At 42.3% G+C, this 144,179-nt stretch overlaps 1 protein-coding gene across 1 annotated transcript; it reads right to left on the bottom strand.

Moving 5' to 3' along the window:
* Window positions 1-25,328: 25,328 nt before the first annotated feature.
* Window positions 25,329-141,263, bottom strand: KCNK9 (potassium two pore domain channel subfamily K member 9). Its single transcript, XM_039369887.1, has 2 exons — window positions 140,673-141,263; window positions 25,329-26,167 (listed from the first exon to the last, which is right to left on the bottom strand). Exons 1-2 carry the CDS (start codon window positions 140,953-140,955, stop codon window positions 25,329-25,331), a joined length of 1,122 nt encoding a protein of 373 aa, XP_039225821.1. The 5' UTR covers window positions 140,956-141,263.
* Between the last annotated feature and the right edge of the window lie 2,916 nt (window positions 141,264-144,179).

Raw genomic sequence — 144,179 nt, 5'->3', positions numbered from 1 at the left:
CTGGGTGAAACGGTTGAAAAGCCCTGCTCTAAGTGGCTATGAATACCATTAACCATGGTTGATGTGTAGACTCTGGTAGGGCTGAATCTCAAGGACAGCGTTTTGTGGTGTTTTCAATCCTTTCAAGGGCTTTTGATTAGCCTCCGTGTGATATAATGCTACGAGTACCGAGTTCCTAAAAGGTGAAGAGAGAGAAAAGATAAAATCATTTTCCTCCACTCCAGACTGGAGTTCTCCAGGATTAAAACTGTGGGGTTTTTTTTCCCCTTTGCTTTTCCTTTTATCTCTGTAGATTTCTCCATTCCCTCCTTGCCACAAAGAATGGACTGGCTGTGGGCCTTTGGAACAACCTGCCTTCTATTGTATTGCTGGCTTTTTTTTTCAGAATGATTCATTCAGCCTAGCTTTTATCTCATTAGACTTACTCTGTCAACTGAGGTTAATTCCTGCAGGGACTTGGGGAAAGTGTTGTCATTTGGCTCCTAACCGGGAGATAAAAAATGCTCTCTCTTTTAGTCTAAAAAAGCAAAGGCGTTTCAAAGCACCTGTCTGTCTCTGCCTCTCGTGGGAAGGAAGATAGAATAAGCTAGTTCGTGAACAAGCCAGTCTTGTGTATGATGGGATGATGGCCATGTGTATCTCTGTAATTGTTCTAACTGTCAGGAAATTTTTCCTTTGTTCTAGGTTGCTTCTCTCCTTGATTAGTTCCTTCTTGTCCTGCCTTCAGGCACTTTGGAGAATAGCTTGACTCCCTCTTCTTTGGGGCAGCCCCTGAGATATTGGAACACTGCTATCATGTCCCCCCTCGTCCTTCTCTTCATTAAACTAGACATACCCAATTCCAGCAACCGCTTTTTATATGTTTTAGCCTCCACTTCCCTGATCATCTTTGTTGCTCTTCTCTGTACTCTTTGTAGAGTCTCAACATCTTTTTTACATTGTGGTGACCAAAACTGGATGCAGTATTCCAAGTGTGGCCTTACCAAGACATTGTAAAGTGGCATTAACACTTCACGTGATCTTGATTCTATTCCTCTGTTAATGCAGCCTAACACTGTTTTGGCTTTTTTGGCAGCTGCAACACATGGCTGGTTCCTATTTAAGTGACCCTGACTGATTCATAGACTGAATTATCTAATTAGGGGCAGCTTCATATATTTGAAGCAACAAAGCCTCTGATATACGATTACAAAAACAATAGCAGAGATGTCTTTAAAAAATTTCAAGACTGCCTTATCTGTTCAGTCTTACTATGAATCATTCACGGTGAGCTGCTGGAGAAGACTATTTAATTTTTCATTCCCTGCACCCTTCAGCTTTGTCATGTAGATCTCATCGTAACATTTTCATTACTCCAAAGAAAATAGTTAATATTTCTTTTCCCAGCATCTATTCTTGGTACCACACTGGGACATTGCCATGGTAACAGTGATAATCTGGAATTAAAGGCACGCTTGATGTTTCTTATTCTGGATGTTCATAGAAGTATCAGCAACTGAAGATTATTTTTGTTCTCTCTTCTCGCTGTAGGCAAAATTCCACCATACGGTTTCAGGTCAAACTCAATGAGATGTGAACTGTACACGCCTTGCTACAAAGTGGATAACATCCAATCTAAAATAGTCAGAATAGAATAACAGAGCTGGAAGGGACCTTGGAGGTCTTCTAGTTCAACTCCCTGCTCAGGCAGGAAACCCTAGACCATTTCTGACAAATGATTGTCCAATCTCTTCTTAAAAACCTCCAGTGGTGGAGCATTCACAACTTCTGGAGACAGGTTGTTCCACTGGTTAATTGTTATAACTGTCAGGAAATTTCTCCTTAGTTCTAGGTTGCTTCTATCCTTGATGAGTTTCCATCTGTTGCTTCTTGTCCTGCCTTCAGGTGCTTTGGAGAATAGATGGACTCCCTCTTCTTTGGGGCAGCCCCTCAAATATTGGAAGACTGCTATGATAGCAGTCCTTCTTGTCCTAGTCCTTCTTTCCTAGTCCTTCTTTCCCCTAGTCCTTCTTTTCATAAGAGCCGTGGTGGCGCAGTGGTTAGAATGAAAGCTCCTTCTGCTGACTCCCAGCTGCCAGGAGTTTGGCAGTTCGATTCCCACCAGCTCAAGATTGACTCAGCCTTCCATCCTTACCAGGTCAGTCAAATAAGGAACCAGATTGTTGAAGGGTCAGGATGCTGACTCTGTAAACCGCTTAGAAAGGGCTGTAAAGCCCTTTGAAGCATTACATAAGTTAAGTGTTATTGCTATTGCTAACATCAATAGCAATTTGGTGGGACCATACTGAAAAAAAGCAAGGTCAGTGAGTGGGAGAGGATCACGGCTAAGTGTCATGCCTCCATCTGAGCCTGAATCTGCGGAAGAAAATGAACTGGAACTGGACCCTATGGAGGCCGAGGGAGAGGTGTCTGTGGCTTCAGAGGAATGTGGGGAACAGCAGGCCAAGGAAGGCCAGGGCCCTTCAGCAGTGGGATAGGAGGAACAGGAGAGGCAGAGTTCAGGCGATGAGCAAGGGCCATCCCCTCCTGATCCTAGAGCACAGACAGTGGAGAGAAGGAGGGAACAATACAGGCAGGCTCCATTACTCAGGAGGAGAGCATCCCGCCCTTCTCCACAAGGAACACCTGGAGATTGAGATTTAAGGAGACACTGTGGGGAGAGGCATTTGTCAGGAACAAACGCTGATTCCTTGGAGTGTTGTGTATTGTTGCTGATCTCTTGTTCTGTGACTTCTGTTTGGAAACCTGGAAACTCAAACTATTGGATTGACTGACCACGTTACTTGAATGTTTAAAGACCTCGGACTGTATTTTGGATTCTCTCTTTTGAAAACTGCTCAGGCAAGGTCAGATTCAAATAGACTCCTTAAGTTTATGTTTTCTTCCTTGTTATCTCTATGGCCTTGAGTACTTTCTTATGCTAATCAGACTGTATTTGAACCTACTTTCAGCCAGAGTCAGCTGAAAGGGTGTGTGTGTTCTTGTGTTGGAGGCTTGCCAGCAAAAGTGGGAGCATTTGGGGAAAATGTGGAGCAATAAAAGAACTCTTTGAATTGCCAGCTGACTGCATTGCCTCTGTACTGTGCCCTGGGTCATCACACTAATTCACTTTCATTCCTAACAAATTTAAATTCAGTCAGTGAAATTGAGATCGTGGGTTTATTTTCTATGTGATTTATAATTCTCTCCTTATGTCATTTTTTTTTTTAAAAAAAGATCACAATGATTACATTTGGAAAGTCTCTGAAGGACCACCCTGGATTGAAGGATCTTTTACAGATTCTTTAATCACAAAGACCTCTTTATCCAAATAGCTCCATGATAGGATAGAATGTGGCTGAGCATAAAACAGTCCTATACAAAAAAACAAAAATGAAGGGATAGACTTGAGGGACCACCACTTACCCTGAGGTCTAAGTGTTACTACAACTGTTGTTGGTAAGGGATGTCTGGGCTAATGACTTCAGTTTTGGAGCTATTATATTGAGGCAGCCAAGAGAAGGCATCGGCTGAAAAGCTTTTCCCCCTAGGGAGATGTGATGCGTAATTAAATTGGTTGAAGTATTGAGCCCACTGTACTTGTTCTGGAGATAGTTTTCTGGGTGTTAATAATAATAGAATAGAGCTGGAAGGGACCTTGGAGGTCTTCTAGTCCAGCCCCCTACTTAAGCAGGAGAACCTATGCCATCTCAGACAAGTGACTGTCTAGTCTCTTCTTAAAAATCTCCAGTGATGGAGTGCCCACGATTTCTGAAGGCAAAGCTGTTCCACTGGTTAATTGTCCTCACTGTTTGGAAGTTTCTCCTTAATTCCAGGTTGCTTCTCTCTTTGATCAGTTTCCAACCATTGTTTCTTGTCCTGCTTTGGAGAATAATATGACCTCCTCTTGTTGGTGGCAGCCCCTCAGATACTGGAACACTGCTATCTTGTCTCCCCTGTTTATTCTTTTCTTTAGACTAGCCAAACCCAAGTCCTGCAGCCATTCTTCGTATGTTTTAGTCTCCAGGCGGTTTTCAAAGCCTTCAAATTTTGATGGTCTGTCCTTATTTTGAGGGGGCTTTACCGCCTTCCAGAAAGTGTCTCGACATGAGGAGGGCCCACCACATGGCCTCCTTTTCCCCGACCACCCATGTACACTCAGCATTGGATAGTTTTCTAGAGCTGTAAGCACATGGCTGCAAAGTCCCTTGATCATTTTTCTGGAGTAGGACAGCCTCTGTTGTATACCATTTCATAGTGCTTCACAGCCCTCTCTGAGCAATTTACAACGTCAGCATACTGACCGCCAACATTCTGGGTCCTCATTTCACCAACTTCAGAAGGATGGAAGGCTGAGTCAACCTTGAGCCAGTCTCTACCCATCCAATCTGATCTAGCAGATTGGGCATCCTCTCAGCCAAGAGTGTAGCTGTGGGAATTAGAACAAGGGCCTTTTCTGCAGTGGCCCTTGCTTTATGGAATATCCTCCCCTCAGAGATTAGAATAGGCCCAACCCTGTTGGTCTTTCATAAGACTTTAAAATGTTGGGTGAAGCAAGAAACTCTAAACCACTTCAGGCAAATGGCAGTTGAATCTCTTCTTAAACGCCTTTAATGATGAAGCACCCAGAACTTCTGGAGGCAAGCTGTTCCACTGGTTAATTGTTCTCACTGTCAGACTATTTCTCCTTAGTTCCAGGTTGCTTCTCTCTTGATGAGTTTCCATCCATTGTTTCTTATCCTGTCTTCAGGTGCTTTGGAGAATAGGTTGACCCCCTCCTCTTCTTTGTGGCAGCCCCCTCCCCCCCAAAAAAATATTGGAACACTGCTATCGTGTCGCCCCTGGTCCTTCTCTTCATTAAACTAAACAACCCCAATTCCAGCAACCGTTCTTTATGTATTTTAGTCTCCTTTCCTCTAATTACCACAAAAAAGATGTTGAGAGTTTGGAAAAAATTCAAAGAAGAGAAACTAAGATGATCAGGAGCCTGGAGACTAAAACATACGAAGAATGGCTACGGGATATGGGTCTGGCTTGGAGGGTCTTCTAAGCCATCCCCCTGCTCAGGCAATTTCTCCTTAGTTCTAGGTTGCTTCTCTCTTTAGTTAGTTTCCATCCATTGCTTCTTGTCCTTCTTTCGGGCGCTTTGGAGAATAGCTTGACTCCGTCTTCTTTGTGGCAGCCCCTGAGATATTGGAATAATGCTATTATGTCCCCTCTCGTCTTTCTCTTCATTAAACTAGACATACCCAATTCCAGCAATCGTTCTTTATATGCTTTAGCCTCCAGTCCCCTAATCATCTTTGTTGCTCTTCTCTGCACTCTTTTTAGAGTCTCAACATCTTCTTTACATCGTGGTGACCAAAACTGGATGCAGTCCTTAGTTCTAGGTTGCTTCTCTCCTTGATTAGTCTCCACCCATTGCTTCTTGTCCTGCCTTCAGGGGCTTTGGAGAATAGCTTAATTCCCTCTTCTTTATGGCAGCCCCTGAGATATTGGAACACTGCTATCATGTCCTCCCTTGTCCTTCTCTTCATTAAACTAGACATATCCAATTCCAGCCACCGTTTCCATCCATTGCTCAGACTTCTTCTCAGAAGTCTATCTGGATTGTTTGCAACAACTGAGGATGAGGTGAAAGAAGGCCTTCTGGTTTATGCATTTTTGCAGTAGATTCCATGAAACATTCCCCAAGTGACCTTTACTTTATTTCAAAATAAATATGATTGAAATAGGCAGGGTCAAAATGTGTTTCATTCTATGTGGAAATGTGTCCCAACGCATTAGGAACAAAAATGGAATATATAAGGCTTAATTTTAATTTGGTTTTTGCAGATCTCTTCCATCTGAAAGTATATTGCCAAAAGCAATGTTAATTTGCATGAGAAAATGTGTCCTAAATTAGAGATTGCTTTAGCTTTAGCTCCCCTAAGGTATCCTGTTCATATTAGAATCCCTAGCTAAGTTGGAAGCAATGCCATGTTTGTTTGAGCATCGCTGTTGACACACGGAAAATAAGGAAGATTATTTTAGAGGACAAGATTATTTCAAATGCCATGTTGTGAATGTCAAAAAGCTTTCCGGGTACATTGATATACATGTGATGGATGAGAGTAAGTCAGTTAAAATGATGGTCAGACAGATGCATTGACAGTTGTCTTTTTTAAGCTCAACAACCATTTTCTCTGCAACCTCGGTTGGCCAGTCTGTCCATTGATCTTGTTAAGAACAAAATATCTGGTTTTGTGAACAAGATCCACATCAGTAGAGTTGTTTTCCTCTTGAGGATTCCCATCCATGGAATCCTTCCCAAACCCTCTCTAAGTTTATTGAAATTAGCTTTCCTAAAGTCCAAGACTCTAGTCTGACTGTGTTTTGTTGCTTGTGCTTCCATAATGTTGAATTCCAATATTGCATGGTCACTCCCTCCCAAGGTTCCTGTGGTTTCAACATCTTCTATCACTTCAACCCTGTTAGTGAGAATTAGGTCCAAATGGCTAATCCCCTAGTTCCTTTCTCTACTTTTGGGGAGACAAAGTTGTCTGTTAGGTTTGTCAGGAACCTGTTTGATCTTCCACTTGGTGCAGAGTTTGTCTCCCAGTTGATGTCAGGGTAATTAAAGTCCCCCATTACTATTGTGATGTGCTTCCTACATACCTTAGTTGGCTGACTAGCAAAAAGTTCATCAATTACCTCTGTTTGGTTGGGTGGTCTGTAGTATACACCTATGGCAATGTCATTTTTTCTCCCTTTGATATTGACCGTAGTTTTCATCATTGTTGTGCTCTATTTCTGTAGAAATGTAGTTATTTATTATAGAGCAACTCCACCTCCTCTTTTATTTGATCTGTTTCTTTTAAATAATTTGAATCCTTCTACTGTGTGTTCCATTTGTGGGTTTCATCCCACCATGTTTCTGTAATGGCAACAATATCATATCTGCCCTCATTTACCTGAATTTCTAATACACCCTGTTTGTTGCTCATACTCTGTGCGTTGGTGTATAGACATTTGAGTCCTTTATGACTAACCCTGTGTTTACTTTCTACATAACCTGTGTGGTGCCTGAGTTCCCTATTTTCTTACCACCTGTTTGATTAGTGCACTTTGAGTGGCCTTGGGCAATTTTTTTTTAGTCACTTAGAAATAGAGAACACATAACCGTATGTTATAATAATAATATTGTAAGCCTGTTGTGTCTGAGGTTATGGCCAGATTAGGTAGAATCTCCTGAGAGACTCTTGGACTACAAGGAGATCAAATTAATTAATCCTAAAGGAAATCAATCCTGACTATCCTTAGGAAGGACAGGTACTGAAGCAGAAGCTCAAATAATTTGGCCATTAAATAAGGACTTCTTGGAAAAGACTCTGATGTTGGAAAAGATTGAGATGATTAGATAGTGTCATTCATGCAATGGGCATGAGTTTGGGCAGATTCATGGAGACAGTGGAGGACAAGGGGGCCTGGCATGCTATGGTCCATGAAATCATGAAGTGTAGAATAGAATAGAGCTGGAAGGGACTTTGGAGGTCTTCTAGTCCGGCCCCTTGCTCAAGCAGAAGAACCTATATCATCTCAGACAAGTGAATGTCAAGTCTCGTCTTGAAAATCTCCAGTGATGGAGCACCCACGATTTCTGGGATAAGCTATTCCACTGGTTGATTGTCCTCATTGTCAGGAAGTTTCTCCTTAGTTCTAGGTTGCTTCTCTCTTTGATCAGTTTCCAACCGTTGTTTCTTGTCCTTCCCTCTGTGCTCTGGTGAACAACTTGGCCCCCTCTGCCTTGTGGCAGCCCCTCAGATACTGGAATAACTGCTATCATGTCTCCCCTGTTTCTTCTTTTTTTAGACTAGCTAAACCCAAGTCCTGCAAATGTTCTTTGTATGTTTTAGTCTCCAGGTCTTTAATCATCTTAGCTGCTCTTCTCTGAATTTTTTCCAAACTCTCAACATTTTTTGGGTGATGTGGTGACCAAAACTGGTTGCAGTATTCGAGGTGTGGTCTTACTAGGGTTTTATAAAGCAGTACTTTTTGTGATCTTGATTCTATACCTCTGTTTATAAAATCCCCGATTGTATCAGCTTTTTTTGGCTGCTGCTGCACACGGCTGGCTCATAGTCAAGTGATCATCTACTAGGACTCCAAGGTCCCTCTCACAGTTATGTTTTTAAGCCAGGTCTTGCCCAATCTGTACATGTACCTTTGATTTTTCCTGCCCAAGTGTAAGACTTTGTTCTTCTCCACAATGAAACTCATTTTGTTGGCTAGGGCCCATTGTTCAAATTGGTCAAGATCTTTTGGGATCCTGAGTTTGTCTTCTGGGGTGATGGATATGACTTAGCAACCGAACAACAGCAAACAACAGTCCTTCCCATAGAACAAAAAGTGGGAGATTAGAGATACCAGAATGTACCAAGATGATCCATCTTCTGACCAGCAATCTTTGGGTTGCAGTTGCCGGTATCACTACATTAGTGTGCAACAAACAGCATGGCACTAGCACCACAATTCAAACATTTGTGTGTGTGTGTGTGTGTGTGTGTGTGTGTGTGTAGACAAAAAGTGTCTGCATCATTTTTTCCCAACAGAAGAGTGTATTTCTTTAAAGCAAATCTCCTTGCGATACACCAGGCCCCACTTCCTGTTTCATATCCGTGTTGATAAAATAAACCCACATGCATTTGAAAACGTGCTATAAGATTTTAATGAAAAAAATAGAAAAAGTGCATTTATTTTACAACACTACAGTAAATGATTCTCTCTCTCTCTGCATTTTTTTTCTCCTCTTGTTTTGTAAAGACATTGTAAAATATATACAGGGTTGCTTAGTGCATTTGTTACAAGAGAAAAGAAAGGGAAAGGGAAAAAAAGAAGAAAAGAAAATATCCAATCCCTTGCATAAATTACAAATATTTTACAGGGGTTTACTGTCGACTTGGACTTTGTAAACATTAGTCTGGTAGTTTCCATCCTTTAAATCAGCTGCAATACATTGTTTTCTGCTCATCTGCCTAGGAAGCCATTCTGCTGAATCAGATATGGCATTTGAAGGCCATGTTTTAGGTCTAGATCTCCCAACATGGAGATGACAAAGAAAAGAAAGGAAACCGAGACACCAGAGTTATTTTGTTTGGATCACATAGTAACACAATTCAACTAGCTGCAACTTGATACTTCTCACCCAACTCTTAGTTCATTGACAGCAGATTTAGTCTTTCGAATTATTGTATCCACACAGATCATTGTTCCTCAACCTCAGCAACGTTAAGACTGGTGGACTTCAACTCCCAGAATTAATTGGGTTCTGGCACTCTATGGTCTAGGGCAGGGGTAGGCAACCTTGGCTCTTTTATGACTCGTGGACTTCAACTCCCAGAATTCCTGAGCCAGCCATGCTGAGGGGAAAGGGAGAGGTTTCCAAGCTGAGCCATGCTGGCTCAGGAATTCTGGGAGTTGAAGTTCAGGAGTCATAAAAGAGCCAAGGTTGCCTACCTCTGGCCTAGGCCTAGGCCACTTTATGACTCGTGGACTTCAACTTCCAGAATTCCTGAGCCAGTATGGCTCAGCTTGGCAACCTCTCCCTTTTCCCTCAGCATGGCTGACTCAGGAATTCTGGGAGTTGAAGTCCACGAGTCATAAAAGACCAAAGTTGCCTACCCCTGGCCTAGGGCAGTGGTGACAAACCTATGGCATGCGCGCCAGAGGCAGCACTCAGAGCCCTCTCTGTGGGCACGTGCGCCGTCACCCCAGCCCTGCCTCCCCCGTGGCCTCCTCCTTACTGGCAGCCCCCCCCAGAGGAGAGTCACTCCAGGGTGCGACCCAGGCAGAGCAGGGCAACCAAGGACATGGCAGCCAGGCAGCAGGGACAAGACTCCGCCCTCGCACCCCATCATGCACAGATGATGCTGTGGGGGCCGACGGAGGGCGTGACCACCATGGCACTGCTGGACCACCTGGTCTGTGGAGGTGGTGGGTGGTCCTGTGGGCGGGTGAGGTGGGGCAGGGGGCAGAGCGGGGCACGGCAGGGGTTGGGGGGCAGAGCGGAGGGGCAGGAGCAGTTTTTGGGCACTCGCTGTCTAAAAGCTTCTTCGCCATTACTCGCCTAGGGATTATATGCAGAGTTCCTTGGACATTGCTGAAGTTCCGGTGAAATTTCAATTCCCTTTCTTTGGATGTCCCACTTCAATCAGGAACATTTATGTAAAAAAAAAAAAAAACCAACGTTCATTTATTTTTTAGATTTACATTCAACCTCTTTTAAAAACTCCAGACGGCACAGATAGCATATTTTCATCTAATTTTCCCCAAAATGAGAACACCAGCTAGTGGACTTTTTTTTTTTAACCAATCAGTGCTTTGAAAGCTGACAACGTTTCCTACAGCCATCCAATTTTTGCAAAATTGTTATTACCATTTAGGAGGCTAATAATTGAGATTTTATATATGTTTTACATCAGTGTTTCTCAAACTTGGGAACTTTAAGGCATGCTGGCTGGGAAATTCTAGGCGTTGAAGTCTACGTGTCTTAAAATTGTTTAGTTTTAAGAAACAGCGATTTAAATGCTTATTTTCTCCTGTGCCACGAATAGGACTAATGAGTACCTATTTTCCTTCTTTTCCGTGTTTTATTTTGTCTTTGTTCTATTGCATGTTATTTTTGTTGTTGTTGTTATTTTCCCTTTTTCTGCTGGGTTTTATTTCAGTTAGCTTCCATGGCACAAGGGGGGGGGGGTCTTCCTAGCCCACATCCTGTTTCATCATTACAACACATAGTTCCTTTGAACAGTTTGCATGGAGCCTGGGAGCATGCTGTAACTACCATGCTTCAACTGTAGTTAAGTTCTTGATTTAAAAAACCCTGATTTAGCGGACTTTGAATTGTCATAATTTACCTGTACAGTACATGCTTTTGAACATACCACAAAAAAAAAATCCTTCCAGTTTGCCAGAGATAAAATACACACCAGAATCATTTTTATGCCTGTGTAAAATGTGTGAAACATATAAAATACACCTGTTTTAAAGCCAATTCAGAGAGCAAGGATATTCTCTTTTAACAGACCCCTTTCCACACCTTTCTTTTATTAAATCAAGTGTTTTCTTCTGCAGGTACTTTCTGATACTTTTGGAATTGACATCAGGCAAAATTGTATTTGCACACTTCTAACTTTGGTACCCCATTATTCTTGTCGCGTAGACCTGGAAGTCTTTTAAATACTGTGGGATTACACCCTGTATTTGCTGTGCAAATTGCAAAAGCAGGGTGGCATTTGACGTGTGAAAAGCATTGCAAATATCTCTCAAAAACCATAGTTTCTAGGTGTCGTAGGTGCAGAATTCTGTTCATTTCTATTTTCTCTCCATTTTTTTTCCTAAGTTTTCCTAAGTTTCCACCAGATTTCTGCATCTATATGTAAGGCAGTTTTGAAAAATCCATAGGATGTTTTGTATTTGTTTTCAAGGTCATTTCACCTCATATAGGCTTGTTCATTGATTCTTTTCTTCCTGACGCAATGTTATTCTCTAGATAAATAAAATTCTGTACACTTAAAAAAAAACTGGAGAACTACATTGCAAAATTTAGACAAATTCAGTATAACTGCATTGATTCCCATCAATACAGAAATAACAATGTTATTCAAGATATAACAATTAAATACGTTTGCATTGACGTATGAAATAGTTCACCTGAACTTAATCAAAAATTTAAGAAGCAATTAAATCTGTTTCTACCCAAAACTTGAGCTAGGACCATTGCTTTATGGTGTGTGTTATTTTTGCTATGCATAATTGGTTCCTATGATAACTGCTCCATCTATCCTTCCCCAACCTTGTACCCTTCCAGATGTTTAAGGATAACAAGCTCTAGAATTCTTAGCCAACATGCATGGAAGCTTGCAGAATACAGAGGTTTCATGAAAATGTTGAAACATGCATTATGACATCTGAACACATCTGGAAGATACCAATTTAAGGGAAGGTTGTTTTAACCCATCAATCTACCTGCATTGTGTTGCAGGCTGGAAAGTCCATATCAGCATTTCCAGTGGCAATCAATTTAAGCTCTTCCTCTTCAACAATCGATTCACATTTTGCCATCCAAGTGCCAATGGAAGCAGATGTACACACATACACACACTCATGGCCACACACCCACATGGACATGCATGGATGGTGACTACCAGCTCCAGAATGGAGGCAACACCTTTCGTTTAGGATGGGGCCCTTTCTGTGTTCATTTTGCATGCGAGCCAGTCACAAACATCAATATCTTTCATTGGAAATCCCTGATTCTCCTGGATAGAATAGTGAGCTGAAACAAGAGGATCTTAAAGAGATGACATCCAGTATTAAATGATCTGCTGGATAACTTAATTCAGTCAATAAATTTCAGTGGATTTATTGGGTTCATCTGTTGTATCAGAAGCAACACTAAGTCATGTAGTATTTTAAAACTTAAAATGTTGCTTATGAAACGAGCTTTGAACTTTAGACCACAAATATTTATCCTAGGAGCCCTCAACATATCACTCAACAATGTCAACATATTCATAGATACCTTTCCTGGTGCCATAGTTTTCATGTCTCGGCTTTCTTTCTACATGAAAAAAATATCATTTATTCTTTTTTGAAAAAAGAAAAGAAAAGAAATGTTGTTATGTTGCAAAAGAAAATATCAGTCTTGTCTTTATTTCTAAGAAAGTCTCTGGATCCCCAATGGACAGTATAAGAGTTCTTAGAAAACCCGGAATTTAGTTCGGGAAAAAAAACCAAAGAAAAACAACCTGCTGATCAAAGAAAATAAGGCAGGGAATTTGATGGCAAATCCATATACATATATATATGGTATTTAAGGTATAACAAGATATGGTTTTTTTTCCCATTCACTTGACTTTCTGGATTCTGTGATGACTTCACTTGCACTATTTAATAACAGGAAAATAGAGTGAACTGAATTGTTCATTGGTAAGGATGACAATAAAGGGTCTTCAATCCAATCTCAACTCTGAGGATGGAGGTTCATTCTCCAGGCTGGTGGGTTGGTTTCCAATGATAACATCTTCAGTGGAGTTTAGGGATGTCAATGTTCTTCTGTTTATAAGGGCTTCATGTGGACAGTAGGTCTTGTGATGGGTCAGGTGTGGGTGTGTCAAGTGAAGGTCTTGTACTACAGGCATGTCAAACTCATGACGTCATGTGATGTCGTGTGACGTATCACTTTTTCCCCATTGCCGGCAATGGGGCGGGCACAGTTTTGGCGTGACGCATCCAGCCCGTGGGCCAGCAGTTTGACATGCCTGTTGTAATGGGTCATGATGGGTCAGGTGTGGGTGTGTCAAGTGAGGGTCTTGTAATGGGTCTTGTGATGGGTCAAGTGTGTGTGTCAAGTGAGTGTCCTGTGATGGGTCAATTGTCCAGTGAGGGTCTTGTGATGGGTCAGGTGTGGGTGTGCCAAGTGAGGGTCTTGTGATGGGTCAGGTTTGTGTGTATCAAGTGAGGGTCTTGTGATGGGTCAAGTGTGGGTTTGTCAAGTGAGGGTCTTGTGATGGGTCAAGTGTGGGTGTGTCGAGTGAGGGTCTTGTAATGGTCAGGTGTGGGTGTGTTAAGTGAGGGTCTTGTAATGGGTGTTCTGATGGGGAGGTTTCATCAGGTAAGGGTCACTGGGAGGTGAAATGTTGGTGGGAGGGGGACCTGCGTGGGATGGTTGAAGATCGATGCTGTCTCTGGTTAGCTGTGTGGTTGATTTGGGTTCTGAGGGGCTCTTATAAACAGAAAAACTGACATCCCCTAAATTCTGCTGAAGATGCTACCTAGCCTGGTAGCAAAACACTCAGAAACCAACCCACCATCTTGGAGAATGAACCTTCACCTTCATTCCACATCTAAACTACAGAGATTTGCATATCTAAACTTTCTCCATCTTGGTGCTATTCAACCGCAAGAATTCCAGCCAATGTGGAATTTAGTTTGGACATCCCAAAGGGGAATTCTGGAGATTAAAACCTCTAAATCACATAAGATAATAGAATTGGAAAGATGATCTCTAACGCATCCCTGCTCAGTGCAAGAACCCAAATTCAATCAGTGCAACAACACAAAGAATCCCTAATCGGTGGCTGTCCAGCTTCTGTTCTAACATCTCCAACTTGTGATCCAATCTGAACCCAACAGATCACAAAGACAGGAAAAGTAGGGAAAAAACAGTCTCCTATTCTGGTTTATCAACATGATCCAGAATGAAGAATGGTGAATTAATCAAGAATTCCTTGAAAAATAGCTCAGCCATATTGAACATTCCTTCTCTCCAGCATGGAGGGAATTTTTAAATATTTTGGTCACCTGGAGTTAAAACTAAGGCTTGTCAGTGCACTGTTAGTTGTGTGTGCTCTTGTAACTGCCTTCTCAGCAGACAATTTTCAGAAGGTAGAAAGTTGTGCATCTAATATTTAAGACTTTAAGGGCCTGAGTCTACTGTAATATAATAACCAGATTTCTCTTTCACTGGAATTACAAGGTAGGTCAACTGTGAATGGCCTTTTGGTATAGAAAACTAGGATATAACAGGGCAAGAGTACAAAGGGCAAAGATCCATTGTCATCTCCTCAGTTCAGTGGACAATGTAATTTCTTTTTGTTCCTTCCCAAGCAGTTGTTTGAGCCAAATTGGTAATTAGTAAGATAATATGCTTTAAAATAATTTTACTTTAAAGCAGGGGTCTTCAAACTTGGCCCTTTTATGACTTGTGGACTTAAACTCCCAGAATTCCTCAGCCAGCATGCTCCCTGCTTTGAAGTAAATTATGCTTTAAACACATGAGATGAGAAACATAAAGGCATAGGATTATGAGTTGTTGGACAATAATAACTAAACTTTCATCTCTATTCATTACTAGATCTAGGAAGAAACATGGAAGACAAAGACCAACATTGTCTGAGACTTGCTGGTTGATATCTGAATACATCTGTTATATTGTCAGTAAAGGAGCACAGTGGCTTCAATGGTTAGGAAGCTGGCTAGGAGGTTAGCAAGCCTGTTTGAGACCCAAGTGCTGTTGTGTGGTGGGGTTGAGCTCCTGTCCTTTGCTCCAGCTGGGGACATGAAAGGAGCCAACAACTAAGCATTTTCAGGGTGATTATGTTATCATCGGCTAATCCTTTCAACCCCGAAGCACCTTGGTGCTTCTGACATGAGTGCAGCAGCATTGATAGTAGAAATGTAGCTGATATACTGTATATTCTGCTTCAACCAGCAAATCATTGTTAGTTCCTGATAGACAAGGAAACTTATGGTCTAAGCAGGTTTTCAGCACCCTTTGATTAAGAATTGAACTCCCCCCCCCCAATTTGATGAAAAGGGCTGAAAGACCGTTTGTGAGAGTCCTGCTTTTCTTCGCCTTGACTGGTCTTTTTGGTTGGCCAAATTCATAATAATCCCTGGATCAGAATCCAAATTATTTTTTTAAAAAAACCAAACAGAATTCAATCCGAAGGATTCAGATGAGAAATTCACCAGCCTGCTTGGGCTGCTGTGAAACTTAAATGAATTCCAATCATTACTTCTAAATCAGGGGTCTTCAAACTTGGCCCTTTGATGATGTGTGGACTTCAACTCCCAGAATTCCTCAGCCAGTGTGCCTGGCTGTGGAATTCTGGGAGTTGAAGTCCATATGTCATCAAAGGGCCAGATTTGAAGATCCCCTGTTCTAAATGCTCCTCTAATCTCATAAATTAGCATAGGCGAGCTTTTAAGCATCAGCAGGTAGCTGTTTAAAGAGCTCTTTTTAATGCCTGACCATTACTTGCTTCTTCTCCCTAATTCACACAAAACAGGTTGTATTTCTCTGCTATTCACAGCCTTTCTGGTTTCGGTAATAATGAGGTTTTAGGCAAGGAAGTCATCACCCTAATGTAATTGTTAACATTCCAAGACAATGAAGCCAACTGGAAGACAGTTGAACAGTCATGAAAAAGAATCATGCAAGAAACTGTCATTGTAGCTTCTTCACTAGAACAGAATAACAGACTTGGAAGGGACCTTGGAGGTCTTCTAGTCCAACCCCCAGCTCAGGCAGCAGCAAACCCTATACCATTTCAGATAAATGGTTGTCCAATCTCTTCTTAAAAGCCTCCAGTGATGGAGCACCCACAACTTCTGAAGGCAAGCTGTTCCACTGATTGTCTTCACTGTCAGAAAAATTCTAGGTTGCTTCTCTCTTTGGTTAGTTTCCATCCGTTGCTTCTTGTCCTGCCTTCAGGCGCTTTGGAGAATAACTTGACTCCCTCTTCTTTGGGGCAACCCCTGAGATATTGGAACTTTGCACACCTCCCCATGTCTACAATCTTGTGATATGAATAGACATCTTCAAACCACCTATTCTGCAGGCACATTTTTCCAAGCTTCTAGACTAGCAGAAACAGAGGTGCAGGGAGGGGAGGTAGGAAATACATCTCAGAGCATGGAGTATTTTTAGTTACCGGAACCGTTCAATCCGCTCAGAAAAAGCAGCAATGCTAAATCCCATCTGACTGCTTGAATGAATTCTGCTTCCTCAAACAGAGCCGAGAAAAGGAGAGGGATGGCAATGCTGAATATTAATTAAGGAGACTGCACCATTCATCTTTGTTTGAATTCCCTTTTCTATTCTTTTTTCAAAACTACTGTATGTAGGTGTTGTCATATAGATTTGGGCCTTTCGCAATGAGCAGCCAAAGTAGGAAAAGATTGACAAGGCAATTAAGTAAAATCGGAATGCCCTGGGATTAGATCTTGTTAATCAGAATATCCATTTATCACAAGCAGAGGAGGAGGAGGAGGAGGAGGAGGAGGAGGAGGAAGAAGAAGAAGAAGAAGAAGAAGAAGAAGAAGAAGAAGAAGAAGAAGAAGAAGAAGAAGAAGAAGAAGAAGAAGAAGAAGAAGAAGAAGAAGAAGAAGAAGAAGAAGAAGAAGAAGAAGAAGAAGAAGAAGAAGAAGAAGAAGAAGAAGAAGAAGACCTGAATGAGAGATGAACTCAAAAATAAATTTGGTGAGTATTTTGTCAAAATTCACCAAAAAGGCAGCATGGAATAGATGGGGGCCGGATTTAAACCCCCAGCATTCCATATGATTTGTCAACTGGATGAGTTAATCTGCTCACATCCAAGTAACCATATTACATCATGGGGTGGTCAAATTCACACCCCACTAGGACTGGCTTGAGCCAGCAGAGGAGACATGCTGAGGACCCTGTCTGTCTAGGACAGGGGTCTTCAAACTTGGCCCTTTTATGACTTGTGGACTTCAACTCCCAGAATTCTTCAGCCAGGCACGCTGGCTCAGGAATTCTGGGAGTTGGAGTCCACAAGTCATAAAAGGGCCAAGTTTGAAGATCCCTGGTCTAAGAATTCTCCTGGGGTTCAGGAAAAGAGACTTTTCTGCTGTGGCCCCAGCTCTTTGGGAACACCTTCTCCACCCCCACCCTCCAAGGTGAGATCAGCTCCCCACCAGTCCTTCCACATGCTGACTGTGGAATTCTGGGAGTTGAAGTCCAAATGCCTTAAAATTGTCAAGGTTGAGAAACACTGTTCCACATGAACCTGAAGACTGGCTCTGCCAGATGATATGGTGCCCTAACAGGGGAACATCTCATTGGAAGTGGTTGTTCTATTAAGAGGTAATCCCACCCCTGCACATCATGTTCCCTCCCTCCCCATTCTTTTAACTATAGTTTATCTTGATTGGGATTTCTATTTTTATTCTTTTACAGATATTTGTTTGTTGGGATTTTCATGTTTTCAGGCTGGAAGCTGCCCATAGTCTTTTGCTACAAGATGGGCAACAAACAAATTTTATAAATCGATAACTAGAAAGTAAATAAATAGAAAGAAGGAGTGGGTTTCTACTGCACACTGCATATGTACCCACTAGTATGGTGGAATCTCCAGCTAGACTGTGTTGTGATTCCTCACCAGCCAGTGGACCCGGCAGCTGAGTCTGAGGAATCAGAGAAGGAGGAGGGGCCTGGAGTGATATCAGAGTCAGAGGAAGGAGCTCCAAGACTTACAGTCTGACAAGGAGCCTGGCCCCTCTCCTCGCGCTCAGGCTGAAACACAGCTGGGCTAGGAGTCTGAGTTGGACAGTGATGAAGAACAGCTGGGACAAATCCTGGATGCACAAATGCGCAGGCAAGAGAAGCGAGTAGGACAGAGGAATGCAATGAGGCAGCTCCAAAGGCTAAGGAGAAGGCATTAGGAAGCCACACTTGGGCTGCATAATAAAAGGGAAGATCTGGGAGGTGCTGGTGGCTGAAGACAGCCGTTCGTGTTAAGGAATCAAGTTTCAGTGAATTGTGTTTTGTTTGCCTTGGACATGGACTCAGGTATGTGAATAATAAAAGGAGATTGGTTTTTTCCTGTGGTTCCAGCCTGCTTGTTGGAAGAAGGGTTTCTCCTTGTGAGCTTAACAAGGACTCATGTAGGCTGATCCAGAACAGACTGGAGGGAGGTGTTAAGAGGCGACCAAGCTTAGAGTCTTTGCACTGCAGAAAGTGGCATAGACCTGACCTCTCTCAGAATGCCTGAATCTGACCGTTCCCAAGAGAATACAGTCAATCTGACAAGATTCTTGTAACATAAGTGATCAACAATAAAGCTTCTGTTTGAGACTGTTCAGGAGTGACGCTGGTTGCTTGTATCTGTGGTGCAAAGTGCCTCACAGCCCTTTGCACATATGCCTGCAAACCACTTGACCCATTTTACCCTAATTTGTTGTACACATCCAGGGCCCTAAAATTCACACACCCTTTAAAAACCTCACGGCTGAATTCACCCAGTATACTGGGTTTGACTAATTTGAATTTCAATTCATCTTTGTATAACCCGGTGTGTTGTGCCAACTCATTCCTTTGTACAGGTTGTGGTTCTACATCTTGTGTTAACCTAGAAAAATGTTTGCCTTCCCCTCTGATCTCTACTATATCTATCTATCTATCTATCTATCTATCTATCTATCTATCTATCTATCTATCTATCTATCTATCTATCTATCTATCTCCATCTATCACCTATCTATATCTATCATCTATATCATCTATCATCTATATCATCTATCCATCTTCTGTTATTTATCATCTATTTATCTATCTATATCTATCATCTATATCATCTATCATCTATATATATAGATGATAGAAGATATATATATCTTCTATCATCTATATATATCATCTATCTTCTATTTTATCTATCATCTATCATCTATCTGTCTATCTATCTATATCATCTATCATCTATATAATCTATCCATCTATCTTCAATCTTATCTATCAATCATCTATCTATCATCTATCTCATCTATCTTATCTATCATCTATCTTCTATCTATTTCATCTATCTATCTATCTATCTATCTATCTATCTATCTATCTATCTATCTATCTAAAAAAACATTTTCAGGGTCATGCACCAATTCTGACTGCTAAAACTGCAGGTGGTCCTTCACTTACAACCACACTGAGCCTAAACTTTCCATTGCTAAACAGGACCATTGTCCCATTTTACAACCTTTCTTGTCAGTTAAGTGAATCATCGCAGCTGTTAAGTTAGGAACACGACCCCATTGACTTTGCTCATCAGAAGGACGCAAAAGGTGATCAGGTGACCCCGGGACACTGCAAACATCATAAATACGAGTCAGTTGCCCAGCATCCAAATTTTGATCACGTGACCATGGGGCCTGCTGCAATGTTTGTAAGTGTGAAAAAGGATCATAAGTCACTTTTTTTCGCCGGTGTTGCAATTTTGAATGATCACAAAACAAGAGGTTGTAAGTTGAGGATCAACTGTGTTATAAAACCAAAGTAAAGAAACCAAGAACAAGATCTTGTCTCAAGCTTCTTCAAACTATTTGCTCTTTCAACATGGCTGTATTTTCTGACTTGAATTTCTCCTCGGCTCTTATCTGATATTTTGACTTGCAGATGTCAAAAAGTTATCCTTGGCAACCTTCGGGATAAAATAGGGGTAGCGTATCCATCTGCTGCATCAATTCCTGAAGCCTCGTTGAAAACATCTGTATTCATTCAACAGGCTAAGCCATGGTTCAATATGGTTTGCTGAAGAATCCTAGAGGCCTTGTCTGTTATAATCAATGTTTGGTTTTTCAGTATTCAGATGTTTGCTTTATTCCTTTGGATGTGCTGCAGATCATTCTCTCTGATTGCTATAATCAGCTCTTTGGAGACAGAATCTTGATTTGTTCGCTAAAGCAGTATTTCTAATCAAATTTAGGCATCGGTGTCAATAATCAATTCAGCATATCTGCTATCTTCCTGTATGGAAGCTCTACTTTATTGTGTGCTTTAATTGCACTTTAATGATTTGCAAATCCCATTCAGAGGAATTGGAAGATCATTTTTTTTACTTTACATAACAAATCATCAAAGTTAATAATAATAATAATTGTCGATAAGAAAGACAAAAAAGTCTGGATAGTGGACGTGGCAGTGCCTGGAGACAGCAGAATAGAAGAGAAAGAACTGGAGAAGATAACAAAATACAAAGACCTACAAATAGAAATAGAAAGACTGTGGCAAAAGCAAGCAAGGGTAGTACCAATAGTCATAGGCGCCTTGGGTGCAATCCCAAAACTGGAGCACCACTTGAACACCATTGGCATTGACAAATTCGCTATTAGTCAACTGCAAAAGGCGGTCTTATTAGGAACTGCTTCCATCCTGTGACGAGATCTGTAATACCATCAAACATCCACATCTGCCTATCCCAGGTCCTGGGTAAGGACTCGATAGGTAGACAAAATGCCAAATCCAGTCTGAACATCTGGCTGACTGTGCGATGATCCATAGTAATAATAATAATAATAATAATAATAATAATAATAATAATAATAATAATAATAATAATAATAATAATAATAAATCCTATAGCACACTCAATCATTCATTCATTTTATGTACCTCTCAAAACCTCACAAGCTTTTAGCTCCTCTAATTTTCAAGGTTATGGGATCTGGGTTTTGTTTTGTTTTGTTTAAAAAAATGATGCTGCCAAAAAAAGCAATTTCTGTTCTTCATCATCCTAAAATGAAGCTGCATTTCACATTGCTGAAATCAGCAACACGTTGATTGATGTTTCCACAGTCCCTTAGACATCAAAACAGTATTGAAATATACATTTTAAAGTCCATAATAGTAGTAGAATGCATGTGTTCCAGCATCTCCAGAAACGGTGAATGCTCCAACACTGGAAGTTTTTAAGAAGAGACTGGACAACCATTTGTCTGAAACGGTATAGGGTTTCCTGCGTGAGCAAGGGGTTGGACTAGAAGACCCTTCCAACTCTGTTACTCTCATATTCTGTTATCTCTTTCTAAATGGCTTGCCTTTGTAAAGAAAAAAAATTAAATGTCTTAAATTCAATCCCAGATATTAATATAAACACTCTAAAAGAAAGACATGCTATAAATCTCAGATTTCTATTCTATCTTTTACAACTCTTTCTTTTCCTACTGCAGATAATCCTCGACTTAAAACCTTTCTATTTAGTGACCGGTCAAAGTTACAACGGCACTAAAAAAAAGTGACTTATGAATCTGCTCAGTCATGTGATCAAAATTCAGACCCTTAGCAACTGGCTCATATTTATGATCATTGCTCTGTGGTGGGATTCAGCCAGTTCATACCAGTTTGGCAGAACCAGTAGCTAATTTTTTGTTGCCCAGGCCCAGAACGGACTTCTGGAAGCAGCATCCACACAAAGAACCAGTTGTTCACATATTTGAATCCCACCACTGCCATTGCTGTATCTCGGGGGTTACGTGATCTCCTTTTGGGAACTTGTGACAAGCAAAGTCCACGAGGAAGCCAGATTTACTTAACTGCTGTGTCACTAACTTAACTCCTGCAGTGATTCACTTAAGAACTGTGGTAAGAAAAGTCGTAAAGCGAGACAAAAGTCACTTAACAGATGTCTTGCTTAGCAACATAAATTTTGGGCTCCATTATCATAAGTCGAGGACTACCTGTAGGTGGAACATGCCGCCATTTTTTCTCTTGAATAATCTCTTATTTAATCTTATAAACGATAGAACTTGCATTTCCCTCACCCCACCTCCAAATGAAGTGGAAAATCAAAACTGTGGAATTAGATTCTTGAAAAGGCAACTTTCAATTTATGATAGAGAAAAAGCACAACAGCAGAGGTGGTAGGGAAGCATCATCTGGGGAGGGAACCACAGAGTAATTGAATAGCAAAATAGATGTTTTGCATGCTCAAAGCCCAAGAAGGAAAATTTTCAGAAGGAAACACATTTCTATATGAATTTTTTTTTTTTGAGGGGGGAAAATTGACCCAAAAGACTCCCTCCTTTAAAAACCTAATCTCTATAGGAAAATGTTATTTGCTGCGATTATGAATCAGTTGCTGGTACATAAGAAGTAAGGGAAGCAGCTTAGCTAGTAAACATCTCAGAACACGCTACTCTTCGTGTAGCTATGGAACAAGGCGACTGCGTGAACAGAGAACCTGAGGATCAGACGGTAGAACTTATTTTCTGAATATCTATAAGTAAGAATTAGACTTTCGCACGTGTCTCCTAAATTTCTACGCCACTCAATTTTATGGGTACATTTACTCTGAAGTCAGCACATCCTCCTGTTGGAAGTTAGCACCCACCCACCCTCCTAGAGAAAGAAATATTTTGGGGGGGATATTAAAAAGCAGAATATTATATTTCCCCAAAGGATCTTAAAGGCAGAAAAGCAGGCCCAGTTTTCTTAATAGCCCCAGGTAGATGCCAGATCTGTAGAAATGTAAATTTGATAATCCTATTCAGAAAAGTTGGGGCCTGGAAGCTTGGAGCTGATGAGATTAGAAAGACAAAGACCCCTAAAATCTACATACCCCACCCAAACTCTAAAGACATGACCTTTAGGACATAATAGGATTAACCCACCAATACCAGAAAGGCACACTGAACCTCAAGTCAAAGTTCATGCCACAGGAACAACTCCAAACACAAAAGCCCAAGAAGGTATAAAAACCCACCACTCCCAGCAACATTTGGTCAGTTTTCCCAGAGCCATCTTTCTGTCTGGCTCTGCTCTTCAATAAACTGCAACCTTCTTTCTAAAGCAGTCTCCATTTTGTTTATTCCCAGCTTGGACTGGACCCTGATGAAGATTTTTCTTTCAACACTGCCATAGCTCTGATTTGTAAGCATTTGGGTAATCAGGCCTCAGGGAGACTAATTAGCACTTAGCACATCCAAAACTATGATTTATGAGGAGCTACCATAGAGAAACCCTTCTTAAACTAGTTTGTGGCTGCAATGATTGCACATCTCTGCACTTGAGTGATCCTGTTGTATCCAGTCCAGACATACTGAATTACCCTCTTAAAATTGAGGCTGATTGGAAAGATTCTAAACAAGAATAGGGATTCATGCAGAGACACCACAGGGAAATCTTGTCTTGTGAGATATATATTTATGTTTCTCCTTTCTACGTTAATTTGCTTCTCACTGCACCCGGATAATCCTCTCGGTTTGGGGATCTCTGGATCGTAACTAAGTCTCCTCAGAGGTATTTTTGTGGAGGAAATTCCAAAGAGAATCTAGCTTTATGCTCATCTAGTTAAAGCAACTCCACTTAAAATCTTTCGTCGGAAGCAGAATGGCAATTGCTTATATTAACTGTGCCAAGGAAGGAAGGAAGGAAGGAAGGAAGGAAGGAAGGAAGGAAGGAAGGAAGGAAGGAAGGAAAGAAAGAAAGAAAGAAAGAAAGAAAGAAAGAAAGAAAGAAAGAAAGAAAGAAAGAAAGAAAGAAAGAAAGAAACTTGGCCTACATCATATCATCAGCAAGAAAACAGGGATCCTTCCTGAGACCAACCATCGTTTCCCCCCCACACACATTAGTATTAGTATTAATACCCATTTCTATTTTTATTCAAAACAAGGGATACCCTGTCTTCTTTTGTGAGAAAATAAAAATATTCATCCACCTCCATGTACCATTCTTGTTCAAGCATTCCCAGATACAATTCCTGTGCATGCAGGTTACAACTGTACACCGACAAACACGCAAACACCCTGCCAGGCAAACTCATGACAACTCACACCAAAGGAAAATTAACAACAAACGACGACGTAAAAAAAAACACAAAAGTGAAATAAATAAGACCTTTTAAATAAATTAATTAAATAAATAAATGGATAGATAAAACATCCATTCATTTTGACGGTTCCTTAAATTGCACCCACACAACAGAGAGCTCTACAAGCCTGGTGGATATTTGAAAGACCGACGGAAAGTTAAAGAAAAATCATTTAAAATCCACACGCTGCTTCCGAGCGTCCGTTCCATCCTTGTTTTCCTTGCCTATGTTCATAATGCATATCCGTTTTTTTACAAAATGCATGCTTGTATTTTTTTTAAAATATATATATATATATAAGTATATTTATATATTTTCCAGAAGGATTTGACCTGGCAAGCAAAAGTAACCTTCCTTTTCCGCCTTGCCCTTAAAGACAAATTAAAAAAAGTGAATACAATCTAATAAAATCTAGCCTTTAAAAAACGGAGAGAACTTACAAGGGTTCGCTCGGTATAATTGACCATTTACAGTTGCATGCTTGACTCAGCAAAAAAAAAAAAAAGAAAGAAACTGGAAAACTGCAGCTATTTCCTATCGCCTCCACTTTTTTTTTTTCATTTCTCTCCCCCCCCCCCTTTTTTTGGATCAAAGAAAGCAGGCCAGAACACAAATTTCTCCAGAGGAAGAATCGGTAGAAAATCAAAACGATATACCTGATGCTTCGATAAGATACTTTTGTTAGTCACATGGCACTAGTAGTGGAATTGTGCGTGTGCACCCGTACCCACACACTCAACACTCGCACACACACCCTTAGTTCACACACATCACGACCTGCTTAGGAAGGAGAAGAAAGAGGTTTTCGTTTTGTTTTTTGTTTGTTTGTTTTTTTTAGGTCAAAGAGTGCCAAACGGCACGAGAAAGCTCACAGGTGTGTAACTTTGGAATTTAAATACCCAATTCCCATCACCTCAGATCGCGGATCGTGGAGGGAAGGGAAATTGTAAGGCATTATTTTTGCTGGAAAATAAGTCTGTCCGTGCTTCGTGCGCCAGAGCTGAGTTTCAGGGGAGTAGTGTCCTTCCCTTGAATTCCTTCTTCTTCTTCTTCTTCTTTTCCTCCTGGGTTTATGTTAACCTCACTCTGGTTCACTAGAGGAATTGGTTCTTTTTGTTTTGTTTGTTTATTTTAAAAAATAATAATCTTAGGAAACAAACGCCACCCACCCACCCACCAATCCCTGCCAACAAAGTGCCTTCAAATAGATTTCCGTCGTCTCATCAGCCTGTGATGGTCCGTAAAGCTGTGCAATCCAGGGGAGATTGAACTGATGGGAGATGGGAACAGGCTGTTTTTTAATGTGCTTGGTGAGATCTCCTCAATCTTGTAGGAGATGGAGTGAAAGTACTGGAGGTTCAGTTTGGAGCTGAAGGAATTTTGCTGGGAAACCACCCGGCTGGTGTATTCATGGGACCTGTAACACATGCAGGAACAATCAGACTGAAGATCCGTCACCTCGGCCTTGTACCGTGGGCGGCCATGTTGAGAGTCTTCTTGGATGTGGACCACCATGCTACTCCGGTTTCCCGCCTGGGAGGCCCTCTCCTCAGCCTCCCGTCTCTCTTCCTCGATGTTCATGAACAACCTGAGAACAACCAGATTGAGGAAAGCCCCGATGACGGTTAATCCCACCAGGATGTACATAAAGCTAAAGGCCACATAGAGCGGCTTCTTCTGAAGAGCTCCTTTCGTCTGAAGGGCCACGTAGTCTCCGAACCCGATTGTAGTCAATGTGATAAAACAGTAATAGAAGGCCTGAAAGAAGGTCCACTCTTCACAATGAGAGAAGGCAGCTGCTCCGATGCAGAGGGTGCCGATGCAGGAGAAGAAGCCGACGGCCACCATGTTCTCCATGGAGACCTCGATGCTTCTCATCCGGCAACACTTCTTCATCCGTTGCAAGAGGTACTTGACGAAGGTGTTCATGCGTTCGCCGAGGCTCTGGAACATGACAAGGGTGAGTGGGATGCCCAGGGCAGCGTAGCACATGCAGAAGGCCTTCCCTGCATTCGTCCCAGGGGCAGCGTGGCCGTAACCTGGAGAAGCAAAAGGACAACATGGATAAGTGATGGAAGAGGGAGGATTGCAACTGGGGAGGGGGCAGACATGACTAGAGCCCTCAAGATATGAGGAAAGATCACAATGTTTGAGAAAAAACAGAGGGAGATGGTATGCTCCCTTATCCCAAAAGTGTTTTTTCCCAGAAGTCAACTGGACTTTCTTGGGGGGGGGGTTGTCTTGGAAACCTTTTGCTTCTCATCCAAGAAGCTTCTTCAATTTTGATTAATTGGTGGGGTTCCAAATCCCACCGTTCAGCTTTAGCACATCACCTTGAGGTTCAGTACCATGAACAAGAGAGTAGACCTGCCTATGGAGATTCTCAATCAAGGGTCTTCAAACTTGGCCCTTTGATGACGTGTGGACTTCAACTCCCAGAATTTCTCAGCCAGCCTCCATTTTGTTTGTTAGATTTAAGACAGGGGTCTTCAAACTGGACCCTTTTATGACTTATGGACTTCAACTCCCAGAATTCCTCAGCCAGCGTGCCTGGCTGAGGAATTCTGGGAGTTGAAGTCCACAAGTCATAAAAGGGCCAAGTTTGAAGACCCCTGTTCTCAATCATCCAGCTCATAGCTGTCCCAAAGGTTCTTCTTTTTTTTCCAAAGACAGTTGGACTTTCTTGGTATTCTCTTTGAAAACATTTCTCTTCTCATCCAAGAACAACCGAAGCTTCTTGGATGAGAAGCAAAATGCTTTCAAAGAAAAAACCAAGTTGGAAAAAGCACCTTTGGGACATCCAAGCTCAGAAAGCACTAAGGATCCCTCACCTCTTGCATACCCTCACTTTATGATCACATCACTTAGTGATGGAAATTTTGTTCTCAATTGTCACTGTCTACCTATATAGGGGAGGTCATTGTGGCTACTACCGGGTACCATACAGTGTATGTGCATTGTAGTCCACAGAATCGGAAAAATGTGGACTCCGAAATACAGCTGCCATCCTGGCCACAGGAAGTTATCTGGCCTTGAATTGGTTGTTAGGGCCCACCCCTTCTAAGGACTTTTTTCAAAGGAGCAAGATTCCTCATTACCTGGAAACGAACCATTTGCAAATCATCATTTACTCCATGCACCGTTTCCCAGGGTTAGCTTCAACCACATCAAATTAATTTCCTATATGGAGCATTTTTACAGAGAATGTTTGGGACTCGTGCGCTGCCTGAAATGATTCCACCTCAGAAAAATGCTTAATATTCTTTTTCATCCTGCAATCCAGAATTAGAGTCACTGGGAGTCGTGTGGCATATACATTTACATCATTATTGTTAATAATATTTCATTAGCCATCATAAAGTTTATAATTAACAGCCTTAAATTATTATTAAAAACACTTTTTGCAGTTAGTCTAAAAAAAGGAGATACTGCACTTCTGGGAAAAGGCTATTATTGATAAGGAGAAGGAGAAGGAGGAGGAGGAGGAGGAGGAGGAGGAGAGGAGGAAGGAGGAGGAGGAGGAGAAGAAGGAGAAGGAGAAGGAGAAGCGAAGAAGAAGAAGAAGAAGAAGAAGAAGAAGAAGAAGAAGAAGAAGAAGAAGAAGAAGAAGAAGAAGAAGAAGAAGAAGAAGAAGAAGAGGAGGAGGAGGAGGAGGAGGAGGAGGAGGAGGAGGAGGAGGAGGAGGAGGAGGAGGAGGAGGAGTAGGAGGAGGAGAAGGAGAAGAAGAAGAAGAAGAAGAAGAAGAAGAAGAAGAAGAAGAAGAAGAAGAAGAAGAAGAAGAAGAAGAAGAAGAAGAAGAAGAAGAAGAAGAAGAAGCCTGCCATATGACACCCCAGACTTAACAATTGTCGATAAGAATAAAAAAGGCTGGATAGTGGACACAGCAGTAACCTGGAGACAGCAGAATAGAAGAGAAAACACAAAAAGCAATACAAAGATCTGCAAATAGAAGGAGAACGAGCAAAGATAGTACCAATTGTGATAGATGCATTGGGTGCAATCCCAAAACATCTGGAGAACCTGAACACCATCAGCACTGAGAAATCCCCATCAGTCAATTGCAAAAGGAAGTTTTGCTTGGAACAGCTTACATCCTGCAACAATAACTTTAACACCATCAAATATCAACATCTGCCTATCCCAGATCCTTGGGAAGGACTTGATAGGAGGACAAAAATGCCAAATCCACTGTAAACATCTGGCTGACTCTGCAGTGGACCATTGTAATAACATTCTTTTGAACTAAAACAAGGACAACAATTGAAATGCAGCCCTATCCAAAGAATATGATCAAGTTATTACAATTCCAAGCTCAATGTCTCAGTTATCTAGATTCAGTTAACAAGAGCACACATTCTTCTGAAAACTATATTTTGCTATTTTTCTGCTGCAGAAGAAGACCGTGGGCAATTTAAATCAAAAATTCCCTCTTTGGAAAAGTCAAAGGAACAGGCAGTCCCCAAAGCCTAATATTCAACCTCAAGGGTCCTCCAAATGTGGTTATTAAATTATAATTGTTAATGTGACATCGGGGAAAAATGATTGAAAACCTGGATGGAGATTAATCCAATTACCTATATTTAATGCAATTTTAATGTAATTTGCATGCAAATGAAATCCATTTCATTTTCCCACTCCTGTTCTCGCCACTTTATAGACTGTGGTTCTCTATTGCCGCATTTGAAGACCAAGGGCAAACCACAGCTCGGAAACATAAATCATTTTTTAAAAAATAAAAAAAAGCTTTTTGAAAATCTATGCAGGTAGCCCTGAATTTATGATCACAACTGAAACCAAAATTTCCAATGCTAAGCAAGGCGGTTGCTAAATGACCAATTTTACAACCTTTGTGCCATGGTTGTTAAGTGAATTACTCCCTTTGTTAAATGAATCCAGCTTCCCCCATTGACTTGGTTGTTGCTGTCAGTTGTTAGACAACAGACAGAGTGATGATCTGATCTGGTGGAGAGCAAATCAATCCAAACATTTCGACAGCAAGGTGGCTTTTGTTCCTCAGAAGTTTGGCAAAGACGAGATTTAAAGATATCCACCAAGTATTAACAGTGCAACTGTGGAGGTGGTTAGTATGTAGTATCAAGTTTCTAGGTGTTCAGTTGACAAGGAAGCTGGCTTGGTCACTCCACAGTGAGATACTGGTGAAGCAAACACAGCCACGCCTGCATTTTCTGCATCGTATGAGAAGAGCACATCTTCCTTCCCCTGTCCTTACCACTTTCTACAGAGGGACGATTGAAAGCATCCTGTCATATTGTACTACTGTGTGGTTTGGAGGTATTACAGTTTCAGACAGAAAGGCAGTGCAGAGAGTGGTGAGGACGGCAGAAAAGATTATTGGAAGTTCACTTCCTTCTATCCAGGACATGGCATCTAAGCGATGCTTGATCCGGGTCTGCAGTATTGTCAGACTCTACACATCCTCTCCATGACCAGTTTTCTTTGCTAATTTCTGGGAGGGGGCTTCTCAGTATCCAAAGCAGAACAACCAGATTGTGTAATAGGTTTATACCATATAGTATCCATCTTGTTGACTCTTAAGACTCTTTTTTGCGCTGTGCATTCCAAATGGTCTCTGTGTGTGTGTGTGTGTGTGTGTATATACAGCATGTGTGTGTGTACAGTATTATATGTATGCCTGTATATGTATGTATATATGTGTGTGTGTATAGTATATGTATATGTATAGTATGTGCATGTGTGGGTATGGGTGTGTGTGTATAAGTTTGCAGGAGGTATCTGATCATCATCAGCTCCCACTCTTGTGGGAGCTGCACTGAATGGTATCTGCTTCTGGATACCATTCAAGGTGCTGGTTACCACCTTTAAATCCCTACATGGCATGGGATCAGGCTATTTGAAGGATGTCTCTTCCCCCTTAACATCCACTTGGCCCACCAGGACTGGAAGGCAGGGTATGTTACAGGTCCCATCGATTAGGGATGTACATCTAGTGCGACCATGAACAAGGGTCTTCTTGGTGGTGGCCTATGGAACATTCTGACCCAATGTAGAGTTGGCCTCTAACATAGTGCTTGTAGAATATGCAAACCTCAACTCCGGTACTTGCCAGACAATCTGAGTGTGCTGCCAGAGATTATTGATATGTAATCTAACATCAACCAGCTATCCTCAAGATACACAATGGGTACTTCTGAACCCAAAATCTGCCACATTGATTTTCTCAAACCTCTTCCCCCCCAAACAAATGAAGTTATGGAGCTTATGTTCATGAGGTACTGTACTCCTAAATTCTGCATTCTCTTGCATGTCTGGAAAATGAGTATCTTCATCCAGGTCAGAATACAGGAGAATAGAATTGGGAGGAACCTTGGAGGTCTTGTAGTTCAACCCCCTAGACAGGAAACCCTATATCAGGAGTCCCCAACCCCTGGTCCACAGCCCGGTGCTGGGCAGCTGCCCATTCAGGACTGGGCCACACAAGCAGTGGGCGAATGCACAAGTGTGTGAAGCCACATTTGTGCAAGCAGCATGCGTGTGTGCGAAACTATCCCCGCCACTGCTATCACCATTCCGGTCTGCAGAGCTGGAAAAGTTGGGGACTGCTGCCCTATATTATTCTGAACATATGGCTGTCCAATCTCTTCTAAAAAAAAAAAACCTGCAGTGATGAAGCACTCATAGTTTCTGGAGGTACACCATTCCACTGATTAATTGTTCTCACTTCCAGGAAATTTCTCCTTAATTCTAGGTTGGACCTCTCCTTGATAAGTTTCCATTCGTTACTTCTTGTCCTGCCTTCTGGTGCCTTGGAAAATTGATATGACTGCTATCATATCACCCCAATCCTTCTCTTCATTAGACTAGACATACACAGTTCCTGAAACCATTCATCGTACGTTTTAGCCTCTAGCCCCCTTTGTTGGTCTTCTCTGATAATCAGTTAGCACTTTCCACATGCCAATGGAGGCTTTGTTATGGCAATTCAAGTTTTATTTGCTGCGCATCTTGCGTCCAACAAATCTGGACAGCTTACAACATAATTTTTTTCCCAGAAATTATAATCAAATATGATTTGCTTTGGTCAATGCAATGCAAAAATAATTTTGACTCAAACCAAAGAACTTCCTTGAAAAAGTTCTCCAAGAAGCAGATTCTAGTAGGCATGCAAACTTTGAGTGTCCCACCCACCCAGCCCACCGCCAGATTTTCTATCAAAATAGCTCAGCTGATTTCCACCAAATCTTGTTTAAAAGTGAATTTCAGGACAAAGGAAATGCGGTCTGGAACATATATTTCATTTGTAAAATTCCTATGATTTTTTTTTTTTTACAGATTATGTGCTCTCGAGTTATCTTCAACTCTTAGTGACCACAGAGATAGCTTTTCTCCAAGAGAGCCGTGGTGGCACAGTGGTTAGAATGCAGTACTGCAGGCTACTTCTGCTGACTGCCGGCTGCCAGCAGTTCGAGTCTCACCAGCTGAAAGTTGACTCAACTTTCCATCCTTCCAAGGTCAGTAAAATGAGGACCCAGATTGTTGGGGATGGGGGCAATATGCTGACTCTGTAAAATGCTTAGAAAGGGCTGTAAAGCACTGAGAAGTGGTATATAAGTCTAAGTGCTATTACTATTATTTACAGGGTGCTTTTCTGCAAGGGTATGCCTGAGGCAATTTACAGCAAATAAATCAAACATCGTTTCCGTTTTTCACTGAATGGCAAGGCAGATTGGATGGTCACCAAGTTCCAGTTTTTCACATTTTACGACTCTGAAACCAATTTACTACCAGAGAGGAGACTGTGGAAGATGCCAACAGCTGGCCTGACTTCTCCATGGTGAGAAGCCAAGTAAGATCAGATCTGTTTGGAAATATTAGGGCTGCAGTCTGGTGAGAAGAGACAAAACTTACCCCAGAAAAAAAGAGAATAACAAATAATTTCTTTATTGCCATTAAGAAAACTGTGCTGTTGTCTTCAGGCATTCATTAAGGATCAAAGCGAACTCAAGAACATTTTTAACTTTAGGACAATAAGGCACCAGCAGTTACAAACTCCGAATGTCCCTTTAAAGAAAGCTATAAATAGCTTGCTTAAAAATCCCTGCGGTAGGAACAATTATTCCACTCAGAAGTCTACAAAGTGCATAATGTGAGCAAAACGTGTGTTTTGCAGGCTATAAAGTAAAATTGAATTAATTAGAATTATAAAGGCAGCCAAACTTTCCTTGATGCTAGGCAGTGAATTGTACTAACACAGTGGTTCTCAACCTTTTTAATGCCGCGACCCCCAACCGGTCGTAAGTCGAGGACTACTCAACTGGTCGTAAGTTGAGGACTACTCAACTGGTGCAGCACCATTTGCAGAATGGGACTTTTGGCAGGCTCAGCAGGGCAGAGACCGCCTGGACAATTCCTATTGGCTTTTGAAAGCCAATAGAATTAGACTCCATTCGAGAGAGTCTATTCTATTGGCTTTCAAAAGCCAATAAAATAAAAGGGAGTAGCACAGCTAAGGAAAAGGGGGAAAAAATGGCGGACTACGTTGTTTGGCGACCCCTGTGAAATGGTCGTTCGACCCCAAATGGGGTCCCGACCCACAGGTTGAGAACCACTGTACTGACAGATGAAGATGAACACACTGAACTTCAGTTGAACCTCCTTCATCATCCTGGGGAGGGTTGGACTAGAAGACCTCCAAGGTCCCTTCTAATTCTGTCCTTCTGAAATAAGCATCAGAATCCAGTGGCTTTGGTTTCATAAAGTCCATCACTTTTGTCTGTCTCTTTATTCAGAAAAGCAGAAGTTTTCTCCAAGACCAGAAGGATGGCTGCTGCTGCATCATGAAAAGTTATCCTCACCCCACCCTGCCACAATGAGGTTATACGTAAATCTCGTTGACATAATTCAATGCTTGTCAGAAAATCAAACAGATGACAGCAAAGAGGCAAGGTTGAAAGAGTCACTCAAAGAGAAGGAGACAATGGCCACAACATATGCACTTCCATTCAAAGTCAGCCGACAACTGGAGCAGCACAGAAGCCTGCTAAAATGAATCAGTTGAGCAATCAACCAACTCAGCATGGACAACCACTAAAAACAATGCTGGGGTTTTAGTAGTAGGGGGAAATATTTGTAGCTCAGCGTTGAATTGTGAAGTCCTTGGTGCTCTCTGAACTTGGTTGGGGTTTTTTTTGCAGAGATTTCATTCCTCAACTAGGTAATGATGCACTGATGATGTTACCTAGTTAGGTAATGAAATGTCTTCAAGAAAACAATCAAGTTCAGAGAATACTAAGGACTCCATAGTTTTTAGCAGTAGAATACAGAATAATAGAGCTGGAAGGGACCTTGGAGGTCTTCTAGTCCAACTCCCTGCTCAGGCAGGAGATCCCAAAGCATTTCAGACAAGTGGCAGTCCAATCTCTTCTTAAAAGCCTCCAGTAATGGAGCACCCACAATTTCTGAAGGGAAGCCGTTCCACTGATTAATTGTTCTCACTGTCAGGAAATTTCTCCTTAGTTCTAGGTTGGTTTTCTCCTTGATTAGTTTCCATCCTTTGCTTCTTGTCTTGCCTTCTGGTGCTTTGGAAAATAGGTTGGCCCCCTTGTCTTTGTGGCAACCCTTCAAATACTGGAATATTGCTATCATGTCAACCCTAGTCCTTCTTTTCTCTAGACTGGCCATACCCAGTTCCTGCAATGATTCTTTTTTTTTTAACAAAATTTTATTAAATTTATATAGGTGAGGAAAAATAGGAACAATACAGGTATGGTAAAGGGAGGGGTAAAAGGAAAGGGGGAGGGGAAGGAAATAAGGAATTAGGGTAAAATAAGGATAGGCAAAATCACATATTTCAACAAAGCAACTGTCCGGATCATAATAATGAGTATAATATCACATTCAACCATTTTTAACAAAGCTTAAACTGTAACACATTAAAAACAGTTAGTAAACAAATACGTTGATCTATTAAGTAAACACTACTAATAAAATCTATAAAAAAAATCCTAACAATCAAAAGTAACAAACGAAAATCAGTAAATCAGGAAAAGTAATCGTATCATCAAAATGTTAGTTAGAACTCGATTAAAAATCAGTCATCTATTCTAAAATATTAAATCCTTCAAGTTCTAACCTATCTCTAACCATTGATAAAATTTTTCCCAAGTTCTAAAATAAATTGAATCAACTTTTTCTTTCATTTCTAATGTTAGTCTATCCATTTCGCACGCTCTAAAATTTTGGTAATAATAATCTGGTCAGATGGCAGATTCTCATTTTTCCAAAATTGGGCAAATCCTATCCTTCCTGCAATGATTCTTCATATGTTTTCATCTCCAGGCCTTTAATCATCTTAGTTTCTCTTCTCTGCACTCTTTCCAAAGTCTCAACATCTTTTTTCATAATGTGGTGACCAAAACAGGATGCTACAGCTAAGTAACTATACTAGTATAGTAGCTATACTACTGGATGCTGTAGTTATGGCTTACAAAGACCAGCTGGTTCCTCCTTTTCATTACTAGTTGCTTCAGGTTTGATTTTCTTCTACTTTTAAACAATGCATTAGGGTTTGATCAATCTGAGACATAAATAAAAGAAAATCATTGAAAAACAAGCAATCCATGCGTTTTGGATCCATGGAGAGGAGTTGAACAGTGCTACCCCCTTAGGAATCCATGGAATTCCATCCGCAGAATGAAAAAAATTGAAGTGGCATGAGGTTATCTACTTTGACATCATCATGCATATTCGTCTATCAAATGCCTCCGTCTACCATGTTGGCATGTGTGGCCAAGCCAACTCTGAGAAAGACATAAGTAGAACTGATGTGATTAAGAACATCATTAAGAATACACTTCAAGGCACATATTCACAAGGGGCAAATTGGACCGAGCACCGGGTGCCTTTTTTCCAAATAAATATCTGAAGGGTTGATGGACAGCGGAAGCTAATGAGGTCAGGATTATATATTCAATATCTTGTCTTGTCTCATCTAAGTCAGCCCTGATACAGCCCAGCAACCATGAAAGAAATTCACAGGAGTCTGAAAATCGGGAAGGAATGTGAGGCTGGATTCACGTAACATGGCAGGTAAGATCTGAACGGAGTTGACAAGTTGGTAGAGCAACATCTAGCCAAGGATGGTGATTTTGAAAAAGCAAACACTCAGGCTTCGTTATACTCAAACGACAGGCTATCTCTGTCTGGAAAATCTCTGAGTGGTAGGCCAGACTAGGAAGTCAACATCTCAAAAAGAAGGTAAGAATTAATGACTTCCATGTTATGGCCCAGCAAACTACACGGACTTGGTAGCTGAATTTTGAAATCAGCTGGGGTTGAGCTGAACTCAACAGTGTTTATCTTTGTGGTTCAGCATACAGGTACTCTCAACTTATGACTGGTCACTTGGCCACCATTCAAAGTTACAATGGACCTCTCTGGGGATGCCTATGGCCCAGTTCTGAAGTTCTGATGGCCACCACCATTATCCTACAGACACATGATTTTGGACACTTGACAACTGGCCCTTATTTACAGCCATTTCTAGCATCCCACAGTCACATGACCGCCTGGGCTGTTATATGCAATGGACTTGGCCTGGTTTGCAAGCTTGCTGGGTTTTGCAGCTTCTCTTTATGCTCTTTTTCTTCCTTTGTCTCTGCCTCTCAGTGGCCTTGCCACTACAAGAGAGGGACTTTGGAGTCCTAGTGGATGATCACTTGAACATGAGCCAGCAGTGTGCAGCAGCAGCCAGAAAAGCTAATACAATCCTGGGTTGTATAAACAGAGGCATAGAATCAAGATCATGCAAAGTATTTGTACCACTTTATAAAGCCCTAGTAAGACCACACCTAGAATACTGCAGCCAATTTTGGTCACCATATTACAAAAAAGTTGTTGAGACTTTGGAAAAAGTTCAGAGAAGAGCAACAAAGATGATCAAAGGCTAGGAGAGGCATCTGTGGGGCAAGCCTGAAGGAGAGAAGGGGACAGGATAGGAGAGGCTTCTGTGGGGCAGGCAATGAAGGAGGGGATAGGAGAAGGGAGGCTTCTGTGGGGCAAGCCTGAGCAAAAGAAGGGGACAGCAACTGACCCTTTGAGGGCAACCATAATGGTGATGCAGCCCTCAATAAAATTGAGTTTGACATCCCTGTTCCACAGCATCATACCCAGCATCAGAGCAGCTTTATAAGCTGCAGCCAGAGAACAGCAGCCTATTCTTCCTTTTAAGGAGATTAAAAGAAAAGCATCAATCTTATGATTTAGAAATCAATTTCATTAAAAACAAGGGAAAGAATAACCTTCTTGTAGCTGGCATTGCCAAGTGCCCAATTAAAATAGGATGGAATAAGGCATTTAGCATTGATAAATATCCAAACAGCAATAGCCCACAAAGCCACAGCCACACTCTGCCAGGAATTATCCAGAACCAAAGACAAGATACAAACAAAAAATACCTCATATCCAAACAGTGTCCCAATATCAGGCTCCCATACAATGCCATGAGGGGACTGGGACACACAGAGCTGATGGGTAGGATCTGGGCCCAAACAGCTTGAGATGGCATAAAACATACAAGACTTCAGTTAGCTCTGATACATTTTGAGTAACGTATGTCAGAAGCAAATATCTTGAGATAATTAGGGGACACTTGTCCAATATAAACTCATAAAGGAATTGGAATTCATGAAAACAGAGGTATCTGAATGCAAATCCTGGAACACAACTCTGAGTTTGTCTCTGTGAAGAAAAGAGGTCTGAAGCCAGATGATCCTGGCTAATCCTTGATTCGCTGGACTGCAACTTTCGTGCAAAGGTTTGGAGCACTTCCCTTTAGTTTCTTTTAACTGAGATTTTTGGGTCACAATTTGGTGCCTCCTGTCCCCTCTGGACCAGATGTATCTGGTCATCACACTGCAAAAAAAGATGCTGAGTCCCTGAAAAGTGTGCAGAGAAGAGCAAGCAAGCTGATAAAGGATATGGAGGCTAAACCTTATGATGGACATTTGAGGGAGCTAGATATATCTAACCTATCAAAGAGGATTAGAGGGGACACATATCTAACCTATCAAAGAGGATTAGAGGGGACACATTAACTGTCTTCCAGTACCTGAGGGGCTGTCTCTAGAAGAGGTGGGCCAATTTATTGTCCAAAGCACCAGGGAGCAGTATAAGAAGTAATGGGTGGAAGCTTGTTAAAGAGAGTTCCACCCTTGAGGTAAGGAGAAATTTTCTGACAGTGAGAACAATTAATCAACAGAATAGCTTGTCTCCCACAGTTGTGAGTGTTCCATCACTGGAAGTTTCCAAAAATAGTCTGGACAACCATTTGACTGGGATGATAAAAGGTCTTCTTCCTTGAGCAGGGAGTTGGACTAGAAGACCTCCATGATCCCTTCCAGCCTAACCATCCTATGTACTTGTACTTCCTGCAAGTTCAGGTATCACACTGTCTCCCAAAAATGTTCAGCTTCACTCCTACCATGGTTCCCCCTGACCAAGTGTTACTTAGTTCTCTGATTACGCTGCAACCAGCTCACCAAAACCATGTGGCCCTTATCTTGCTTATAACTTTCACTTGTTGATTGGGTAAAATTCAAAGGAATGGAAAGGAATGGAATTTATCATGCTTCAATCGCTTCCTCATTCAGATGAGATTGGTCACTGCCCACTTCCTCCACTGGGCACATGGGCCCATTAAGTTGATCCCTTTAAACATCTATTGGTTCCTAATAGATCTCAGAAGATGCTTAGAGGCAAGAGTTTGATATTTTGCTGGAAGAATCAGAAGGCACCCCGAGTACGTGATGTGATTTCTCTTGAGTGGTCAATTTCAAGCTGGCTCAGGAATTCTGGGAGTTGAAGTCCACGAGTCATAAAAGAGCCAAGGTTGACTACCCCTGTCTTAGGTTTAATGAGGACATCCAGGAGACGTTGTGGAAAAGAGATGACTGGATCGTCAGTGGAGAAAGGTAAAAAAATGAATCTGATCTAGCACAGGTCATGTTTAAACCCATACTGTAGTGCAGGGGTCCCCAACCTGTGGTCCACAGCCCACTAACAGGCTGTGGGCTATTGGCCACTGGGCTGCATGAGTGGCTGGCCACTGCATGCTCACACACCCCACTCGTGCTAGTGTTGCGGTGTCACACAAGTGCTAGCAATGCCGTGAACGTTGGGTGAGTGCTAGCGTCACAACAACAGTGTCATGCCAGTGCTAGCATTGTTGCGAGTGCACACATCACCACTTGCACTAGCATCGTGGCATTGTGTAGGTGCTCATGGCCCAGTTGGCATCACGCAATCACAAACCGCTCCATTCTCATATGCGTGCACATAAAGGTGCCTCCAGCCCCCATGCCCTGGACCACCAACCCAGAAAGGTTGGGGACTCCAGCTGTAGTGGTACAAGTAATCCTCGACTTATGATCACAGTTGAGCCCGACATTTCTGTTGGACATTCTGTGAGACGTTTGTTAAGTGAATTTTGCCCAAATTTTTTATCTTTCTTGTCGCAATTGTTAAGTTGGTAAGTTAGTAACACAGTTGTTAAGTGAACCTGGCTTCCCGATTGACTTTGCTTATCAGAAATTCACAAAATGTGATCACATGATCCCAGGACACTGCAACCATCATAAATATGAGTCAGTTGTCAAGCATCTGAATTTTGATCCACAATGGGGATGCCACAATAGTTATTCATGTGAAAAAGTTACTTTTTTCAGTGTCGTTGTAACTTTGAAGGATCACTAAGTGAACCGTTGTAAGTCGAGGACTACCTGTATTTTTCTGCTCTGATTGCATCAAGGGTTTTACAATTTTACAATTCAACAGCCCTTTGGAAGCTGCCCTGCCCATTCCCTTGTCAAGGAAAAATTAGCTGAGCTCCTGCCTGACCATAGAAACTCTGACAACATGGTTTTGATCCAATAGCTTCTTGATTACTTTGGGATGCTGGGGGAAAATTGACAGCTGGATCCAGAAGAGATTAATATTTCCTTGAAAGAGGAAGTGTTCCCATTCTTTGCATGCCCTTCTTAAGAAGCTTCCCTTGGACCTATTTCTTGTCATGGTGGCACAGTGGTTAGAATGCAGTATTGCAGGCTAATTCTGCTGACTGCCGACCGCCAGCAGTTTGGCAGTTCGATTCTCACCAGCTCAGGGTTGACTCAGCCTTTCATCCTTCCGAAGTCAGTAAATTGAGGACCTAGATAGTTAGGGGGGAATATGCTGACTTTGTAAACTGCTTAGAGAGAGCTGTAAAGCAGTGTGAAATAGTATATACCGTATATGCCGGCGTATTAGGCGATCCGGCGTATAAGACGACCCCTGTCTTTATCGCCAAGCTGCATTCCTGGAATGTCGTCTTATACACCGGAAACTACCAGCATTTCCGGCGTATAAGACGACTCGGCGTATAAGACGACCCCCATCTTTGGCGCTGAGTTTAGCGCTTCTGGAAGTCGTCTTATATGCCGGCATATACGGTACTATAAGTCTAAAGTACTATTGCTATCGCTGTTTGCTTTTGGATAACAGATCTGTTCTGAAACAGAGTTATCAGACATGATGGTTGGTATTTTCTACTGTTATCACATGTACAAATACTGTAGCTGATTTTTTTAATTTTTTATTTTTGCTCACGTGCAACACACACCAAAATTGACGACATGCAATTTTTGCTCATGTGCAACACGCACCAAAATTGACGATCCTAAGAAGTCGTGTAAGTAAAAAGGAATTGTATTCCTCCCAAGGAATGCAATTTTTTCCACACTTTGCCTTACTTTTGGATACATCGAAAAGCGAAACATTCACCTCTTTAGAAAAAAAGAAGACCTCTGAAAATTCAAGCCAAGGCATGAAATATTTTAGCATCTTTTGTCTCCTTAAGAGTGGAACGGCTTTTCGAAGTCATTTCTCTTGTCTCTATTTTGCTTTTTTTGACCTTGTGCTGATCTTCAGTCCTGAGACATCTGTTTTGGTATACAAGCTTGCCATGACATCACCCCCACCAGATTTAGCACTGTCTCATCATCAGCTAAAACCATGTGAATCACCAGATCCAGCAGGACTCCGTGGAGGTGTGAGCAAATGAGGGCAAGATTTTCAAGGGTGAGAAAAGCAAAATGTTCCAAGGTGAAGATAACCAAAGAGGAAAAAAAAATTCATCTGGGTTCTTTACCTCAATCTTGGAGTAAACACTTCCGTTTCATGTCTCAAGCAGCAAGCTCATCGGCATGGCCAATAATCAGAGATTATGGCAGCTTCGGTCTATAACATCTGAAAGGATCTACAATTGGAAACTTTAGCCTAGACTTTTTGTCATTAGGCTTCAACTGAAATGTTAATTCTGCAAGATCCAATCTTTGTCAGTCACCGGGACCAACCCAGTTTTCTCCCGGTGGTTTTGTCCTGGTGACCAACCCAGATTAGATCCTGCAACATGATAGTACATTATAGCAGTGTTCCAATATCTCAGGGGCTGCCACAAAGAAGAGGGAGTCAAGCTATTCTCCAAAGCACCTGAAGGCAGGACAAGAAGCAACGGATGGAAACTAATCAAGGAGAGAAGCAACCTAGAACTAAGGAGAAACTTCCTGACAGTTAGAACCATTAACCAGTGGAACAACCTGCCTCCAGAAGCGGTGAATGCTCCAACCCTGGAAGTTTTTAAGAAGAGACTGGACAGCCATTTGTCCGAAATGGTATAGGGTTTCCTGCCTGATCAGGGGGTTGGACTAGATGACCTCCAAGGTCCCTTCCAATTTATTATTATTATTATGGATCATTGCACAGTCAGCCAGATGTTCAGACTGGATTTGGCATTTTGTCTACCTATCGAATCCTTACCCAGGACCTGGGATAGGCAGATGTCGATGTTTGATGGTATTACAAATATCGTTGCAGGATGGAAGCAGTTCCTAGTAAGGCCGCCTTTTGCAATTGACTAATAGCGAATTTGTCAATGCCAATGATGGTGTTCAAGTGATGCTCCAGTTGTTTTGGGATTGCACCCAAAGAGCCTATGACTATTGGTACTACCCTTGCTTGCTTTTGCCATAGTCTTTCTATTTATATTATTATTATTATTATTATTATTATTATTATTATTATTATTATTGTTGTTGTTGTTGTTGTTGTTGTTGTTGTTATTGTTGTTGTTGTTGTTATTATTATTATTATTATTATTATTATTATTATTATTATTATTACATTATCCTGGGATACATATATTCACCTTCATTCATGTTTTAATTCTGGTTTTTTTTTTAAACATTTGCAACATGTTCATTTGATCAAGCTACTGTGACATTTGGAAGATTAGAAGGAGACTAAACAAAAGTAAAAAAGAAAAAAAGAAAGAATATTATGAAAGCTCATCTAAATTAGTTTGATTTTGTATAATTAGCATAGTTCTCATAGTCTCTATTTTCCTATTTTCTCCAAAGCACCTGAGGATAGGACAAGAAATAACAGATGGAAGCTTATCAGAGAGAGATCCAACATAGAATTAAGGAGAAATTGCCTATCAATGAGAACAATTAACCAGTGGAACAGCTTGCTTTCAGAAGCTGGGGGTGCTCTGTCATCGAAGGTTTATAAGAAGAGATTGGACAGCCATTTGTCCAGAATGGTGTAGGGTCTCCTGCTTGAACAGGGGGTTGGACTAGATGACCTCCAAGGTCCCTTCCAACTCTGTATTCCTAAGGAATACCTGCTACTCCTCATAAGAACTAACTAATTCCTCTACCATATTCAATACTATAAGACCTCAACTTGAACTCTTTTAAGTTCTGAACCTCTAAGCAAAGTTTGAGCAACTTGGAACAGTTGGAAAATGCAACAAAGATCAGGGGATTAAGGCCAGGGAAAGAAAAAAGGATTAGCTATTCTTCTTTAAATAATTCAAGACCTGTTTCCTATCACTCTAGATTAGTGTTTCCCAAACTTGACCATTTTAAGGCATGTGGACTTCAACTCCCAGAATTCCACAGCCAGCGTTGCTGGCTGTGGAATTCTGGGAGTTGAAGTCCTCATGCCTTAAAATGGTCAAGTTTGGGAAACACTGATCTAGATAAAAGAGATGGAAGAACAACATTAAGTCATAGAGACTATTGAGAAAAAAACATCCAAGGAGCAGTTCAAGAGTAGGAGAGTAAAAAAGTGACTAGGAAGGTGAGCTCTCTTGAGTTTGGTAGTTTTCCTGCAAATAGAGTAATAGGAAACAGGTCACAAATATTTAAAGAAGGATATCTAATCCCCTTCTCAAGGCTTCCAGAACTGGTTTGGAGTTGGACGGTTCCTAAATTCCATAAATAAAAATGAGCAAACTGTTTAAGGTTTTCTCCATGGGAGAGTTTTGGATTCCAAACTTGATGAAGAAAGTCGAGGTAGAATAGGAAGAAGACCTGCCATCTCATCTCCAGTCCCTTGACTTTCATTGCATAATAGGTCTGTTTTTCTTGAGCGATTGTTAGGATCTTTGTGTGTTTTTGTCTGAGATTACGATGTGCATAATTTTATATTGTTCTGTGTTGCTCTTATGTAAACCACCTTTTCACTTTTGTAATTTGTTGCCCCGTTTTTCATTGATTTTATTGTTGCATGAACCATCTGCTCAGCGCATTTGCTTGCTCCTTCCTCTTCTTTTTGTGGCAAAGCAGAAGAAACTTTTAAGAAATGGATAAATATTTAACCTCGTGCTAGAAGAACGAATCTGGGTCAAGATATCTGTGAGGGAAGGCAAAGAAGCAGTCAAGGAACTCAGCTGACCAGTGTTCACCTCTTGTGTGTGCATGATCCCACAAGAAAGAGGCTGTATTCAGACACAGATTGCCTAAACAGCTCCACTAAAGCATCACAGATGTATTGACATTGCTAGCTAGCTTGGTTTGGGTTAAACCTAGTTAGGATTTGTTTGTTTAGGATTAGAAGGTTGGCATCTTTTTTAAAAAAAAATATTTTATTAGATTTTATATAAATGAGGAAAGAATAGGGAGAGTGCAGGTATGGGGAGGGAAGGGCATGCGGAATTTGGGATGGAAAGAAGCTAGGTCAGTAGTGGGGTAACCCCCAGCAATAATCTCATACTTTAACAAACAAGCTACTGTCCGGATCAAAATAGTAAATAAACATAAGTTATATCTTAGCCATTTTAAAATCAGATTAACTATAACCATATTACTAAAGATTGATAAGCAGATAGAATTCCTCTATATAAATAAATGTTATTAAAAAAATCTCGACTAATCATAATTGTCAACATTAGCAATTAAGAATGACTAAAAATAAAGATGTTATTAACTAAGAACAGAAACTTGCTTAAAAATCTATCATCTATTCTATAATTTTAAGTTCTTTTCACATTCTAACGGGATTTTCCCAAGTTTTAAAGTAAACTGAATCATATTTCTCTTTCATCTCCATTGTTAATCTATCCATTTCTGTGCAATCTAAAATTTTAGTAATCATAGCCTGGTCAGATGGTAGATTCTCATTTTTCCAAAATTGGGCAAATACAATTCTTGCAGCTGTTAAAACATGTAATATTAAGTAGTCATTCTCTTTACCATAATTAGATCTTAATACTCCTAGCAAAAACAATTCCGGTTTAAATTCTATCTGTATTTTTGTCATCTTTTCCAGACATCATCATCATCATCATCAAAATAATAATAATGTTGGAAGGGACCTTGGAGGTCATCGAGTCCAACCCCCTGCTCAGGCAGGCAGGAAACCCTATACCATTTCGGACAAATGGCCATCCAGTCTCTTCTTAAAAACCTCCAGTGTTGAAGCATTCACCGCTTCTGGAGGCAGGTTGTTCCATTGGTTAATTGTTCTCACTGTCAGGAAGTTTCTCCTTAGTTCTAGCTTGCTTCTCTCCTTGATCAGTTTCCATCCGTTACTTCTTGTCCTGCCTTAAGGTGCTTTGGAAAATAGCTTGACTCCCTCTTCTTTATGGCAGCCCCTGAGATATTGGAATACTGCTATGAATACATCTATGAATCTTAAACCAATATTTCTTTGCGTTAGGGCATAAGTGCCTGGCTATTGTTTACATTTCCAAGGCTGGCATCTTTATGAGTCACACCAACTTTCACTGGAGGCTTTTAAGAAGAAACTGGATAGTCCCTTATCTGGAATGCTACAGGATCTCTTGCTTGTGCAGCGGGTTGGACTAGAAGACCTCCAAGGTCCCTTCCAACTCTGTTATCCTTTATTCACTATGTTGTGTGAGTGGAGAAAATTCACTGGACAATGTTCCATGAATGTAGTTCTAGAATCCTTGAATTCAAAAGGGCTACTGAAGCTATGAAGGCCAATCCCTGCTCCATAGCTTTACTGGATTTTTGAACACAAGGATTCTAGGTGTACATTCATGCAGGAATCCAAATTAAATTACTCCGGAAAGATGGCTGGCCACCCTTTTCTTGAATTAATCCAACAAAGGGACCCTACCACCTTCTTGAGAGGCTGCCACAAGGCAGAGGGAGTCAGGTTGTTGACCAGAGCACCAGAGGGAAGGACAAGAAACAATGGTTGGAAACTGATCAAGGAGAGAAGCAAACTGGAATTAAGGAGAAACTTCCCGACAGTGAGGACAATCCACCAGTGGAACCGCTTGCCTCCAGAAATCGTGGGCACTTCACCACTGGAAGTTTTTAAAAAGAGACTATACAATCACCTGTCTGAGATGATATAGGTTCTCCTGCTCAAGCAGGGGGCTAGACTAGAAGACCTCCAAGGTCCTTTCCAGATTCTATTCTATTCTATTCTATTCTATTCTATTCTATTCTATTCTATTCTATTCTATTCTATTCTATTCTATTCTATTCTAGTACTGGAAGATCACCCATCATACCACCCATAGCCCTTCTCTTCATTAGACTCAACATACCTAGTTCCCTCAATCATTCATTGTACCATTTAGCCAGAAATCGTGGCCTCTCCATCACTAGAGATCTTTAAGAAAAGACTAGACAATCACCTGTCTGAGATGGTGTAGGTTCTCAAGCGGGGGGCTAGACTAGAAGATCTCCAAGGTCCCTTCCAGCTCTATTTTATTCTATTCTATAATTGCTCAAGATATTTCATTACCAAGCTAGGTAACATCATGGGTGCCCTGATGATGTTATCTAGTTTGATAATGAAACATCTGCAAGAAAAGCACTGAGATTCAGAAAGCACCAAGGACCCCACAGGTCAACCCTGAACTACAAATATTCTGTTCTATCAAGACTAGACCCGTCCATCTCCAAACTACTTCTGGAAGTCTCACCATATAACAAGCAGGATAAAAGAACAGATGGCAAATCTGGCCAACAATGTAACACATATACAAACAAACCAGCAAGGGGTTCTAGCCACCTTGGCCTAAGGCAGTGGTTCTCAACCTTTTTAATGCCGTGACCCCAACCGGTCGTAAGTCGAGGACTACCCAACCGTTCGTAAGTTGAGGACTACCCAACCGGTTGTAAGTTGAGGACTTTCCCTGCCCGGGAGCGCCGCGCATGCGTGGTGCCACCCCCTGCGCTGGCTGAGGCGTAGCTGGCAATGGCAGAGACGGTGCAGGCCGACCACCGGCTGGGCCACCAGCTGGCCCATCCCAAGGGAGGTAAGGTGCCCGCCGGCCTCCCACCTCCCACCCCTGGCCCTCTTTTACTTACATTTTTAGTAGTTGCTCAGCAGGGAGGGGTGGAAGCTTCCAGACAGTTCACCTTCGCTGCAGACAACTTGCAGCACTGTTTGCAGAATGGGACTTTTGGCAGGCTCAGCAGGGCAGAGACAGTCTGGACAATTCCTATTGGCTTTTGAAAGCCAATAGAATTAGACTCTAGTCTATTCTATTGGCTTTCAAAAGCCAATAGAATAAAAGGGAGTAGCACAGCTAAGGAAAAGGGGAAAAAAATGGCGGACTGCATTGTTTGGCGACCCCATGAAATGGTCGTTCGACCCCAAATGGGGTCCTGACCCACAGGTTAAGAACCGCTGGCCTAAGGCAAGGAACACTAGCCAGGTCTTGAAGACTGTCTGAAATGCATCAGGATGGAAGCTTTCATACTAGGATTAGTTTTGTACTTGGATTGATATAGGATACATCACATATAAACTAGGATCATATTTGGGGAGACCCAATATGGAGGTGCGGAAGGGTTTTTCAAATGTTAATGCTGTGAAAAAGTGTGTTAGGACATTAAATTTAGTAGCTGGAACATTATGAACAAAGGGCTAGAACACACAATGGTAGTTGATTGGTTAGAGAATGCTGGCTCCTGCATGAGGCAATCTACACTATGATTGGTTGCTGTGGGTGTAAAGGGGGAGTTTCCCTTTTTTCCCTCCTTTTTCTTCTGTGTGCTCTGTAATGCTGTTTGTGATTTACCTCATGATGTCTGTGTGTTCTTATTTTGTCTGCTGTAAATATAAATGTTAAATATATTTATTTATGCAAAACTGCAAGTTCATGTCAGTGTCTCTGATTTCATTTGGACACCTGCTGCGCAATTCCCTAACAAAGTGTGACTAAGATTAAATGCAAAGACCAAACTCATGACAAGATATATAGCGACCGCCTTTAGAATGGCAATAGAGATGCTGAGGTGATCAGCACTTTTAGAGACTATCAACAGTAAAGGAAACCATAGTTAAGAAATACACTGCATATCAGCACTTGGTAGGATAGCAATGAAGGCTTTGGAAGAGATATTCAGGTGTCAGGATGGTGTCTATACTTAAAAAGATAAAAATCATGAAGGCAGTGGCTTTCTCGGTGACATTCTATAAAGTGAAAGTTGGACTTTGAAGAAGTAGGATACAAAGAGTATCGATGCTTTTGAACTTTGCTGTTAGATAAGCCTAGAGAATACCATGCATAGCCATTAAAACACACAAATGGATAACAGAATGAATCAATCCAGAGACACTTCAGATTCAAATGAGCAGGCTCCAATTATTAAATATTTCAGACATGTTATGCAGAAACCCAGTTCCCTTCTGTCATGCAGAAACCCAGCTGCAAGGAAAGGAGAAGACGACTAGCAGCAAAATGAATGAGTTGGATTACAGAAGTGATAATATACCATTAAAAGACTGAAGAGCCCAGTTGGAAGAGACGTTGTCCTGAAGAAGATCTATCTGTATGGTCACTATGAGTTGATGCTGACTTAACGGTACACAATTAAGCAAGCAAGGAAGGATAGGGATAATTTCCCTCCAAAGATTTCACATTCCTCTACCTACCCTTAATTTTGCATATAAAGAAAGTATCCCTCCCCCAATATAGGAATGTCTCTTTCCTATACCAACACATACTGAGTGTTTTAGGAAATTCAATCAATCAGAATACAGCTGGAAGGGACCTTGGAGGTCTTCTAGTCCAACCCCCTGCTCAAGCAGGTAATCCTATACAGTTTCAGACAAATGGTTGTCCAGTCTCTTCTTAAAGACCTCCAGTGACGAAGCACCCACAACTTTTGAAGGCAAGCTGTTCTACAGGTTGATTGTCCTCACTGTTAGGAAGTTTCTCCTTAATAAATGGCAGTATCGCAACTGGATTCTGGAGAAGAGCCTAATGCTGGGAAAGGTTGAGGGCAATAGAAGAATGGGATGACAGAGAATGAGATGGCTGGATGGAGTCACTGAAGCAGTAGGTGTGAATTTAAATGGACTCCAGAAGATGGTAGAGGACAGGAAGACCTGGAGGAACGTTGTCCATGGGGTCGCGATGGGTCGGACACGACTTCGCAATTAACAACAACACTTTAAAAGTACTTCCACCACAATGCAAGGTCTCAGAGAACTAGAGAGAAACTTCCTCATACATGTCTGATGATGTTATCCATTCAGACATGTCTGACTCTTGACGATTCTGTGAGTCAGGCCTCTCAATCTCTTCCGATCTTGCACTGCTTCTTTGAGTTGTTCTATTCTCTGGCTGGGGTCTACTTCCTATTATTTAAGCAATGAGAGTAATGACCCATGTCTTTTCTGGGGTGATAATGGCCAACTTAGATTACTGCATTCATTCACCATCAGTCTCAAACTATCCTTAGCTGCCAGCTCAGCTATGAGTCTGCTAATAATACTCCAGCCCCTGCTATGAGACAATCTTTTCTTCTGAATTCAAAGGCTCGGCCAGAAGGAAATCCCTCCAATATCAAAGAGATTCAGTGCATTAGGAAATAACTATCTTGGCTCAGAAGGTCCCATTTGTCTTCCAGATGACATCAGAAAAATATAGACTGCACTTACGAGCAAGAAAGGAAAACTTAGACTCAATGTGATGGAAGCTTTCAACTTCCCTTGCCCTGGCAACAGTCATACTTTTCATTTTCATTTGGATCTGTGCCCCCACCTTCTCCCTGATAATCACCATGCTTTAAAACAAAAACATGAAAATACTTCAAATTTATATCAAGGACGGAATTGCTGCTGGAATCCATCTCAGCCCTACTGTATTTCCCAAGATTCGTGGTAGCTTTGGCCAAATGTCACCCAGTCTTGATCCTTTGGCAGAATGTTGTACAATAGGCCCGAAGATGCATGTAGATGGGTCAAAATAAAACCTTTTATCCTATCTAGTTTTCTTCCTAATTTGATTCTTCCACATTCACAGCTTCCTTTTTTTTTTCAGTCAGAAGGACCCAGTGTGGTATGGCTAGTGAAGGTTTAGGAAGGTTTTTGGATTAGGTTCAAGACCACTCTTTGTCATGACAGTTCAATGGGTGACTTAGGGCTAAGCACTCTCTTTTAGCCCAACTCATGGGGTCGTTGCATATATATAGAATGAAGGCAGACATCCTTAAATACTGTTTGCAGTGAGCTCTAGAAGAAAATGGAGGAGGAGGAGGAGGAGGAGGTGGAGGAGGTGGAGGAGGTGGAGGAGGACGACTGTGGGGTGCTTGGGCTTCTCTGTGAGCTTGGTTGTTTTCTTACAGACATTTCATTACCCAACTAGGTAACATCATCAGTGCTAGAAGGGAGTGGGGTTTGCAGAGAGGAGGAGGAGGAGGAGGAGGAGGAGGAGGAGGAGGAGGAGGAGGAGGAGGAGGAGGAGGAGGAGGAGGAGGAGGACAACAACTGTGGGGTGCTTGGGCTTCTTTGTGCTTGGTTGTTTTCTTGCAGACATTTCATTACCCAACTAGGTAACATCATCAGTGCTAGAAGGGAGTGGGGTTTGCAGAGAGAGGGAGGAGGAGGAGGAGGAGGAGAGAGATCACTAAAAGTTTGATTTCTAAATTCCAGAATTTAAAATGGAAACATCTCTTAACCTTGATGTTTGACTGGTAATGATTCCCCCATCACTATATTGCAGATTTTGTCAGGCACAAGCAACCAGACCCACTTGTGAAAGGTCCAAGCCAACAACTTTATTGTGTTCTACAGACATTACAAGAATTGTCCCAGACTGTTACCGTTCCCTTGGGAATAACCAGATGAGATTCCATGAGATTTAGGGAGGTTCAGGCAGCTGCACAAGGACTCAAGGCTAGTTCCCTGCTTGACCCCTCCTCTCTGCCTGGCTGGGGGTTTTCCAACAGGTTTTCATGTATGTATGGTGGAAAGGAAAGGAAATGGTGATACCATGCTACCAATAAATAATTAAAATGGACTACATGGTGATCTGAGGTCAGCTCATAATGGACTAGGGACATTCTGATCTGAGAAAGTTTGGTTCTGGAAGTGAGGTAACACTTCCTGTATGGATTATCAAGAATTCTGGGGCAGCTTCATTTGCAGATCTTCACCCCAAACGACAAGTTGTGCAATCAAACCAAAGGATGTTTATTTTATTTTATTTTATTTATTTTATTTATGAGACTTATATACCGCTTTAAGTGCGAGCACTCTCTAAGCGGTGTACACCAGTAAGCAATGTATATATATATATATATAATTATATATTATATAATATATATATATATATATATATATATATATATATATATTTACATTGCCCCCAACAATCTGGGTCCTCATTTTACCTACCCCGGAAGGATGGAAGGCTGAGTCAACCTTGAGCCGGTGAGATTTGAACCGCTGACCTGCTGAACACAGTCAGCTAAAGTGGCCTGCAGTACTGCACTCTAACTGCTGCGCCACCTCGGCTCTACTTCTGATCAAAACAACACTGATATATTTTGTGCAATAGTCATTTGCTTTTAGTTTCTTAAAATAGGAAGGCACCTCTTGTGGGATATAGAAGTGCTAGACAAATAAGAAATAATAATTATCCCCAAAGCCCATTTCTATAAAGAAAAAAAAAAGCCAAATCCGAGCCAACATTTCTCAGAAGAACTTTTTTGCTAAGCACATTTAGCATTTTCTCCCCACTCAACTCAACACCCACCACTTAGAGACAGAAAACAGTCTGCAGAGAATTTCCTGGGCCTTTATGGGAAGAATCGGTGACTGTTCTGAAGATAATTGACTGTTCTGTGCATTTTTTTTCTCCTGATGCCTGAGGTCTTTGGCATTTTATGACAGCATATTGATTTGCAAATGTAGAGGAAGTTATGCTGCTGCATTTCTTATTGTTAAGTTCTGACTTACAGTCAAGGCAACAAAAAACTCCAAATATTTTGCCTGCGAGGATGTTGACAAGCTTCAGTTCACCTTCTGGGGAACACAGAATCAATAAATAGGGAATATCCTTTCAAGATCTTGTTCTTCTTCCAGTGTAGTTGCGATGGCTCAGCCATAGTGACTCCCTATGCATTTTGTTATTTCCCTCCCCCATCTGTTCTATAATTTTGTTTTATCGAATAGAATAGAATAGAATAGAATAGAATAGAATAGAATAGAATAGAATAGAATAGAATAGAATAGAATAGAATATGGAATGGAATGGAATGGAATTACAGAATAGAATAGAATAGAATAGAATAGAATAGAATAGAATAGAATAGAATAGAATAGAATAGAATAGAATAGAATAGAATAGGAGCTGGAAGGGGCCTTGGAGGTCTTCTAGTCCAGCCCCCTGCTCAAGCAGGAGCACCTATACCATCTTAGACAATTGACTGTCCAGTCTCTTCTTAAAAATCTCCAGTTATGGAGTGCCCACGATTTCTGAAGTCAAGCTGTTCCACTGGTTGATTGTCTTCACTGTTAGGAAGTTTCTCCTTAATTCACCTTAATTATAATTTTATGGTAGCCCATCAGGAGAGCTATACACAGGACATGGCCATGTACCACATATAAAAGTTTAGAGCTCTGATTCCCTGCTGTAGTTGGCACCTTTTTTTACTCTTCCTTGTTATCAAAATGAAGAGCTCAGAAACATCTTCAGAAACAAAAAGTGAGAACAAAGTAGGAGGAACCTTTGGATCTGGGAGGTTCCAAAACTTAAAATCTGTCACCACAAAAATGCTACTACATGACGTTTGACAAATGTCTAGCTTCAGAGGTGAGAAAAATAAAGCCCTACACTTAATCAGGAAAAGACCCAGTGTATAGATGCAGAATAGGTGGTACCTGTCTCAACAGTAGTAACTGTGAGAGGGAGCTACAGTAGTGGACCACCACTTAAGTATGAGCCAGCAGTGTGTTGCAGCTGCCCAAAAAGCCAATGCATTCCTAGGCTGCATCAATAATGGGATAGCACCAAGATCACGAGAAGCAATAATAATACCTCTTTAGGCCACAGCAAAGGTCACACTTGGAATACAGCATCCAGTTCTGGTCATAACAATATAAAAATGATTCTAGAAAGCATGCAGAGAAGAGCAAGAAAGATGATAAGGAGTCTGGAGGCTAAACGGTACAATGAATGATTGAGGGAACTGGGCAAGGCTCTTTTTTTGTCATAGGACACCCAAAATGGACTTCTGGCACCTTTTTTGGATGGAACTAGGTATGTTGAGTCTAATGAAGAGAAGGGCTATGGGTGATATGATGGGTGGTCTTCCAGTACTAGAATAGAATAGAATAGAATAGAATAGAATGGAATGGAATGGAATGGAATGGAATGGAATGGAATGGAATGGAATGGAACGGAACGGAACGGAACGGAATAGAATGGAACAGAACAGAACAGAACAGAACAGAACAGAAGTAGAGCAGAACAGAACAGAATAGAAGTAGAGTAGAGTAGAGTAGAGTGGAGTGGAGTGGAGTGGAGTGGAGTGGAGTGGAGTGGAGTGGAGTGGAGTAGAGTAGAGTGGAGTAGAGTAGAACAGAATGGTGCTGGAAAGGACCTTGGAGGCCTTCAAGAAAAAAGGAAAAAAAGTCCAGTTGCCTTTTGAAAAAGCACCTTTGGAATGAGAGGACTCATTGGAAAAGACCCTGATGTTGGGAAAGATTGAAGGCAAAAGGAGACAGCAGAGGATGAGATGGTTAGATATGTCACCAACACAATGAATGTGAATTTGGGCGAATTCCAGGAGACAGTAGAAGACAGGGGGGGGGGCTGGCATGCTATGATCCATGAGGTTGCAAAGAGTCAGACACGTCTTAGTGACTGAACAATCCAACAACAACAATCCCACCCAAGAATACAATCAACCCAGGAAGAGAAAGGACCAACAGATCCTGTATGAATAAGGGATGAAAGGAACAGCACAGATAAATCCTATTTACAATGATCTGTATGTATTGGTTGTCAAGCCAAGGCCATTTTATCTTTTGGAAATGCATGCAAATTATCCACCTACAAGCCTGGATAGTTCCTGAGCATTCTGTTCTGGAGAGGAATTGTGTTCCTGAGTCAGTAACTGGAAAGTTCTTGTCCTTTTTTTTCACTCTCTGAAACTATGGCAGAAACTTTTATTATTTCTTTTTTTCCCCAAGAAAAAAGGAGGTTTTGATTCATGAAAGTTCACTGGCTTTGCTTTTTCCATCAGAATAGATTCTTATTAGTCGGGAGGTTCTCGCGCTGCTACATCCCCTCAGGGTCTGGTGCTTAAAAACTATTTTGGGGCTCATGTTTCTGTGGGTCAAGGAGGCGTCTGAGAAGGCTTCCCAGACTGGGTTGACCCAAACTCTACCATGCTTTGCATCTTCCTCTTCACTGCATGATCTAGTCTAGCCTGGAAGGGAAAAACATTTAGTTCGATAAAGTTTAAGTGCTGAGATGAAGTCTTTTCCTGACAGTTCAGATTTGTATTTTCTGTTCGACACATCCACAATTTAGGAGAGTGGAAATTTAATCCAAATGCATCCGTTATCTACGCGGCTAAACAAAGTTTTGCTAACCTCTGTTGTTCACAGCCATAGGAAACTGCTCAACTGTGTACACATCTGATACTCTTAAGTTATCATTTCTTTTCACGGAGAATCAGCATTAAACTTGTAAAGTCTCCTTTGACTCAAGCAGAACTCTTGGTGACTGTATGAAGATCTTCATGTAGTTTTCTTGGCTGCCGTACAAGCTTTCTTGGGTCTCTCTCTATATCCTCCTCTCCCTTTTCCTCTCTCCCTCTTTCTCTTCCTGTTTCCCTTTCTCCCTTTCTCTCTCTCCTTGTCCCCATTCTAATATATACTATATATCCCTGAGACTTCCTATGGTTTCCCATTCAAATTCTAATCAAGTCTGCCCCATTTAGCTTTTGAACTCAACCAAGAACAGGTAGGGCCAATAATCTTCCTATTATTGAGACATTGGTCTTGAGCTGAATCTGGGATCCGTAGATGCTGTCCTGCAAATTGTGGGAAGTCAGCCCCCCCCAAGAAGGAAATATTAAAAGGGCAGAAAAATATATTTCCTCAAAGGATCTTAAAGAGGCAGAAAAGCATGCCCAGTTTTCTTAAGAGTCCCAAGTCTCCCTTCCCCAAGCAGCAACCAGCTCTGTAGAAATGCAGATGTAAACCATTCAGGAAGGTTGAAGGCCCCAGCTAGAAGCTTAGGAAGATAAAGACACCTAAAATTTACATACCCCACCCAAAATCTAAGACAGGACATAATAGGATTAACCAAAGGGCACACTCAGACTCAGGTCAAAGTTCTTGCCACAGGAACAACTCCAAACAAAAGGCTCCAGAGGGTATAAAAACCCACTCCCTACATGTGCTTGCTCTCTTTTCTTCCAGAGCCATCTTTCTGTCTGGCTCTCCTCTTCAATAAACTTCAAACTTCTTTCTAAAGCAGTTGCCATGTTGTTTATTCCCAGCTTGGACTGAACCATGATGAAGACTTTTCCTTCAACAAAATAATAGGGATCAACACACGGATAGACCGCCAATGATCTAACACAGTGGTTCTTAACCTGTGGGTCGGGACCCCATTTGGGGTCGAACGACCATTTCACGGGGGTCGCCAAACAATGCAATCCGCCATTTTTTCCCCTTTTCCTTAGCTGTGCTACTCCCTTTTATTCTATTGGCTTTTGAAAGCCAATAGAATAGACTCTCTTGAATAGAGTCTAATTCTATTGGCTTTCTAAAGCCAATAGGAATTGTCCAGGCTGTCTCTACCCTGCTGAGCCCACCAAAAGTCCCATTCTGCAAACGGTGCTGCACAAGTTGAGTAGTCCTTGACTTACGACCGGTTGAGTAGTACTCGATTTACGACCAGTTGGGGGTCGCGGCATTAAAAAGATTGAGAACCACTGATCTAACATCTCATCATTGGTAATTATGAATTCTTAGGTCAAACTTAATATGCATCAAAGTGGATTCCAGTCTTTCAAACTGCCTGGAAGGCTACCTGTTGGAAATAATTTAGTGGATTTCTACTCTGAAGGTTGAAGAACAAACTTAAATGAAGAATGGCAGCTTAAATGCAGGCCGATGTTATGTATACAAGAAATCACCAAGATTTGGGGGAGACACTTCAGGAAACCTTGAGGGTTCACTACCAATCAGAATAGACTCTTGGTTTACAACATGGCACCTAGGTGTAGCATTTGGGCATCCCAATCTCCCATTCTTTCTCCCCTATTTCATTAAGATGTCCTTTTTCTTTAAAACAAAGGAGAAGCTGCCTCAGACAAAGACAATTGTATAAAACACAGCAGATGAGTGATTGTCGATAGTACGCTGTTGATTTGTGGCAGTTTTGCCACCAAAAGTCAGCAACATGGTTGAAGGGAACTCAAAGGGGCTTCAGCTTGGCCTTCTCTGATCTAGTAGTCCATCAGCAAGGGAGAGCTTCTCTGTTCCAAGTCCTTCTGTCTCACTGGTTGCTTTCGGTGACGGCATCTATTTTTGTCGGCTCCAAAAATTCTAATGAAACATGACAAATTAAGTCCTGAAGGACTCTGTCCAGTTCTGGATGCTACAGATTAGAAGAGATATGGAAATGCTGCAAGAAAACAATCAAATTCGCAATGTCACGTATCATGACTTTTTCCCCATTGCTGGAGTTGCGATGGGCGCGGTTTCAGCATGACACATTCGGCCCGAGGGCCAGCAGTTTCACACCCCTGTGATAGAGCTTCAGTATTGGTGTTGTCTTGAGTTTGATTGTTTTCTTGCAGATGTTTCATTACCCAACTAGGTAATGATGCACTGATGCTGATACCTAGTTAGGTAATGAAATGTCTGCAAAAAAACAACCAAACTCAGAAAGTACCAAGGACTCCACTATTCAACCTTATGCTACAAATATTGTCTTTTGTTTGGTTCCACATTGCAATTGTAGCCACTACATTGATTTTTTTTTACTCACATTCATCCACCCTAATAAATGTTCCTGATGCCAGAATGAATTACTATCTAAGGAGTAGTACAGCCTGCCTCAAATAACCATGGACCCTTCTCACTGGAGTTTTGCAAATAGGTTGGATAGTGACCTGCTGGGGATGGTGGGTAGACTCCTACCCTGGCAAGGAATTTGACTAAATGACTTACCAAATCCTTTCCTGACAGTTAGAACAATTAATTACAATTCTTAACAATCAAAATTTATGCAATAAATGCATAGAATTAATAACAATCAATCCTGACCAATTTCCTGATAGTCAGAACAAATAATCGCTGGAACGACTTGCCTCCAAAAGTTGTGGATGCTCCAACACTGGAGGTTTTTAAGAAGAGACTGGACTACCATTTGTCTGAAATCGTATAGGGTCTCCTGCCTGAGCAGGGGGTTGGACTAGAAGACCTCCAAGGTCCCTTCCAACTCTGATTCTGTTATTGTCTCCTAGCCATAAATTCTCTTACCTTTGAGTTTCAATCCAAAATTAGCCACTCTACACTAATTTTAAACTGAAATGCAGTTTAAAAGTGGGATGTATGGTCTAGTCTGGTATCAGGCTGGGAACTGGGAGATTATGAGTTGTAATCCCACTTTAAGCATGAAAGCTAGCTGGGTATCTTTAGGCCAGTCAGTCCAACCCACCTCCCAAAGTTGCTATTGCAGGTAAAATAGGAGGACAAAGGCATATTATGTATGTTTGCTGCCTTGAGTTATGTATAAAAATAACAAAGGCAGAATTAAAAAATTCTAAAAAAATAACGAATAACATGGAAGGAATAGTGTCTTTCATTAGCTTGCAGTTTGTTTAACCAGAGAAGCCCTTCCTTGCATTCTTCATTTAAACCAGCATTTTTAATCACACACTATTCCTGCCACCGACCCTAGGCAATCCTTTAACATTTTGCTCATTTTAATCAGCAAATGTGGAAGTGTTGTCCACAATCATAATACTTAGTATTCTTGTAATTAAGTGGCAATATTAGCAACAACACCGTCCCATGTCCTTTGCTTAATTAACTGGTCAGTAAATGAGGTCTTAAAGATCATTAATCAGTCTGTTATTGTATTAGTTCTTCTTCTTCTCCCGTAATGAGCTGCAGCAACTGGTCTCCGACTGTTGGCAAAGGATCCTGCTCAATGTACAGTAGGAATATCCAATACAGGAAGTCCTCGACTTACAGCCACAATTGTGCCCAAAAATTCCAAAGCCACACTTGGAATACTGCATCCAATTTTGGTCATCACAATGTAAAGAAGATGTTGAGACTCTAAAAAGAGTGCAGAGAACAGCAACAAAGATGATTAGGGGACTGGAGGCTAAAGCATATAAAGAACGGTTGCTGGAATTGGGTATGTCTAGTTTAACAAAGAGAAGGATGAGAGGGGACATGATAGCAGTGTTCCAATATCTCAGGGGCTGCTCCAAAGAAGAGGGAGTCAATCTATTCTCCAAAGCACCAGAAGGCAGGACAAGAAGCAAAGGATGGAAATTAATCAAGGAGAGAAACAACCTAGAACTAAGGAGAAACTTCCTGACAATTAGAACATTAACCAGTGGAACAACCTGCCTCCAGAAGCTGTGAATGCTCCAACACTGGAAGTTTTTAAGAAGAGACTGGACAGCCATTTGTCTGAAATGATACAGGTTTTCCTGCCTGAGCAGGAGGTTGGACTAGATGACCTCCAAGGTCCCTTCCAACTTTATTATTATTATTATTATGGATCATCGCACAGTCAGCCAGATGTTCAGACTGGATTTGGCATTTTGTCTACCTATCGAGTCCTTACTCAGGACCTGGGATAGGCAGATGTGGATGTTTGATGGTATTACAGGTATCGTCGCAGGATGGAAGCAGTTCCTAGTAAGGCCGCCTTTTGTAATTGACTACTATTATTATTATTATTATTATTATTATTATTATTATTATTATTATTATTATTATTATTATTGATCACTGCACAGTCAGCCAGATATTCAGACTGGATTTGGCATTTTGACTACCTATCGAGTCCTTACCCAAGACCTGGGATAGGCAGATGTGGATGTTTGATGGTATTACAGATATCATCGCAAGATGGAAGCAGTCCCTAGTAAGGCTGCCTTTTGCAATTGACTAATGGCAAATTTGTCAATGCCAATGGCGTTCAAGTGGTTCTCCAGTTGTTCATTATTATTATTATTATTATTATTAATTCTGTTGCTAAGTGAAACATTTGTTAAGTGTGTTTTGCCCCATTTTACGACCTTTCTTGCCATAGTTGTTAAGTGAATTACCTGCAGCAGTTAAATTAGTGACATGGTTGTTAAGTGAATTTGGTTTCCCCATTGACTTTGCTTGTCAGAAGGTCGCAGAAACTGATCACATGACCCCAGTTGTCAAGTATCTGAATTTTGATCACATGACCCCGGAGTTGCTGCAACGGTTGTGTGAAAAAGTGTCGAAAGTCACTCTTTTAAATGCTGTTGTAACTTTGAACAGTCACTAAATGAATTGTTATAAGTCGAGGACTACCTATATATATATATGTGTGTTCTCCTGGGGGGGATCTGTATTGTATTTTCTCTGCTCTCCAAATGCAGAAGGTTCAGGGAATGGACTTGAAGAATAGAAGGAATGGCAGCCACCAAGGAACTGCTTGAGCCCAGAATAAGAAATTAATGTAAAAAAGCATTTCAGATAAGCCCCCATTAGGATATTGAATTCAGTAGATGGAACAGTAAAGTGTGCAAAAGGCCAGAACACACAGGTGTAGTTGATTAGTTAGAGAGTGCTGACTCATTCATAATGAAGTCTGCGCTGTGATTGGTTGCTGTAAATATAAAGGGGGAGGTTCCCTTTTTTCCCGCCTTTTTCTTCTGTGTGTTCTGTATACTGTTTAATTTACCTCATGATGTTTCTGTGTTCCTGACGATCTTGTGGGGTTTTTTTATTTCTGGATGATGACAAAGACTGCTGAAAGTTTGAATGTTATATACAGTGGTGGGATTCAAATATGTGAACAACCAGTTCTCTGTGTGGATGCCACTTCTGGGAGTCCATTCTGGGCCTAGGCAAAAAAAAATAACTACTGGTTCTGCCAAAGTGGTGCGAACTGGCTGAATCCCACCACTGGTTATATATATTTCTATCTATAAAAGACTACAAATTTGTGTAGTGTTTCCGACTTCATCTGAACAGCTGCTGCACAATTCCTTCACAATATTTCTGAGTGTCTGTCATTGATAACCAAACGCAGGTTTATTTCCAAATTGCCCACGTATCTATCTATCCCCTCGTTTTACAATAGTTTTGCTGAAAACCAACATTTAGTTCTACTTTTCAGCAAAACCATGCACATAGCAAACCATTGGTGTCCTTACCAACCAGGTCCCCCCAAAATGTGACTGGCATGTTTTACAACTGTCATACCTATGACCATGATGGGCAGGTCCCATTACATTCATAAATCAAGGATTATCTATAATTATGCTTTTAGATGGGACAAAGCCATCAAGCCGCCTCCACTTTAGATATCTGACATATTACTTTCTCCAGATGCAAAGTACAAAGTCATTTATTAATTTTCTCAATGTTTTCTAGGGGGAAAAAAAACCCAAAGAGATTTTCCCCCAATCTACTTACTACCAGGAAAAAAAAAAACATGAAATGAATAACTGACCATATGTTATAGCTTGTTGAATTTTACGGCTTAACTGAAGTGATTAGTTCTCAGCTGTAGCTTCTCTGTGCTAATTTTATATATTGCGGGATTATATTGACTTTATTGGTCTCCATCGATCACCCGTTTGACAGCTTCACACAGAATGTGCGTTGTAAAATAATTCCTTGTGTAAATATAGGATGTGTTTGGTTAATTTCGCTGAGCCTCAAAGTCTTCTAAATCTAAAATTTAGATACCAAATGAATTGTACATAACAGAGAAGCTTGCTCGTGACAGAGAAATTAGCACATCAGGAACATGGGTTTAATATCCAGAATCTGCATGCATACAATTTTGGAATTATAGCATCAAGAAGGATTTCGGAGGTACTTTAATCCAACTCTGCCAAGGCAAAAATCCTCACCCTTTACCTAAAAATTTCTACTGATGAAACACTCTCAAGCTGATGAATTAATCCCTATGAACCCTTGAGATAAAATAAATGTAAGGCAAAACACACATGCACAGAAACATGCACGCACACATGCTAATTCTGGGCTACATCGAGGACTGATTATAAACAACGGTCAACTATAGCCTGCAAAAACCTGTGGCTTAACAAACTTGTTCAACTCTTTGTTGTTTCTGCTACATTATAGCAATCCTAGAGAAAATAGGATCTTTTATGATTCAGCATTTTTTTTTTAAACAAAAATTAGGCAATACTAGAATCTTTCAGCTTTTGATCTAACCAAGATCTGTCCCTGGTAGGATACCGTTAAGATATGGGGGGAGGGGAGGAAGGAAAAGAAAGAAAACGGGTCTAAAAGAAAAGAGACTTCATCTGGATTTCATCCTGTTAGAACAGAAATGTTGCAATCGATAAGACTTAAATTCAACCTATTCCAAATAGGATTAAATCCAAATTTAATTTTATGGCCTGCCTGTGATCTAATCTGTGTTTTGAAGCATAGTTTGCTTTGTTTAGTTTAGTTTTCGAACTTAATCTGATTAAAAGCAATTCTCTCAGTCTTGCCAAGAGTCTAAACCAGAATTGGTCCCTTCTATGGATTGAAATAATAATAAAAAAAAATGAATCAGCTGACGTCCAATCTCAAATACTGAAGTGAATTTCTTTTCATAGTCCAACCAGCAAGACAATGTTTTGTTTTGTTTTTCGAAATGAGTTGAATCCCCTTTCCTACTTAACCTCTGCTTGCCTCGAGTATATTTGAAAGCCCAAATGCCAGAAGATAATTTCAAAAACCAGTGTACTTCATTTGAACTTAAAATCAAGTTAGTTTTAACCAAGCAAAATTAAAATGACCCAAATTAAGATGATCATGCCAACTGGAGGAGGCAAAAATATGCAAAACCGTCTTGAGTTGTGGGTAGGCTGAGTAAACCAAAGGCTGGATAAAGAAAGACAAATTATATATGCAATTAGATAGCCTTTGAAGAAGGCTTTGGAGAAGGAAGATGTACAGATAGTCCTCAACCACAGCTGAGCCCAAAATTGCTCTTGCCACAATTGTTAAGTGAATCACTACAGTTTTTAAGTTAGTAAACCTGTTTGTTAAGTGAATCTGATTCCCCAGTGACTTTGCTTGTCAGAATCTCACCCAGAAACCCGGCAGCCATCGTAAATATGAACCAGTTGCCAAGCATCCGAAATTTGATCATGTGACCATGGGGATGCTGCAACAAGCATAACATGTGAAAAATGGTCATAAGTCATTTTTTTTCAGTGACATTGTAACTTCAAATGGTCCCTAAATGAACGGTATACCTGTATACCTTTAGAGAAATGATCAATATACAGAACAGATTTCTCCAGTCTGATGTATTGGAAGATGTTACTCATCCAGGACATTTTCAGGTAGATAGAACTTGTTGTTGTTAGTTGCGAAGTTGTGTCCGACCCATCGCAAACCCATAGACAATTTTCCTCCAAGCCTTCCTGTCCTCTACCATCTTCTGGAGTCCATTGAAGCTCACACCTACTGCTTCAGTGACTCCATCCAGCCACCTCATTCTCTGTCGTCCCGTTCTTCTATTGCCCTCGATCTTTCCCAGCATTAGGCCCTTCTCCAGTGAGTCCTTCCTTCTCATTAGGTGGCCAGAGTACTTGAGTTTCATCTTCAGGATCTGGCCTTCTAAAGAGCAGTCATGGTTGATCTCCTCTAGGACTGACCAGTTTGATTGCCTTGCAGTCCAGGGGACTCGCAGGAGTTTTCTCCAGCAACATAGTTCAAAGGCCTCCATTTTTTGGCGCTCAGCCTTTCTTTTGGTCCAACTTTCACAGCCATACATTGCAACTGGGAATACCATGGTCTTGACTATTCGTATCTTTGTTGGCAGGGTGTTGTCTCTGCTTTTTAGTATGCTGTCTAGGTAGATAGAACTACCTGTTAGAATTAGAATGGAAGACTAATGGATCACTGGCAAGTAGTTTCCAGTGCAAATTCATTGCAAACTAAACCCAGCTGAAGGAATGGGTTCAGCACTGCGATGATTAGGAGATCCTCAACAAATTCTGGCCGGCACAGGCCTTTCGAAAAAGGAAGACATTATGAAATTAGCCGCTTGTACTCCAGACAGCTACTCCTCATGAGTAGACTGCAGGAATTGAGATTTTGTAGTTTGCTTGGGGATTGAGTAGCTGGGAGCCGAGGGACTTCAATCAAGCTCCCAGCCATAAAGCAGGCTATATGGGCATAAAGTTCATAGGACCCTCATTTTTTCACCTCTTTTGGATGTAATTTGCAGCCTATGAGAGATTTGCTGAGCAGCAGCATCAAATTCTACTTGGTGAGTTACTATTCTTTCTGATTTACAAAGGAATAAAGAACAAAAAGGTTTTAAAGATTTAAAATATTTTGGCAGAAAGCTTAATAAGCAGTGGATATATGAACATTTAGAATGGGAAAAAAGAGATAATTATTTTCAAAGATGCTGGAATTAAAATAGACAAACTGGGCCTTTGTGGGGGTTGGAGAACTGTTTACATTTGTGCAAAGAAATTGATTCTAAAAAACATACCCCTGATGTATTCATAAATTTCACTGATTTTTACAAAACCCAAGAGCCCAAATTAATTATTATTATTATATTATTAAACATGCATTCTGCTCATCTCACCAAGGTGACTCGAGTAAGCATCACAGTCATTCCATAAAAATACCATATAAAATACTAAAATTATAAAGATCATAAATTTGAAATCTAGTATGGGAGGTCAGCCCCCCAGAGAAGGAAATATTAAAAGGACAGGAAAATATATTTCCTCAGAAGATCTTAAAGAGGCAGAAAAGCATGCTCAGTTTTCCTTGATAGCCCCAGGTCTCCCTCCTCCAAGCAGAAGCCAGCTCTGTACAAATGCAGATGTAAGCCATCAGGAAGGTTGAAGCTAGGAGATTAAGAAGACAAAGACACCTAAAATCTGCATACCTCACCCAAACTCTAAGAGTCATTAGCCCCAGCACCAGGAAGCAGGATATGGCCTTTGGGACATAATAGAATTAAGCCATCACCATCAGAATACCAGAAAAGCACACTCAGGTCAAAGTTCATGCCACAGGAACAGGAAACAACTCAAAACAAAAGACTCCAGAGGGTATAAAAACCCACTCCCTACATGTGCTCAGCCGTTTTTCTCTCCTCTTTCTTGCCAGAACCATCTTTCTGTCTGGCTCTCCTCTTCAATAAACTGCAACCTTCTTTCTAAAGCAGTTGCCATGTTGTTTATCCCCGGCTTGGATGAACCACGATGAAGACTTTTCTTCCAACTCTAGTTAAGAATTCAATTTTCTCAGGATTGGAAGGGAAGGAAACAAAGTGCATGTGGTGTGAAGATATGGTGTTATCCATTAACCACCTTCAGGATGACACATGTCTATTCAGGCCTCAGCCCAGCTGACAGATCCAGATCTTGAAGCCCTTTCAGAAAGCCAAAAGGGTGGGTGCAGTTCTCACCTGGGTTGAGGGTATAAACATGATGTTCCAAAGGGTGGGTGCCACTACAGAAAAGGCTCTTCTCCTGCCAAAATTCTTTGACCAACAAATTGGTAGCATTCCTCTTTGGCTGGTGCAGATAGGGTAGACCAGCGGTCCCCAACCTTGCAGTTTGGCAGCTCAGCTAGGTGGGGAGAGGAGAACTGGGCCATGCAAGCAATGGGCACGTGTGTGCATGAGCGCATAGTCCTTCCATGAGCAGCAGGCCAGTGGGCAGTTTGACTGGCACAAGCAGCAGGCTGGCAAACACGCATGTGCATGAGTGCCCACTGGCCCACCGCTTGTGCAAGTTGAGCTGTACATGTGCGTGCTCATGCTCCAGCCACTCACACAGCCCAATTCCAAATAGGTCAGGGCCTGGTAGTGGGCTGTGGTCTGGGGACCCCTGGGGTAGAATAATCCCATTGGGGTGAGACACTTCTCAGATAACGTATATATTCAAATTGCCATCTAAAAAATGTCTACTCCCCACTCTTTAAATCCTATAATAAAATGTATGAAGAATGTTATCATTCATTCCTGCTTTACATCGACACCTTCTTAGCATAACATACCAACCCCTCTGGAAAAAGCAACATCCATCATTAACCAAACTTCACACAGAGAGTCTTATAAATAGCATTAAACTTGGGAGCACCCAAATAACCAGCCTCCCACAGGACGAGCAGTTGAGTTTGATGTGGGATCTCAAGACTGCTCGCTTCTTCCTGGAAAAATAAACCGAACCTCAGCTGTGGTACACCTCCTGTTCAAAAGGGTTGTAGCTCAGAACCACAGCACACAATTTGCATGCAGAAATCAGTTTTCAAAGACTGTCATTACCAGCTATTTTCACTGCAGTGCACCTCAGAGGAAATAGATTATCTGAGTCGTTTTCAGTCAGATTTTAGACCTAACCATGGAATTGCATCAGTTATGCCAGTGGATGACTTAAGGTGGGACCTGGAGGGAGGGAAGGAATGTGCTTCTTCTGCTGTCAGGTGCAGAAAGATCAGATCCACACATGAAGGTCCAATTAAACTTATTTATTGCTAATCGTGCTACATGCAAAAATCTTGTCAACTAAGGAGTTAGATAAGGGTCAATGGAATTCAAGGGAGGTGGGATCTAGTTCACTTATGGTTATGTAGGGATTCTAAGCTGATCCCTCTTTTGACTCCTCCCAGGTTCCTCCACTTCTCCTCCGACATCTGCTTCTCTTAGACCAGGGATGTTAAACTGCCAGTCCGCGGGCTGGTTGCATCATGCTGAGGCCGTGCCCACTCCAGCTCCAGCAATGTGAAAAAAGTCGCAATGCATCTCGACACGTCATGTGATGCAGTGAGTTTGACACCTGTGTCTTAGATTGCTCATAAACATTTGATGCCATCAACTACGGGGTCCTGATGACCACCTTTAGGGTTGAGAGTTAGGGGCACCATTTTATAGTATTTCTGCTCCGTCATGAATGGATGATTCCAGGTAATGATAGTGAAGGAGTATCCTTTGGTGGCCACTCAAAGGACCGTCCAGATTTTTACTGAATGGAGATGGTAGCCCTAAGATGCAAGTCTTGAGGATGGGGAAAATGGATAGGAATAGCAGTAAAAACAGGCTACATGGATCCCTGGACCCCAATTACAGGTAGTCCTTTTCCTTGCAACCAGCGGTCTTCAAACTTGGCCCTTTGATGACTTGTGGACTTCAACTCCCAGAATTCCTCAGCCAGGCACACTGGCTGAAGAATTCTGGGAGTTGAAGTCCACAAGTCATAAAAGGGCCATGTTTGAAGACCCCTGCTTACAACCATTCATTTAGTGACCATTCAAAGTTCCAACAACACTGAAAAAAGTGACTTGCAACCAGTTCTCACACTTATGATTGCAGCAACATCCTCACAATCATGTGTTAAAAATTTGGGATCTTGGCAACCAGCCTGTATTTATGACAGCTGCAGCATCTCAGCGTGATATGATTGCCATTTGTGACCTTCCTAGCTAACTTCCAACAAACATGGTCAACATTTGCTTGACAACTGCATGATCTACAGCAGGGGTGTCAAACTGCTGGCCCGCAGGCCAGTTTCATCATACTGGAGCCGCGCCCAGCCCATTGCCGGCAATGGCGAAAAAGCTCTGATACGTCGTGCGACGTCACATGACATCGCGAGCTTGACATACTTGATCTACAGTGATTTTCTTCACAATCATGGCAAGCAAAGTTAACAACCACCTTGCTTAGCAATGGAAATTCTGGCTCCAATGTGGTCATAGGGTTAAGGATTACCTAGAGCAGTGGTTCTCAACCTTTTTTTTGTGGCGACCCCGCTCATAAGGACGCGGCGCGCATGCACGGCGGCGCCCCCATGCGCAGCATGCATGCATGGTGGCGCCCCCATGTGCGGCGCGCATGCATGGTGGTGCCCCCATGCGTGGCGCACATGCATGGCGACCGCCCCATGCACGGCGCGCATGCACGGCATGGCGCACATGCGCAGTGCTGCCAGCTGACAAAAAATGGCGGATCACCTTGTTTGGCGACCCCCGTGAAATGGTCATTCGACCCCAAATGGGGTCGCGACCCACAGGTTGAGAACCGCTGACCTAAAGGTTCTCATATGGGCATGCTAGCAGAACATAGACAAACAAAGCAAAATACATTTGAGCTGAACAGGTTCGTACTTTCACATTCTGTGTTGGTCTTCCATCCATGCTTAGCACACCTGACCATTTTTAACTCCTCAGCTCAATTAATTCTCATCCTGCCTTAAGTTCTTAGCTGAGACAGCTAGTAACACCTACATGTGTTATGATGCTCTACTACTGGAGTACTATTAAGATAACTGGGGGGAAGACAAAGATAGGTACTCCTACCAGTAAATAGGTGTTATACTAAAATAGGGCTATCCTCCATGGGCTGCAAAACTTGGAAAGGAGAAAACCACTGGAGGGCAATGAAGAGACTTATGGGGTCATTGATAGTCTTTGAGCTTGGCGGTTTTCTTGCAGACATTTTATTGCCAGTCTAGGTAACAGCATCAGTTACCAAACCTAGTCTGGTAATTAAACGTCTGCAAGAAAACTACCAAGATCAGAGAACTCCAAAGACCCCGGAGTTCAATCCTGCACTGCAAACATTCTTTTCTCTCAGAAGAAGTTTATATAAAAAAAATAAAAATAATCAGTAATAATCTTAGGAGATTCTTCCCCCACTGTGTCACATGAACCAGCAATGTGCAGCAGCAGCCAAAAAGCTAATACAATCCTGGGTTGTATAAACAAGCATAGAATCAAGATCACGCAAAGTATTAGTACCACTTTATAAAACTCTAGTAAGACCACACTTGGAATACTGCAACCAGTTTTGATCACCATATCACAAAAAAGATGTTGAGACTTTGGAAAAGATTCAGAGAAGAGCAACTAAGATGATCAAAGGCCTGGAGAGTAAAACATATGAAGAACGACTGCAGGACGCAGGTTTGGCAAGTCTAAAGAAAAGAAGAAATAGGGGTGACATGATAGCAGTGTTCCAGTATCTGAGGGGCTGCCGCAAAGAAGAGGGGGCTAAATTATTCTCCAAAGCACCAGAGGGCAGGACGAGAAACAATGGTTGGAAACTGATCAAAGAGAGAAGCAACCTGGAATTAAGGAGAAAGTTCCTAACAGTGAGGATATAACTGACCAAGCTATGTTGCAATCAAATAGGTATATTATAACAAAAATCCCCTGCTAATCAAATTTACTATTGATAAATAGTAAAAATTAATTACCTGGGCAAGAGTAATTAACCAGACAAAGACTCCTTTCATCCACAATTCTTCAAACCCACAAATAGGCTGCCCAGACACCATCTACATAACAAAAACAAGCTGACAGACACAATTAAGATTGAGCTTTTGACACTAGAACCAAGAGGTACACATTCCCAGACCCCTCAAGTTCATACGAAGGACCAGTTCTCCCATTAAAACAATCTCTCTGTACCACAAATCTCCTTTCCTCACAGCCTTTCTGGATTTCATTCATTCATTCATCATCATCATCATCATCATCATCAAGTTAGAAGGGACCTTGAGGTCATCGAGTCCAACCCCCTGCTCAGGCAGGAAACCCTACACCATTTTGGACAAATGGCTGTCCAGTCTCTTCTTAAAAACTTCCAGTGTTGGAGCATTCACCGCTTCTGGAGGCAGGTTGTTCCACTGGCTAATTGTTCTAACTGTCAGGAAGTTTCTCCTTAGTTCTAGGTTGCTTCTCTCCTTGATTAGTTTCCATCCATTGCTGATGGGACGTTCTGATTTGTTCTTGTGCAATCCCACCTTGAATTGGAACCTGACAGAAGAATAATTTGGAGTTCCAACTTGAGTCAGGGGATTGTGCAAGAATAAATAAAAATGAGATCCAGACAGCTGTGAGGAAAGAAGAAATATTTATTCCTAAAAGCAAAGAGGTTTGCTCTTGGGGGCAGCTGCAGAGAAAATGGGTACAGAGACACTGTTTTATAGAGGAGCTGGTCCTGGGTGTGGAAACATGTACGTGTCGAGTCTAGGATGACATGTGAAGGGTGTGTGTGTGTGTGTTTGTTCTTGTGAACATGCAGTTCCATTAGGAGATCTAATTTAATTAGCCCTATTTGGGTTTGCAGATCTTGTCCTTTGAAATGTGGATTAGGTCTGGGTAACTTATTTGAAGGTTTGAGGAAGTTTGAGTAAAACTTTTTCCCCTCATTTGCTATTTTTACTTGACTAATTTAGTTTCAGCTTAACTATCAATTATCTACTGGAGACACTGTGTCAACACTGCTAACATCGGATGTTTTTGTTTTGACAACAGTTGGAGATGCAACCATTTTCTTCTTATGTATTACTCTTAGAGTTAGAGCTAGAGTTAGATGATGCTGGGGGGAGGAATGTGCATGGGAGTTTAGCTAGACATAATAAAACTGAACCTAGTGTGTGATCCAAGGTTATTGAAATAAGAGATGATAAGAGTTGGTGGGCTGGAGAACTGGAGGGAAGGCCTGCATTTCAAACTAATTGGAGAATGTGATTTATGATTGTTAATTGGAGAATGGAATTGTGCTTTGATGATATGTGCTCAGGGGAGGGGAATCCAGTTTTTGGCTTCGATTGTGTTAGTGCCGATGTTATGCTTCTCTAATAAAGATTCTTTAAGATAAACATGCCTCAAAGTTCTTTGAAGAGTTCCATCTGTAGGAACCATGACACACTGATTCTCAGACCATTGTGCATCCAGTTAACTTTTTTAAGGAAAGATGGAAACAGTGTAAAGCAGTGGTTCTCAACCTGTGGGTCGGGACCCCATTTGGGGTCGAATGACCATTTCACAGGGTTTGCCAAACAATGCAGTCCACCATTTTTTTTCCCCTTTTACTTAGCTGTGCTACTCCCTTTTATTCTATTGGCTTTTGAAAGCCAATAGAATAGACTCTCTTGAATAGAGTCTAATTCTATTGGCTTTCAAAAGCCAATAGGAATTGTCCAGGCTATCTCTGCCCTGCTGAGCCCGCCAAAAGTCCCATTCTGCAAACGGTGCTGCACCAGTTGAGTAGTCCTCGACTTATGACCGGTTAGGGGTCGCGGCATTAAAAAGGTTGAGAACCACTGGTGTAAAGAATAAAAAATATTTTGATATAAAATCACAGACCCCAAATTATTCTTCTGAGAATACAGTAACTCTAACTAGTGGTTGTCCAGATTTTGCAACCCACATTTCAGTAGCTAGAAATCTACAGATCAATGACTTGGGTACCAATCCAATATTATCGCATCTCATTATGACCCAAAACCTCATTATTCTATCAATAAATTTCTGATTACTGAAGAAAGGAACAGAAACAGCATTCTCTTTTGTGCCCTAAATGTAGCTGTTCAAACTCAATTATAGAATCCTGGTAAAATTCCCAGATTTTGTTCTGTTATTGTTTTAAAGCAAAGGCTGTTCTCTGTTTGGAAAACAGCAAGGAGGTTCAAAACACCTGCCTTAATAACCATTATTATGATTATGATTAGTACTATCTGGAACACAAAAGCAAAGAGTAGCAGTTGGACAGAGGAAGGGGAAAAGTATCCTTTATTTCTAGCCTGCTTTGAATAAAATGCTTTATTACTAGGGAAACTGTTGCGGTAGAACAAATATTACCTGCAAACAAACCAACGTGCCAGCTTTATAGCTGGTTGGAAGAAATGCTTTTTTGCTGTTTGTTAACTTTGATTGATTCATAATAAATAACATACAGGTAATCCTTGACTTATAACACTTTGTTTAGTGACCATTCAAAGTTACAACAGCACTGAAAAAAGCAACGTATGACCATTTTTCACACTTACAACCGTTGCAGCATCCCCAGGGTCATGTGATCAAAATTCGTAAGCTTGGCAACTGGTTCATCCACAATTCTAATGGTTAATTGTTGTCGATGTTAAGAGGTTTCTCCTTAGTTCCTGCTTGCTTCTCTCCTTGATTAGTTTCCATCCATTGTTTCTTGTCCAGCTTTCAGGTGCTTTGCAGAATAGCTTGACTCCCTCTTCTTTGTGGCAGCCCCTGAGATATTGGAATACTGCTGTCATGTCCCCCCTTGTGCTTTTCTTTGTTAAACTAGAGATACCAATTTCAGCAACCGTTCCTTATATGTTTTAGCCTCCAGTCCCCTAATCATCTTTGTTGCTCTTCTCTGCACTCTTTCTAGAGTCTCAAGATCTTTTTTACATCGTGGTGACCAAAACTGGATGCAGTATTCCAAGTGTGGCCTGACCAAGGCATTGTAAAGTGGTATTAACACTTCACGTGATCTTCATTCTATCCCTCTGTTAATGCAGCCTAGCACTGTGTTGGCTTTTTTGGCAGCTGCAGCACACGGCTGGCTCATATTTAAGTGATTGTCCATTAGGACTCTGAAATCCCTCTCACATTTGCTACTATTGAGCAAGGTACCACCTATACTATATCTGTGCATTTGGCTTTTTTTGCCTAAATGTAGAACGTTACTTTTTTCACCATTGAATTTCATTTTCTTAGATATCGCCCAGTGTTCAAGTCTGTCAAGATCCTTCTGTTACTGCTCTTGACCCAGGTTTCACCTAATCTGTACCTGTACATTTGGTTTCTCTTGCCTGAAACGTACAACCATACTTTTCTCTACACTGAATTTCATTTTATTAGACAGTGTTCAAGTCCTCAACTTACGAGCACAATGGAGCCCAAAATTTCCGCTGCTAAGCAAGACAGTTGTTAAGTGAGGTTTTGCCCACATTTTACTACCTTTTGTGGCACAGTTTTTAAGTAAATCATTGCAATTGTTAAGTTGGTAACACAGTTGTTAAGTGGATCTGGCTTCCCCACTGACATAGTAATAATAATAATAATAATAATAATAATAATAATAATAATAATAATAATAATAACAACAACAACAACAACAACAACAACAACAACAACTGCTTCCATCTTGCGATGATATCTGTAATATCATCAAACATCCACATCTGCCTACCCCAGATCCTGGGTAAGGATTCGATAGGTAGACAAAATGCCAAATCCAGTCTGAACATCTGGCTGACTGTGCAATGATTATTAATAATAATAATAATAATAATAATAATAATAATAATAATAATAATAATAATAATAATAATAAAGAAGCTGAAGAAACAGTGGACCACTTGGTAAGCTGTTGCAAGAAGATTGCACAAACTGATTACAAGCAGCGGCATGACAAAGTAGCAACAATGGTGCATTGGAAGATCTGCAAAAAATATCATTTGCCTGTAAGCAAAAACTGGTGGGATCATAAAATAGAGAAAGTCATAGAAAATGATAAAATTAAACTGCTCTGGGACTTCAGAATTCAAACAGACAAGCACCTGCAACATAACACCCCAGACTTAACAATTGTCGATAAGAAAGACAAAAAATCTGGATAGTGGACGTGGCAGTGCCTGGAGACAGCAGAATAGAAGAGAAAGAACTGGAGAAGATAACAAAATACAAAGACCTACAAATAGAAATAGAAAGACTGTGGCAAAAGCAAGCAAGGGTAGTACCAATAGTCATAGGCTCCTTGGGTGCAATCCCAAAACAACTGGAGCACCACTTGAACACCATTGGCATTGACAAATTCGCTATTAGTCAATTGCAAAAGGCGGCCTTATTAGGAACTGCTTCCATCCTGCGACGATATCTGTAATACCATCAAACATCCACATCTGCCTATCCCAGGTCCTGGGTAAGGACTCGATAGGTAGACAAAATTCCAAATCCAGTCTGAACATCTGGCTGACTGTGCGATGATCGATAATAATAATATAATCATAGTAAAGTTGGAAGGGACCTTGGAGGTCATCTAGTACAACGCCCTGCTCAGGCAGGAAACCCTATACCATTTCGGAAAAATGGCTGTCCAGTCTCTTCTTAAAAACTTCCAGTGTTGGAGCATTCACCACTTCTGGAGGCAGGTTGTTCCACTGGTTAATTGTTCTAACTGTCAGGAAATTTCTCCTTAGTTCTAGGTTGCTTCTCTCCTTGGTTAGTTTCCATCCATTCTTCTTGTCCTGCCTTCGGGTGCTTTGGAGAATAGCTTGACTCCCTCTTCTTTGGGGCAGCCCCTGAGATATTGGAACACTGCTATCATGTCCCCCCTCGTCCTTCTCTTCATTAAACTAGACATACCCAATTCCAGCAACCGTTCCTCATATGTTTTAGCCTCCAGTCCCCTGATCATCTTTGTTGCTCTTCTCTGCACTCTTTCTAGAGTCTCAGCATCTTTTGATGATCACATGAGCCCAGGACACCGCAACCGTCATAAATATGAGTCGGTTGCCAAGCCTCTGAATTTTGATCACCTGACCCTGGGGATGCCACAACAGTCATAAGTGTGAAAAAAGGGTCATCGTCCCTTTTTTTTTTTTTAGTGCTCTTGTAACTTTGTAGACACTAAATGAACGGTTGTAAGACTACCTGTGCTTTTGGACTGGCATGATCCTTTTACAGGAGCCTTGTAATGAAGTAGAATTAATCGATTTTTGTCTTGTTTCTTGTCTAGTTTACCTGGGAGGACTGACATCAGTCTTGCAAAGAACAAACTTTCCTGTCTGCCACTTTTACATGTGTGATCCCTTAAGGAGGGCCCTTTCTCAGGGTTTTTTTTTTTTTTTCTGTGACTTATATGATTGTGGGCTCTTTTGATTGATTATTTTCCTAGGTGAAATGGTTCCTCCTTCCTCAAAGCCATTAATGCATTCCATTATACATCTATCCAGTTTACGCGCTAATGTCTCCTCTTCAGCAACACTGGGAAGGGGGTTTATGAATCCTGAGTTGCATAGGCACGGGGGTCCTTCCGTGTCAGGAAAAAAAATTACTTGGCCGAGTGTCTTCTTCCAAAGGAGTGGGACCCTGGATTAGCTAGGCCCTGTGTAAATACAAATGTATGTGTGACTATCCCATTATATTATCCATGACGCTTCAGAGGATGTGGCCAGACAACTTATGATCATTAATGAGGCATGACAAGCAGGTATGATCCTAGCATGTTGATTATTTACCATGGAGAGGGGGAGGTGTCTTCTGAATGTCCATTATGTAATAAATATAGAAAAGAGGCTCAATCAAAATTTAAATAGCAAGAAGGAGAAGGAGGAGGAGGAGGGGGGAAGGGGAAGGATGGCAGAAGGGAAGGAGGAGGGGAAGGAGAAGGGGAGGGATGGGGAGGGGAGGAGGAATGGGATGGAAGGAAGGGGAGGAGGAAGGAGAAAGAAAGGACGGAGGAAGAGGTAGAAAGAGGGTGAGGAGGAGGAGGGACAAGGAAGGGAGCAGAAAGGAAGGAAGGGAAAGAAGGAAGAGAGGGGAGGGAGAGGAACAAGAGGAAGAAAAAAGGAAGGAGAGGAAGAGGAAGAAGGAAGAAGAAGGAGAAGGAGGGGAGGAGAAGAGAAGAGAAGAGAAGAGAAGAGAAGAGAAGAGAAGAGAAGAGAAGAGAAGAGAAGAGAAGAGAAGAGAAGAGAAGAGAAGAGAAGGAGATATGGATGAGAGGGAGGATGAGGAAGGAGAAAGGAGAGGAGAAGGAGGAGGAAGAGGAGGAAGGAGAAGAAGAGGAAGGAGGAAGAAGAAGGAGAAGCAGAAGGAGGAGAAGAGAAGAGAAGAGAAGAGAAGAGAAGAGAAGAGAAGAGAAGAGAAGAGAAGAGAAGAGAAGAGAAGAGAAGGAGATATGGATGAGAGGGAGGACAAGGAAGGAGAAAGGAGAGGAGAAGGAGGAGGAAAAGGAAGGAGAAGGAAGAGGGGGAATGGAGGCAGAGGAATCTGTTTGCTTAGTATAAATGTGGAGAGAAATCAATCTTGCAAAACAGCGAGTTCCTATCTCAACATTCAAACATCCAAGCACAGATCTGTCATCTTGACCTCTGTCAGCAACACTTTCCGAAAGCCAGCCTCTCTTCAGTCATAATTCAGCCTCTCCCGACAACCAGCCTGTCATTATTAAATGCCAGGAAAGGAATTCTCTCTTGACCTGTACAGGGTGATCTTGTTTGGCAAGGGGAAATCTAAATAAAAAGAAAATCAAGTTTCAGGGAACGGCTCTCCATCCTTTTAATCAGACGGGTATGTCAGGCACGGCCACTGCCCAAGGGACTGGGCGAGCAAGGGCTGGGCGCGACACAACGAGTGGACCGAATAGCAGCACAAATCCCAGCCTCTTCTGCAATCGAATGTCAGAGTGTGACGTCAAGCCAGCAACCAGTCTCCTTGTTGTAAACTCAGCCATAAACAGCCAAAAAAAAAAAACCTCCACAGCTAACTCTGGAAAACTCAGTGGCTGTCCTGCATTTTACCATCTCTGCACGTCTCATCTGCCATTCACTACAGGCCGCCTTTATTACACACAAGACCAAAACGCCTCCCCACCAGCAATCAGCACCCAGATGGGCATAGATGAACTCCAAGATTTACCTCAGACCGACAATCAAGAAGTAAACAGTACCCAATCAAGGAACTGACAGACATGCTAACAGTAAACACCCAACCAAAGAACCTCCAAGAGCATTCCCACTAAAACTGACAGGGCAAGCCACTAGAACATAAACTGAGAGCAAAGCCCACTCCCTACTAGCACTGATGATGTTATCTACTGTGGTAATGAAATGTCTGGAAGAAAACAACCAAATTCAGGGAGCACCAAGGGCCCTTCACACTGCTTTTCCTATCCATCCATCCATCCATCCATCCATCCATCCAACATCTATCTATCTATCTATCTATCTATCATCTATCTATCTATTATCTATCTATCTATCATCTATTATTATTATTAATAATAATAATAATGTTGGAAGGGACCTTGGAGGTCATCTAGTCCAACCCCCTGCTCAGGCAGGAAACCCTACACCATTTCGGACAAATGGCTGTCCAGTCTCTTCTTAAAAACTTCCAGTGTTGGAGCATTCACTGTTTCTGGAGGCAGGCTGTTCCACTGGTTACTTGTTCTCACTGTCAGGAAGTTTCTCCTTAGTTCTAGGTTGCTTCTCTCTTTGATTAGTTTCCATCCGTTGCTTCTTGTCCTGCCTTCAGGCGCTTTGGAGAATAGCTTGACTTATTCTTCTTTGTGGCAGCCCCTGAGATATTGGATCACTGCTGTCATGTCACCCCTTCATTAAACTGGACATACCCAATTCCAGCAGCCCCTGAAAGAAGAGGGAGTTAATCTATCTATCTATCTATCTATCTATCTATCTATCTATCTATCTATCTATCTATCTATCTATCTATGTATCTATCATCTATCTATCTATCTATCATCTATCTATCATCTACAATATCTATCATTTATTTATCATCTATCTATCTATCTATCTATCTACCTACCTACCTACCTACCTAATTGCTGCACTAACTCTAGGCGGCTTTGCTCTCAATTCATTGCCATCAATCAGCCTGATCAGAGTTAGGGATGAATATCAATCAGATGGAAAGTTTTGCATTGAGGGAATCAGGTGATTAGCAGGCAGTGCACACTTAATTACTCAGGCACATAAGAAAGCAGGAGCCAGGATAGAGTGCAAATCACTGTGATTTTATTCCATGTGTCCTATTCATAAGAATTGTGGAAAGAGGAGGAAAGAGAGGGAAGGAGAAGAACTGAAGTTAGAATTGAAGAAGTTTCTTGGAGTAGAAGCCAAACGTTTGCAAGGGGGGAAAAAAAATAAGAAAGTCCAGTTACCTTTTAGAATAAAGTACCTTTGGGACAACCATGACCTGGATGACTGAGAATCATCCACTTATAAGTTAAGTAATTTTTTTTCCGTGTGGTATCAGCTTTCTGAGATCTAGTGGTGCCACCTTTGAGAAGACCTATGAAGTTCTAGTCAAATGTGGAACACTGCATCCAGTTTTAGTCACCACAATATAAGCTGGAGGGTAGAACTTACAAAGAATGGTTGCAGGAATTGGGTATATCCAGTTTAGAAGCACTAGGGGTCACATGATAGCAGTGTTCCAGTATCTCAGGGGCTGCCCCAAAGAAGAGGGAGTCAAGCTCTTCTCCAAAGCACTTGAAGGCAGGACAAGAAGCAACAGATGGAAACTAATCAAGGAGAGAAGCAATCTAGAACTAAGGAGAAATTTCCTAACATCGACAACAATTAACCGTTAGAATTGTTGATGAACCAGTTGCCAAGCATCCAAATTTTGATCACATGACCCTTGGGATGCTGCAATGGTTGTAAGTATGAAAAACGGTCATAAGTTGCTTTTTTCAGTGCCATTGTAACTTTGAATGGTCACTAAACAAAGTGTTATAAGTCAAGGACTGCCCGTATCTTATTTATTATGAATCAATTAAAGTTAACAAAGAGCAAAAAAGCATTTCTTCCAACCAGCTATGAAGCTGGCACGTTGGTTTGTTTGCACATATATTTGAAGTCAAGCTATTCTCCAAAGCACCCGAAGGCAGGACAAGAAGCAACGGATGGAAACTAACCAAAGAGAGAAGCAACTTAGAACTAAGGAGAAACTTCCTGACAGTCAGAACAATTAACCAGTGGAACAACCTGCCTCCAGAAGCGGTGAATGCTCCAACACTGGAAGTTTTTAAGAAGAGACTGGGCAGCCATCTGTCTTGAAATGATATAGGGTCTCCTGCTTGAGCAGGGGGTTGGACTAGAAGACCTCCAAGGTCCCTTCCAACTGACGATGTTCCACGTTCTACCCTAATTCCAGCTGAGAAAGGAACACAGTCTGACAGGCAACAGTAACAGAAGCTGCTCTAAGCATCCATAAAGAAGTTTCAACAGCTGCCTTGGCAAGCAATAACATTCAGAGAAAACTGGTTTGGATCCACTATCATTTTCATCTATGTTGCTGTGTAAGTCCTTCAGGCCTGTGGGAAATGCTTTAAAAGCAGAGACGTGGGAAAATTGGACTCTATGTAAAACAGAATGGGTAGAGTCATCAATTGCTTGATTGCATTAGTTGAGGTTGACTTACTGAATAGGAAAGAGAAAGAAATCTCTGAAAGAAAGAAAAAACCCTATCACCAAACCCATGCTGTGTGTTGTTCAACAACAGTAATGCTTCACTTTTATAGATTCTCTCCCCCTTTACCTCAAGCGACCTTCAGATCATTCCTAATCACATCTTGTTATCCAGGGAAGGCTAGAGGGGGAATTTAGATAATAATTGAATTGGTAGCTCTTCAGTCAAAAGTCTAGATTCAAAGATTAGTTAAAATGCCCTGCTCTTTTCTCCTTTGTTCAGACTCTCAGTCATCCAGGCTACGGTTGTCCCAAAGGTGCTTTTTCAAGAGGCAACTGGACTTTCTTTGTTTTTCCTTGAAGATGCTTCCCTTATTCAACAAGCTTCTTCAGTTCTGGATGAGGAGCAAAACATCTTCAAGGAAAAACAAAGAAAGTCCCGTTGCCTCTTGAAAAAGTGCCTTTGGGACTTCTTCCAGAAGCCTACTTGAACATTTGATGTTGCAACCAACACAGTCCTAGCTAGCGTGGCCAATAAGGAGAGGACTATGGAAGCTGAAGTATCTAAAGCAACTTTGATGGCCAACTACTAGTCAGTTCAAATGGCAGCAGGAGAAGCTGGTTGAGAAGAAACCGTGATAGTATTCTTTGGTCATCTATCAAAGTTTGATGCAGAGATTGTGATGTTGGTTAAAAGTAGGATTGAGGAATTTCTCACCTTTTTGAAATGTAACCACTCCTACATTTACACTCCTACATGTCTAGTTTAATGAAGAGAAGGACTGGGGTGACATGATAGCAGTGTTCCAATATCTCAGGGCCTGCCCCAAAGAAGAGGAAGTCAAGCTATTCTCCAAAGCACCTGAAGGCAGGACAAGCAGCAACTAACCAAGGAGAGAAGCAACCTAGAACTAAGGAGAAATTTCCTGACAGTTAGAACAATTAATCAGTGGAACAACCTGCCCCCAGAAGTTGTGGATGCTCCAACACTGGAAGTTTTTAAGAAAAGACTGGACAGCCATTTGTCTGAAATGGTATAGGGTTTCCTGCCTGAGCAGGGCGTTGGACCTCCAAGATCCCTTCCAACATTATTATTATTATTATTATTATTATTATTATTATTATCATCATCATTATTATCATTATCATTATTATTATTATTATTACCTTGTGAACTTCAAATTTTAGGTGTTCAAGATGGACAGTGATTATTAATTATTAATATTTATATGCTATTTATAAATAAGGGTGTAGATTTATATGTGTGTTATATATAGCATGTTTAAATGTATGTTATGTATGTTTGAGAGCAGGCAACAGATTTTCATTTTTAATGCGTGCCAATGCACCCACAGTAAAATTGACAATAAAGGTTATCTAAAGATATTACGCCCCATCACCTTCTCCTGACTGCTCAGTATCAAGCAAGGAATGCAAATTAAATAGGGCATCTGTTTTTCATTCATCCCTTTCCTGATCTGTCTCCTTAGTCACATCTTTACTCATCTCTTACTCATACATTATTATTATGAGGAAGAAAGTCATGTTTGTAGGAAAGTGACCCATGTTCCAAGCAAGTATTTCAAGAATGCTCTGGGCACATTGAGAAATGTTGATTTTGCTAAGGAACAGAGGGTTCATAAACATTCAGAGTCTCTTTCTGTTCATTTCTCCTATATTTGAAGTGCAAAATAAGAGACCTTCCTCAAACATTCAAGAAAAGCTAAAATAACTTCTCAAGAACTCCTTCATGGTTTTTGTATAAAGTTCCTGTTCTAACATTGCAACAAAAGCCCAGAAGATTAAAACAAATACATTTCATCATCATCATCAAGTTAGAAGGGACCTTGGAGGTCTTCTAGTCCAACCCCCTGCTCACGTAGGAAACCCTATACCATTTCAGACAAATGGTTGCCCAATCTCTTCTTTAAAACCTCCAGTGTTGGATCACTCACAACTTCTAGAGTCAGGTTGTTATCATCATCAACAACAACAACAACAATTATCAGTTTATAAGACTACCTGGACAGCATGCTATATTTAACCAATCTGTCTATACAAGTGGAACAGCCATAGATAAAACCATCAACGTGGAGTCTTTGGTGTTCTCTGAGCTTGGTTTTTTTACTTGCAGGTGATGTTTCATCATGAGACCTGGTAACTTCATCACTGCTAGTCAGCACAGATCATCATTTGCACTGCTGATGTTACCTAGTTGGTTAATAAAAAGTCTTCAAGAAAATAATGAAGCCAGAGGACTCCACAGTCCTCCTCCTCTTCCTCTTCCTCCTCCTCCTCTCTCCCCCCAACCCCATTCCCTTCTAGCACTGATGATGTTCCTAGTAGGATAATGAAATGTCTGCAAGAAAACAATCAAGTTCAGAAAGCACCAAGGACTCCTCATTTCAACCCTGAACTTTAGGTGCAAAAAAAGTTCCCGTAAACTTTTTTTGTACCTTTCTTGGGGAGAGTGGAGTCTCACCCCATCCCAATTCTACTTCATTTCTCCCTTGACATTAGAAAAGAATGTTGCTGTCAACGCTGCAAATACTGTATATTCTTGCTTTGACAAAATATGCAGAACTGTCTGGTATTTTTAGAGTTAATGCAGAGCAGAGGAGGGAGGAGGGAAAAGCCCGAGAAACAGAAAGGAAGGGAACCTTTGCCCTTCATGCTAATTGGTGAATGTATATCATGACAGCAAAGTAGGGAGTGGAAATGCTAGCAAAATACTACTCGGTGGGTGCGGATTTTAGATCTTAGCATACCTTCGATATGCCGTGCTAACATTTTGTAACATAATAAATGACTTTTAGGAAAATCAATGCCTGGAAGTTCTTTGAAGTGTTTCATTAGCCGGAATCATAACAGTTGCATTATTATTTACTCCTGTTTTCCTCATATGTTCTCTATTGCTTCCTAAAATGCTCCTCTAAGGAGGTTTCAGATCTGAATGCAATCTGGAAGTCAAGTTGAACTAATAAGCACAAGCAGTCAGTGGCTTCTCTGCTCTCCTCAGAGAAATATCCTCCCATCTCCTTCACCTTTCTCGTATTCTGACATGCTCTGAGTGGATCATTTCAACAAAACATCCTCCAGGAGTTTTGGAACCCAGAGGCCCGTAACTCATTGGTAACATTTTTATTTGCGCCCTTTGCTTTAAATTGCTTCTTACAGGTAGGGAAGTCTTACACTCCTTTATGTTGAGGTATATCAGCCATGAGGTTGGCAATTCCTAAAGTTTATTAGGTCTTTCTAGAGTCCCTCCGACTTGTTTCTCTCGCTTTAATAATGTTTAAGATTGTGAGCATTTTTCCATTAACCTCATCTCAGGTTGGAATTGAACCATTTCTTTTGTAATATTCATTTCTTGCCTTGTAATATTAGGCTGAAGTTGCCATACCTAAAAATGAAGCAGGAAGATAAGCAGGGTGGACAAAAAGCCAGAAATCTTGTCTAAATGATCCCTTCGGGAGATAATAATAATAATAATAATAATATATATATGTCCATATATATAGCCAAGATATTGTAATGGAGTTTGGCTTGGACAAATGTGCCACACTTACTATCAAACAAGGAAAAATAGTGAAAACTGAAGGAATCAAGATGCCCCACAAAAATAACATTAAAAGCTGAATGAGGAAGATTACTACAAATACTTGGGTATCCTTCAAGCTGACAACATCAAGCACACTGAAGTCAAGAAAAAGATTAGAGGTGAATACATCAAGAGAGTGAAGAAGATCTTAAAGTCCAAACTCAATGGAGGAAATACCATAAAGGCAATCAATACCTGGGTAATCCCAGTCATTAGGCATACAGCTGGAATAGTGGACTGGACTCAAGCAGAACTAAAAGCAATGGATAGGCAGACCAGAAAAATAATGACAATGAATCATGCCCTTCATCCACACAGTGACATTGATAGACTTTATTTACCAAGGCAAATAGGTGGGCGTGGAATGCTACAAGTACATCAGATGGTTGAAGAAGAAAAAATGGCTTTGGAAGAATATCTGAAGAACAATGATGAAGATGCACTGAAATTAGTATATCAGGAAGGCTTACTAACTACTGGAGAGACCAAACTGGCCTACAAGAAAGACCAAATGAAGAACAGAATAGAGGCATGGGAAGACAAAGCACTACATGGCCAATACATGAAAAAAATAGCTGGGAAAGCAGATAATAATAAAACCTGGCAATGGCTAAGAGCAGGAAAATTGAAGAAAGAGACCGAGGGACTAATTCTGGCTGCACAAGACCAAGCCTTAAGGACAAATGCATACAAAGTCAAAATTGAGAAGACAGCAACAGACAGTAAGTGCCGCCTATGCAAAGAAGCTGAAGAAACAGTGGACCACTTGGTAAGCTGTTGCAAGAAGATTGCACAGACTGACTACAAGCAGCGGCATGACAAAGTAGCAACAATGGTGCATTGGAAGATCTGCAAAAAATATCATTTGCCTGTAAGCAAAAACTGGTGGGATCATAAAATAGAGAAAGTCATAGAAAATGATAAAATTAAACTGCTCTGGGACTTCAGAATTCAAACAGACAAGCACCTGCAACATAACACCCCAGACTTAACAATTGTCGATAAGAAAGACAAAAAAGTCTGGATAGTGGACGTGGCAGTGCCTGGAGACAGCAGAATAGACGAGAAAGAACTGGAGAAGATAACAAAATACAAAGACCTACAAATAGAAATAGAAAGACTGTGGCAAAAGCAAGCAAGGGTAGTACCAATAGTAATAGGCTCCTTGGGTGCAATCCCAAAACAACTGGAGCACCACTTGAACACCATTGGCATTGACAAATTTGCTATTAGTCAATTGCAAAGGCGGCCTTACTAGGAACTGCTTCCATCCTGCGACAATATCTGTAATACCATCAAACATCCACATCTGCCTATCCCAGGTCCTGGGTAAGGACTCGATAGGTAGACAAAATGCCAAATCCAGTCTGAACATTGGCTGACTGTGCGATGATCCATAATAATAATAATAATAATGGATATGGCAGTGCCTGGAGACAGCAGAATAGATGAGAAAGAACTGGAGAAGATAACAAAATACAAAGACCTACAAATAGAAATAGAAAGACTGTGGCAAAAGCAAGCAAGGGTAGTACCAATAGGGATAGGCTCCTTGGGTGCAATCCCAAAACAACTGGAGCACCACTTGAACACCATTGGCATTGACAAATTCGCTATTAGTCAATTGCAAAAGGCGGCCTTATTAGGAACTGCTTCCATCCTGCAACTATATCTGTAATACCATCAAACATCCACATCTGCCTATCCCAGGTCCTTGGTAAGGACTCGATAGGTAGACAAAATGCCAAATCCAGTCTGAACATCTGGCTGACTGTGCGATGATCATCAATAATAATAATAATAATACCTAGAAGACCTCCAAGGTCCCTTCCAACTCTCTTATTCTGTTATTCCCTGGATGTTTTCCAAAGAACCGGTTGTGCCTCCATGTTTGGTTGAAAGTGATTTGACTACGGCCAGGGTTGGGAGTGTGTGAGGAGTGCCAAACCTAGAAGTGCAAGTAACAGCCTCTTAACCATGGTTTGGAAAAATCTGTGGATGCTTCATCACATCTAATGATTGCTAAACCAGGGGTCCCCAACTTTTCCAGCTCCGTGGACTGGCAGCAGCGATGGGTGGGAGGGTATGGTTTTGTAAGTACATATGCTGCTTACACAAATGGAGCTTCCCAGGCTTGCCCATCACTTGCGCAGCCTGGTTGAGGTTGAAGTAAGATCTCCTGAAGTACCTTACTGGTAGGGAGATTACTAAAGTCAAGGTAGACATAGCCATAGCATGTAGCTTGAGCAGGCTCTGCAAGATTGTCTGGGACACTACACATCCTCTTCACGACCTGTTTTCCTTGTTATCTTCTGGGAGGAGGGGGCTCCATGGTATCAGAAGCAGAACATCCAGATTCAGTCCCAGTTTTGTTCCATACAGCAGGGCTTTTCAACCTTTTCACCATTGTACCACTTTTAGGATACGGCAACATCCGAGTACCACCAATCACCTAGCAAAGTGTCAAAAACTTGATGACAAAAAAAAAGGAAAAAAAGTGATAAAGTACAGGTAGTCTTCGACTTACAACAGGTCGCTTAGTGATTGTTCGAAGTTACAATGGCACTGAAAAAAGTGCCCCCCCAAGCCACAGCCGAGCAAGACACCTGCCTGCCCGCCCGGCAGCGCTCTTCCTCCTGTCCGAGGTTTTCATTGTTGTGAGCATTTCTGTTGAGGATTGGCAGCAGGGGTGGGGTGGGGGGTATTTGGTTTTTATTTCCCCCATCTGCTGGGTGGTTACAGCAGGTTTTGGTCACTTCACATTACCCTGGGACACTGTGACCATCATAAATATGAATCAGTTGCCAAGCCTCTGAATGTAAATCACAAGACCCTGGAGATGCTGCAACATTCCAGCTGATTGGCGCTTCTCCTGGGCTCAGCAGAAGCATCAGAATCGGTGCTGCTTTCCAGCTGATCGGCGCTTCTTCTGGGCTCAGCAGAAGTACCAGGATCAGTGCCGAGCTCCAGCTGGAGCCTGGAGCTGATCCTGGCACTTCCACTGAGCCCTGACATCCCTGCAGCTCCAGCCATCTCTTGCTCAGGTTTGTGCAGTGCTGCCACCAGTTCAGCTCATTCCCCTCCCCTGCTGCCCCTTTTCTAGGATGATCACGTACCACCTGCCAGGTGCCAATGTACCTGGAGGTGGTACCCGTACCACTGGTTGAAAAGCCCTGCCATACAGTATTAGCCTTGTGAACTCTCAAACTTCCTCCTTCCGTTATGTATTCAAGATGGACAGTGATTTAATATTTATATGTTACTTATATGTAAGGGTGTAGGTGTATACATATGTTGTATATAGTAAGTTTTAAATGTGTGTTATGTATGTGTAAACCTGAGAGCAAGCAACTTAATTTCATTTTTAATGTGTGCCATTGTGCCCACAGGAAAAAAATGACAATATAGGTTAACTACGGTAGTCTAATCTAATCTAATCTAAATGTTATTTATAAAGACAGGTAAGAGAAGAAACAACCTTTGTATTATAATTCTTGTGCCTTTTAACAAGGCACACTGACAGCAGTTTTACATACTTGATGAGAACTGGGTGTTATGCTTGAGCAGGACTAGAGGACCTCCAAGGTCCCTTCCAGCTCTATTCTGATTGATTGATTGATTGATTGATTGTCAGTGTTTTAGATGACAAGCTCTCTCTGTTTCTGCCCTTCCCTAATACTAACTCAGAAGGGCTGGAGGAATAGAAGAATGAAAAGCTGGAATCAAACTGATTCAAACAGAGGCCTATTAATACCATTATTCTTGCATACCTCTCCCTTGGTATCTGACAAGGTCCCTATCCTATTTGATTTGGTTTAAGTTCTTTTTTAAAAAATAAAAAAACTGGCTTGCTACAATGCAAAGTATAGACCCCTGGCAGTAACTACTTGTAGGAATGTCCCAGACATCAATAGGGATGGCTTGGAAAGTTCATTGGTTCATTGCTCAGAATTTTATTTCCACAACTGCTATCATCAAGTTATGCACACTCTCATTTGAGAAGGGTAGGAATGTGAGCTAGGTCATATGTATTAGTTTTATTTTGGTTGTTGCTTTTTCTAAGTCGCCCAGATCCACAGTGTTCAAGTTGAGTGGCCATATAAATTCCATAAATACACAAACAAGCTCTGGGGATATCTGACAGCAACATGATATAAAATATGCTTCTCTATTCCCAGGCTCACAGCCAAGATTGGACTGCATAGAATACACCTTGCAAATAATGACAGGGTATAGGGGTTAGTCCCTACCCACAAGGCCTTATGGGATCCTAGGTAATTTGTGGGGAGTATTGGGAGGGCAGATGCAAAGCAGAGACCAAAAAGATGTAGAGACTTTGGAAAAAGTGCAAAGAAGAGCGACTAAGATGATTAAAGGCCTGGGAGACAAAAACATATGAAGAACGGTTGTGATCTATCCCAGCCTATGGCCATCCTTGTTAAAAGCACAAGGACTAAACCCCTGTTGAGAAAATAGGCTGGAGACTCAAAACAAAACAAACCCCTTTTAATATGGGTAACAAACCTGCCAAATAGTCCAGAAACAAAAGCAGCAAAACACAATCCAAATGGAGGAAATTGCCCACACGAAACACGATGCAAACAGAAAAGTAGTCACCGGCAATACTAACAGAATATGATCCCATGAAGTACTTTGCAACGGTTGCCTTCAGCAACCAGCACCGCCCACACCTTCCCTTTTTATAAAGCAGTACCAAGGCGTTCGCCTCTCAGTGCCTTCTCCTCCTCCCCTGGAGTTGTCGTATTGACTGCTGCTGATCTGCTCTCACTAATTGCCTGCGTCTATGGGCATCAATCATCATGTCCATCAGGTGTGAATCCTCCAAGTCTGACTCATTCTCCCCACACAGCTTCATCAGGAACATGACTGGAGGGCCCAGGCTCTGCATCAAACCATGAGTCTTGTAATTCATCAGAGCCTCCCTCTGACCCTGATGGCCCTTCAAATGCCTACTCCATCTCCTCCTCCTCAGATTCCCCAGACTCAGCTGTTGGAAACACAGGCTGGCACAGAATCATGACAGGTTGCAGGAATTGGGTATGGCCAGTCTAGGAAAAGAAGGACTAGGAGTGACATGATAGGAGTCTTCCAGTATTTCAAGGGTCACCACAAAGAAGAGGGGGGGTGTCAACAGATTTTCCAAAGCACCAGAAGGCAAGACAAGAAGCAACGGATGGAAACTAATCAAGGAGAGAAGCAACCTAGAACAAAAGAGAAACTTCCTAACAGTGAGGACAATTAACCAGTGGAATGTCTTGCCTTCAGAAGTTGTGGGTGCTTCATCACTGGAGGTTTTTAAGAAAAGACTGGACAGCCACCTATCTGAAACGGTATAGGATCTCTTGCCTGAGCAGGGGATTGGACTAGAACAGAGGTCTCCAATCTTTTGGGCACCTGGGACCGGTTCCGTGAAGAAAGGTTTTTCCATGGACCGGAGAGTGTGTGGTTTTGTGTGCTGCCTGTATACCACGGATGGGGCTTTGCTTGTTTGTGCAGACTGGTTGCTGGCATTCCACGGACTGGTACCAGTCCACGGCCCAGGGGTTGGGGACCCCTGGCCTAGAACACCTCCAAGGTCCCTTCCACCTCTATTCTGATTGATGCTACAGTTGTGGGGCTTGGCCTGATTACTCTGATTTTGTCTGAGACAGTATAGGTTCTCCTGCTTAAGCAGGGGGCTGGGCTAGAAAATCTCCAAGGTCCCTTCCAGCTTCTATTCTATTCTATTCTATTCTATTCTATTCTATTCTATTCTGTTCTGTTCTGTTCTGTTCTGTTCTGTTCTGCTCTGCTCTACTCTACTCTACTCTACTCTACTCTACTCTACTCTACTCTACTCTTTCTTTTCTATTCTATTCTATTCTACTCTACTCTACTCTACTTCTTTTCTATTCTATTCTATTCTACTCTACTCTACTCTACTCTACTCTACTTCTTTTCTATTCTATTCTATTCTATTCTATTCTACTCTACTCTACTCTACTCTACTTCTTTTCTATTCTATTCTATTCTATTCTATTCTACTCTACTCTACTCTACTTTACTCTACTCTACTCTACTTCTATTCTATTCTACTCTATTCTATTCTATTCTACTCTACTCTACTCTACTCTACTCTACTTCTTTTCTATTCTATTCTATTCTACTCTACTCTACTTCTTTTCTATTCTATTCTATTCTATTCTACTCTACTCTACTCTACTTCTTTTCTATTCTATTCTATTCTACTCTACTCTACTTCTTTTCTATTCTATTCTATTCTATTCTACTCTACTCTACTCTATTCTACTTCTTTTCTATTCTATTCTATTCTACTCTACTCTACTCTACTCTACTCTACTTCTTTTCTTTTCTATTCTATTCTATTCTATTCTATTCTATTCTATTCTACTCTACTCTACTCTACTCTACTTTACTCTACTCTACTCTACTTCTATTCTATTCTATTCTATTCTATTCTATTCTATTCTATTCTATTCTATTCTAGGACCTGTGTGAAAAAAGTGCATATTCGCTTCTATTCTTTATAGATCTAATTTTGCTTTCCTGAGAACTTTTGGTCTGAATCCCACATTAGCATCTCTCTATCTAGGATTCAGGAATAGACACATATTAATCATTAATTTAAATGGATGTTGTCTCTAATCTACATTCCCCGGGGCCCTGTTACTAGCCTAGATTTTAAGTACAAACGGAAGTGGTCCAACCCCTTCAGAATCCCAAATGTGCAGACAATGTTGTGTCCAGTAATTTTGTGAGGAAGAAATGCTCTTCCCCCTTTTCAGTCACAGCACTAGGGGGCCAATTCCGAATGCTACTAACCACGGAGATAAGTGCAGAATGATTCAGAAGAATGCCCCCATTTCTTTCCAAGTCACGTTTTGAACTTTCCGAGAGCGGTGACTCCAGGAGAAACTCAGTTGAGAAATTCAGAATTTTAGAATAGCACATCCAACTCAAAACACACACAGCCAAAGACGAAGATTTTTCAGAGTTTCCCAAGCTTTTCGAGGTCTTTTCCCCTTTAAGATTTTCATCCATGGAATCTTTGCCAAGCTCTCTCTGAGTTTGTTAAAATCAGTTCTAGGTGACAACTTTGAGATCCAAAAGGTAGAGGAGGATACTAGAGAGACAGCTAGCTGTGCTGGACTTTATTCTTACTAACAGAGAAGAAATGATAGAAGGGGTTTAAGTGGCCAGAACGCTGGAAGAGAGAGAGAGAGACCATGTCATATTGGAATTCAATATAATACAAACACAAGCAACAGAACATAATCAAACCAGTGTTTGATTATGCATCTCACCATCTTTAAAAAAAAAGATGTTGAGACTCTAGAACAGGGATGTCAAACTCAATTTCATTGAGGGCCCCATCAGCATTGCAGTTGCCCTCTGGGGGCCGGGTGGGTGTGGCCAGGGTGGGTGCAGCCTACTGGGTGGGCATGGATGAAGTGGGTGTGGCCTACTGGGTGGGTGTGGCCAGCTCTACATCGTTCGCGTCAAGGGTGCCTGTGGGGGCCTGGGCAGGAGTGGGACAGATCTGAGGGTCTCTGGCAGAAGGGGGTGGGACCGGGGCAAGTGCCAAGGCATGGTCCACTGGAGGAGCCTCACTGTTCCTCTCAGGCCATGCAGGGGGTGGCTTATGGAGCTAAGACTGAATGTGTTTCAGCATAGATGGCCACCACAAAATTGTACCTTGGCTCCCGGTTGGCCTGGGCCAGGGCCAAGGCAGCAGGGGCCGTTCCCTCACTGTTTCCAGGATGGCTTCGTGGCCACATGAAACCACTTCGCAGGCCGCATCCAGCCCCCGGGCCTTGTGTTTGACCTGTCTGCTCTAGAAAGAGTACAGAGAAGAGTTACAAAGATGATTAGGTGACTGGAGGCTAAAACATTCTATTCTATTCTATTCTATTCTATTCTATTCTATTCTATTCTATTCTATTCTTGATATTCTATTTATCCAAGATATGAAGATCATATTCTATTCTATTCTATTCTATTCTATTCTATTCTATTCTATTCTATTCTATTCTGTGGTCCTGATGACCGATCCAGATTAGATCCTGCAACATTATCCTGGGACATGTATATTCGCCTCCGTTCATGTGTGAGAACAATTAACCAGGGGATCGGCTTATCTCCAGAGGTTGTGAGTGCTCCACCACTGGAGGTTTTTAAGCAGAGATGGGACAGACATTTGTCTGAAATGGAATAGGGTTTCCTACTTAAGCAAGGGGTTGAACCAGAAGACCGCCAAGGTCTCTTCCAACTCTTGTTATTCTGTTCTCTGTTCTCTTTCCAAACCATACCCTTAAAAAAACCCTTGCTAATGTCCATGACTCTGAAGCCAGGTAGCACATGGTGCTCTTAACAAATGTCTTGCTTAGCAATAGAGATTTTGAACTCAGTTGAAATCATAAGTCGAGAACTACACCTTCATGCGCAAACCATAAGACTTGTTCTCCGATCGGCCAAATATCAGAAACCCTCTTCTTAATGTGGACCCTTAACCATTTCAGTCTTGCTTTATAAAAAATATATTTTCACCTCCAAATCTTTTCTATTCTCCTCTTCACAGGGTTTTCTTCTTAATTTAACAACATCCATGTCTGGGTGTTGAAAATAATTGGTTTCTGTTGTAAGAATTAAGGTAAGAGCTAGGGCTATAATACCTTCACCAATATAGGTAGACACAGAGTATCCCTTTTTTTTTTACAGTATTAATAGAAGAAGTGGGAGAATTTTTCTGGGCTTTCACGGAATAATATGTGATAACACATTGGCCACTGATAGGCCTGAGCTAAGCAAAGGAAACCTTTGCTGTGCATGTTTGCTAATTTGCCCGTAGCAAATTCATCCTCAAGAAAGGACAGATATATTTTTATATTCCTATTTTATGCTCCCATCTCTTCTAATTGGTCCGTCCGCTAATTAACCTTTCTCTGTAGATCTTTCCTAGGTTTTCATCGTGAGACGAACTCAACCTCTACAAATTCTTTTGATGCTTGCAGCCAACATTTCTTCTCGTTCTCCCAGTTGTGCCTTTGGCTCACTCCGCCTCTTCCCATTCCACATCATTTTTAGTCCTGTTCTTATAAATATCAGCATTATTCTCAATGCATCCTGCTGGGAATATACGTATGCTTTTTGTTCCCACAATGTGCTAACTATTTATGTGTAGTTCTAATTCCCCTCATGTCAGCTTAAGGAAACGAGGCCACCAAAGAACACAATGGCTGGGCACCATCAAAGGGGACACCAGCCAACTCAAAGAAGTAGTACATGGCTGGCTCAAGAATTCTGGGAGTTGAAGTCCACGAGTCATAAAAGAGCCAAAGTTGCCTACCCCTGGTATAGGGTCTCCTGCCTGAACAGGTGGTTGGACTAGAAGACCTCCAAGGTCCCGTCCAGCTCCATTCTGATTGGTTGATTGATTGATTGGATTGATTGATTGATTGATTGATTGATTGATTGATGATTGAAAACTATCAAAACATTTGGGAAGAGCCAATTCCAATGGTGGGATTCAGCCAGTTCGTACCACTTCAGCAGAACCGGTAACTAATTTTTTTGTTGCCCAGGCCCAGAATGGACTTCCAGAAGCGGCATCCACACAGAGAACCAGTTGTTCACATATTTGAATCCCACCACTGGCCATTTCTAATGGCTAACTAAAAAATAATCTGCACTTTATGCTGGAAGGTCACGCCATCAGTTGCGCTGATGAAATTCCAGAAGCGCTGAGATTTTGTTTTGTTCTTTTTGACCACAATAGGCCACAAATGAGTTCTAAATCCACTTTTGACAGGTAGACAACTCTTAAATAAACAGAAGCACAAGCAAAGCACTCAAGCAGCACCATTTTAACATGCATTATGAAACCCATCCATTTCCCTTTCTTTGTAATAAGTATATCTTTTCCGGACTTCTGAATCCTGAGACAGAAGATGACAGAAGAAATTATGTTTGATGCCTCCCTGGCAATTGATATTTGTCTAATCTTTTCCTCCCAGACTTTCATCTTGTCAAGGATGGGGCAGAATAGGTCTCCTCTGTTCTTACATCCCTGCCACAACACACTCCAAATTGTCAAATCAAAGCGTGAAGAGAAAGAAGATCTGTTGGTGGTACCTTCACAAATGTTTCAAATGTGGAGATCCATTTTGGAGAGGTAATAAATTCTATTACGGGAAAATGCTTTGTGAACTGGTGCATTAGTGAAAGAGCATCTGCACTGGGGACATTGACCCAATTAGAAGGAAATGTTTAAAAAACAATAATAAAGTATTTGATCTTTTTTATCTGAATATTACATGTGGGTTTGGGGTTTTTTTGCTCCTTTTGAAAACAACACGGAGATTATAAAGGTTAATTGTGTAAGTTCGAATGAATGAAAAAGCAAACGAATGAATGAATAGCATTTTCATATACTCCAGCCAAACATAGTTTTCTTTAAAATGCAGATGCCAGAAAGGTTGCAGAACTCAATAAAATAAAGATGTTTAACCTTGGGGGGGACTTATAAACAATACAAGACCTAACTAGAGTTTCAAACACCAGATTCCTTGGCTTGCTTTAACTTTCTTAATTGCTCTTTGGTTTCATGCACCTGCATTAAAGTATATAAGTTATAAATGTTCCCCCCTCCCTTCCACCAGCTTGAAGCTGTAATTATTTCTCTGCCGAAAGCATCTTTTAAAGCCATCCAAACATCAACTGTGCCAAAATAATGGGAGTGGGGACAGGCTTTACATCACTTCAACCAAGGCCAGGTGATGACATGAAGAAACATGAAGTCACCAGTGCAGAGATGGCCCAGAGGTCAGCTTTACTTTCGGTTCTATAAATTACAACTTTAATAGAGCAAGACAAAAATTTATAGGACTGGCATAAACCGCAAAGGAGAAGTTATTCGGAATGGAGAGGGCAGTCTAATCGTCCCTGGTTATAAAGTTAAAGAGCTAAAGAATTCATGAGATTGCAGCTCCAAATTTGGAGACCAAGTTCCTTACAACCTCTGAGAGGTTACTGGGGTGAAATGTAGTCTAGAGTCATAGAAGGGAGGAGCTCTTTAAAGGAAGTTTGGAATGTCTGTTATGCAGGAAGAGGACGAAGGCAGACCCTCCCTAGCAATTCACAGATATATCTAATAATATATCTTAGAATAGAATAGAATAGAATAGAATAGAATAGAATAGAATAGAATAGAATAGAATGGAATAGAATAGAAATATAGAATAGAATAGAATAGAATAGAATAGAATAGAATAGAATAGAATAGAATAGATGGAATGGAGTAGAGTAGAGTAGAATAGAATAGAATAGAATAGAATAGATAGAATAGAATAGAATAGAATAGAATAGAATAGAATAGAATAGAATAGAATAGAAGCTGGAAGGGACCTTGGAGGTCTTCTAGCCCAGCCCCCTGCTTAAGCAGGAGAACCTATACTGTCTCAGACAGATGAATGACTAGTCTCCTCTTGAAATTCTCCAGTGATGGAGCATCCAAGATTTTTGGAGGCAAGCTGTTCCACTGGTTAATTGTCCTCACTGTTAGGAACTTTCTCCTTAATTCCAGGTTGCTTCTCTCTTTGATCAGTTTCCAACCATTGTTTCTCATCTTTCCCTCTGGTGCTCTGGTGAACAACCTGACCCCCTCTGCCTTATGGCAGCCCCTCAAATACTGGAACAGTGCTATCATGTCTCCCCTATTTCTTATTTTCTTTAGACTAGCCAAACCCAAGTCCCGTAACCTTTAGTCTGGCAAGATTCCTGTCAATAGGCAAACATAATAAAGAAAGTACTAAAAGTACTAAAGACGTGTTAGTACCATTGTATAATGCCTTGGAAAGACCACACTTGGAATATTGCATCCAGTTTTGGTCGCCATGATACAACAAAGATGTTGAGACTCTAGAAAGAGTGCAGAGAAGAGCAACAAAGATTAATAGGAGATTGGAAGGTAAAACATATGGAGAACGGTTGCAGGAATTGGATATCTCTAGTTTAATAAAGAGAAGGACGAGGGGTGACATGATAGCAGTTTTCCAGTATCTCAGGGGCTGCCACAAAGAAGAGGGAGTCAAGCTATTCTCCAAGGCACCTGAAGGCAAGACAAGAAGCAACAGATGGAAATTAATCAAGGAGAGAAGCAACCTAGAACTAAGGAGAAACTTCCTGACAGTTAGAACAGCTAACCAGTGGAACTGTTTGCCTTCAGTAGATGTGGGTGCTCCAACACTGGAGATTTTTAAGAGAAGTTTGGACAGCCGTTTGTCTGAAATGCTTGAGCAGAGGGTTGGAGTAGAAGACCTCCAAGGTCCATTCCTATTCTGTTATTCTGTTACTCAGAAATAACTCCATATGTCATTCTTGCTTCCCTGGGTCTAACACTAATCTTGCCAGACTCAAGTGACTATCTGTATAACTATCAGATATATTCTATGAATTGCTAGAGTGATACTTCATAGTCCCTGTGTCCTTCAAGAAGGTTGAGAAGACCTGACTTGTCCTCCAGGCTGGATCAGAATGCTAGATGACCCCAGCATAGGTGTGGCATTGAGGTTGGTGATGCTTGGGTTGCTGTATTGTGTTCACTTCAGTGTTGTGTTTTTGTTTGAGTAATATTTTATTATATTGTTTTCATTTTCTATAGTTAGCTGGAGACAGACAGACAGACAGACAGACAGAAATTATTGATTGATAGAAGATAGATGATAGATAGATAGATATAGATAGATGATATAGATGATTGATTCATTGATAGATAGAAGATATATAGGCAGATGATAGATATTATTGATCAATTGATAGATAAGAGAGAGAGAGAGAGATGAGAGAGAGATGAGAGATAGGCAAATGATAGATTGTTGATCAATTGATTGATAGAAGAGAAAGAGAGAGAGAGAGAGGTAGACAGACAAACAGACAGACAGAGATATTGTAGATGATAGATAGATAGATAGATAGATAGATAGATAGATAGATAGATAGATAGATAGATAGGCAGATGATATATTATTGATCAATTGATTGATAGAAAATAGACAGATGAGAGAGAGCAAGATGATAGGCAGATGATAGATTATTGATCAATTGATAGATATAGATAGATAGATAGATAGATAGATAGATAGATAGATAGACAGACAGACAGATAGATACGTATCTGTTTTCTAAATAAATTAAATAAATTTGCATACAATAGTGCACATACATTCACAAACCTACCAGCACACCTTTAATATCATTACAAACACATCTTACCAATTAAATACCCTACCTGCACTTTACTAAATACCCTAACCCATTCAGTCATTACACAACCCCAGGAAGCATCCCATCCTTTTTTTTATTCCCTGCTCAAGGCTGAATCCTTTGCTAAGCATTTCACTTATTCTCATCTTGCCTTATCACCATTATGTGCCTCTCATCACTTTCTGTGGCCAATTCCGCGCACTTCTGCGGTACTCTAAAACATAATCCTTTTCACTCTGATTGAAGTAGTTTCTGCTCTCTTTCTTTCTGCCCACGTCCTATTCGTTGTGTTGAGAGATTAATCTATCTTCTAAAATTTTCAAGCTGGACTTGTACTTTCTTCTTCTGTTGTTGATCTGTATCTTACTCTGGTTTTGTTCCACATCTTTCTTTTTCTTACACATTTGATTAGTTCCCCAGTATGAACCCTTGATACTTCCAAATGATTCATCTCACAATCTTATATGGTGTATGATGTGTAAACTATGGGTTTTTTGCTTCAACTATGTATTTGACCCCAACGAACGCTTCTAAGCAGATGCTCACCCTTCATATTCATTTATGGCCTAATCATTTTTTTCAGTCCTTTCTTTCCTACACGCCTACTCATGTCACCAAAAGAACAATTCAGAAAATTATACAATGAATCCCAAACTGAATTATGGTTGTTCTATTATCACTATTCACTAGAGTCAGTGGTGGGATTCAGCCGGTTTGCACCACTTCAGCACATGCGGTAGCTAATTTTTTGTTGCCCAGGCCCAGAATGGACTTCCAGAAGTGGCATCCACACAGAGAACCGGTTGTTCACATATTTGAATCCCACCACTGACTGGAATGTATCATAAAACTGTCAGCTGCCAAAAAAAGCCAACACAGTGCTAAGCTGCATTATAGAATCAAGATCATGTGAAGTGTTAATACCACTTTACAATACCTTGGTACCTCGATATACCTTGAAATATTGCATCCAGTTTTGGTCACCACGATGTAAAAAAGATATTGAGACTCTAGAAAGAGTGCAGAGAAGAGCAACAAGATGATCAGGGGACTGGAGGCTAAAACATATAAGGAATGGTTGCTGGAATTGGGTATGTCTAGTTTAATGAAGAGAAGGACTAGGGGGGACATGGTAGCAGTGTTCCAATATCTCAGGGGCTGCCCCAAAGAAGAGGGAGTCAAGCTATTTTCCAAAGCACCTGAAGGCAGGACAAGAAGCAACAGATGGAAACTAATCAAGGAGAGAAGCAACCTGGAACTAAGGAGAAACTTCCTGACAGTTAGAACAATTAACCAGTGGAACAACCTGCCTGCAGAAGCTGCGAATGCTCCAACACTGGAAGTTTTTAAGAAGAGACTGGACAGCCATTTGTCTATATAGTTTCTTGCCTGAGCAGGGGGTTTGACTAGATAACCTCCAAGGTCCCTTCCAACATCATCATCATTATCATTGTGATTGTGATTATTATGATTGTGATTATTATAATTGTGATTATTATTATCATCATCATCATCTTTGTTCTCTTCTCTGCACTCTTTCTAGGCCCTCGGCATCTTTTTTGTACCCATCTTTTTTTGTATCAATCTCTGTATTTAATCAATGAGAACTGATATACACAAGTTTATGCCAAAAGGAATATTAGTTTTTCATGTGCCTCAAGACTTTCGGTTGTGCCGTTTTCCAACCCAGGGCCTCTACACAGCAACTCATAAAACCAAACTTAGCCTCAGGCATCAGCTTACTTAATCACCAGTCAGGATTCCAGGCAGATCATAAAATCCCATCTGATAAAACCTATACAACTGTTGGCATCACAACTGAGAACAGGAAAGGCTTCTCCGGAGACTGCAAAATCTACAAAGGCTCTCCAGGCGAGCATGGGATACAACTTGTTGTTGTTGTTAATTGCGAAGTCATGTCCGACCCATCGCGATCCCATGGACAACGTTCCTCCAGGTCTTCCTGTCCTCTACCATCTTCTGGAGTCCATTTAAGTTCACACCTACTGCTTCAGGGACTCCATCCAGCCATCTCATTCTCTGTCGTCCCCTTCTTCTATTGCCCTCAATCTTTCCCAGCATCAGGCCGTTCTCCAGTGAGTCCTTCCTTCTCATTAGGTGGCCAAAGTATTTGAGTTTCAACCTCAGGATCTGGCCTTCTAAAGAGCAGTCGGGGTTGATCTCTTCTAGGACTGACCGGTTTGAACGCCTTGCAGTCCAAGGGACTCGCAAGAGTCTTCTCCAGCACCATAATTCAAAGGCCTCAATTCTTTGGCACTCAGCCTTTCTTATGGTCCAACTTTCACAGCCATACATTGCAACTGGGAAAACCATGGCCTGGACTATACGCACTTTTGTTGGCAGGGTGATGTCTCTGATTTTTAGTATGCTGTCTAGATTTGCCATAGCTTTCCTCCCCAGGAGCAAGCGTCTTTTAATTTCTTGGCTGCAGTCCCCACCTGAGGTGATCTTGGAGCCCAGAAAAATAAAATCTGTCACTACCTCCATTTCTTCCCCATCTATTTGCCAGGAATTGAGAGGGCCGGATGCCATGATTTTGGGTTTCTTAATGTTGAGTTTCAAGCCAACTTTTGCACTCTCCTTCTTCACCCGCATCAAGAGGCTCTTTAGTTCCTCTTCACTTTCTGCCATTAGCGTGGTATCATCTGCATATCTTAGGGATACAACTGGGACCCCTCATTGAGAAGGCTACAAACTTAGTAGACACCTATCCACAACTCTCTGTGCAAGTTGCTGAAGAGTTAACTTTGTTCCTAGGGTTCTCTTGTTCCTAGGTGTTTATTAGGCATCGCTAGAAGTGTGCATTGCTGATCTTCTCCACCCAAAAGATATTTTTTATGTTTTTCTGGAGTAGTCAACACATCTATTATTTAGTTTATCGATCTTCCACCTTATGGAAGAAATCTAAGAACAGCAACAGTAGGAGAAGAAAGCTGAAAATAAATGATCTGAAACCACCTTATATACTTTCTGACACGAAAAATAAGATTTAGCAAGGCAGCCATAAAAGTTTGTTGGCAATGTAATGCAACTGTGAATTATAATTTATATTGGATGGGGGGGCCGCGGAGGTGACTCTTTTACAAATACAAGGTAGTTCTTGATTTACAAGAGTTTATTTAGTGACTGTTCGAAGTGACAACAGCATCGAAATAAATGACTTACGACCGCTTTTCACACTTACGACCCTTTGCAGCATCCCGATGGTCAGGTGATCAAAATTCAGACGCTTTGGCAAGCGGCTCGTATTTATGACGGTTGCAGTGCGATCCCTTTTTGTGACCTTCTGACAAGCAAAGTCAATGGGGAAGCCAGATTCACTTAACAACCGAGTTACTAATTTAACAACTGCCATGATTCACTTAACAACTGTGGCAAGAAAGGTCATAAAATGAAGCAAAACTCGTTTAACACATTTCTCATTTAGCAACATAAATTTTGGGCTCAATTGTGGTCATAACTTGAGTATACACCCAAAAAAAACCACATACACACACACACACATCATATCTACCCCCCCAACACACACACACACACACACACACACACACACAGAAACATCTTTTTTGTTTGAATTATCATTCATGTATTGCTCTTATTTTTTGTTTTGTTAAAAAACTAAAAAAATGAGAAAGAATTGCAGTGAAGAAAGGCAGGAAGCTACAAGTAATTATCACTTCCAATTTCACAATGATATTGGAAAGTCATCCATTATCTTGCAGGATGTATCAGACACTTCCTGAGCCAAAGCATAATTCCCAACTCTAATGCAATGCCAAGTTTGGGAAGAGAAATGGGATTTGCAAGGATTTGTAACCGTGGACTAAGCTGGCTGCAGGGGGCTTTCAGCTTTTCATTTCCATCTAAATCTGGGGTGTCCAACCTTGGTGACTTCAAAACCTGTGGACTTCAACTCCAAGAGTTCCTCAGCCAGCATGGGGAATGGCTGGCTGAGGAATTCTGGGAGTTGGTCCATTGGTCTTGAAGTTGCTAAGATTGGACACTCCTGATCTACGACAAATAGAAAGGCAAGGACATAGTCAAGGATAAAGACTACCACTTTTCTGCAGTCACAGCTACACAAAAACATGCAGCTGCTTCTTAGCTTCTGCTTGGCTGCCTCATTGCCTTGGCTTCCAGCCTGCTCCTCAGCACCTGAGTCAGGCTTGTAAGTCAATCATGGATGAAGGGAAGGACAGATGGAGGAACGGTTAGGAAGGAAGGCGTTGTTTCATGCCTTCTGTCTAAAGACGTGTTAGGAAAGTGGATCTCTGGCATGATTTAAGGTCTCTTAAAAGGGCATTCTTTGTGCCCATGTCGAACTACAACGCCAAATTCATAGAGGAGTGCATGCACTGTCGATTAAAGTTTACACAGAAGCAATTTACACCTAGAGTGGTGAAACACACACATTACTACCTCTTTCGGTTGATTTTTCTCCTCCTACCATTTTTCAAAATGGGAAGGGTTATGTGTTACCATCAAACCTGTGATATGCATTTGGTCAATTCCATTAACCCACATTTGCCCAACTCTTGTCACCTCAAGGTTCTCAGTAGAATGTCAAGTCTACAGTACACTTCCAAAATAGGTAGGCCCAACTTTTGGAAATGGGGGATTCCAGAATTTTAGAATCATAGAGTTGGAAGAAACCACTGAAGCCATCAAGTTCATCCCTGGCTTGGTGCAGAGATCCAGTTTAATGTCTCTAAGACAGATGTCAATGAATCTTCTCAATCATCCAGGTAAAGTTGTCTGAAGGTTGAATTAGTTGCTATGAATTAACTTGATCAATTCGAATCAACCTTCACATATCTAAGACAGATATGTTAAAAAAAATCTTTAATGACCTTGAGGCCTCTGTAGCTTAAATAAAAGAAGCTTAAGCATTTTTAAATCCAGAACTTCCGGATAATGTTCACAAGCAACTCAATCACATCTCCCTAATTGATTGGAGTATGGATAGTATGGAGTATGGATATGACCACAAAAGAGCCCAGAATTTTGGTTGTAGGTTGTTGCACTCATAAGTTGAGGAACTACATGACCGGACTCAATTTTAAGACTAATTTTACAATGGTTATAAAATCAATCATCATGGTCATAAAGGGAATCACGTGGTCATCAACCAATTCTAGTCTTCTGAATGGGTGTGTAAAATTGGTCAGATTGTCAAGCACCCAAAATGTGATCACATGACCATGGAGGGGAATGCAGTCATAACTTTGAGGATAGGTCATAAGAAGCTTTTCTAAATCCATTGTAATTTTGAACAGTCATTACATGACCAGTCATAAGTTGAAGACTACCTGTCAGATTTGGAAGATTGATGTCAACTACACTAGATGGGCTGTACCATGAAATCAACTCTATAGAATGGCTAGATGTATTTTTATTGAGATTGAGGTGTATTAATTTATTGATGCATTTGCTTGTTTGCTTACTATATTTAGAAACTGCACATCTCCTTCATACAGTGACTCTGGGTGCTGAAGAATTAGAACTGAATCTTTCAAATCTGACAGCCGATTCTCTGTGTGTTCCACATTCTGCTTCAGAGGTAGATAAAAAGTAAGCAGGTGTTCATGGAAACTTCCTTACTTTAATTTGATTGATGATTATTTGGACTGAATGAAAAATTCCCTGGATTTTAAAAAAGTGACATGGAAGGTGGCATGTTATGAAGAAAATGTGAAGAAAATGGATAGGATATTTTTTTATCCCTCTCATAATACAACGAGAGGTGTGACGGCTCAGTGGCTTATGATGCTGGAGATGGTTTCTGCTCAACAGTTCGAGTCCTAGCACTGCGTGGCAGGGTGAGCTCCTGTCTCTGGCCTTAGCTTCTGTCCATCCAACAGTTCAAAAGCCTGTTCTATGCGAGTAGATAAATAGGTACCATTTTGGTGGAGAGACAAATTGATGCTCCATGCAGGCAGTCAGATTCCTGCTGGCTCTGGACCTTCCCAGTTACGATGCCTGTTTGTGAAGGGACACCAAGGAAAGTAGGGAGCCTTGGATGAAGCTGCAGGAAGAGCCACTTAACTTTCTTTCTGGTGTGAAGCCAGCTTGACCTCTCGTGGCACACCTTGGGAAGGGTATCCTACAACAGAGCTGGTAACTTGTCAGCTAATCTACTGAGAAGAGCAACAAAGATGATTAGAGATCTGGAGGCTAAAACATATAAGGAACGGTTGCTGGAATTGGGTATGTCTAGTTTAATGAAGAGAAGGACGAGGGGGGACATGATAGCAGTCTTCCAATATCTCAGGGGCTGCCCCAAAAAAGAGGGAGTCAAGCTCTTCTCCAAAGCATCTGAAGGCAGGACAAGAAGCAACGGATGGAAACTAATCAAGAAAAGAAGCAACCTAGAACTAAGGAGAAACTTCCTGACAGTTAGAACAATTAACCAGTGGAACAACCTGCCTCTAGAAGCGGTGAATGCTCCAACACTGGAAGTTTTTAAGAAGAGACTGGACAGCCATTTGTTTGAAATGGTATAGGGTTTCCTGCCTAAGCAGGGGGTTGGACTAGATGACCTCCAAGGCCCCTTCCAACTTTATTATTATTATTTCTCTGCAACAGCACTGTGGTCTCCTGGTTAATATAAAAACTGCATAACAATCATAATCTTAATACAATAATGAAGCTACAGTGTGGGAGAATCAGAACAGACAGAAGAAAATAATGCTTCTGCAGAGCTATTTAAATTGGGGAAATTTACTATATTAGAATTTACTCTGCAAGCTACTAGTTGGATGGTTTCAGTGTGGAATTGGAAAAACATAAGGAAGGATAGCAGTGACTTGTAATTGTGATAACTAAGTGTTAATTCCAGCCATTATGTCTCTTAAAATTGCTGGTTCAGAGGAAAAAGCATTTTTTTAAAAAAATCATGTTATTAAAAATTAGCAATGACAAAAGTAAAACTAATACGAACTAAAAAAACTAAAAGGATAAAAAGAAAAAATAGTGCAGAAAAGAAAAAAGTAGAAAGAAAAAGAGAAGAGAAAATTTAGAATATAGTAAAGAAAAAGAAAAGAAATATATAAAATGACTTCCCCCTTAATCAGAAGAATAAACAATTGTAGTAACTCTTATCTCATATCTATAAATCAATCCTTAGTCTTGTTTCAACCCTGATCAGAAAATGTCTATTAAGGGTTGCCAGAGATACAAACATATCTGTTTTAACCTTGGTCAAATAACCAACTTTAAATTCCTTCCTTTTACTTTTAATAATTTTGATCTTTATTCCCTTTAAATAATGTCCCAGAATTTGATTTCTTTCCATTTTTGTCTTTGTCCTTTCACACAAAATTCTTCAAAGCTTTAACAAGTCTCTTTTGTGAATCCAATATAGGAAAATTATCCTCTTGTCTGGTTTATTTGTATATCCCTTTTAATTATTAAGATATCATCTGGTTTCTTTGGTATATCCATTGTGGCATCTTTTTCCACATTATTGTAGCTTATCATTTTTGAATTTACCTTCAGATCAGTCTCAATTTTGTCTCAAATAATTTGTTTCTCCTCCATAACTTCTTTGAATCACAATTTATCTATAGCAGCAGACACTCTTAAAATTAACATCTGGGTTCGTTGCTCAAAAATATCCTTTCAATATGTTCAGCGCTAAAATATTTTGCTTCATTCTGTCAAATTTAAGTGATCGTCTCCTTTAATTGCAATTTTTTAGTTCCTTCTGGTTCTTTCTAGGGTCCAGCCTTCAAAAATCTCATCCTATCATGTCTTCTGGGGGGAAAAAAATCCATGGGAAGGAATTCTTATAATTAATTTCCAAAATCTGGTTCCCAAAATAGTAATTTTGTACTTAGAAAGGAGCAGAAACACTATAAACTAGTTTAATAACTAACCTTTGCAGGCAATCCAGAAGGAGACCATGATTGATGGTACCCAAAGCCATTAAGAGATCTAAACCATCATCAAGGCTCCATCACAGGTCATCTACAAGAATAACTAATGCAGCTTTAGTCACAAGCTCAGGCCCTGATGAGGATCTAGATCAGTGATGGCGAACCTTTTAGAGACCGAGTGCCTAAAAACCAGCCCCACCCTGTCCCGCCCCCCGCTCCGCCCCCCATCCTGCCCGCTCCACCCCTGCCCAGCCCACCTGCAGGGCCATTCACTGCCTCCATGGCCCGCCACAGATTGCCCAGGCAGCCCAGCAGCGCTGTGGCAACCACATCCTCTGCCCGCACCCCACAGCATCAACTGCGCGTGATGGGGTGCAAGGGCGCAGTCTTGTCCCCACTGCCCAGCTGCCATGTTCTTGGCTGCGTTGCTCCATGCGGGCCACCTTGGGGGCAACTCTCCTCTGGGGGGGCTGCTGGGGATGAGGGGGTCGGGGGGGAGGTGGGGCTGGGGCAACGGCACGTGCCCACAGAGAGAGCTCTGAGTGCTGCCTGTGGCACCCATGCCATAGGTTCGCCACCACTGATCTAGATAATCCTTTTATTTCAAGGCTCTCTGAAGCGAAAGCCCAACCAATTCCTTCAGAACTTTCCCCAAAAAGGGATGTTTGGAAATGGGATAGAAGTTGTTCAAGCTTGCCAGATCCAGTGATAGCTTGTGAAGAGATATTCTACTGCTTCCTATAAGAGGGCACTAGCCTGTTTCATGAAGAAATATTCCCAAGCTATTTGGGTTGCAAATGTACGATGAAAGTGTGAACGGATGAAGAGGAAAAGAAAACCAAGATAGTCATGAACAGGGGGTACATAGTAAGATCCTCAATGACAGAGGTGGGAAGTTTAAAGAATAGCAATAACAATAGTACTTGAACTTATATACTGCCCCCTAGTGCTTTATAGCATAGTGCAGTGGTGGCGAACCTGTGGCAAACGTGCCAGAGGTGGCACTTGGAGCCCTCTCTGTGGGCACACATGCCGTTGCCCCAGCCTTGCCTCCTCCTATGACCCCCTCCTCACCAGCAGCCTCCCACACGGAGCAGCACAGCCAAGGACATGGCAGCCAGGCAGCGTAGACAAGACTCTGCCCTCACACCCCATCGCGCACAGTTGATGCTGCGGGGCGTGGGCAGAGGGCATGGTTGCAATGGTGCTGCTAGGTGCCTGGGTGATCTACGGCAGGTCCTGGAGGCAGTGAGCGGCCCTGCAGGCAGGTGAGGTGGGGGTGGGCCCAGTTTTTGGGCAGTCGGTCTCTAAAAGGTTTGCCATCACTGGCATAGTGCTTTACAGCAGGGGTGTGATGGCTTAGTGGTTAAAGACAATGAGCTTGTCAGCTAGAAAGCTGACAGCCTGGGTTCGAGATTCAAGCGCCGTGCAATGGGATGAGCTCCCGTTACTTGCTCCAGCTCCTTCACAACTAGCAGTTCGAAAGCATGCAAATGCAAGTAGATTAATAGGTACCACTTCAGTGAGAAGATAACAGTTCTGTGCATCTTGGGCATATAGACATGCTGACCACATGATCCTGGAAAATGTCTTTGGACAATACTGATTCCTTTAGCTAAGAAATAGAGATGAGCACCGTGCCCTACAGTCAAACACAATGGACCAGGAAAACGTTATCTTTTAATGATTTATAGTCAGCGGTGGGATTCAAATATGTGAACAAACGGTTCTCTGTGTGGATGCCGCTTCCAGAAGTCCAATCTGGGCCTGGGTAACAAAAATTAGCTACCAGTTCTGCCGAAGTGGTGTGAACCGGCTGAATCCCATCCCTGTTTATAGTATTCCGTAAGTCAGTGGTTCTCAACCTTTCTAATGCCGTGACCCCATAATACAGTTCCCCATGTTGTGGTGACCCCCAACCACTTATACATCACCAGGTGCCAGGGGCATGGCCAAAGAAAAGGGGGAAAAATGGCGGACAGCCTTGTTTGGCAACCCCCGTGAAATGGTTGTTCGACCCCAAATGGGGTCCCGACCCACAGGTTGAGAACCACTGCCGTAAGTGATTTATAGAGTCAGCATATTTGCCCCCAACAATCTGGGTCCTTATTTTACCGACCTCAGAAGGATGGAAGGCTGAATCAAACTTGAGCCGGTCAGGATCAAACACCTGGCTGTGGACAGAGTTAGACCCTGACTGCTCTTTAGAAGGCCAGATCCTGAAGTTGAAACTCAAGTACTTTGGCCACCTAATGAGAAGGAAGGACTCACTGGAGAAGAGCCTGATGCTGGGAAAGATTGAGGGCAAGAGAAGAATGGGACGACAGAGAATGAGATGGCTGGATGGAGTCACTGAAGCAGGAGGTGTGAGCTTCAATGGACTCCAGAAGATGGTAGAGGACAGGAAGGCCTGGAGGAACGTTGTCCATGGGGTCGCGATGGGTCGGACACGACTTCGCAACTAACAACAATTCCTCCATTCTAACCACTGCACCACCACAGCTTCCTCTTAAAGGACACAGTGCAATGAATGGAGGAGTGTGAAGTGGAAACAAAACTAGTTTACAAGCTTGACCTAGGTGGAGTTTTAGTCAACAAAATTACACAAAAATCATGAGTCTAGTAGCATCTTTTCTGGCTAATATCACTTTACATAAATAATATTTATTTCGGGCAATCCTGAACTTACCACCACAATTGGAAGGGGAAAATTCCATTGCTAAGAAAGATGATGGCTAAATAAACCATTCCCCGTTTTATGTCCTTTTTTTCCCTTCGGTTGTTAAGTGAATCATGCAATGGTCCAGCGAATCTGGCTTTCCCCCGTAGGCTTCGCTTACCAAAAACTGGCTCTGCATATTGCGAATTGTGACCATGTGACTCTGGAACACTGCAACTGTTGTGAATACATGCCAGTGGCCAAGTGCTCAAGTTTTGATCATGTGACCACGAGAACTCATACGATTCTCAGCTTTTTTTTTTAATTCTTGAGCCAACATGGGAGGGCTCTGACTAAGATTTTAAACCATGCCTTTTAATCATCCCGTAATCCTGGTGTTTTGTGACTTGTGAGATTTGTTTTGTTTTGTTTTGTTTTTGGAAATCTGTTAAATGCAAGACTGCCTCCTTATTTTAGGAACCAGTATATTTTTATCACCTTGCTTTCTTGGGTAAAGATTTTTTTTTTCAAAGAACTGATATCTCTATTTGCACCTGGGATCTCGGATGTGTGGTTTTCCAGAAAAGGAAAACAAAAACAAAAACAAAAGACAATTCAGCCCCTGTTTACCTAGCTGAAAGGGGGTGTTCTCAATGTGCTTTGTTTATCAGAGTCTTGTTATTAACCCTTGAACTATTTTTAATTAATCAAGACGGAAATAGAATAACAGGGACAACTGCAAGCGAACCCCAGTGTGCAAACCAGCAAAAGCCTACCTTTTCTCCTGAAACAAGGATAACATTTTCACGGGTTTCTTTTTTTAAAAAAAGAAAATCTTTTTTTGAAGGTGGCAAAATATTCAGCGCCAATGATTGTAGACAGAACTAGAGTAATGTGCGTGAGTAAATAGTATATGAACTCAACAATCAACTCATTCACTCTGAAAAGTATACACTCCCAAGTCGCTCTCGTTCTGTTTCTGTTTCTGTTTGTTTCTGCTTCTGTTTCTGCTTCTGCTTCTGTTTGTTTCTGTTTCTGCTTCTGCTTCTGCTTGTTGCTTCTGCTTCTGCTTGTTTCTGCTTCTGCTTCTGCTTGTTGCTTCTGCTTCTGCTTGTTTCTGCTTGTTTCTGCTTCTGCTTCTGTTTGTTTCTGCTTCTGCTTCTATTTGTTTCTGTTTCTGCTTCTGCTGATGCTTGTTTCTGCTTCTGCTTCTGATTGTTTCTGCTTCGCTTCTGATTGTTTCTGCTTCTGTTTGTTTCTTCTGCTTCTGCTTCTGTTTGTTTCTGCTTCTGCTTTCTCTTCCTCTTTCTCTTCCTCTTTCTCTCTCTTTTTCTTCATAACCTCTGGCCTGCTGCTCTGTTCACCCAGGCCAGCAATTTTCAGTATTGATAGGAGCAGGAATACAGGGAATCCTTGCCTTACAAACATTCATCTAGCGACCCTTCTAAGGTACAACAGCATTGGAAAAAAATGACTTATGACTGTCGCTCACACTTATGACCATCGCCGCATCCCCATCGTCACATGATCAAACCAGGGGCGCTGGGCATACATTTACAACGGTTGCCTTGCAATCCCAGGGAGGGCTGGCTCTGCCATTTGAAATCTTCCTAGGAAGCATCTGATAAGTCAAGTCAGTGGAGGAAGTTGGATTCATTTAACTGCACTGGTTTGCTTAACAACCATGGCAACAAAGGTCGTAAAACAGGGCACGATTCCCCGAACAACAGAAAATTGGGCTTCAGTTGTGGTTGCGAGTCAAGGACTACCTATATACAGTAAATACAGGTGGTCCTCGACTTACAACCAGAATTGAGCCCAAAATTTCTGTCGCTACATGAGAAAGGTATGAAGTGAGTTTTGCCCCATTTTACCACTTCTCTTGCCCCAGTTCTTAAGTGAATCACTGCAGTTCTTAAGTGAATCACTTGGTCATTAAGCAAAGTGGTTAAGTGTGTAACACGGCTGTTGAGTGAATCTGGCTTCCCCATGGATTTTGCTTGTCAGAAGGTCACAACGGGGGATCATGTGGGACGCCGGACACTGCAACCGTCATAAATAGGAGTCAGTTGTGACGCGTCCAGCTGTAAATCACGTGACCCTGGGGATGCTGCAATGGTGAAGGGTGAAGAATGGTCATAACGTGCTCTTTTCAGTGCCGTTGTAACTTTGATGGTCACTAAACAAACGGTTGTAAGCCGAGGACTGCCTATATTTCTTTGCTTAAGCTCCTTTCATTCTTAAGAGGCAAATTAGCCTCTCCTTCCCCGTTGTTAAAAGTAAAACAGTTTCTTCCCCGTCACCCCCATCGCTACTCCACGCAGGCCATTTTCTAAGCCTCTGAATTATGTTATTATTTTTATTATTATTTATTTTTTTAAAAATTATACCGCCCATCTCCCCTGTAAGGCTTCTCCTGCACTGGAAGAATTTGTCCAACAAAACATCCGAAGATCCCAACAGTTTGGCAGGTCGACCGAGCGAGAGAAGGCTACAAGTAGTTTTTGACTTACAGCAGTTCGCTTAAGTGACCGAGTTACAACGGTATTGAAAAAAGTGACTTATGACTGTCTTTCACACTTATGGCCATTGCAGCATTCCCCAGGGTCATGTGATCAAACTTCGGACCCTTGGCAAGCGGTTCATATTTATGACGGTTGCAATGTCTCGGAGTCATGGGATCCCCTCCTAAAATCTTCTGACAAGCAAACTCATTGTAGATGACCAGGCTGAGCCCTAAGGAGGAGAGGTCAAACGCGTCATCAGTCTTGAGTCCCTTCCTACCCACGAGAGATTTAAGTCCCGCCCACCTTGTATTCCCTTGACTCTTATCTACCGCCAACTCGCTTCGACCCTTAGTAGTCAGATTTTTGTAGAGAAAGAATCTACAAGAGCTTAAGCTTGCAATAAACCTTTATATTCCTTTGAGCTCCCTCTCTCTGGAACATCATCCCTGTGGAACTTAAGACTGGCCCCCACTCTAAACACTCTTTTGGAAGGTCATTAAGACATGGTTCTGCCCTTCCTCTTTTCCTCTCTCCCTCCCTTACTCCCTCCCTGCTTCCTTCCTTCCTTTCTCCCTCCCCCTTTCACTTTTCCTCACTCCCTCCTTCCTTCCTTCCTTTCCTTTCCTTTCTTCCTTTTCTTCCTTCCTCTCCCCCTTTTCCTCCCTCTCTCCTTCCTTCCTTCCTCCCTCCCTCCCCTTCCCCTTTTCCTCCCTCCCTCCCTCCCTCCTTCCTTCCTCTCTCCCTCCCTCCTTCCCCCCTTTCCTTTCCTTTCCTTTTTCAAATTAGAGATCCACTTCAGGCTTAAATTCCTTAGCAGTTTATTTTTAGTACTTCGGCATCAAAAATCCTTTTGGGGTTTTGGTTTTTTGTTGTTGTTTTTGCATGAGCTAGCAGGAACAAAAGCTGCTCAGAGCCCCATTTTAAGCAGAGGCACAAGAGGCTGGCAACCTCCCTGGGTGGTTCAAAAGTCGGCTGCAGTTTTTGCATCGAGAGGGATGGAATCTCGGCCCCGACAGAAAGACTCAGCTGGAGCAAATCCACAACATTTTCCAGGCCAGAAAACAATTATTCTACAAGCAGCTAGCACCTTCCTCTATTCCTCCAGATACTTTCGGCTTGCCAGGAGTCATCCTTGTATTACTGTGGGTTAACCAACCCGCACAATGCAGAAAAGATTTTGATTTTGAATGTAAGCAGGAGCTGGAATAGGATGGATGGAGGGAGGGAGGGGGAGAGAGAGAGAGAGAGAGAGGGAGAGGGAGAGGGAGAGGGAGAGGGAGAGGGAGGGAGGGAGGGAGGGAGAGAGAGAGAGAGAGAGAGAGAGAGAGAGAGAGAGAGAGAGAGAGAGAGAGAGAGAAATATGTCTTCCTATTTGTTAGAGTTACATCTTGCTTATCTTCCAGGAACTCAATCTGCATCTCCACAGCCAACTAACCTGTGAGGTGTGTTCGAACGAAGAGAAAGTGGCTGGCCCAAAGCCACCCCGTGAGTTTCCATGGCTGAGACAGGCTTGAACCTGGGTTTCCCTCATCCGGGTCCAACCCTTTAACCACTAGACAGCATTATCAAGGTAATAGTAATAATAATGATAATAATAATAATAATGATGATGATGATGATGATGATGAAGAAGAAGAAGAAGGGGAAGAAGAAGGGGAAGAAGAAGAAGAAGAAGAAGAAGAAGAAGAAGAAGAAGAAGAAGAAGAAGAAGAAGAAGAAGAAGAAGAAGAAGAAGAAGAAGAAGGAAGAAGAAGAAGAAGAAGAAGAAGAAGAAGAAGAAGAAGAAGAAGAAGAAGAAGAAGAAGAAGAAGAAGAAGAAGAAGAAGAAGAAGAAGAAGAAGAAGAAGAAGAGCCGAGGTGGCGCAGCAGTTAGAGTGCAGTACTGCAGGCCACTTTAGCTGACTGTGTTCAGCAGGTCAGCGGTTCAAATCTCACCGGCTCAAGGTTGACTCAGCCTTCCATCCTTCCGGGGTAGGTAAAATGAGGACCCAGATTGTTGGGGGCAATGTAAATATATATATATACATTGCTTACTGGTGTACACCGCTTAGAGAGTGCTTGCACTTAAAGCGGTATATAAGTCTCATAAATAAATGAAGAAGAAGAAGAAGAAAGAAGAAGAAGAAGAAGAAGAAGAAGAAGAAGAAGAAGAAGAAGAAGAAGAAGAAGAAGAAGAAGAAGAAGAAGAAGAAGAAGAAGAAAGAAGAAGAAGAAGAAGAAGAAGAAGAAGAAGAAGAAGAAGAAGAAGAAGAAGAAGAAGAAGAGAAGAAGAAGAAGTAGTTGTTGGAAGAGACTTTGGGGGTCATCTAGTCCTGCTCAGGTGGGAAACCCTATATCATTTCAGACAAATGGCTGTCCAGTCTCTTCTTAAAAACTTCCAATGTTGGAGCATTCACCGCTCCTGGAGGCAGGTTGTTCCACTGGTTAGTTGTTCTAACTGTCAGGAAATTTCTCTTTAGTTTTAGGTTGCTTTTGTCCTTGGTTAGTTTCCATCTGTACTTTCTTGTCCTGCCTTCAGGCACTTTGGAGAATAGCTTGAGTCCCTCTTCTTTGGGGCAGCCTTGAGATACTGGAACACTGCTATCATGTCCCCCCTTGTCCTTCTCTTCATTAGACTAGACATGCCCAATTCCAGCAACCGTTCCTTATATGTTTTAGCCTCCAGTCCCCTAATCATCTTTGTTGCTCTTCTCTGTACTCTTTCCAGAGTCTCAGCATCTTTTTTACATCGTGGTCACCAAAACTGGATGCAGTATTCCAAGTGTGGTCTTACCAAGGCCTTGTAAAGTGGTATTAATACTTCACGTGATCTTGATTCTATCCCTCTGTTAATGCAGCCTAGCACTGTGTTGGCTTTTTTGGCAGCTGCAGCACACAGCTGGCTCATATTTAAATGATTGTCCACTAGGACTCCAAGATCCCTCTCACAGTTACTACTATTGAGCAAGTATACCCCCTATACTATACTTGTGCATTTGGTTTTTCTTGCCTAAATGTAGAACCTTGCTTTTTTCACCATTGAATTTCATTTTGTTAGATAGTGCCCAGTGTTCAAGTCTGTCCAGATCCTTCTGTATCTTAAGCTTGTCTTCTGGAGTGTTGGCTATTCCTGCCAGCTTGGTGTTGTCTGCAAATTTGATGAGTTCCCCATCTATCCCCTTGTCCAAATCGTTGATGAAGATGTTGAAGAGCACTGGGCCCAGAACAGAGCCCTGGGGCACCCCACTACACACTTCCTTCCATGTAGATGCGGTTCCATTGAGGACCACTTGCTGAGTATGGCCGGTCAGCCAGCTACAGATCCATCTGGTGGTGATGCTGTCTACCCCACATTTTTCTATCTTGTCAAGTAGTAGGTTGTGATCTAGTTTATCAAATGCCTTACTGAAGTCCAAGTAAATTACCTGTACATTTGGTTTTTCTTGCCTAAATGTAGAACCTTGCTTTTTTCACTATTGAATTTCATTTTGTTAGATAGCGCCCAGTGTTCAGATCCTCCTGTATCTTAAGCCTGTCTTCTCGAATGTTTCAATGTGCATTGGAAAAATCAGGTGGAAGTTCAGGAGCTAAGAAATTAGACCAGGGAGTTTTAAGACTTTGAACCAAAGTTCCCGGTTAGTTTGATGTAGTGATTAAGATACTGGCCTAGAAACCAGGAGATGGTGAGTTCTAGTCCCGCCCCAGGCATGAAACCCAGCTGGGTGATTTAGGGCCAATTGGCAGAAGACTGTGAGGTCTAGTGTGGCCTTAGGCAAGAAAGCTTACCAGGGGAGTTTGGGCCAATCACCAGGAAACAGTGAGTTCTAGTCCCAATTTAGGCATGAAAGATGGCTGGATGACTTTAGGCCAATCATCAGGAGATGGTGAGTTCTAGTCCCACCTTAGCCATGAAAACCAGCTGGATGACTTTAGGCCAGTCCCTTACTCTCAGCCAAACCCACCTCATAAGGTTGTTGTTGTGGGAAAAATAGAAGGAGGAAGGAGTACTCACCATCTTTTTTTCCCAAAAAATCTTACTGTTTATTGAATAAACTGCATGGTTATGTTGAAGCAAAACTAACTCCGAAGTTCCAACATCAATTCATAGACTTAAAACAATACTTTTCCCAGCCAAACCCCCAACATCTTATGTAATTCATATCATATGACTTTGCTATAGGAACCGTCTGCTTCAAATCCACACCTGTTCTGGAGTCCTTGATAAGGATTCAGGCTCTCACAGTCTTCAGATGAATCGAAGAGGTTTTGTTTTTCCAATTAACTCACTTGAAAGTAACATCTGCCTGCCAAAGTTTCATCCCTGACACCGCTTCATTAAAAAAAATAAATTCCTATTCTATCAGTTACTTAAACAGCTGCTTTGAGTATTTGAGTATATTTTGTTATTTATAAAAAACAAAGATGGTACATCAATAAATACATTTTCTCTCTCTCTCTCTCTCTCTCTCACACACACACACACACACACACAATATCTATGCTGTGTTTAAAGAATCAGAATGAATTATACAAAAGGAAGCACAAACCACGGGGGGGAATAGTAGAAATGGGTTCAATGTATATAATTCATTCAGGCTGCAAACATATAGTTTGCATGCTTTTTACACCCATTTTTGTGTTCTTCCCGTTCACCTAGGAATCAACCCTGGATAGTTTGTCTTAGAGCAGAATCTTCTAACAGATGACCTGATCCAAAAATCACGCTAATCTGATTCATTCACTTTTTTGTGAATAAATATGAGGTGTATTTTACAATATGAACTTACTTGTTTTATACAAGGTGCAGTCACCCTTATTGTGAATTAGCATGAGGTGCCAGCCAGGACACTTTGATTTATCCAGTTAACCATTGTTTAAAAAAATGTTTGTGAAAAAGGCCACTAACTACTTTTACCTATAAAGCTTGAGATTGGTAACTACTAGCGATTAAAGCTTAGTAGCACCTGAAAGCAGGACAAGAATCAATGGATGGAGACTAATCAAGGAGAGAAGCAACCTAGAACTAAGGAGACATTTCCTGACAGTGAGAACAATTAACCAGTAGAATAACCTACCTCCAGAAATGGTGAATGCTCTAACACTGGAAGTTTTTTAGAAGACACTGGACAGCCATTTGTACGAAATGGTAGAGGGTTTCCTGCCTGAGCAGGGAGTTGGACTAGATGACCTCCAAGGTCCTCTCCAATTCGGTGGTTCTGTTAGAGCTGAATTCCCACTTGCATCAATCCACCACACAATAACCTGGCAAAATTATTCCTTTATCGTGAATCCTGGATATTCCCTTCATTTTATCTCCAGCCTCTCAGTGAGATCAATTTCAAAGCTCTTCAGTTGTAATAGCACCAGAGTAGGTCTTCCTGTCTTCTTCTGATCCTCTCCTGGGGCAGTTGAAAGTGTGCAAAACAGACTCTGCCACCCGTTTACATAGATGGAAGCCAAGGGACTGGCTACATGACAACCAACGAAGAAAAGCGATTGGCCAAAAGGATAGCTTATTTCATGCCAGCTCAAGGATGGGTGGAGAATTTCAACTTGTTAGAGAATTTTAATTTCTCTATTGGTGAAAAATAAATCAGAAGCTCTCACAGTTGACTGCATTTAGCTGATTCAAATAACTTTATATTTATATGAAAATATTTACAATACCATTCTTCTTTACAGCAACATAGCTTAATGAAGACTTCTTACAGAGACAGACCAGAGGCAAAACCCTGAGACTGGAAATCCAGCTCCTAACGCAATACTCTTTTTTGCACAGACTCAGTAGCACCTTCTTCCCATTGGCTGACTGAGTTACCACATGACTCTTTCTGCTCATGAATATTCCAACACAACTCTATAATGCAGAAGGCCCAAAAAGGATGCAATTTGAGTTTTCCTTCTGACTAGACATCCAGAAGATCAAACTCTGGAGCTCCAGTCCTATGCATCCTTCTTAAGAAGCCAAACCCTGCTGATCTTTCTTTGGCATCAGTGTGTATCCAACTACACAGCTTGCAGAGAAGAACAACAAAGTTGATTAGGGCAGGGCTTTTCAACCAGTGGTACAGGTACCACCTGTGGTACATTGGCACCTGGCAGATGGTACGCGACCATCCTAGAAAAGTGGTAGCAGGGGAGGGGAACGAGCTGAACCGGTGGCAGCACCGCACAAGCTTGAGCGAGAGACGGCTGGAGCTGCAGGGCTGTCAGGGCTCAGCGGAAGCACCAGGATCAACGCCAGGCTCCAGCTGGAACTCAGCACTGATCCTGGTACTTCTGCTGAGCCCCGAAGAAGCACCGATCAGCTGGAAAGCAGCACTGATCCTGATGCTTCTGCTGAGCCCAGAAGAAGTGCCGATCAACTGGAATGTTGCAGCCTCTCCAGGGTCTTGTGATTTACATTCAGATGCTTAGCAACTGATTCATATTTATGATGGTCACAGTGTCCCAGGGTCATGTGAAGTGACCAAAACCTGCTGCAACCACCCAGCAGATGGGGGAAATAAAAACCAAACACCCCCACCCCACCTCTGCTGCCAATCCTCAGCAGAAATGCTCACAACAAGGGAAACCTTGGACAGGAGGACATTTTTGACACCTTGCTAGGTGACTTGTGGTATTCAGATGTTGCCATATCCTAAAAGTGGTACAATGGGTGAAAAGGTTGAAAAGCCCTGGATTGGGGGACTGAAGAACAGTTGCACAAATTGGGTATGTCTTGTTTAATGAAAAGAAGGACGAGGGGTGACATGATAGCAGTCTTCCAGTATCTCAGAGGTTGCCCCAAAGAAGAGGGAGTCAAGCTATTCTCCAAAGCAGCTGAAAGCAAGACAAGAAGCAAGGGATGGAAACTAATCCAGGAGAGAAGCAACCTAGAACTAAGGAGAAATGTCCTAACAGAACAATTGATCAGTGGAACGACTTGCCTCCAGAAGTTGTGGGTGCTCCAACACTGGAGGTTTTGAAGAAAAGACTGGACAGCCATTTGCCTGAAGTGATATAGGGCCTCCTGCTTGAGCAGGGAGTTGGACTAGATGACCTCCAAGGTCCTTTCCAACTCTAGTTATTCTGTTATATCCAGGTTGCTGCAGGAGGTACATTATTCTCAGAAACAGGAAACATTCTCTACTTTGTAAGGCGCCCAGAGTCACTGCGAATGAGCGGGCGCCCGTACAAATCTTCTTAAATAAATAAATAAATATTCTGAAGCATCCTAGAAATACCAACCTGGCAGGCTTGATTCAGATTTGATGAAATTATCATGTATCGATAGAAGGGACCATCTGTAGCTCAGGGTTGAACTGTGGGGTCCTTGGCGTTCTCTGAGCTTGGTTGTTTTCTTGCAGACAATGCAGTGATGATGTTACCTAGTTTGGTAATGAAATGTCTGCAAGAAAACCACCAAGCTCACAGAGCACCAAGGACCCCACAGTCGTCTCTCCTCCTCCTCCTCCTTCTCCTCCTCCTCCTCCTCCTCCTCTCCACAAACCCTACTCCCTTCTAACACTGATGATGTTACCTAGTTTGGTAATGAAATGTCTGCAAGAAACAACCAAGCTCAGAGAGCACCAAGGACCCCCACAGTAGTCTTCCTCCTCTTCCTCCTCCTCCTTCTTTCTCCTCCTCCTCCTCCTTCTCTTCCTCTCCACAAACCCCACTCCCTTCTAGCACTGATGATGTTACCTAGTTTGGTAATGAAATGTCTGCAAGAAAACAACCAAGCTCAGAGAGCACCAAGGATCTCACAGTCGTCTCTCCTCCTCTTCCTCCTCCTCCTCCTTCTTTCTCCTCCTCCTCCTCCTCCTCCTCTCCACAAACCCCACTCCCTTCTAGCACTGATGATGTTACCTAGTTTGGTAATGGAATGTCTGCAAGGAAACAACCAAGCTCACAGAGCACCAAAGATCCCACATTGTAATATATATTGGATATATTAATGTATCAATGTATCTCAGGGAGATCTGGAGGCTGGAAGAACTGATAACCCAGCTAGTCTGTATGGCCCTTCAGTGAACACAACAATATGGGGGATATCTCCAAAGTTCATGTGGAGAATAAATGACGCAATAGCAGGGCACTCTTTTGCTCTCCCTTTCCCTCTTTCTTTACACACACACACACACACACAACAAAGAGTGAATTTCTGCTCTAAACCCATTTAGCAAATTATCTATTATCTCCCTTGGTGGTGCAGGCAAGTAATCTCTCTCCCTTTAATGGGTAATTTTATGGCTACTAATAACATTTGTAGCTATGATAATGAGAAAGATAATCAAGCCACGTGCTTCAAGGCAGATGCCGGTAGCCACAGGTCCAGTTAGGCAAAAAAGTTGCACCACCCTGCACACTGTGTGGGGTTTTCTGCGGAGTTGCTGCATGAAGCTTTGAAGCCGAACACGTATCAGACATCCAGCTGAATGAATGAGTCAAGGCTCGGAGCTTTAGAGCTGAGTCAGCACTGCCTGGTCATTTTTTGAAGGTAGACTGTATTTCTTTTCTAGGCTGGCTGATGGCTTGCGACCTCTTCAATCGGCCTCCAGCCAGCCGTGGAAGCTGGAAATGGGGCAGGACATTGTCAGAGAAGCTTTTTGCTCTGCCACCCAAGATTCTTCCAGGTAGACCTACCCGGACCACACAAAGAGAAGTTTTCATTCCGTGAGAAGGGATGAATGGAGAAGGAAGGAAGGGAAGGAAGGAAGGAAGGAAGGAAGGAAGGGAAGGAGGGAGGGAGGGAGGGAGGGAGGGAGTATATGAGGGAGGGGAGGGAGGAGGAAGGAAGGGAGGGAGGGAGGAAGGAAAATGAGATGGAGGGAGAGAGAAAGCAAGGAAGGAAGGCAGATGAAAAAGATTTAAAAAGTGGAGGAAGGGAGGGAAAAATGGGGACTGGGAAGGAAGGAAGGAAGGAAGGAGGGAGGGAGGGAGGGAGGAAGGAAGGAAGGAAGATGAGATGGAGGGAGAGAGAAAGCAAGGAAGGAAGGCAGGTGAAAAAGATTAAAAAAGTGGAGGAATGGAGGAAAAATGGGGACTGGGAAGGAAGGAAGGAAGGAAGGAAGGAAGGAAGGAAGGAAGGAAGGAAGGAAGGAAGGAAGGAAGGAAGGAAGGAGGGAGGGAGGGAAGGATGGAGGGAGGGAGGAAGGAGAGGAAGAAGATTGAGATGGAGAGAGAGAGAAAGCAAGGAGGAAGCAGAGGAAAAAAGATTTAAAAAGTGGAGGAAGGGAGGGAAAATGGGGACTGGGAAGGAAGGAAGGAAGGAGGGAGGGAGGGAGGGAGGGAGGAAGGAAAGAAGGAAGATGAGATGGAGGAAGAGAGAAAGCAAGGAAGGAAGGCAGATGAAAAAGATTTAAAAAGTGGAGGAAGGGAGGGAAAATGGGGACTGGGAAGGAAGGAAGGAAGGAGGGAGGAAGGAAGGAAGGAAGGAAGATGAGATGGAGGGAGAGAGAAAGCAAGGAAGGAAGGCAGATGAAAAGGATTTAAAAAGTGGAGGAAGGGAGGAAAAATGGGGACTGGGAAGGAAGGAAGGAAGGAAGGAAGGAAGGAAGGAAGGAAGGAAGGAAGGAAGGAAGGAAGGAAGGAAGGATCACATGACTATGGAGAAGTTGCATTGGTCATAAACGTAAGAACTGTTTGTAAGTCATTTTTTTCCACGCTGCTATAACTTTGAACAACGACAAAATAAATGGATATGCACTAAGGAATAGCTGTAGTTGTTACATATGTTGGAATTCTCCCTGATTTAAGCGCTTCCTATTTCTCCATTTTCGCCTTCACTCCAACCATCAGACAGCCTGTACGGCATCAGCTAGTCCAGAGGTTGCAATTCCGCTGCCCTTCTTGCTTCTCCCATTGCTTGCCAAGCCTGTCTCCTCCTCCACACACCCCCCCACACACACACACACACAAACTCCGTTTGCCAGTCCAACCTACTCAGCATCTCTCCAGGCTGGAGGCTTTTGATTCACAGTCCTTCTCTTCCTCCCATTTCGTAAAGGCCACCCTTGAAGTCTTCCCCCCCACCTCTTTTCCATGCCTGACATAATTCATTTTTCAGCTCACTCCTTCGAGAGGAGCCTTTGACAGTGCAGATCGAAGCCTCAACTCTCTTTTTCAGAGAGAAACCAGGACTGACATGAATGGATTTACTGATATTCCTGGATTTATTTCACTCAGGCAGAAATTCTAAGGGTGGGCTCAGAAGGTTGCAAGCGATGAGAACAGCATGAGCAAAAATGGGAGGAATTGCAAGATAGTGGAAAAAAGAAAAAGAAAGAAAGAAAGCTGACACCCAGCCCTAATTTTACAGAGGTATTGCAGGGGCCTCAGTAATGGTGGCGGGGGGAATGGACTCAGCCAGAAATTATGACAGGTAAGCACAGCAGTTTGAGGAAGTAGGAAGAAGTCATAATTCAGTGTGAAAGCAATGTTCTCCAGTTAAGTAATTATGGAAATAGAAGTGGATGCAAAGAGATAATAATAATAATAATAATAATAATAATAATAATAATAATAATAATAATAACAACCCCCAGTGAGGCACTACCTTGACGTGGTTGTGGGGCTTGTGTACTCTGAGGAAGATGAGAGCTATGCCAGAGGTTCAACCATACTGGACAGGTCTCATCAGAGGAGTCAGACAAAGAGTGTCTCTCCCATAAAAAAATATGGTGAGACGTAAATTTCAGAATGCCAGACCGGCTCGGATGTCGCCCGGGTTAACAAGGTCCGCGCTAGATATTGGAGTTCCTGGATATCTGGTGAAAAATGGGTTACAGGACTCAGGACTGTTGGCTGAGAAACCAGGGCCAGCAGCTGCAGAACTACTGGAAGAAAAGGTGTTTACCCGTCGCAGATACACAGTGATGGAAAACAAAGAAATAATGATCTGTTACTACAGATCAAGTCCAACAAGAAGAGAATATCTAAAATGAATGCACCAGTTCTGGAAAGAACAACATACAGAATCAGAAATAACAGAACAGAGACTAGCAGATCAACGCCGATTTATAATACGAAATAAAGTATTCACAGAAACAGAATTGGACGAACTGCAAAGGTTTACCCAGGGCAAAGAAATCAAAGGCTTACAAGAAGTAATTCAGAATGTAGAGGCAAACCAGGGAGAGTTGGCAGTGAAAGAATCCAGTAGAGATATACAACTGTTCTCATTTGGAAACCAGGCACCTCTTCCTCAGGAAGAACAAAACCCTCTAAATAAAGAAATAAAAGAATTGAAACAAAGAATAACTGAGCATCTAGAACAGCACAAAAACACCAGAATAAGGCTGCCTGCATTGAAGCTTGTTTCAAAGAAACAGCTAGCACAAGCATTAAAAGATGCAAATACTGCAATAGCAAGTATAAGCACCAATTCACTGCAAGAAACAAACCAATTAATGTACAGCACAGCTGCAGTTATAACAGAATACCTGGGATGTAAAATCAACAAAAAAGAAAAGCAAACAAACAGTGCACCAGAAAAATGGAAGGTTAGACTAGAAAATAAGATCAGCAAGTTAAGATCACATGCAAGCAAGCTAGAACAGATGAAAGAAAAGAAGCTGAAAAACAAGAAGACCAAAGAATACCTAATCAAGAAATACACTTAGAAACAAGGAAGATCAAGGAAGCACTGGAAATAATAAAGCAACAAATAACAGCTATAGCCAGGAAAAATCAGTAGATATGAAGCTCGAATTGCAAACTATAGGCAGAACCTCCAATTTCAATCCAATCAGAAACGTTTCTACCAATCCATCAATGGAGAAACTGCAAGGAATCAGTCAGTACCTGACAAGGAAGAAACAGTGCAGTTCTGGAAGCAGATATGGGATAACCCAAAGAAATACAACAAGGATGCGGCTTGGTTAAAAGAGGTGGATGCAAATAAAACAGAAGTTGAAATGAAAGAACTAGTAATAACAACAAAAATGGTAGAAAAAAGAGCAAAGAAAATCAAAAATTGGTCAGCACCAGGTGAAGATGAACTGCATGGGTTTTGGTTGAAACATCTAACTGTTATACACCCACTCATTGCCAAACAGTTCAACAATATACTACAAGGAGGAGAAATTGAAAAGTGGCTAACAACTGGGAAAACCTACCTAATAATGAAAAATCCAGCAAAAGGGGCAACACCAGGTAACTACAGGCCAATTACCTGCTTACCAACAACTTTCAAATTACTAACTGGTGTGGTAGCTGATGCAGTACAACAGCATCTAGTTGAAAACAATCTCTTTCCACCTGAGCAGAAAGGAAACCGCCCCAATAGCAGAGGAACAAAAGATCAACTCCTAATAGACAAAATGATCTTGGAAAACTGCAAGAGAAGGAAGACCAACCTGAATGTGGCATGGATTGACTACAAAAAGGCATTTGACTCTCTGCCACATGATTGGATAATAAAGTGCCTAGAAATAACAGGAGTCAGTAGAAACATCAGAAAATTTGTGCAAAGATCGATGGCACAATGGAAGACACAGTTGCAGATCAATGGTGAGAGGCTGGGAGAGGTTAATATCAAGAGAGGAATATTTCAAGGAGATTCATTATCACCATTACTATTTGTCATTGCACTGTTTCCTCTGTCAACAATACTGAATAACTCAGGACATGGCTATCAAACATCAAAAACATCTGCCAAACTATCCCATCTCCTTTACATGGATGATCTGAAACTGTATGGAAAAACATCATCTGAAATAGAATCGCTGCTCAACATTGTCCGTATATATAGCCAAGGAATCAAGATACCCCACGAAAATAACATTAAGAGTCTGCATGAGGAAGAGTACTACAAATACTTGGGTATCCTTCAAGCTGACAACATCAAGCACACTGAAGTCAAGAAAAAGATTAGAGGTGAATACATCAAGAGAGTGAAGAAGATCTTAAAGTCCAAACTCAATGGAGGAAATACCATAAAGGCAATCAACACTGGGCAATCCCAGTCATTAGGTACACAGCTGGAATAGTGGACTGGACTCAAGCAGAACTAAAAGCAATGGATAGGAAGACCAGAAAAATAATGACAATGAATCATGCCCTTCATCCACGCAGTGACATTGATAGACTTTATCTACCAAGGCAAATAGGTGGGCGTGGAATGCTACAAGTACATCAGATGGTTGAAGAAGAAAAAATGGCTTTGGAAGAATATCTGAAGAACAATGATGAAGATGCACTGAAATTAGTATATCAGGAAGGCTTACTAACTACTGGAGAGACCAAACTGGCCTACAAGAAAGACCAAATGAAGAACAGAATAGAGGCATGGGAAGACAAAGCACTACATGGCCAATACATGAAAAAAATAGCTGGGAAAGCAGATAATAATAAAACCTGGCAATGGCTAAGAGCAGGAAAATTGAAGAAAGAGACCGAGGGACTAATTCTGGCTGCACAAGACCAAGCCTTAAGGACAAATGCATACAAAGTCAAAATTGAGAAGACAGCAACAGACAGTAAGTGCCGCCTATGCAAAGAAGCTGAAGAAACAGTGGACCACTTGGTAAGCTGTTGCAAGAAGATTGCACAAACTGATTACAAGCAGCGGCATGACAAAGTAGCAACAATGGTGCATTGGAAGATCTGCAAAAAAATATCATTTGCCTGTAAGCAAAAACTGGTGGGATCATAAAATAGAGAAAGTCATAGAAAATGATAAAATTAAACTGCTCTGGGACTTCAGAATTCAAACAGACAAGCACCTGCAACATAACACCCCAGACTTAACAATTGTCGATAAGAAAGACAAAAAAGTCTGGATAGTGGACGTGGCAGTGCCTGGAGACAGCAGAATAGAAGAGAAAGAACTGGAGAAGATAACAAAATACAAAGACCTACAAATAGAAATAGAAAGACTGTGGCAAAAGCAAGCAAGGGTAGTACCAATAGTAATAGGCTCCTTGGGTGCAATCCCAAAACAACTGGAGCACCACTTGAACACCATTGGCATTGACAAATTCGCTATTAGTCAATTGCAAAAGGCGGCCTTATTAGGAACTGCTTCCATCCTGCGACGATATCTGTAATACCATTAAACATCCACATCTGCCTATCCCAGGTCCTGGGTAAGGACTCGATAGGTAGACAAAATGCCAAATCCAGTCTGAACATCTGGCTGACTGTGCGATGATCGATAATAATAATAATAACAACAACAACAACAATAATAAAGTTGGAAGGGACCTTGGAGATCATCTACTCCAACCCCTGCTCGGGCAGGAAACCCTATACCATTTCAGACAAATGGCTTTCCAGTCTCTTCTTAAAAACATCCAGTGATGGAGCATTCACCGCTTCTGGAGGCAGATTGTTCCACTGGTTAATTGTCCTAACTGTGAGGAAGTTTCTCCTTAGTTCTAGGTTGCTTCTCTCCTTGATTAGTTTCCCTCTGTTGCTTCTTGTCCTGCCCTCAGGCACTTTGGAGAATAGCTTGACTCCCTCTTCTTTGGGGCAGCCCCTGAGATATTGGAACACTGCTATCATGTCCCCCCTCGTCCTTCTCTTCGTTAAACTAGACATGTTAGTTAGTAAAAAAAATCTATTGTGGTCTGAAAAGCCCATGAATGTGGTGGAAAAACAGAGGTTTGGTGTTGAGGCATATAAGTAATAGTAATAAAGTTGGAAGGGATCTTAGAGATCATCTACTCCAACCCCTGCTTGGGCAGGAAACCCTATACCATTTCAGACCAATGGCTGTCCAGTCTCTTCTTAAAAACTTCCAGTGTTGGAACATTCACCGCTTCTGGAGGCAGGTTGTTCCACTGGTTAATTGTTCTAACTGTCAGGAAGTTTCTCTTTAGTCCCAGGTTGCTTCTCTCCTTGATGAGTTTCCATCCGTTACTTCTTGTCCTGCCTTCAGGCGCTTTGGAGAATAGCTTGACTCCCTCTTCTTGGGAAGACCTGTTGGTTTCTATGGATCACTCTTTTTGAAACATAAGTTAAATGTTACCTTAGCTGATGTAACTGTCAATGCTGCTAACATCGGATGTTCTTGCTTTGACAACAGATGAAAATGCAGCCATTTTCTCTATGCTCTTAGAATCAGTTGGTGCTGGGAGGGGAAATTGGGATGAGAGTCCAGCTAGGCATAACAATAATAACTTTGCCATGGGAACCCCAAGGTCATTGGGCCCAGAGCTGATAGCGTTTTGGCAAGATGGGGAGGAAGCCTACGCTTCAAGCTAATTGGAGAATGTGATTTATGACTGTTTATTGGGGGGTGGGAATTGTACTTTATTACTTTGTATCCAGAGGAGGGGAATTTAGTTTTTGGGTTCAGCTATGTAGTGCTGATACTTTGTTTCCCGAATAAAAGATTCTGTAAGGAAAACAATGCCTTGAAGTTCTTTTGAAGGGTTTCATCTGTCGGAACCATGACATTAACATCTTGACAGTAAATTATGGCCATCCCTTTGCTATAAATATATATGTGAAGCATCCACAACTTCTGGAGGCTGTTCCACTGGTTAATTGTTCTCACCATTAGGAAGTTTCTCCTTAATTCCAGGTTGCTTCTCTCCATCCCTTAGATATTGGAAGAGTGCTATCATATCAATCACTCCTAGAATTTCTCTTCATTAAACTAGGCAGGATACAAATAAATAAATAAAACCTCAGTTCCACCTCCTTAAAATTTGCTCCAACTAATTGTGAAGCAACTAAGAAATGCACCCTTGCCACACCAACAATTATGCAAGAAATAATTGTCCAAAGAGGAGAGAGTTCATTTTAAAAATCCATCGTGGTTTTTTTTAAACTAAAAGCAGATATTTGATATATTCGATAACACTGTTTCAATTCTAAGGGTTTCTGCTATATCCGTTCCATTTGCATTGGCGTAAATGAGGGGAAACGCTTAATTTCCATTTCACACTTCAATTCTTTTCTCTTTTTTTGCCATAGTTACATAAACTTTTTGTTAATGTTTGGAAGTTTGCCATCTGAAGGTTATGCAACATTAAATTGGCTAGAGAACTACTAGCTCGCTGTCTTTTCTAAAACTGCTTGCTTTACTGAGATGATAATGGTATTCTCACCCCCCCAAAAAAGGATAACTCTTTGTTAAGGGGCATGCTTGTGTTTATCTGCTGAGTGCATATAAAGAAAAAGATTTGTTGCTACCTTTTTGCTCTAGATAGCATTGCAGTGGTGCAATGCAAGATGGAACATATTTTGCATAAGCACTACCTCACCAGAAGACAAGTAAAGTATTAGTACCACTTTACAAGGCCTTGGTAAGACCACACTCGGAATACTGCATCCAGTTTTGGTCACCACGAAATAAAAAAGATGTTGAGACTCTAGAAAGAGGGCAGAGAAGAGCAACAAAGAAGATTAGGGGAGTGGAATATACAATATATGAAGAACGGTTGCAGGAATTGGGTATGTCTATTTTAATGCAAAAAGGGACTAGGGGTGACATGACAGCAGTGTTCCAATATCTGAAGGGCTGCCACAAAGAAGAGGGAGTCAACCTATTCTTCTAAAACATCTGAGGGTAGGACTAGATGGAAGCTAACTGAGAACCAATCTAGAAACAATGAGATATTTCTTAACAGTTAGAACAATAAATCCGTGGAACAACTTGCCTCCAGAAGTTGTAGGTTCTTCAGCACTAGAGGTTTTTAAGAAAAGATTGGACAACCATCTTGGTGTAGGGTCTCCTGCTTCAGGAGTTTGGACTAGAAGACCTCCAAAGTCCCCTTCCAACTTATTATTCTGATATTCTGCTCCAAGGATATCCAAGAGAACTTGAATATGAGACCCCAGAGGAGCTGGCCTTCCTTGCTAAATTTCAGGAGAGAAGCAACCTGGAATTAAGGAGAAACTTCCTGACAGTGAGGACAATCAACCAGTGGAACAGCTTGCCTTTAGACGTTGTGGGCACTCCATCACTGGAGTCTTTTAAGAAGAGACTAGACATTCACCTGTCTGAGATGGTATAGGTTCTCCTGCTTGAGCAGGGGGCTGGACTAGAAGACCTCCAAAGTCCCTTGCAGCTCCTATTCTATTCTATCCTATCCTATCCTATCCTATCCTATCCTATTCTTACGCACAAAAAATTATTCAAATAATATCTAGCACTAACTTGATGTTGGATAAGGATTAATAGAATTCAAGGAGGGTTGGACTTAGTTTGCTTGTAGCTACGTAGAGATTCTAGGCTGATTGCTCTTTTGACTCCACCTCCAGGTTCTGCCACTCCTTCGCCTACATTTCCTGAGATGGAGAACTTTTATTTCCAAACCTATCACCCCAAAATGTTACACTTTCCAAAATGGACAAGGGGGGAGGGGAGGGACAATTATCCTGCGATTTGCATTTTGCCTGTGAGGAGATGTCCCTCACTAACCCATCAGAAGAAATTTCAGCTAATCTACTGCAAACATTTCAGATCAATTCAACTCCTCCCAGCTTTGTCTGGCTTCCTGGCCACTGGGAAGAATTTCAAAGATAAGAAAATTGATTGAAAAACCATTTGAACAGACTAGTTTATCTGCTGGGATGAGAAGACCTGAGAAACTAAAAGGCTGACAACTAAAAAATGCTCCAAAATATCTTGTTCTTGAATGGGTGGCTGAGTTGCACTAGGTTTTTAAAAAGATTGGTTCATGTTGCAGAGTAAAATGTATAAAACTGGATAAGTTGTGTCCCCTTTCTAATGCACTCTTCCTTACCCAATGCAAGAAGATAAGGGTTCTTATGCTCTGTGTACGTATTTATAGTAATAGTTAACAGTAGTAGCAGTGGTCAGGTCATGGTTCTGAGGACTGTCATGACAAGACTGTGCAATTAATCACACAGCATTGGTCACTTCGGTCATGAGATAATTCCTATGAGATGAATTATATGAAAGTTTCTACAGAACATCTCATGAACTCTGCAGAGACCTACCCCATCCGTAGTCTTTAAGGGCAAAGAGCTAATGGAGGGCACTCCCATGTGGAATTGTAAAAAATATATCTTCAGCCACAAATGTGGAAATTGCTGGTGGCGGGAAGAAATATCCCTTAGGAGGCAGAGACATTTGACATTCCAATTATAATGGCAGGTAAAAAGAAACTAAAGCTTTTAGGAGAGCTGAAAAGAGCCAGACACAACTGAACAATAGTCAAGCTTCTGTGTTGAATTAATGACGATGTTATTCATTCAGTTGTATCTGACTCTTGGCGATTCTATGGACCAGGTCTCTCCATGTCTTCTGATCTTGCATTATAACATTGAGTTGTTTTATGCTCTGGCTGGTGTCAGCTTTCATGGTGTCCAGTCATGCACTCCAGTACTTGCTTGTTGGTCACCTTTGCTGTCTAAGGAATACCCATGAGTCTTCTCTGGCACCACAGCTCAAAGGAGTCGATTTTCTTCCGTCTTGCTTTTTTAAGGTCCAACTTCCACAGCCATAGGTAGCTACGAGGAACACAACAGGGCAGAGCAATCTACATTTGGCTTCCAGGCTGACAACTTCCTAAACAGCACTTAGCAATAACACTTAGACTTATATATGGCTTTACGATTTACAGAGTCAGCCTCTTGCCCCCAGCAATCTGAGTCCTCATTTTTACTGACCTCGGAAGGATGGAAGACTGAATTAATGTTGAGCCAGTCAGGATCGAACTCCTGACAGAGTGAGCAGAACTAGCCTGCAATACTGCATTCTAACCACCGCGCCAGCATGGCTCCAAAATCCATGTGAATGTGATCTTTGAGTTAGAATTGTAGGCAGTGCTGTTCGGCACCTCTTCCAGGCTCCATTTTTGGGGAAGTTGCTAGGGATATGGGTATGTGTGTTTATATCAGAATGGCACTAATATGCATGCTGAAGACCAAAAGACACTGGTCTTCAAGAAGACCTAATGGACCATATTTCCTATTTCAAACCTTCCCAATTACCCAGATCAGCGGGAGAGGCCCTTTTGGTGGTGTCATTACTATCAGAAGCTCAACTATTGGGCATGTGGAAGAGGATGTAACTTTTAAGAAACTTTTCGCCCTTTCCTCTATTAACCTTTAAACTGTTAATTTAATTAAATGATATTGGTTTTAACATTGATGGCATTGATTTAGTTGTTATGTTTTTTTTTTAATTACTCCAAGCCACCTTGAGTGTTTGTACAGATTAAAATAGCATATAAATGCAATTTAAAAATGAGGTATAAAAGCTCTTTGTGGCATAGGGCTTGAATTTGGCATAGGGCTTGAAAAGTGGAAGGACCACTTTTCTTTGATCATTCTGCTTGTCCAGTGGTGGGATGCAAATATGTGAACAACTGGTTCTCTGTGTGGATGCCGCTTCCGGAAGTCCATTCTGGGCCTGGGAAACAAAAAATTAGCTACCGGTTCTGCCAAAGTAGTGCGAACTGGCGGAATCCCACCACTGTGCTTGTCTGATATTTTTCCAGTGGAGTGGATTTATTTTAAGTTCCTTCAGTGGAACAATATTAGGTTAGCAGGACCTCAAAAATACGTTTTCTCTATCCTAGTCCCTGCTCTCTGAAACAGCTTCTACTGGAGAACTATATAGTTCTCATAATGCTCAAGAAGATATTGAAAACTTTGTTAATAATAATAATAATAATAATAGTAACAACATTAAGAGTCTGGATGAGGAAGAGTACTACAAATACTTGGGTATTCTTCAAGCTGACAACATCAAGCACACTGAAGTCAAGAAAAAGATTAGAGGTGAATACATCAAGAGAGTGAAGAAGATCTTAAAGTCCAAACTCAATGGAGGAAATACCATAAAGGCAATCAACACCTGGGCAATCCCAGTCATTAGGTACACAGCTGGAATAGTGGACTGGACGCAAGCAGACCTAAAAGCAATGGATAGGCAGACCAGAAAAATAATGACAATGAATCATGCCCTTCATCCACGCAGTGACATTGATAGACTTTATCTACCCAGGCAAATAGGGGGGCGTGGAATGCTACAAGTACATCAGATGGTTGAAGAAGAAAAAATGGCTTTGGAAGAATATCTGAAGAACAATGATGAAGATGCACTGAAATTAGTATATCAGGAAGGCTTACTGACTACTGGAGAGACCAAACTGGTCTACAAGAAAGACCAAATGAAGAACAGAATAGAGGCATGGAAAGACAAAGCACTACATGGCCAATACATTAAAAAAATAGCTGGGAAAGCAGATAATAACAAGACCTGGCAATGGCTAAGAGCAGGAAAATTGAAGAAAGAGACCGAGGGAATAATTCTGGCTGCACAAGACCAAGCCTTAAGGACAAATGCATACAAAGTCAAAATTGAGAAGACAGCAACAGACAGTAAGTGCCGCCTATGCAAAGAAGCTGAAGAAACAGTGGACACTTGGTAAGCTGTTGCAAGAAGATTGCACAAACTGATTACAAGCAGCGGCATGACAAAGTAGCAACAATGGTGCATTGGAAGATCTGCAAAAAAAATCATTTGCCTGTAAGCAAAAACTGGTGGGATCATAAAATAGAGAAAGTCATAGAAAATGATAAAATTAAACTGCTCTGGGACTTCAGAATTCAAACAGACAAGCACCTGCAACATAACACCCCAGACTTAACAATTGTCGATAAGAAAGACAAAAAAGTCTGGATAGTGGATGTGGCAGTGCCTGGAGATAGCAGAATAGAAGAGAAAGAACTGGAGCAGATAACAAAATACAAAGACCTACAAATAGAAATAGAAAGACTGTGGCAAAAGCAAGCAAGGGTAGTACAATAGTCATAGGCTCCTTGGGTGCAATCCCAAAACAACTGGAGCACCACTTGAACACAATTGGCATTGACAAATTCGCTATTAGTCAATTGCAAAAGGCGGCCTTATTAGGAACTGCTTCCATCCTGCGACGATACTGTAATACCATCAAACATCCACATCTGCCTATCCCAGGTCCTGGGTAAGGACTCGATAGGTAGACAAAATGCCAAATCCAGTCTGAACATCTGGCTGACTGTGCGATGATCCATAATAAAAAAGTTGGAAGGGACCTTGGAGGCCATCTATTCCAACCCTCTGCTGAGGCAGGAAATCCTATACCATTTCAGACAAATGGCTCTTCAGTCTCTTCTTAAAAACTTCCAGTTTTGGAGCATTCTCAGCTTCTGGAAAAGCAGGTTATTCCACAGGTTAATTGTTCTAACTGTCAGGAAGTTTCTCCTTAGTTCTAGGTTGCTTCTCTCCTTGATTATTTTCCATCCGTTGCTTCTTGTCCTGCCTTCAGGCACCTTGGAGAATAGCTTGACTCCCTCTTCTTTGGGGCAGCCCCTGAGATACTGGAACACTGCTATCATGCCCCCCCCCCCTAGTTCTTCTCTTCATTAAACTAGACATACCCAATTCCAGGAACCGTTCCTTACATATTTTAGCCTCCAGTCCCCTGATCATCTTTGTTGGTCTTCTCTGCCCTCTTTCTAGAGTCTCAACATCTTTTTTACATCCTGGTGAGCAAAACTGGATGCAATATTCCAAGTGTGGCCTTACCAAGGCGTTGTAAAGTGGTATTAACACTTCACGTGATCTTGATTCTATCCCTCTGTTGATGCAGCCTAGCACTGTGTTGGCTTTTTTGGCAGCTGCAGCACACGGCTGGCTCATATCTAAGTGATTTTCCCAGACTTGATGGGACAGTTGTTTACCCTTTATAGAATGTTGTTGTTTTTTTTTGTTTTTTTTTTAAAGCATCACTTATTGTTCCATTTAGCTTCCTGCTTTTGAAGTCTAAACTACAGAGTCATCTGAGGTTGGGCAGTCTCTAAATATGAATGAATGAATAAATGAATGAATGAATGAATGAATGAATGAATGAACGAACCAGTACAGCAGTTAAGGATGCAAAACCAGCATTGCATCCTAAAGCATAGCCTAGGTAGCAACAAGATTCCATGTCCACATTCTGGCCTTGCCAGATGTTCTCAGAAGTCCCTTCACACTTCACCATTGACCCTACCTGCTCCTGAGGAGATTTGGAATTCATTCTAGAGCAGAGGTCCCCAACCTTTTGGGCACCAGAGACCGGTTCCCTGGAGAGAGATTTTTCCGAAGACCGGAGGGGGCATGGTTTTGTGTGCTGCCTGCAGCTTGCTACGGCCTGGTACTGGTCCATGGACCTGAGGTTGGGAACCCCTGGAGTAGAAAACCAGATATACTCCCATCTCACAGTTAAAAACCCTAGCTTCCTGCCAGAATACCAAATCTGAGATTTTTGATAGACAAGAATATCCCTTGTCGAAGCTCTGGAGAAAAAGAAGCATGACCACGTTGCAAACATAAGAGTCAGGATGTTTTCTTCTTGAAAACGTTGCTATTTTTTTTTTTTTTTTAGGTTTTGAAAGTCTGTTTAACTATCTTAAGCCTGTTTTTAACCTCAACAAAATACAGGTCGCCCTTGACGTACAATCACAATTGAGCCCAAAACCTCTGTTGCTAAATGAGACAGTTGCTAAGCGGGTTTTGCCCCATTTTATGACCCTTTCTTGCCACCATTGTTAAGCAAATCACTGCAGTTGTTCAGTTAGCGACACGGTTGTTGGCTTCCCCGTTGACTTTGCTTGTCAGGAGGTGTCAAGGGGTGATCCCATGACCCTCGGGATGCTACAGCCGTCATAAATAGGAACCAGTTGCCAAGCGTCTGAATTTTTGACCACATAATGCTGGGGATGATGCAATTGTTATTAAGGGTGAGAAACAGTTCTAGGTCATTTTTGTTCCATGCCGTTGCAACTTTAAACGGTCACCAAATGAACTGTCGTAAGCCGAGGGCTACCATAGCTAAGCCTGTTGTTTTTCTGTTTCCAACTCAAAACTTTGGGAAACTGGCACGGATTATCAGCAATCGTATTGAGAAAGAACTCTAAGGGCGTGAAAAGGAGATGGGAACCACTTACAATTCTTTGAGCCCAGGCTGAGCACATTTGCCTTAGAGCAGGGGTGTCATGGTTCCGACAGATGAAACTCTTCCAAGAACATTGTTTACCTTAAAGAATCTTTTATTCAAGTAGCATAACTTCGGCACTTACATAGTCAAAACCGAAATCTGAATTCCCCTCCTCTGAGCACATAGTATCAAAGCACAATTCCCTCCTCTAATTCACAGTCATAAATCACATTCTCCAATTAGTTTGAAAGGCAGGCCTTCCCTCCAGTTCTCCAGCCCGCCAATTCTTATCATCTCTTATTTCAATAATCTTGGTTCACACACTAGTTACAGTATTGTTATGTCTAACTAAACTCCCATGCACAGTCCTCCTCCTCCTCCCCCTCACAGTATCATCTAATTCTAACTCTCATTCTAAGAGTAAAACACAAGAAGGAAAATGGTTGCAACTCCATACGTTGTCTAAGCAAAAACATCCAATGTTAGCAGCATTGACAAGGAGCCTTCAAACTTGGCCCTTTTATGACTTGTGGACTTCAACTCCCTGAATTCCTCAGCCTGCGTGCCCCTGTTCTAGTCTCTCCAAACTTGGCAACTTTAAGACTTGTGGACTTCAATTCCCAGAATTCCTCAGCCAGCCTCCATTTTGTTTGTTAGATTTAAGACAGGGGTCTTCAAACTTAGCCCTTTTATGACTTGTGGACTTCAACTCCCAGAATTCCTCAACCTCCATGCTTGGCTGAAGAATTCTGGGAGTTGAAGTCCACAAGTCATAAAAGGGCCAAGTTTGAAGACCCCTGCCTTAGAGTATCTGTGGAGATTCTCAACCATCCAGGTCATGGCTGTCCCAAACGTGCTTTCCCAGGAGGCAACTGGACTTTCTTTGTTTTTTCTTGAAGACATTTTGCTTCTCATCCAAGAAGCTTCTTCAGTTCTGACCGAATGGCAGAGAATGGAAGGATTTATATTGCTTGCAGTCATCTGGTCATTAGCACGCTGTCTGAGAATCATTGAGGCCACTTGGAGGTTTATCTGTGCCCTCAGGGTCACCTGAATAGTGCAAATGGGTGTGGGACCTTCTTGGAACTGCTGAAAGGACTGTCTTGTAACTATTCAGGTGACCCTGAGGTCACAGGTAAACCTCCAAGTGGTCTCAATGATTCTCGAAAAGAACGCAAATGATCAGATGACTGTAAGGAATATACATCCTTCCATCCTCCACCATTTAGTCAGAAATGAAGAAGTTTCTTGGATGAGAAGTGAAACATCTTCAAGGAAAAACAAAGGAAGTCCAATTGCCCCTTGAAAAATCACCATTGGGATTTGCCTTCGACAGCTGCTGGAGGCTGCCGATGGCTTAATCAATCACTGGGGCCAGTTCAGCATCAGATTGCTGTCTATGAGAACACTTAAACTTCTTGTCCTTCTCTAAATTTACCAGCATCTGAATCAAAACTGATGGCGCATCCCTATTCATCATTCTATTCCCTTTGGGGATAAGCAAAACAGAGAAATAGAGAGTAGGAGGAAAAAAGCAATTAAGGCAGAAGACAAGAAGAAAAATAAAGGAAAACTAACAATCAGTATAACTTGTATCGGGACTGTACACGATCTCTCTTGGTGTTTTTCCATTCCTGTCAACCATCCTGACCTTCAGCACATCCACACATCATTTTGTACCAAGTCAGTGGTAAATACTAGGCATGGAGGAGAGACCATGTGCCCCATGCTTTCTTTTGAACCGACAACATTGGATTTAAACTCAAGGGCAATCACAGCTTTTCCACCCATTGCTCAGTTCAGTTTCTTTGCATTCTCCACCCAAGCTTTCAAAAAATATTCAGGGATTACTGGAATTCCAAGTCTGGCTAATAGGGGATGTGGTGGCGCAGAGGCTTAAGGATGCTGGAAATGCCAGCCAGAAGTGGCCTGCACTCCAGGGGTTCCAGACCAGCTTTTGAGATGGAGAGCGCTCCCATCGCTCGATCCCTAGCTCCTGCCCACCCAGCAATTTAAAAGCACACAATATTGTGAGCAGATAAATGGGTACCACTTCAGTGGGGAAACTATAGCTGTGTTCATGTGTGTGGAGGGAAGATGCTGGTGCTGGATTTGGCCAGAGGTGAGGCATCGTGATACAAGGGAAAGCAAAATAGAGGAGCCCGACTGAGCCAGCAATTTAAGCGCCACAGATAGCGGTGGGATTCAAATATGTGAACAACAGGTTCTCTGCATGGATGCCACTTCCGGAAGTCTGTTCTGTGCCTGGGCCTCCGAGGCCCAGAACAGACTTCTGGAAGCAGCATCCATGGACTTCTGGCAAGACATTATGGGCCTGGGAGGCCTCGTCCAAGCTTCCAAGGTCCGAACGTACTTCCAAAAGTGGCGTCCGAACTTCCGGAAATGGCATCCACCCATCCGTTCTGGGACTGGAAGGCCTCCTCTGAGGCCCAGAATGGACTTCTGGAAGCAGCGTCTTGACTTCTGGAAGTGGCATCCATGCACTTCTAATGGGCCATTCTGGGCCTTGCGAAAAAGGGTTAGGACTTCAGTGGGCACCATCCAGTGACAGGATTCAGCTGGTTTGCCAAAGTCAACAAAAAAATAGCTACCAGTTGTACCGAACCGGTGTGAACCGGCTGAATTCCACCACTGGCCACAGGTCAGCTGATGTAAAGCTAGTTGGTCCTCTATGGTGCATCAAGAATAGGCATGCAAGCACTGAACAGAGTCAACTAGAAATCTAGGCTGTCAGGACTACATTGTGTGTCTAGCATGTGTACATTTCCCTGGCACTGTATGTCATACGCTAAATAAATAAGTCCGGCTAATATTCCAAAAAGGCCAATGGTTTTGATACTAGGAATACATTTTGACAGGTACTGTTTGCTCACTTCAGAATGGAGAGAGGGGCAAACAGATAAATTTTAATTGCATCTATAAGTAGGTTCGTGTCAACGCCACTTCCAAAATTCTCTTTCTCCCCTGGTAGCAAAACTGGATTTTGTGGGCATTTATAAGCCCACAGATGTTGCAATCAAAATAAATTATGGAAATTGCAAAATTAAGCAGTCCAAATTGGCAGTCTCTAACCTTAGGAAATTTAGGGGCTGGCTGCTTTGAGCCCAAGCATGCGTAATGGCATAATTTACTTATTATACCTTCGCCTGATACTGTATTTTTCCATTAGCAAATAAGCACTCAATGCAGCAGATAAATAAATAAATGTTTTTTAAAAATCGTGAAGGCATAATTAACAAAGGTCTTCATTAAAGCAGATTTGAATACCTTTTTCTGACAGTGGAGAGGAGGGGAGACACTGAAATTGCAAGGAAGTGAAAGAGGCAGTGGTTTTTCTCATATGGGACCAACAAGACTTTTTCTGTAAAGGACAAGTCCTGTCCTTGACTTAAAACAGTTCATTTAGTGACCGTTTCACATTACAACAAGACTGAAAAAAGTGACTTAAAAAAGTAATGGCCCTCACCTGATGTGACCCACACCTGTCCCCTCACAAGATCCATCACAAGACACTCACCTGATGTAACCCACACCTGGCCCTTCACAAGAGCCATCACAAGACGCTCACCTGATGTGACCCACACCTGGCCCTTCATAAGAGCCATCACAAGACACTCACCTGATGTGACCCATACCTGGCCCTTCACAAGATCCATCACAAGACACTCACCTGACATGAGCCACACCTGGCCCTTCACAAGAGCCATCACAAGACACTCACCTGATGTGACCCACACCTGGCCCTTCACAAGAGCCATCACAAGACACTCATCTGATATGACCCACACCTGGCCCCTCACAAGAGCCATCACAAGACACTCACCTGACATGAGCTACACCTGACCCTTCAAAAGATCCATCACAAGCCACTCACCTGATGTGACCCACACCTGGCCCTTCACAAGACCCAACATATCACCTGACATCACCTTCCCATCACAAGACTTACTGACCACACAAAGCCCTTACAGTCAGGAGACCACCGACAGAGGCATCTCCTAAATTCCACTGAAGATGTTACTTAGCCTGGTAATGAAATGTTCAGAAACCAACCCACAAGCTCGGAGAACGAACCTCCATCCTACACCCGAGCTGCAGATATTAACCACTACTGCAAAGGAGTTCTGGGTTGGGAGACCTGTGAAAAAAACCATCTTAAGAAGGAGAGAGAGTTTGTTTTCCTCTATGTGCCTCCCTGAACCATGGAGGGTTCTGCAGGAGTTGCCCTAGAACAAAGGTTCCCAACCTTTTGGCCACCACCAGGGACCGGTTCCATGGAGAGAGGTTTTTCTGCAGACTGGAGAGTGCGTGGTTTTGTGTGCTGCCTGCATCGCATGGATGGGACTTTACTTGTTTGTGCGGACCGGTTGCTGGCATGCCGTGGACCGGTACCAGTCCACAGACCGGGGTTGGGGACCCCTGTCCTAGACTATCAAGCCTATTTAGGAATGATCTTCCTAAGAATATCATTTACAGAGAGCAATGGAGAATGAGGAGTCGGACTGTCTAGTATCCACAAGATTCACTGTGATACTCTTCACACTAATCCTTACAGCGGAGAGGATCTTTTTGAAACTGCAACATGGCTGATCCCAGACTGTGACTTTGCCTTAGATGGAAGCAGGGATGGGATTCAAATATTCGAACAACCGGTTCTATGTGCAGATGCCACTTCCAGAAGCACCACAAGGCAGGACAAGAAGCCACGGATGGAAACTAACCAAGGAGAGAAGCAACCTAGAACTAAGGAGAAATTTCCTGACAGTGCGAACAATTAATCAGTGGAACAACCTGCCTCCAGAAGCTGTGAATGCTCCAACACTGGAGGTTTTTAAGAATAGACTGGACAGCCGTTTATCTGAAATGGTATAGAGTTTCCTGCCTGAGCAGGGGGTTGTCTCTTCCAACTTTTTGATGATGATGATGATGATGATGATGATGATGATGATGATGATGATGATGATGATGATGTCCATTCTGGGCCTGGGCAACAAAAAATTAGCTACCGGTTCTGCCAAACTGGTGAGAACTGGCTGAATCCCACCACTGGATGGAAAGAGGGAAGGAGGAAAGGAAGGAAGGAAGGAAGGAAGGAAGGAAGGAAGGAAGGAAGGAAGGAAGGAAGGAAGGAAGGAAGGAAGGAAGGAAGGAAGGAAGGAAGGAATTGATTTACTCAATGCCTCCAAGTCCTTCTTTCATGTTCTCCAAAGAAACTGGCACCATTACACTTCACACAGTAGATGTGTTTATACAACCCATCGAATTTGATTTCCAAGTTAACACCATTCCTGCATTTCCATCGAAATTGATCTTTAAACTAGTCAAGCAGACTGGTTTTTTTTTTTTTTTTTTTTTTTGTCCATTAAGCTAAGTCAGGAAAAAAGAAATCACTGAAAGAGTCAACCTGAAGCCTAATCAGGTTTGGCACGTGTGCCAATGCATCTGCTTGCATTATGAATGGTTTGGTTCAATGTATGTGTACATGCAAGCTGAGAACTTGCCCATCGATATACTGTCAGCGGTGACCTGTTTTGGGCACATGTATGCCCAATGCCTTATTTTAAGGCATTCCACTCCACTCCACTCCATTCCATTCGGTCCCGTTATATTCTCAAAAAAATAATAGTGGTATCCTCCACTCTTCCTCAATTAGGATCTTTCAAAGTTCCTGGACAATCACTAAATGAACTTAATTGCCAACAAAGCCTAACACAAGGCCAGAACAGTGGACACTACTTGCCTAGCCTTCATTTCCAGCAGGATGTCATTTTGGCAAATAAGGCCAAAACAGACCAGGTTTGTGCTGGGAGGCCATGATACAAACTCAGCCCCTTAAACTAGCATCACACTTGCAGGTATGTAAAGGGAAGAGTTGGCAATGCGAATTTACATTGAGTAGTTTGTCTCAAATACACAGATACACACATCCATGATGGCCTATGAGCATAGACATCCGTAGGAGGAGAAACGGAAAGATTGTGTAACATTGTCTTATAAATGCTGGGACATATATATTTTTCAAATGGAGAGATACAAGTATGTAATTACAGAATTTGCAAGTTCTTATTTTGGCATCAACATTGTTTGTAGCAGATGTCAGTCTGGAACATCTTACAGATTAAACCCTGTTGGATACTGGGCTTGTAGGCTTAGAAGCAGTGACTGGATTCAAATCTTGTTTTAGGTCACTAGGAGTCAGGCAGCATTTAAATTTAATTAATCACTACAAATAAGTAGACTTTATTGAATAAACCATCATTGGTTGCATCCACACATTATGTTAACTCATGCTTACAACTATGCTTTACAAATCACACTAGGGTTTAAGGCAATGAACAAAGCATCTCAAGAGTTAAACAGAAAGACTCTCCAAATTACGCAAGGATAAAATATGTTTTCTTCACCAAGCTTTCATTTCAGACCTTAATCACAAAATTGAACAATAATCTGTAAGAAGATCATCCTATCAGTAATGGCATTTGTTCACAGTTATTTCTTATTGACTTATTTGCCGTCTCTCAATCCTCTGCAGTGTCTATTTTTTAGCTTGGAACGTCACTCTTATGGTTTGGTTCAAACAAACAAAAAATCAGGATCTAGCAATAAATGTTAATAATCAAACTATAAAAAGAACTATCAAATTTAGACAGTAGCTGGGAGGAAATGAGAGAATTTTAATTCTAGATGTTCAAATGTTTTAAACCATCAGAAAATTCTAAAAGCTTTAACCATTTCAGAGCCAAATGTCAATTTATCATCCAGAGAAGTTAATCTTTGAAACATTATTAGTATTTCCATTTCATTCCTTTCTCCTCCCAATCTTTAATAAGAATCATATCTAGAAAATATAACTAGACGTATTCATGGATGCTGCAAATTGTATTTGCAACAAAAATTCTAGTGTCCCAATGCAGTGAAATGCTAAATCTTTTCTCATTATGCCACAAAAAAAATTTTTTTATTCTGAATTCTACTCAGGTTGACTTCTCAACAGAAAAAACTGTGAGCAAACAATGTCTTCAAGGTGAGTTTAAAAATAGAAACAATTTTTTTTAAAAAAAAAAACCAACATCAAATGCTCAACAAAAGCAGCATCCCTCATGTCAACAACCAGTTTTTTCAACTTTAAAAAGAAAAATTCTAAAGTCAAAAAAGAACAAAAGAAAAATGTATGTGAATGTGGGACAGAAATCAACCATTAAAGAGAAAAGGCTAATCTATCTCACTTCTTCTGAAAGACTTCACACAGCAATAAATGAAGGAAAAGATCTAACACATACTTGGCTAGTTGGTTCACGTTGGTTAGTTGTGAAAACCTAACCCATTTCATCGGTTTATGCCTCACTGCACGCAGGAAACCTGGGTGTTGTTCAAACAGATTCATGGACTGTGAATTGCCTGAATTTCCGTGGGGCCGAAATCAAATCATGCTTAATTTGCCATTAATTTTGATAGGTTCCACAGGCAACTAATTCCATGATGAAGATTAACACATCCTTGACCAACAAAGAAGTTACGCATTGATTTAGGGCAGAATGATGTGACACACTACCACGTGACCAGTTTTGGTCACCATGAGTAAAAAAGATGTTGAGATTCTAGAAAGAGTACAGAGAAGAGGAACAAAGATGATAGCAGTAAATGCTCCAACACTGGAAGTTTTTAAGAAGAGACTGGACAGCCACTTGTCCGAAATGGTGTAGGGTTTCCTGCCCGAGCAGGGGGTTGGACTAGATGACCTCCAAGGTCCCTTCCAACTTTACTACTATGATTATTATTATTATATGAAGAACGGTTGCATGAACTGGGTAGGTCTAGTCTAGTGAAAATAAGGACTAGGGGTGACACAATTGAAGTCTTTCAATATTTCAGAGGCTGCCATAAAGAAGAGGGGGGTCAAGCTATTCTCCAAAGCACCTGGGGGCAGAACAAGAAGCAATGGATGGAAGCTAATCAAGGAGAGAAGCAACCTAGAACTAAGGAGAAATTTCCTGGGATGGAGAGAGAGAAAGAGAAAGAGAGAGAGAGAGAGAGAGAGAGAGAGAGAGAGAGAGAGAGAGAGAGAGAGAGAGAGAGAGAGAGAGAGGGAGAGAGACCCATCTCAGGAAATAATTAGCTGACTCACAATGGATGGATGGATGGATGGATGGATGGATGGATGGATGGATGGATGGGAAAGAGAGAGACAGAGAGAGAAAGGGTGGGAGAGAGAGATTTTAATAGCCACCCATCTCAGGAAATAATTGGGCTACTCACAATGGATGAATCGATGGATGGATCCTTTTTTATAACCCTGTGGTCCATATCTGGGGTAGAGTTGGGGCGACTGGAGCTGAGTGTTTATGGCCAAATGCCCTTCCTGACAGATATGTTTTTTTTCTTTGCATCCTAGGAGAGAAACATCTGCTCCTACCTAGGACTCAACCCTCAACCTTCCAAGTGGAGGCAAGTATCTTCTTCACCCCTAGGTCACCACCATGCCACTCAATAGATAAAGAATGGAATTCCATTGTTGGATTCTACACTGGGTATAGAAACTTCTTGCTTTTATTATTCTGGTTTTCCGCATTATTTTTCTGCAACGAAGGACTATAAATTCCACAGGGAGCAAGAGAACAACATATTTCCAGTCCCTTTTTTTAATGTATGGTTTTATAGATTTCAACTATATTTTCCTTCAGGATCTAGAATTGCCTGCAGGAGCTGCCTTTGCTATAAATTGCCTTAAGTTCCCATCTGCTACATCCACTGAAACTATCCAGACTTTTAAAACCTACAGTTAGATGTTGGATGTGTAGGTACACCATATTTTATTCCAACTCTTAGTGGAGCACAGCCAGTTCACGGAATCCAGGATTACTTAAAATCTTGGCCACTTTTGTGATGTTGGTGGTTAACAAAATGAGAAAGTGCTAGTGACGTTCCAGAAGCACAGAAGTTAAGCATTTACATCTCCTACTAAAATTAACAACTCAGAAATGTGGAGGGCAGCAAATTTCCACCAATGCCTCCCTCTACACCAACGATTTCCCCTTCATTGTTCAACTTTCGTTCTTATTATCTGCATTATTAACTTAATAGCCAACCCAAATGAAAGCAAAATACTTGATTTTTGCTGTAGCACATAGACACTCTAAAAGGGCCACTAACTAAAATTAATAGTAAAATTAAAACACCATAAAAAGAAGCAGCTGGAATACTTTTTTAAACATTATCTTCCTAGCCTCTCCACTCATAAACAGGTGTTAAAACCGGTCCTAAATCACTCAGACAGCGGATTCACAGGGAAGCTTCATTATAAGATAAGAAAGAGACCTGTATGTAAGAATGAAGTGAATCGACGCGGACATGTGACACGGACAAAACTTTTTTTCCCAGATGAAGACACCAGTCACAGAATTGTGCTGGATCATCTGTCCAGTTAGCGATCCGTTGCCACAGGTAAGAACATCAAAATCCTAAACCTAAAGAACGTGGCAGCTGTGTCGTTTGTCTTGCTGACAATTCTAATTAAGATGAAATGGACTTTCTTCAGAAAATGGGCAGCCTTTTCAAGTATGAATGACCCTGTTGGTGCAACAAGACCAAACGGTCACATAATTTCCATCGTGATTAACCACGCAATTCTATTTGTTCATGTCCTGCCCACTAGAATCCAACCAAGGCATCAAATTAACCAGTAATATTTTGGGACTGCCACAGGTAGAGATGTTCTAAGAAGACATATCCATCAGGTTTTTAAACATACGCATCTCGTAACGGAGCAACCGCAAAAATGGTTAGAGAGGGCACCCCACCACTTCGATATTTTTCTGGGTTTTTTTTTTTTTTTTTTTTGCTAACTTTTTTTTAACCAGGAGTTTCAGACTGATGGGGTTGACAGACCAACACTGACTTTAAACTGAGGAAGGAAAGTTTCTCTGGAGCCTACTGCCAATTCTACTGCACCAAAAACAGTTTAGGTCTTTGTCCAACTGTTGAAAAAGAAATACTCCCAAAGTTGTTATATTGCTTGACGCCTGGCTATTTCCTTTTTCAGAAGAGGTGGTAGAAGATGGGAGCCCATAACTAGGATAGTCATAAAGACTTTCTAGACAATTCACCACTAACTAAACAATCAGAAGGAGCAGTTAAAAGTGTAATACTGAGTTCTTTGTAGCCCAACATAACCCTTCAACTCAGATATAACATCTTCCAAACTATCCATTTGTAAAGATTCCTATTTACCCCGTTAAAGTGGTTTTATAATAATAGCCTGGGAACAGCCATGGAAGTTTGCAAATCATTTCCCTAGGACACGAGATCAAGCTTAAACAAAAAACTTGCAGCTCAAATCCTTCCACAAGTCCTGCCCCGCAGACGGCTAAATGTGACAAATAGTTCCCAGGGCTTGTTCTTAGGATAGCAGGCCTAATTGTTTTGAAAAGTTGTTGTGCTGACTTTCCTTCTCCAAATAAGTATTTTTATATCAGGGATCCAAGCCAATGAATAATGCCAAAAGCATATCCTTGCACCTCTCTGTATTTCTGATGAAACAAGCTCGTGATTTGCTTCCCAGACATGGGTGTGGAGAGATAGAAGCAACAGTTAATTTCCTCCGAAAGCTTTCCAGTCACTGTTTTAACTCCCAACCTAGCTCTTTGCAATGAAGAAAACTTTTCCCAGGAATACGGGCAAGTGGAGAAGACTCAAGCGTGTAAGTTTGGGAAATTCAGATTTTAAAGGGAAGGGAAGACCCTTGACAGTAACCCCAGATCTTCAAGGAGGGGTGAAACGTCAGCCTCGCATCCAATGTTTTCCTTGCCTTCTCTTCCCACAACCCTACAGTTGTCCCACCTTTCATCTTAGCTCGAGGCATCGGTCCCTTCTTATTTCTTCCTTGCTTTTGGGTCCACCTGTCAACCGCTCAGATAAGGCTTGGCCTCCTTCACCCCCCCCCCCAAGCCATCCCCCCCCTCCCACCGACCACGGAGAAGGGGACTTACCAATGGTGGTGATGACTGTAATGGCAAAGTAGAAAGAGCCGGCAAATTTCCACTGGACGCCAGCCCGGTGAGGTTCCGACTGCATGATGATCTCTTCCAGCTGTTGGTAATCGTCGCTGGTGATGTTGTACTTCCCCTTCAGCCGAGTCTCCTCGGCTTTCAGCTGCTCCTCCTCGCGCAGCTCGTGCTCCGACTCCAGGGCGTCGAAGACCGCCGCCCCCACCAGCAGGTAAGTGAACGTGCAGATGATCAGCGAGAGAGTCCGCACGTTCTGCCTCTTCATGGCCGCCAGGAAGGGTCCACGGAGGGGACCATGTCCCCCCCTGGCCGCCCGCGGATCCGACAGGGTGGCCCCGAGGCAGCCGCCCCGCCAGGCGAGCAGCGCGGGGCGGCGGCGGCAGCGGCGTGCAATAGGGCTCCCTCTCCGCGGCGGCTGTCCTTGGTGCTGAATCGGCGGCGGCGGCGGCGGCGACTGCTCTCCGCCTGCGTGGTCGGCTTCGTGGGAGGCGGAGAGGCAGAGGAGGCTGCTGGAGCGTCTGGTCAGCGGAAGGCGCAGCCGGCAAAGGCTGCGCAAGAGCTGCGCAAAGCAAGCCGTCCCGGCGCGCAGGGCCATCAAGGCGCCTCTGCTCAACAAGCCAGCTTGGAGCCGTCAGGAGGGGAAGGGAGGCACCGGCCAGCCTGGCCTCAGCCGGAGCTACGCTTTCTCTCGCCCAGCCCCGCAGGCCGCCCACTCTTGGCAAACTCCCGGCCCCCGTCGAGCCGCTGGCGCGGAGAACTCCCGGGCTCTACTTCTCCCTCTCTCTCTCTCTCCCTCCCTCTCTCTCTCTCCCTCCCTCTCTCCCTCCCTCCCTCTCTCTCTCTCCCTCTCCCTCTCTCTTCCTCCCTCCCTCCCTCTCTCTCCCTCTCCCTCTCTCCCTCTCCCTCCCTTCCTCCCTCCCTCTCTCTCTCCCCCCCTCTCTCTCTCTCCCTGTCTCTCCCTCTCCCTCTCTCTCCTCTCTACTCTCTCCCTCTCTCTCTCTCTCTCTCTCCCTCTCTCTCTCTCTCCTCCTCGCTTCTCTTTCCTGCGGGCGCTTCCTTTCCGAAGCTTGGTTACTCCCGGGCAGGTCTTAAGCCCCGGGAGGGGTGGAAGGATGCGGAGGTCCCATCAGAGGAGCTTAAATGAGGTATGCCTGGGAGGAGGGGGGGCAGAGGGGAGCCGCATTGGAAAGACGGCCGAGAGGCACGCCTCTTCCAGCCCGGGTAGGGCTGGGCTGTCTCCGCAGAAGCGGCCGGCGGGTAGGCAGCAGTGCCCAGTCCAGTGGTGATTCTCCCGGAGGAGGCCTCCCCCGGCATCGGCCAGGCTCCCGGAGCTCAGAGGGGACGGGGAGAGAACTTCCGGGAAGGGAAAGAGCGACTGACCACAGCTTGCAAACCCCGAGTCTGCCTTAGATCCTCCTCCTCCTCCTCCAATCGCCCCCCCCGAAAAAGTGTGAGGGGGAAATGAGAGGCAAATGTTCGCCAGGCTGGAGCGGCGGGAGCCAGAGAGATCAGCCCACGGTAAAGGCCAGCCTGGGGCAGCTGCTGTGCCCAAGGTGTCCTGCGCGCAAAGCCTTGGAGAAGAAGCGAAGCATCCCTCTACAGGCCGGGAGCCTAACCCCCTGAACCCCCAGCCTGGCCGGTCCTGGGGAGGGAACAGTGGCGGAGAACAGGGAGCGCTGGCTTCGCTCGCTCTTTGCCTTTTCCTTCTCCGCCCTCCGTCCGTTCAAGCTCTCCTCTCGCTTAACTCAACTTTGGAGAGACTTGCTCCGCTAGGGAAAAGGCTGGGAGGGGGGGGAGGAGGAGGCGGGAGAGCCCGAAGGAAGAGACCCGCCCCTCCCCGGCCCTGCCTGGCGCTGGCCGCTGAACAAAAGAAACGCTCCGGAGGGAAGGTTTGGCGCGGCAAGCGACTTCGGCGGAGCGAGCTCCTGATTCCCGCCCGGTTGCTTTCGGCCTGCCTGCGCGGCCACCTGGGCGCGGAGGGCGAGGCGAGGCGAGGCGCATCGATCAGGCAGGCTTGGGCGTCCGCGGAGACAGGTGTGCGTGCGGGAGCCTCGGTTCGGCAGGTGGCCTTCAGCGGAAGGGCTCACCTTTCCCCCAAACGAGAGAGAGAGAAGGAGAGAGCAGCGAGGAGGAAGAGGAAGAGGAGGAGGACGCTGGCCGAGCGATCCCCGGCTCTGCTCCGCGCTTGGAGTCGCTTGCAAGGCGGGCGATCGCCGCTGCCGCCTCCTCCCCTTTGCTTTCGTTTCCTTTCCTTCGGCAGGCGACAGAAACGGGGGGACGGCTGGTCCCGATCCCGCAGCAGCTGTCCGAGGCTCCCTGCTGGGGAAAAAAGGAAGGCATCCAAATTAAAGGGAGCAGAAGAGGGAGGTGGCCCTTCCCCACCCCGGCCGCCCTCTCCTCTTCGTCTGGAGGAATCCGGGCGTTTGCAAGAGAGAGCAGCTCCGGCTCCCGAGGAGCGAAGAGTCGCCTCCAGCCTTTCCAGCCTCCCCCAGGATCGAGACCGGTGGGGGGGGCGTGGGGAGGGGGAAACAACGGGGGACGACTCGCGCTCCAGTCTCAGAGTTGAGATGGAGTAGGGAGGAGTAATGCCACGGCTTCGTTCCGGGGCCACCCCCAGCCTCCCTGGCTAACCCTGAACCAAAGCCAGTCCTGGGGGAGAGAGAGAAGAAGGCAACACTCCCCCCCCCTCCGTCGTCTCCCATCCACCCACCTTGTCTGGCGGAGGGAAGGAGCCGGACTCCTCGCCTGCCGAGTCTTTATTCTGCAGGCTTGCGATCCACGGGCCTCGTTGTCTCCGATTCTGGCCCCGCCCGCCCCCCGAGCTGGCCGCGCCCCCTCTGTTCGGGGTTTCAAATCCGGCTTCTAAGGGCGGGGAGTGGGGGGTGGGTGGGTGCCTCCCAGGCTCATCCCAAAGCTTCCTGTCCTCCCGCTTGGTTGCCGCCTAGCCAGGTGGAGGAGGGGGGGTTCTGGGCTGTTCGGTGGCCGCTGGAGAAAGATCTCGAGAAGGTGGTCCCGTGGCCTCCTTTACCTCGGCTGCCGGTTCTTTCCCAGCCCTGAAGCGGAAAGTCAATGGCACTGGGGACATGATGGCAGTGTTCCAATATCTCAGGGACTGCCCCAAAGAAGAGGAAGTCAAGCTATTCTCCAAAGCAGCTGAAGGCAACGGATGGAAACAAACCAAGGAGAGGAGCAACCTAGAACTAAGGAGAAACTTCCTGACAGTGAGGACAATTAACCAGTGGAACAACCTGCCTCCAGAAGCGGTGAATGCTCCAACACTGGAAGTTTTTAAGAAGAGACTGGACAGCCATTTGTCCAAAATGGTATAGGGTTTCCTGCCTGAGCAGGGGGTTGGACTTGATGACCTCCAAGGTCCCTTCCAACTTTATTATTATTATATTATATTAAAACTGTGGATTTCCCCCCCCCCCAGAGTTGGCTGCAAACTTATTGAGCTGTACTCGTAGAGTAAGCCTGACGTTGTCTGCT

The sequence above is a fragment of the Crotalus tigris genome, unplaced genomic scaffold, assembly GCF_016545835.1.
Source record: "Crotalus tigris isolate CLP2741 ecotype Arizona unplaced genomic scaffold, ASM1654583v1 scf7180000021296.432647, whole genome shotgun sequence".
In the NCBI taxonomy this organism is placed as follows: Eukaryota; Metazoa; Chordata; class Lepidosauria; order Squamata; family Viperidae; genus Crotalus; species Crotalus tigris.
Note: the sequence above shows the minus strand (reverse complement) of the source record. Positions and strands in the feature narration are given on the sequence as shown.

What these genes read in the sequence shown, in the direction of transcription:
- KCNK9 (XM_039369887.1), bottom strand. Translation starts at nt 140,955, where the DNA reads ATGAAGAGGCAGAACGTGCGGACTCTCTCGCTGATCATCTGCACGTTC. An exon ending in TACAGTCATCACCACCATTG is followed by an intron (nt 26,168 to 140,672) that starts GTAAGTCCCCTT and finishes TTGCTTCTCCAG; the next exon opens with GTTACGGCCACGCTGCCCCT.